We start from the raw sequence: 125642 nt of genomic DNA, 5'->3' as shown, positions 1-125642 counted from the left end.
TTATGGCATCTAGAATTTGTCTTCTTGCCATGTTGACCCTTGTAGTGTAATATTGTAATACTAATCTATCATTCTTTCTTATAGAGCACTGACAATATACTGCAGTAAGTAAATAAGGAAGCTCCTACCGCAAAAGAGCTTACAAAGTCATTCTGGTGCCTGAGGCTCATGGAGATAAAGTGACTTGCTCAAGGTAACAAGGAGCCAACATAGGAGCAAAATGATACCTCAAACAGGCCGACAAAGCTCCAATATGACTAAGGACAAGCTCACACTGCCTGCTACGGCCGTGCGTTTCCATGCGCGCCTCCGCCTGCGCGCTCCTGCAGCCCAGCGATCTGGACCGGGACCATGGGTGTGCGAAGCGGGGACCGGGGTGTGTGTCCGTGTCCCAGAAGCTAGTTTTATTTAATTTATTTAGTTTAGTTTACCGTCCCCCCGTCACTCGTGCCCCCCTGTCCCGTCTCCCGTCCCGTCCCCACTGCCCACTGCCGTCCCCACAATTTCAGCAGCCAATCAATGTAAACCAGTCTGTGCAAGTCACAGTTGCGAAGTCCTGGCAGCCGGAGATCCCCCTTACAGCACTTCCGCCCACAGCCCTGCGTCAACCGGATGTGACGTTGATGGGAGCAGAGAAGCAGAGGGAAGAAACACACCGGTGAATTGCTTTATCTATCAGGATTTCGTACAATGACTGTACCTCTTATTCCTTATGCGAGTGCATAGCCATATGTTTTATCTGTGATGATCTCCAATACATTTTAAGACGTTATTGCGCAATTTTGGTATTTCTTATTATTTCTGGGTATTCGTGCGGTGGTGGAGAAAAAGTGAAAGGGGTCTACACCTGTGGATATCCATGTTCATTGCTCTAAACAGAGAGAGGAGTGTCTCTGTAATGCCTGATTTTTGAAAGGAAAATTGTGAGTGGATTACCTTTTTCACTAGAAAGAAAGAATTGAGACTGTATCACACTATGTTGCCTTTATTTTTCTTTTTCATATAATCACGTGAACATTGGCGCTCCCCTGAATCTTTGAGGAATTCTGCAATCAATGTAAACGTCTGGACATTGATTGGCTGCTGAAATTGGCGTCACGCTGCTGCAGCCGGAGATCACAGATTAAAAAGACCCCCGCGACTGCAGCAGCGTCGATGCCGCACTTTGCAGCCAATGGTAGTTTCAATACTGAACACTACCATTGGCCACCAGGCCTCTGTGGCGAACGCGGGCGCGCACCTAAGCGCGCGCACATCATGTAGCGTGCTGTGTGAGCGGGGCCTAAGCTCAATAAGTGAGGAGCAGGTGATTTCAAATTCTTTAGACGCAAAGTTACACTGTTTCGTATGCAATTACAACCTGGTTTTATATTTTTTTGGAAATGGCAAAAGATGCAGAAGAGACTCAAAGAAGTACAGTGCTCAGTGTTCACACAAACACAAATTAAAACATGCCCCCCCCCCCAGTCTCGTCTTTGTAGATAACATGTCCAGGCAGAGAAGGGTGATCATGGTGTCACCCCACTAGGGCTTGCCTTCCTCCTAAATAAATATCCCTTCACCAGGACTGGACTTCTCTGCATGATGACTTGATTCTCTGCATGATGACTGGACTTCCCTTTGTCGTGACTGGTTTTGCCATTAGATTGTTGCAATTTCCATGCATTCACAAATGCCTTCCTTGTCCCTTGTCCCAATATCCCTGCAATATTTTTTTTATGCATGTGCACAGTACACCTGCTTACAGTACATACCCTTGAAAGTGCCAGGGTGCAGTGTAACTGGGTTCATGCAACATAACTTTAAAAATGTTGCAATTGGTATATAACTATATACGGGGATGTGGAGTAATACATGTGACAATCGGTTTTAACCCTATAATGTAGAAACATTTTTCCGTGCACAGGTACAGCTAAAAGATATTTCTCGTATAGTCAAAGTCATTGTACCATACTTTCTTATCTCAATTAATACAAATATTTTCTTATTCAACTGCTGTACCATTGTCTGAATTTTTGGGGTATTTGGAACAAAAAAGGGCATTGGGAAGTAAACAAACAGTATTAGACAGCACACAAACTATGTATAAAGTGAAATAATACTGTAGGTGCAAAGCGGGACCCTGTTTCCTCCCAAATAATCAATAAACCACAAATGTTCCCAGCACTCAAACGGAAAGAACAAAAGGTAAATGGATAAGCCAAAAAGGCATTTAATGGTACATGAATGATGCAATAAATGGTCACAGACCAAAAGAAAGCACTATGTGCTCGGGCGTGGACAAGGACAGGGAAGTGGAAAAGGGAGTGGGGAGGGGGGGAAAGGGAGTGGGGAGGGGGAAAAAAGGAAGACAGGGGGTAAAAGTCCAGGGCAAGGGGGGCAACGTCACGTTTCGGGGTATAGGAACCCTGTAACAGGGAAGTTATCCCTGTACAGGGAATGTGCCTCTAATCCAGCAGTGTGGTGGTTAACTGCTGGTAGTACATTAACAAACACCACCTGCCTGATTCGATTGCTTAGAAAAGCCTGTCTTTGGAGACAGGAAGAGAGACTCCTTAGCTCACACCTGAGCTGAACTTGGAGACAGAGCAGAGATTCCTTAGTCCACAACGGGGCTGAACCAAGGAAGGAAAGATGTCTTGAGCAACAAGCTGACCACAAGACAAAGGGGACACGATTCTAACCTGGAGCCTGACATTTCCTGTGCACACAAGGGTGCAGTTCCGAGAGAGCAGAGAAGCTTCCACTACAGCAGCCCAGCTAACAGATAAGACTTTCATTTATAAGACTTTTTATATCTGTTCATTTCATGCTATATGTTTGGGGCTGGGAGACATGCTTATCTAAAGGGAGTTGTGGAGTGCATAGTATTTCCCTAGAAATATTCCCAAGTGAATAGAAGCTTTGTTTACCCCTTGTTTGGATGGTTTCCTGGTGTTAAGGAAACAGGTGTAAAAGCCTTATTTAATTTCACCATAACCAGTCTCCCTTGCAAACCTCTTTGAGCGTCCGCCTACAAACCCCTTCTACAGGCCTGTTCCCAGGTAGATCGTAGTCACCTGGTACTTCCCTATACCCTGCAACAATGTCCTTGGGAGACACAGTGACAAACTATCACTGAATGTCCCAACAGAATGAAGATAGGCTGTGAGGCACAAGACTCAGACCAACTGACTCTAAGCAAGTTATGTGAATGACAGGGGAACTGGATGGTCAGGGTCTGAACCTAAAAGGAATATACCAACAATATAAGAGCTGTCTGTGTGGCAGGAGAGTTAGCTGGCAAACCAGGGTGCTAAAGGGTTAATGACCCACTCAAGTGCTGGCAAAGCAGGGTGCTAAAGGGTTAATGACCCACTCAAGTGAACTGTGTGTCCAGTTAAAAAAAGATGCACAAATGCGCACAAGGGAAAGAATTAGTAAACAAACACATAGACAGCTGAGAGGATCCAACCCCTCCTCAGCTCAATGGGTAAACTGCCCAGATACATAAACCATACATATGGTCTCTAAACATAGAATGTTTATGTATCTGGGCAGTTTACCCATTGAGCTGAGGAGGGGTTGGATCCTCTCAGCTGTCTATGTGTTTGTTTACTAATTATTTCCCTTGTGCGCATTTGTGCATCTTTTTTTCTCTGTTTCTCAGGGTGTCCTCCCCCCTTTTAGGGGGGATCACCTCTGAAGTGGGAGCTTCTGGGGAGACGCTCCATGCAAGTGCAGCACAGGGATCTTTCCAACCATTACATCTGCAGCACGAGCGCTGAATGTCCTTTTCTCTGCTGTGTGTCCAGTTAGTGCAGGAAATGTCCAAAAGCAAAACCGGGTAGTGGCAGCACACTCCTCCTAGTGCAAGTAGCCCAGCAATGTCATTAATGTTTCCAAGATATGTAACACGAGTGTTTTAATGTCAACCATGAACAAAAGCGGTTCATTTACTGTTATATAGAAAATGGATATGGGGGGGATTGGGTTGCAAGGTTAGTTTTCGATGTATACTGGTGATTAAGTAATTTTAAAAGGAAATCATTCAAATGTGTTCTGACATGCATGCGTAAATTACTGTGCAACGAGCAGTGACACGCATACATGCGCTCCATGGAGTAACACTTTCAGTACGTGCAGTAAATCAAGTCTTTCCACGGGTGGGATCACGGACCTTGCCCTGATACCGGGAACAGTAAGCCTTGCTATATCTGTGTGTGGGGGGGGGGGGGAGGGGGGGGGGTAAGGGGGCAGGGGCCTTCTTGGAGGACTACTAGTTTCTTTAAAGGGTTGTTTGCCTTAGGATTTATCTGTGTGGACTCACTCGGGTTATTCCCTCCCCACCATGTAATAGGATGATGAAATGATTGAATAATAGGTACTCAAATCGTCTTAAAAGTCCCACTTTATATAGATATACTGTACTGGTATTATCAAAATATATCCATTGGATTGAGTTGAGGACTGAACTAATAAAAGTAGGCTGTTAATGTAAGGGTAGCCACTCCTCGTGTTTTGGAAGCAGGTTCTTCAGAGGTATGACTGGGGTCTTCATTGTAAATCATGTAAATAGTGGTTAAGTGTTAGTGGTAGGAACTTATAAGTCATCAAACTGTTTGTTGTTTTAAAGTTAGCAACATGCCCCTTATCTCGAGAGTGCCTGTTAGATAATAGGGGAAACCTACGTTTGTGAGAGAAAGAGCAACACTGTCCTATTATCATAGGGTTGCCCCCACAAAAGCCTGAACTCATTGTCTTCTTTGGGTTGCCTATACTACAGCCTTTGCTCACTCTGAATCTGCCCGACCGGCAAGTTCCCAATACATTTGAGTCTCGAGGCAAACTATTTCCATTCCATCCTTTTTAATGGGTGACACAAGTCAAGTACTACCCCTGGCTAGGGTCTTACCTTACAAGAGGAATAATCCCCTGAAAGAATAATTTGCCACGATTTTTGTCAAGGTATCTCCAATGTCAATGTATGTGAACTGTACCTTTTTGCTATTATAAAAATTATACAGTAAACTTTGTTTGTGCTCATAGCAAAAATAGAGTTTTGTGGCAGCTGTAGTTCTCTGTAGTGATGATAGGTGGTACTAGTATGTGTCTAAATGTGATGTAACCCATCCCTTATTCCCATTTATTTCATATGATATGATATCACATTTATTTCAATGAAACTCACCACTTCTTCCCATAAAATCTTCAGATGACTAAAAATAATTTTTAAAGGATGACATTTTGTATTAGAGTACAGTGAAATACAGTTTTGAGATCAATAACAAAGACTTGATGAAATAATACAATCTTCAATCTTCTAACACAAATACAATCTTCTGCGAATAATACAATCTTATTCAATCGGCATCTTCTTCAGGGTGTCTCTTGTACAGTTTCACCTGTAAAATAATTGCGAGATTGTTATTTATTAATAATCGAGAAGAAATACAGTAGATGCATGAATTACGGTGTGGAACACGTACTAGCGATACACTGCTCGTGCTTGTACCTATATGGAATACGTATACCTTTCATTGAATTTCTGCGCATGCGTGGTCTATGGAACCTGTATGGAAAGCTTATGAGCGTCATTGAGTTTCTGCGCATACGTGGTCTATGGAACCTGTATGGAAAGCTTATGCGCATCATTAAGTTTCTGCGCATACGAACATTATGCAGTGCAGGTATTGCCAATTGAATGGAACACAGACATTACCTTCATTATCCATTATCGCTGAATGTGTTTCCTATACGAACATGGTGATGAAGTTGATCAGCCTACTATAGCTGCAAAAAAAGGATGAAAACCTTATAATAATACAATCTTCTTCAACCGACATCTTCTTCTTGCTGTCTCTCTTACAGGTTCAAATGTAAAATAATTCCTAGATTGTTATTTATTAATAATAGAGAAGAAATAGATGCATGAATTACACTACCTTACAGTATCGCTGATTGTGTTTGCTACAAAAACATGGTGTTGATGTTTATCAGCCTGTCAAATCTGCGAAAAAAGGAGGAAAACAAGGATTAAATAATGACAAAAATAAATTACTGTATTAAAAACTGATGACAGAGGGAAGAAGTGTCTCTCTCCACAGATAAAATACCCAATTGTAATGCACTCACAGTATTTGCGTAAGTAGTGAAGGACCAGTAGAACATGGATGTAAAGAGACTAGTTTATATGAAATATCACCACATACTAGAAATGTTTTGGTAATGTATGTATGTATGTATGTATGTATATCTTTATTTATATAGTGTCATTAATGTACATAGCGCTTCACAGCAGTAATACACGTGACATAATCATATAAATAACAAATACAAATAACACATAATGGGAAGAAGTGCTTCAGACATAAAAGTAACATTTAGGAAAAGGAGTTTCTGCCCAGAAGAGCTTACAATCTAATTGGTAAGTAGGAAGAACGTAAAGAAACAGTAGTTAGGTGTTCTGGTAAGTGCATCGCTAGGGGCCATGGTTTATGTATGAGGTGTATAGTATCAGCCAAGGAGCTACTCATATGCTTCATTATAGAGGATGGTTTTAAGATGGGTCTAAAAAGTGGATAGAGAGGGTGCTAGTTGGATATTGAAGGGAAGGGCAGTCAGTGAGAGGTTTAAGATGGGAGAGGGCTTTAGACACAAAGTGGTGGAGAAAATACATCCTTGAGCAGAACACAAGAGTCGGGATGGAAATTAGGACTGAGATATAAGGAGGGGGAGAGTAAATCCTTAAAAATGAGGAGGATAATTGAGTGTGTGATACAGAATTTGATAGGAAGCCAGGAGAGGGATTTCAGCAGGGGAGATGCCAAGATAGATGTAGGAAAGAGTAGAGTGATTCTGGCAGCAGCTTTTAGGATAGATTGTAGGGGAGACAGGTGAGAGGCAGGAAGGCCGGACAGCAGGAGGTTACAGTAGACAAGATGGTAGAGAATGAGGGTCTGTGTCAGAGTTTTAGCAGCAGAGCAACAGAGAAAGGGATGTATCTTTGTAATATTGGGGAGGAAAAAAATAGGTTTTAGCTACAGTTTGAATGTGCATGTGATAGTGCTTCCAACATTAATGTAGAAGGAGGTAGTAGGGCCAGGTTTGGGAGGAGATATGAGGAGTTCTTTTGCTCATGTTAAAGTTTGAGTCGGCGGAGGGCCATCCAGGATGATATAGCACAGAGATATTCAGAAACTTTGATCTGTACAGCTGGTGTGAGGTGAGGGGTTGAAAAGTAAATGTGTGTGGTGTCATCAGCATAGAGGAGAAATTTGAACCCAATAAATGTGATATGGTCACATAGAGAGTGTGTAAAGAAAAAAGAGAAGAGGTCCCAGGACAGTGCCCTTGAGTACCCTCAGGGGAATTCCAGAGAAATCACTGTCCAAAAAGCCCAAATAGGCTCAAAATAGTGAAAATCCTAAGAATGCAAAGTTGTTTGTCACCTAGGCCAGAAGGGCACTGTTTTTTCAGGTTAAAAGAGATTAAAATGTAGCCAAACCTTGGTATCAAACATTGCAGTATAGATGGGAGTCAGATCATCCACTGAAAACCTATATAAATTGCTGGGTGTGTAAAAAGAAACGTCTTACAAATCCTGCAGTAGGGTAGCGGCAAATGATTGGGTGTATAAAACGAAAGTCTTCCATATCCTACAGTAATCATATGTATTGAGACCTCTTTGATCTTGTATTTGAAGAGGTAGATCTATGTAATATGGAATTTTCAACTTTGATAACATCTCCTCCCAGTATTAAGTTATGATCAGTGGCTATTGGAGCCAGAAAGATTTTTTTGGTTCAAAATGATCTATGACTATTTGATGAACCTTCTCTCTGGATCCGTGATTTGTACAGAGAGCTCGAAAGCTACTCCTCTCTTTTTGCTTTTGAAGTGTGAGAAATAGCACAAGTGTATCCACCCTTGTCATAGTTTGCAATGTTCTGCCTGTGTTGTAAAAAGGCAATGTTAGTTCCCAACCTTTTCAGATGAGAGAGAATCCTATGTTGTTTTGTTGGAGAATGTATTCCTGCTACAGTCCATGAGTTGATCTTAATCATTTACCCTTTTTTTGCTATGAGTAAATTGGAGTGTAGAAGAAATTGGCCACACCTGCAAGAACCATATGGATTCTGCTGCCCACGGAATGGAGGAAGGGAGAGAAAAACTCACAGGAGGGCATTAATAACACCGTACAGCCAAATAACAAGTAACATCATGATAAACATCAATATTTCAAATGAAACGTGCAAGTTTCCTTGTATTCAGAAAAAGTTTCTAACCACATAGTGTTCTTCCGTAACTATTGCCGTATCTAGTGTTCCGACTAAGTTGAATTAATTCCTTTTGTTCAATATTTTCTTTCCCTCTCTTTTCCATCCCCCTGCCTTTTTTCTTTTCCTTCATTACCTCCTCCTGCCCCCCTCACTCACATCTTTCTACTTCTTCCTGCGCTTGCTTTTCCTTGCTCTGCTTTCAGCATGCCCTGTCCCATTATTTATTTTGCTATACCCTTTTCCTCTTTATTTGTTTTTTATTCCCCTCCTTTTCCTTCACTCATAATTAAAAGTTCAATTCTACTAGATTGTTCCTTGAGGGGTTGAATCACAGTTCAGGTGGACTCAAACAAATTCGGGAGAATTTAGGGGTTATGTCAGATTAATCTAAGGTCTGTATTATAGTAAGCCAGTGCACGCGTCAATGACAAATACCTGTCTCTCTATGACAGTCTATCTAGTGCAGGCGCGCACGCAGCTTTGTGGAAAGACAAAGAAATGTGTAACACCACCTGATGGGCAATTGTATTCCAATAATATCATAGAACCACTACATAGTGTACAATGCATTACTTATAGCAAGGGAAAAACAGAAATAAACTGTGCGCTACTATCTATCTCCTTATTATAATTGAATACAGTGCAGTGACTAAACCATATATAAATAAAGTAAACCACAATACCACAGTGAATAAGTGATTGGATAATTAAATTATAACATAACCGTGTGGTTGATATGGGCGTCTGCTGCTATAAACATTAGGGGTGGCTCAGCACCCCACACACTCTAAGAAATTGAAACAAAAAGAAAACAGCGCACAACGCCAAATAGTGAAGTAAGTAATAGAATGTATTACAATATTAAAGGGGTATTAAATCTGCGTACATCAGATAGAAATAACATGGGCATTTAGTGCATATCACACTGGTTACCACTCTGTAGCTGTAAAACAGGACGGTCTGGCACTCAGCTGTCTCTGCAGGAGCCTCTATGATGGTTCTGGGGCATGGGATCCTTCATGCACTCCTCACACAGCAGGACACTGCTCACAAGGGGATTCCTTTCAAGCAGCCTGGTAATACTGCAGATTCAGACACTTAGTGGGACCGCTCCTCAACCGGTGATATACTGCCTCCAGGGGAATTCCCCTACAGTCCCCCGTCTCTCCTGTGTAGATTCGCTGCTTTTCCCAGCTGCTATGATCTTAGGGCAGTCCAGAGCTGTTGGAATTGCTCTGCAAACACTTCCGCAACTGCAGGGGCTTGCACAGCGTGCCACGATGCCGCTCCGTCACGTGGTGTAGCGGAGTGACGTCACAGTTCTCGTGGCAATGGAGGAATCAATAGGGAGGAAGAAGGAGAGTCCCTTACAGTCTCTTACCGGCGCAGAAATCGCTCAGTTAGCACGGTGGCAGCCAATATAAGCTGATGGTAATACAGATCCAAAGGATGAATATAGGCAAAATTATGGCATGAATACATCCAACATGTTTCGTAGATCTAACTACTTCTTCAGGGAATAATTTGGCCATTACCCAGAGGTCTTAAATACCTCTCAGAGATGTCTCATTGGTCAAACAATTAGAGTTAGACCAATCATCTGAGCTATGGTCAAAGTATTAGGGAAGATTTATTTCTACTTTTAAAACAACAACTTTATTAACAAATAACAATCACATATATAAAAAAACACTAGCATATAATCTAAACCTAACATGAACATAAAACCATGCTGGAATAAAAAGAAACACATTATTAGTATATTAAAAGATTAAAATAGACATCATAAATTCCTTAAGCAATATAAAAAAAATATCTATATATCTAACTAGAAATAGCAGGTGAGCTACAGCAGGGAGAAGGAAACACTTAGCAGTGCCTTATCACTAAATCTAATGAGGACGTGGGCTGGAGGTTTTAATATAATGCCCAAATATCCACATTCTCATTGAGCCCCTTGGGGGACATGGTATCTAGCTTATGTATCCAATAAGTCTCCTTAGAGGATAATGTTTTGACTCTGTCTCCCCTCTTCTATTAACTGGAATAAACTGAATCCCCTTGAAAGTAAGACTAGAAGGGTCTTTACCATGATGTAATGAAAAGTGTCTTGACACACTATGTTTGTCAAACCCAATTTTAATGTTCGGACATGTTCCTGGATACGGATTTTGAGGCTTCGTTTGGTTCTGCCTACATATTGGTATCCGCATGCACACTCCAACAGATATACAATATGCGTCGATGTACATAAAATAAAGTCATCAATATTAAAAACCTCTAGTGTATTATTAGATTTAAACGTTTGTTTTACAGGGTGTTGATACTTGCAAATACTGCATTTGCCACAGGTATAGTTGCCTCTTGGTTTGGTTCCATCACTAGGTGCTAGTATGTTTTAATATTTTTGGCTCTCCTATATATAAACCGTGGTTTGGTGTCTAAATGAGATCCAATATGGGATCTTTACACAGTATACCCCAGTGTTTACTAAAAACCTTTTCAATGTCCCTATATACAGAGTTGTAATTGGTAATGAAGGCCACATCTACCAATCCGCCTTATTTTGTTGGCTCTCATTATTTCTATTTTTAGATCTATTTTGAATCAGCATCTCGTTGCAATCCAGATTACGTACTCTTTTTATCTCTCTATCTAAAAGCTCTTTAGGATATCCCCTCTCTCTAAATCGTAAAAATAATTTGTTAGCCTGTTTATTAAAAACCTCTACATTGCTGCAGTTGCGTCTGAGTCTGACAAATTGCCCTCCTGGTATGTTTTTGATCCATGTGCTCTTGAGACTGCTATTTGCCATCAGCAAATTGCTGGTATCCACCTCCTTAAAGAAGGTCTCGGTTTCCACAGTGCCATCCACTCGCGAAGTGAGTCTTAGATCTAAAAAATCTATCTGTGTGGCATCCAATTTATGTGTGAACTCGAGATTATAATCATTTTTATTCAAGTCAGCCACAAATGCACTGGCTGAAGCACAATCACCATCCCATACACACAGGATGTCGTCTATGTAGCGCCTCCACACAACGACATTCCTGTGGTGCGGGTTATCGGGCATGATAAACTGTGACTCCCACTTACCCACATACAGGTTTGCGAAACTGGGGGCAAATCTAGTGCCCATTGCAGTTCCGCAAACCTGCAGGTAGAAAGTGGAGAGGAACAGAAAATAATTATGTTTTAAAATAAAACTAATAGACTCAAGAATAAACTCCCTATTTAGTGGATGCAGTGTATGATCATCCTCCAAAAAGGAGTTCACTGCTTCTAGCCCTTTCTGATGAGGTATGTTGGTATATAGGGCTTTTATATCACACGTAATCCATACGTATGAATTCTTCATTGAAAGTCCTTAAATAAGTTTAAAACTGCAAGCAGATAAAGGTGGGGGCGTAGTAGTCCAGGATAGGTGCGACTATGAAAAAGAAGCCTCACGACTTCTTAACGATACATCATCATATGTGAAATTATCCAAAGACCCTACAGCTGAATTTTTAAAGGAATTGAGGGTTCTGTTAGACAGAGCACTCGCCCTCTCTGTTATCACTACAGTGGAATTTGCCTTTTTATTCTCTGAATTCCCAAGGATCCCCATATTTTATCATCTACCGAAAATACATAAGGCTCTGGCTGATCCCCCTGGACGTCCTATCGTGTCAGGTATACAATCAATGACAGCCAACCTTAGCCAATATGTGGATTTCTTTCTCCAACCTTATGTGGGAAAATTAACCTCCTATTTAACAGATTCTACTGCAGTTTTAAACTTATTTAAGGACTTTCAATGGAAGAATTCATATGTATGGATTACGTGTGATATAAAAGCCCTATATACCAACATACCTCATCAGAAAGGGCTAGAAGCAGTGAACTCCTTTTTGGAGGATGATCATACACTGCATCCACTAAATAGGGAGTTTATTCTTGAGTCTATTAGTTTTATTTTAAAACATAATTATTTTCTGTTCCTCTCCACTTTCTACCTGCAGGTTTGCGGAACTGCAATGGGCACTAGATTTGCCCCCAGTTCGCAAACCTGTATGTGGGTAAGTGGGAGTCACAGTTTATCATGCCCGATAACCCGCACCACAGGAATGTCGTTGTGTGGAGGCGCTACATAGACGACATCCTGTGTGTATGGGATGGTGATTGTGCTTCAGCCAGTGCATTTGTGGCTGACTTGAATAAAAATGATTATAATCTCGAGTTCACACATAAATTGGATGCCACACAGATAGATTTTTTAGATCTAAGACTCACTTCGCGAGTGGATGGCACTGTGGAAACCGAGACCTTCTTTAAGGAGGTGGATACCAGCAATTTGCTGATGGCAAATAGCAGTCACAAGAGCACATGGATCAAAAACATACCAGGAGGGCAATTTGTCAGACTCAGACACAACTGCAGCAATGTAGAGGTTTTTAATAAACAGGCTAACAAATTATTTTTACGATTTAGAGAGAGGGGATATCCTAAAGAGCTTTTAGATAGAGAGATAAAAGAGTACGTAATCTGGATCGCAACGAGATGCTGATTCAAAATAGATCTAAAAATAGAAATAATGAGAGCCAACAAAATAAGGGCGGATTGGTAGATGTGGCCTTCATTTACCAATTACAACTCTGTATATAGGGACATTGAAAAGGTTTTTAGTAAACACTGGGGTATACTGTGTAAAGATCCCATATTGGGATCTCATTTAGACACCAAACCACGGTTTTATATATAGGAGAGCCAAAAATATTAAAAACATACTAGCACCTAGTGATGGAACCCAAACCAAGAGGCAACTATACCTGTGGCAAATGCGGTATTTGCAAGTATCAACACCCTGTAAAACAAACGTTTAAATCTAATAATACACTAGAGGTTTTTAATATTGATGACTTTATTTTATGTACATCGACGCATATTGTATATCTGTTGGAGTGTGCATGCGGATACCAATATGTAGGCAGAACCAAACGAAGCCTCAAAATCCGTATCCAGGAAACATGTCCGAAACATTAAAATTGGGTTTGACAAACATAGTGTGTCAAGACACTTTTCATTACATCATGGTAAAGACCCTTCTAGTCTTACTTTCAAGGGGATTCAGTTTATTCCAGTTAATAGAAGAGGGGGAGACAGAGTCAAAACATTATCCTCTAAGGAGACTTATTGGATACATAAGCTAGATACCATGTCCCCCAAGGGGCTCAATGAGAATGTGGATATTTGGGCATTATATTAAAACCTCCAGCCCACGTCCTCATTAGATTTAGTGATAAGGCACTGCTAAGTGTTTCCTTCTCCCTGCTGTAGCTCACCTGCTATTTCTAGTTAGATATATAGATATTTTTTTTATATTGCTTAAGGAATTTATGATGTCTATTTTAATCTTTTAATATACTAATAATGTGTTTCTTTTTATTCCAGCATGGTTTTTATGTTCATGTTAGGTTTAGATTATATGCTAGTGTTTTTTTTATATATGTGATTGTTATTTGTTAATAAAGTTGTTGTTTTAAAAGTAGAAATAAATCTTCCCTTATTGACCATAGCTCAGATGATTGGTCTAACTCTAATTGTTTGACCAATGAGACATCTCTGAGAGGTATTTAAGACCTCTGGGTAATGGCCAAATTATTCCCTGAAGAAGTAGTTAGATCTACGAAACATGTTGGATGTATTCATGCCATAATTTTGCCTATATTCATCCTTTGGATCTGTATTACCATCAGCTTATATTGGCTGCCACCGTGCTAACTGAGCGATTTCTGCGCCGGTAAGAGACTGTAAGGGACTCTCCTTCTTCCTCCCTATTGATTCCTCCATTGCCACGAGAACTGTGACGTCACTCCGCTACACCACGTGACGGAGCGGCATCGTGGCACGCTGTGCAAGCCCCTGCAGTTGCGGAAGTGTTGCAGAGCAATTCCAACAGCTCTGGACTGCCCTAAGATCATAGCAGCTGGGAAAAGCAGCGAATCTACACAGGAGAGACGGGGGACTGTAGGGAATTCCCCTGGAGGCAGTATATCACCGGTTGAGGAGCGGTCCCACTAAGTGTCTGAATCTGCAGTATTACCAGGCTGCTTGAAAGGAATCCCCTTGTGAGCAGTGTCCTGCTGTGTGAGGAGTGCATGAAGGATCCCATGCCCCAGAACCATCATAGAGGCTCCTGCAGAGACAGCTGAGTGCCAGACCGTCCTGTTTTACAGCTACAGAGTGGTAACCAGTGTGATATGCACTAAATGCACATGTTATTTCTATCTGATGTACGCAGATTTAATACCCCCTTTAATATTGTAATACATTCTATTACTTACTTCACTTATAGCAAGGATAGTTAACAGCCGCTATTAACACATGGTAACCCTAAATGCACAACACTATGCTTTGAGATATTCATTACAGTATATATTCAATGGGCAATACACATCCACATCAATGGACATTTTTTTTTTTTAAATAAATCAGTTCTGTACTATGAGAAAATACTCTGAATAACAAAAAACCTCTGAATAACATTTTAATGTATTATACTGCAACAAGCATTTTTTGTTTCTATAGCAACCATTAACAAAAGTCACATACCCTTCCTTTTCTGAAACAGGCTCTGGCACACCCCATTTTGAGCCCTGCCCTCTCTCTAGCAGTGTATCTAATGACTGCCTGGTCACATGTTCTTCCCCACAGAACTTTGCATTTTTGGTTCTCTTCTGCTGCACGGAGAGCCATCGATCACCGGAGAACAGAATGATCGGCAACTTAGCTAATTACTTATCATTGTGTGGGTTGTATTGCTGCACATACTAAAGGGGGGGTTGGGGGGGAGAAACGGCAGCTTGAACTGCTGCTTTATGGGATTTAACTGAAAATGGTTTCATGTTATCTCGGCTGGGCGGCAGAGTTTGGATTTCCTAAGTACAGAATGTTATGTTCATGTATCCCTTATGGCTGCAAGACAAGGGATATTATTTTGATTAAATAAAATGTTTTTTTCTGATGAGTTAATACAGGGACGCGCAAACTTTTTTTGCGGCGCCCCCCTGCCTTACCTCCTCATTGGCGCCCTACCTCGCGGGGCTTCAAATGACACCGCGGGGTCTTGTGACGTCACGTGAGCCGCTGCGGCATTTGATGTCACGTTACCAGGGCAACCGTGACGTCACATGACCCCCGCGACGTCACATGACGCCGCGTTGCCATGGTCACGCGCCCTGAAGCCGGCTGAATCCCGGTAAGTAGATGTTGCAGAGGCCCCGCGCTGTACCCCGGCATTTAATTTAAATGCCTTGGGGAAGAGCGCGGGACCTCTGCAACCGCCAGCGCCCCCCCCCCCCCCCCAAAAAAAAATCTCGCGCCCCCCCAGATTGCGCACCGCTGTGTTAATAAAGTAATGCTGGGGCCTTTACTGCCCAAAAGTCAAACAAAGTGTGTTGTACCTTAATTGAAGTTATGGAATGGTAATAAAGGGAAGGTACGTTTTACCGTGGACCATAAGAAGGCTGTTTGACATTTAGCCAGAGGCCAGCATGTCCAGGCTGATGTTGCCTTCAGGCGAAAGGGGTACTGCTCTGTCAGCTGGTGATTGGCCGGCTGGGACAGGTGACAGAAAGGGATTGGTTGGGGGTATGTGTGCTGCCATTGGATGGCTAGTGGGAGCGAGAGTGTCAGCTGGCCGCACGAGGCAGTTTATTGAGTTATTTGGGTAGTTTATAAAAGGGGGTATGCTAGTTCTCATCATTCATTTTAGAAATCACGTGAGCTCCCTTCCCCCTCACAGCACACTCCCTCTCTTTTCTGTACAGGTTTGTTTATAGATAGATCATGCTAGCTGTATAGCAAGTACAGTGGAACATATACAAATTATTTAAAACATGTAAACGTTGCAGCGTGACCGTTCTAAGTGAGGGCGTTAATTCTGCTTAAGGGATTCATGTTAATGTAGCCATGCAGCCCCCTGGCTACTAATTTCTCTTCCTAACACGTAAGTCCTGGTACCAGCGCAGGCAGTGTTGGGCTGCGTCTACGCTAGCGCTGAGCGCCCTTGGCGCGCCGAGTTTACTTCTAGTAATCTTTGTTCACATCCCCGCTCACGCGGCGTGGGCACGTACGCTCTCCCAAGTTTGGTGCTTGGGGAGACAGTTCAAATTGACTTTTGAGCGCAGAGGTGGGAAGGGGGGTAGAGAGAGGAGGGAAGGGGGGGTAGAGAGAGGAGGGAAGGGGGGGGGAGAGAGGAGGGAAGGGGGGGGGAGAGAGGAGGAAGGGGGGGGAGAGAGAGGAGGGAAGGGGGGGGGGAGAGAGAGGAGGGAAGGGGGGGGGAGAGAGAGGAGGGAAGGGGGGGTGAGAGAGAGGAGGGAAGGGGGGGGTGAGAGAGAGGAGGAAGGGGGCGTGAGAGAGAGGAGGGAGGGGGGTGAGAGAGAGGAGGGAAGGGGAGGTAGAGAGAGGAGGGAAGGGGGGGAGAGAGGAGGGAAGGGGGGGGGAGAGAGGAGGGAAGGGGGGGGGAGAGAGAGGAGGGAAGGGGGGGAGAGAGAGGAGGGAAGGGGGGGTGAGAGAGAGGAGGGAAGGGGGGGGTGAGAGAGAGGAGGGAAGGGGGGGTGAGAGAGAGGAGGGAAGGGGGGAGAGAGAGAGGAGGGAAGGGGGGAGAGAGAAAGGAGGGAAGAGGGGGAGAGAGAGAGGAGGGAAGGGGGAGAGAGAGGAGGGAAGGGGGAGAGAGAGGAGGGAAGGGGGAGAGAGAGGAGGGAAGGGGGAGAGAGAGGAGGAAGGGGGAGGGAGAGGAGGGAAGGGGGGAGAGAGGAGGGAAGGGGGGGAGAGAGGAGGGAAGGGGGGAGAGAGAGAGGAGGGAAGGGGGGGAGAGAGGAGGGAAGGGGAGAGAGAGAGAGGAGGGGGCAGAGAGGAGGGAAGGGGGGAGAGAGAGATGGAAGGGGGGGAGAGAGAGGGGAGAGAGAGAGGAGGGAAGGGGGGGGGAGAGAGAGGAGGGAAGGGGGGGGGAAGAGAGGAGGGAAAGGGGTGGAGAAGTGGTAAGGGGGGAGAGAGAGGAGGGAAGGGGGGGAGAGAGAGGAGGGAAGGGGGGAGAGAGAGGAGGGAAGGGGGGAGAGAGAGGAGGAAGGGGGGGAGAGAGAGGAGGGAAGGGGGGGAGAGAGAAGGGAAAGGGGGTGGAGAGGTGGTAAGGGGGAGAGAGAGGAGGGAAGGGGTGGAGAGGTGGGGAAGGGGGGAAGGAGAGAGAGGAGGAAGGGGGAGAGAGAGAGAGGGAAGGGGTGGAGAGGTGGTATGGGGGGAGAGAGAGGAGGGAAGGGGGTGAGAGAGGAGAAGGGGGAGAGAGAGGATGGAAGGGGGAGAGGGAGGTGGGAAGGGGGAGAGGGAGGTGGGAAGGTGGGGAGAGAGGTGGGAAGGGGGAGAGAGAGAGAATGGGCGGAGGGGGAGAGAGGAGCAGGGGGAGGAGAGGGGTGCAGGGGGGTAGAGAATGGAGAGAAGGGGGAAAGGAGGAGTAGGGGGAGAGAGGGGAAGGGGGAGAGAGGGAAGGGGGAGAGAGAGGAGGGAAGGGGAGGAGCGAGAGAATGGTGGCAAGGGGGAGGGAGAGAATGGAAGGACAGAGGCGGACAGAGACACACACACAGCCTCGATCCAGCCAAGGACACGCCCCCCTCCCTTAGAAGCCACGCCCCCCGCTCCAGCTCTAAAATGATTGCAGGACAGCGATCGCTCATGCTTGGAGAGCTGGTGACGTCACCGCTCTCAAGCATGAGCGAGCTCAGCGGCAGCGTGGCCACAGAGGGGCAGACTGCGCGGACACGTCCGCACGCTGAGCGATCAGACTGCCTAAAGGCAGTGATCGCGTCTATACAGCGTGCGGAAGCGGAGGGGGCGCACGATGCGCGGGAAATCAGTCCAAACTGATTTCTCGCGCGATAGGGCGGTCACGTGAGCGGTTAGCCAAATGAGTGCGACCAAGCTTTGTGACGTCAGTGGCGCACCCATAGACACGCCCCCGGACGGCGTGCGTACTAAGACCAGGGAAAGCACCCGCTTTCCCTCAGCCTCCACACGCCTGCATTGTCTATGGACGCAGCCTAACGGTTAAAGCTGCCCTTGCTGTAGTAAGCAGCTCCCTTGAGTGACAGGGGGTGTGGCTTATAGCCTGGGTACTGCCCATACGGGCTGACCTGAAGCTCATCCCCTGGTAACAAAAAGGAGCTGCAGTTCCAAATTGAGTGTGAGTGTGCGTGTGGTACTGTAGTTCTTCAGGGAGAGGATGAGAGTTTTTTTTCCCACCGGGGGCTGCAACTATCTGCGATAGGCCTGTGGGAAGGGAAGTGCTGTAACACCGAGAGAAGCACCGAAAGGACCTGTCCTGTTTATCCCCACTACAACCGGTGGATACTCAGGGCTTTCTGTGAGCCTAACAGGTAGCACCAACCGCAGGTAACAGCAGTGGCTCTCCCTTAGGGTGGAGGAACATGTGTTGCATTAATATGGTTTATTGTTATGCTCTCGGCTGGGAGGCACCGTTTGGATTCTATAAGTAATGTACAGCGTGTAATGTCAATGTATCCCTTATGGTTGGGAGACGAGGGACGTTGTTTTGGTTTTAATTAATGTTATTTGTTCTGATGAGTTAATAAAATATCCCTGCGGCCTTCACTACCAAAAAGTCAGGCTAGTGTGTTGTACCTTTATTTAAGCCGTGGGTCTGGTAAGAAAGGGCAAATGCACCTGGACAAGCACATTTCAAAGTAGAATTGATCAGTACAAGAGAAGCATGTCCCAACCCGCAGATGTCACTCACGTAGCTACACTGGACTTACCGAACCTGTTTTATATTTTAAACAGTCAATAATAGCCCTTATTGTCCTTTCAAAAAAATGTCCCTGAACTTTTTGCATAATTGACCCCTATGGTGTACATACCCATATAGAATTTGAATGCCCCCACCGCACAGGTTAAGCCGTGCATGCTTCTGTTTACCAGTCACCCTGAATAAAGGGAACTTGTGTATCATTCTTTCGGTTCACTGCCTTTCCTGCCTCTGGATATTTCACATTCTTTAGGGGGCTGGACCTGTCTGAGTTTAGGTTTGATCTCGCCACAGCAGCTGCCCAGTTGCAAGAGCTCAGAGTGTTTATGTGTGGGGAGAGGGGGGTGGAAGTGGGTTTGCTTCTTCTGCCCTTTTTTTCCCTTCCTCTCCAGTTCTCCTCTTCACAAGCACCTACAGTAGTCACAGGCCTTCAGATCGGCTCTTGTGCCCCTAACTCCATGGACTTTACACATCTGCAAAGCTGCCGTGGGAGTGGGATACCTGCACCTCTCTGGTAAGGAGCAACGACCTCATGTGCATTAAAGGAATGTTATTCTATCTCCAGCATTGCATGCACACAGCCCTGTATAAAGAAGCCATAGAGCAGGGGTAACCAGCTCCAGTCCTCAAGGGTCACCCACAGGTCAGGTTTTAAGGATATCCCTGCTTCAGCACAGGTGGCTTAATCTTCGACTGAGCCACCGATTGAGCCAACTTAACTTTGCTGAAGCAGGGATATCCTGAGAACCTGACCTGTTAGTAGCTGGAGGACTATGCTTCTTTATACAGGGCTGTGTGCATGCCGTGTAGAGCGATGTGTGTGTTCAGATAAGTTAAATGTGTGTTTGTTGTTAGACCAGGTGTAACTAAATTGTTACACTTGTTACATTTGATGCAACTAATTAGATATTTTGCAGAGGTGTTTGATACTTAAGGGGCCGAGTATATGTATTAAAGTCTCCCGTCAACACAACTTTGCCAAAATCAACACCATTGGATTTATGAAAGAAGGAGAATCCCGTTGAAAGCAATTGGAGTTTTTCCTTCGATAAATAGCGTGCAAATCTTTTGCGCTGGTCTTTGCCGAGAGATGCGCAAACTTTTTTCTGTGCCGCGTTTGCGGACTTTTGCTCATTTCCCCCCCTTCTTTGGTTTGGTGAAAAAGTTTGCTTCTATTCAAAAGTTCGTAACAAGTTTGCTTAAAAGTAAAACAGTAAAACGGCTGCATGTTCGATTCATTTCCCCTGCTCTCTCTTTCAGGAGTTTGATCGAACGTAAACAAATATATACATTTTTAAGTACCAGGGCGGCTATTTCAACACAAATAAAATCAAACTAGTACAATTTGAACAATTTGGGCTGTTTCACTTGAACTTTGATGCTAAGTGTTTAACTGATATATATATATCTCTCTCAACCTTCAAGCACTCCTATCAGTAAGGTTTGGGTTCAGGGTAACAAATGGCATTTTCTGGAATAGTGCTACTATGTATCACAGTGATCAGCTAATATGTATGCTGATTATAAAAATCATAATTAAATGTGTCAAAACCAGAGGGGTTCCACGTGTGAAATAAGGACAGTGACATGCTTACATGTTCAAACAGGAATTTAGAAACAAAAAATGTTTCTAATGTTTAACATTTCCATGGTGAACAAATAATTTCAGGCATTTTGACAATCTTTACCCAATGTCTTTTGGTGACAAGACTGTTTCCTCTATCACAGGTAAAAATGTTAACTACGCTCTGTGCTTTGTTTGCAAATTAATCACAATGCTCTCATTAGTCAAACTGATAAACATAAGCTGATACACTAGAATCCCCTAAAAATTACATATTCATATTTCAGAAGATGTAAAAAAAAAAGTCAGTTACTTTTAAAGGGATTCAATCTTTCCAATGAGCTAATTACATGGGCAAGTTGACCCTCTATGTGGGAGTGTCCCTTTAAGAGCTGGGGGGATTAGTGCTTTGAAAGACATGTAAAAAATTCCTCTCTTATCATCACTATTAGACTCATTTGCATAGTTTCATCCACTCACACAAAGGTGAGGGGGGAGGAGGCTAGGGCCTTTATTACTGTCTCAGGGGTTTATCAAGTAAACCCACAAATCTTCCTCATTTGCTCACAGCCGGGCAAATTAGTTAAAACACAGAGCAAAATCTTTCCTCCCCATCCCCCTCTCTCCCCACCCCCCCCTCTCTCCCCACCCCCCCTCTCTCCCCAGCCCCCCTCTCTCCCCAGCCCCCCCTCTCTCCCCAGCCCCCCCCTCTCTCCCCAGCCCCCCCTCTCTCCCCATTCCCCCTCTCTCCCCATTCCCCCTCTCTCCCCATCCCGCCTCTCTCCCCACCCCCCCCTCTCTCCCCCACCCCCCCTCTCTCCCCACCCCCCTCTCTCCCCAGCCCCCCCTCTCTCCCCATCCCCCCTCTCTCCTGCGAATTCACACATAGCAAAGTTTAATAAACAGGTTAATTAATTTGTACGTTTAGGCCAACATTGACTAAGCAGTCTTATGCCATGAGGCATCTTCCGATGTTGAAACTCGCGTTACAGCCTGTTGAATATTGCTTAGTAAATATGGCCCTAAAAAGTCTCTGTTAGATCTTTCCACCAGAGCAGAACTCTGCCTCTTCCCCAGCAAGGAGAAGACAGCCTTCACAGCGTCCAATAAATGTATCATAACTGTGCATTACCCTGCTTCTCAGAATACTAAACAATAATAAAAATGAAAAAAAAACAATGATCTTGATAATTAGTTCACACAATGGGGGCTATTAATTAAACTGCATTAGCGCCCGATCGGCACTATCGCAGCTTAATGAATAACCCCCAATCTGTAAACCAATGTCAAAAAGGAGGAGCTGGGAAAGAGACAGAACAAGCTGAAGGAATAAAGAATGGTGTTTATCTAACAGACAAAGTCAAAGCACATGCAAATATGGTATATTATAACATATATATTTATACATATTAAATGCAGGATTTTTTTTTTACATTTGACAGGCTCATTATACTTTACAGCTGAAAAATTCTGTTTTGCATGCAAAAGGTTGAATTAAAAAAAGAGAAACTGTCCCACATACAGAATCTCACTACATATGTTAACTCTGCACTGCTTTTAAACTACTCGAGCGTTTTAATCCATTTACTTTGTTTGCACCATGGTAACATTATGAAAATGTACATTTCATAGTACTAACCGATAGGGCTAATACTGTGTAACATGTAAGTGCGTGTACCTGCCTCAAAATACAGCCCACAACCTAAATGAATATGGCTAACTTTATTTAATAGTGCACAAAGTTCCAGCACCCATCCAGGGCATAAATAGCGCAGAAATGTCTTCTTTAAACTGCTTGACTATACAAACTCAGCCCCCCCTTATCCTTGCAAACAAGCTGTTTAATACACAATGGAACTCGCATGTTGCTCAACCATCCACCTAAGGGGGGAGAGAGGGTGACTTCAATATCAAACATTGAATTTATTAGGTCATGTAAACGGATTTGTGCGTCACATCTTTTTTCTATTTTGTTAATGAATTTTGTTCTATTTTGTTAACTGCCACTAATGTTTTTGTTTGTTTTTTAATCAAAATTTTTTTTTTTAAATGAGAGAATATTCCAAAATTTAGGGGGGGAAAAGAATAAAAAAAAAAAAGAGAAAGTTATAAGTGACTAAAATTGGACAGTATTGCTCAAAAGTAATCCTTAAAGTTCCTTTGAAATATTAAATATTTTTCAAGAATTATAAAAAAAATTGAACCCAGTTAATACAAATTTTTATAAATATTTGCCCGTTTCAAGAGCACCACTTTCAAAATAAGTCACATAGTGGGAACTGCACCTTTTTAATGTTGATTTAGTTTTTTTTTTTTATTGTCATTGTCAACTTTATTGTAATTTTGAAGCACCAGATTAGCCAATGTAACTTTGTACAGGTCAAATGTAACACAAATAGTTATTCACTGAAAGGGCAGTACACACAAGGACACGCCTCCCAGCCGAGGTAGATGAAGGTGACCCAGTAAATGAATTCACAGATGATTGGAACAGCCGCAAGTCCACAAGTGTATCTAAAAAAAATAAAATGAATACAAAGATAGGAATCGCACGGGGGTCTCTGCCGCGACCTGAACAAGTGGGCAGACTTGGTGGGCTGTGAGGCTTATTATTTTATCATCGTCCATAATTCCATTTTAGAACCACAGGATTATTACCCAAATAATTCATTCTCTTGACCAGCCTCTTGCAGGCGACTCCGCACAGAGGGGGCAGTAAGTGCCAGTGCGGGATCTCACACATGTTCCAGGGCTAACTTTCGTTGACTTGAATGGGAGTTAACGGCGCGATATCCCACAGCGATGAATGGGCCCAATAGTTCTATTCCAGGAGTGGCCAACTCCAGTCCTCAAGGGCCACCAACAGGTCAGGTTTTAAGGATATCCCTGCTTCAGCACATGTGGCTGAATTAGTGGAGGGGTCAATGACCAAGCCACTGATTGAGCCACCTGTGCTGAAGCAGGAATATCCTTAAAACTTGACCTGTTTGTTGGCCACCCCTGTTTTTTTCAAACAGCTCTGTATAAAGCAGTGTGTTGTATGATATGGAGTAAACTTGATATACTGCACTACATTGAAAACCTACAAGGAGCATCCAACATTTGCTTGATCACATCATAAACTTGCACTATTTATGACATCACGGAGCTGGTTCACCCTCATTGGACGAACCGCTCACGTGACTCGCCAGCGAGTGGCAAATTCAAATTTGCTTGCTTCGGCAAGCAGCTAAGCGCCGTGCATGCGCAGGCGCTCGCTCACGCTGGCCGCACACATTGTAGCAATGTGTTTCATCGCGCCCAGTGCGAGCATGAGCGCCCACTCAGCGGCACCCTGGTGCTACACAAGCATCCTATGGATGTCAGGAAGCATCTGGCGATAAACCTTAGGCTACGCTTATAGTGCCGGCGATGCGACGGAAAATCAGAGAGATGACTTCCAGCGATCGCGACCAATCTGTCGCGTCGTGCTTACTATAAGCGCACGCGACGGCAGCAATGCATTTGTTTTGCCACTATGTCGCGTCGCTGTCGTCGGCACTATAAGCGCAGCCTTAGTATACTGTATGCACATTCTCACTCCCCCAATGCTCAATAGCAGTGGCTATTCTATTTATAGCCATGGGGAACTAACAAAGCTCCCGAAGTATTATACAAGCACCCTCGAGTGTTGAGAAGTCGCTGGTGTTAAACCTTCATCTACTACGTACACATCAGCTACTTCCTCCTAGTTCTACTCCAATATCTATGAAACAGCACTGACTGCAAGCTGAGTAGCATTCCTACCACGATCATTCTTGGGCACGGTTGGAGGTTAAGACAACCTACTATACCAGCAAACTACCACTGCCCTATATATCTTACAAATTATGCTTATGAGCCTGCTATATGACATTTGGGTCACATTAATCAATGGACTCTACAAATGATCTAGCGCATTTCTAAGGACTGCAACTCCTGTACCCTAACCACCAATAGGTTTAATAAAACTTGGCTAAGTCTTAAACCTACATTGTCCCAATACTGGGCGGTTTTCAGCGATATTGGACTACATCTAAAACGCATTATGCAACGTCAATAATAGCCTTGTATTGTTGGTGGCTTTTTAATTACCGGTTTGTCCATTCACCCCCATTATTTTATATATTTTTTAGTAATAAAGAATTTTTAACTCGCTCATTTACTCTACTCTGCTTACACAGGGGGGATACAATACATTCATATTCAGCATTTAATGGTGTACATCCAACGCTAGCATTACAATCATTACATTCCTTTGACGATCCAGCCATCCGGAGAGTGCACACATTTGGGTGCTTTAGTTTAATTCCATCTTTGTAGTGAAAACCAATATTCTCTTCTATAATTAACTGTCTGTTACCCTAGTGCATCCCAGATACCGCCATGGCAGAGCGGGTGGAGCTCTCTCTTTGTATACTTAATATGTACGCCTGAATATGAAATTTGACAACCTAATTATATCTATTGCATGAGAAACAGATGTCTGTCCTTTGCACCACCTCCTAAGCATGAAGTGTTTGGCATCATTTGATTTGTCTCATTGCAACTGCTACAAATATCTATTTGTTATTCTTGCAAATTGCTGTCAGGCCCAGGATGGTCATATCTACAGTAGTAACTTTACCCAAAGTTGTCTTCTTGGCCACACCCCCTGGTATTCCACAGATCACATATGTATCCCTATCAAGTTACATTTAAAAGGTTTTCATTTATTCTAGTTTCAGGACAGCCATATTTCAATCCCTCCACTTACAAAACCAGATATCCTTTTCCCTAGATCAGCACATAAAAATTGGCATGGACAGTGGTTAGTCGTCACCTAAAATAATTCATTTAGGTTTAAGACAATTTGTAACCAACATTAACCTCTGAAGTGCACACAACTCATACTCCTTTTGTTAAGCGTCAGTTACATATTTAGCTCAGAATGTATAGAGAGAATGTATTAGGGAGGAGTGGCTCAGTGAGTAAAGACACACTGTCTGACACAGAGTATGAGTATGTCAGCTCCTTGTGACCTTAGGCAAGTCTCTTTATCTCCCTGTGCCTCAGACACCAAACACATAGATTGTAAGCTCCACGGGGCAGTGACCTGTGCCTGCAGCGCTATACACGAACATGCTATTATTATTATTATTATTAATCCCCAAAGATGCATGACTGTGTCATTAAACAATGAACAGGATCTCACAGCGGTGCCCATCTTTAATAATGATTAAACTAAAACAAAAAGGATTTTATTTTGCTCAAGACTTTAAACTTCCCAAGTGCAAGATTTCAACTAATGTATATGCTAATTACCTACTTAAACCCCCTAAATAGGGGAGGTGCAGATCAATAGGTAGGAAATACATATGGATATCAAAAAAGAAGAAAGACGAAAACCTATTCTGTGAAGTGCACTCAAGAAGGATCGTGGCTGGTTGAGAGAGTAAGTTAATAAAATATGAATTCATAAATTAATAAATAGAGTCCTAAAACTTCATTTCTAATACATTACTTTAAAAACTATAGGATACCAAAACACAATAAAAACCAATAATTACAATTGCCTGTCATTGATCCCCATGAGCCCCTACCCGGAATCAGTGACAGGCAATTGTGATGTCCAGCGCCTTACCACTTTGATATTTAGGTTTAAAGTTACTCAGTATATTTTCATTGACTAGTACCATCAGCACATCTGCGTGAGTTGCAGGCAGAAGTCCCAAGAGTTCACCAACCCACAGTTATATGCTGTATACAGTATGCATGAATCATCCACTTACAGTACCATAGCTTACCAACTGTGCCAAAACCATATGTTATTCACTGGGCCACAGCATTTGCTACTGGAGCTCAGGTCAAAAAGGTTAGGGATCCTGTTTGCATTGAGTAAAACAAACACAGCTTTTACAAATACAGTTTGTTGTTTTGAAAGCAAATGAACCCCTTTGTTGCTTTTCCGTCAGTGAAGGTATTAACAGCAGGCCTTGGGTAGGAATGGACGGAACTTTCATGCAAGTTCACAAAACTGGCAAAAGTTATTAACATTTGCAAATAACTCATAGGACATTAAAAATCTTCCAGAAAACCTGCTGCCCTTTTAACATTTGCTTTTTTCTTTTATTTTACTAAGGGTTGCCAGGTGTCCAGTATTGAACTGGACTGTCCTGTATTTGGGCACTCTGTCCAGTAAAAAATTACAGGTAATAATGGACATGTATGTGTATACTGGTATTACCTCTCTGGACATAGTGACCTGACTGGCTTGGGGGGCCACAGGATTTCCACAAGCAGGGCTATTGCTAGGGGGCTAAGAAGCTTCCTCCATCCTGGTTGGCTGCTGCTGGGTAATGCAGCCAATCAGGAGGAGGGCTCAGGAGCCTGGGGGTTGGTTCCAAAGAGAGGAGGAAACCACATGGAGCGGAGAGAGGTGAGCACGTTGCACCTTTCACCGTTATGTCCAGTATTTGTGGAGAAGTCACCTGGCAACTCTATTGGCAATAAGGGCTTACCACTCGAATTTCGCTGAATCTGCAAACATTTTGTGTTTCTGGTGACTTTAAGTACACAATTGACAAAGAATCGCAAAAACGTTTGCTAATCAAACAGCGAGAGATTTGCAGATCTCTAGTTATGGGAATAAATAAGGCAAGGGGATAAAATATGGCAAAAGCAGCATATATTGTGATCAAAACAAAAACCTGCTGTTCCACCTGGATATGGCACCGCATTCTCTTGCCATAATGCCATTATTTTCTATATTAAAACATTTGAATATGTGAATGTATAAATATACTCTAAAAGTGTCATACTTGCCCCTAAGCAATGACACTACAGGGGGTTAGCAAAAGGCAGACCACAGATGCCCCAGGAAGCTTGGGTCAACGGGAAACCGACTTGTGAAAAAGACTCTGCCAGCAGTGGTAACACTGTGGTCCTATGTAGAGATGTGTGAAACATTTGCATAAGATCATAAACCATGCAAAATGTACCCTATCTTAGTTTATATTAGAATGAATGAAATGAGCATGGTTCTGCAGTATTTCAGGTGTTTTCAAAGGTATCGCTCAACGTGTTGTATAGAGTGTTTGAGAGGTTTTAAGTCAGTGGGTACTCTCCTAAATCTCCTTCTCTCCTGCTCCCCCTCCTTCACAAGCCCTCTATCAGGGTCTGTGTTGGCGTTCGCACTTGAAATGAATAGCAATGAACATAGACTTCATGACTTGCAAATCGCTTGGGAACTCTGACTCGGCTTCGATTCTTTGGCAACACTGCAAATACATAAATGGTGAAAATGTGCAATTTCTGCATAATGCCGATTGTGTATAGTTTTGCAAATATCTGGTTCTTTGACCGAAAGGAAAACCCGCTCTAGCTGCGACAAAAAATTAACCCAATAAACCCCAACATAAACAGTAGTGTTCCACCACCCAGGACTGCCAATAGGGTCACCCAAGCGCACCTCTGCCACCTGCAATAGCCCCTGCTCTTCTACACTGGGTAGTCCGCTTGTTACCAGTAACCACACACTCTGGATTACTTAAATAATCCCTGGTGTTTTCTGGAGGCGATGCGGCCTATACCAACTCGTCTAGATTTAGCACAGGTTTAACTTGATGGACCCATGTCTTTTTTTTCAACCTCCTCTACTATGTAACTCAGAGGCGCAGGACTCCCAGAAAACACTCTAAAAGCAAAATCTGGGGTGAGCACGGTTGCCACTGACACAACGGTGCCAGCACCAGACAAAAAAGAAGCGGAGACCACCAGAAACCCATACAGCGAGGGCCCGGGTCAGTGTTTTTCCTTCTACACCCCACCATCTGTGTGCAGTGGGAGTGGGTAAAATGGTAGCTTGGAAACAGCCGGCAAAGGAGTGGCGGCGCCCCACTCCAGTTAGGGGAACAGACTTCGGGGTGCTGGCGCACCCCCCACCGCCTTAGGGGGATATGTATAAACATGGTCGTGTGGAGCAATTTGCTCAATCTTGACAGAGCAAACAAGTTTCCATTTGCATCAATTTGCTCCTGTTCCATGAGCTCTATGTATCAAACGGCGAATGCCAGCGCAAAGTCATTATTTTGTCACAACCAGCGCTAAATTATACCTGCGTCAGACAGCATGTATGTATTAATCAGTCTTGAGCTATTTTCAGCGACATCTGTGTCTGCCTGCGACGAGATGAGGGATTGGTGGGAAGGAGTTAGGGGCGGAGTCACATTTGCATATTGGCGCCGGGCTATATATTAAGGGATGTGCGGCTTGCATCACTTTTCTTGATATTTTTCTGCGTTGCTTTTCTCTGTCACCTTGAAAGTGGCGCAAGTCTTTTTTAGTTCAAAATACCAGCGCAGCCGACGGCAAATTCTAAAAAAGTAGAAATACACTACATAAATGTCAAGTTTCAGACAGAAACACAACTGTGTCAGTGCACACGTACCTCTTGATACATAGAGCCCCATGTGTATGAAGCTGTTCTTTGAACTTCTTGCCTCTGGCGCTGAGCAATAGAGGTTAATGCCACCTCCGACCTGACAGATTCAATTGACACAACCCTGCTCCATTATATTGAAGCATAGTTTAATACATCTCATTTTAATATTGACCTGGAACCTCTCTGTTTTTCCCTGTTCTGAGGCTGCTATCACTCCTCAGTGTAATGTTGCAACTTTGTAACTCTCTTGTTGGCTTCTCAGCCTGTTGCCTAGCAACTATTCCACTGGCTGAGTGGTATGGTCTATCTAGGACCCCTGGCTGTTGGTCTCTCCCTGCCCATTTTCCTACATGTTGGGTCATATCCTCTTCCTCTTTTGGAACCAGCAGCCTTCAGGAGCAGTCAGCTGTCCCATTCCTGATAAAGCTATCATAATTTACCTCTCCTTCTATTCTGGATCCAGGGTCATGTCTGGAGGTATGAATGAACCCAGCTAGCTTCAACTCAGCCCTCTTTCCAAAACACAACAAGTCCTGTATATTTTCTTCACTTTATTTAGGGAAAGGACAGGCACTTGTGGAGGAGATGTCTGTGTTGGAATAATGTCTCTCTCTTTGTGCTTTGTAGTTAAGGGCAGGTGAAAAGGGATAAGTCCTTGCCAGTAGAGAAAATTACAAGAGGGGTATTCACTCAGCCAGTGTAGAAGTGGAAAAGTAAGTGCCAGTGTATGCTGGGTAGCAAGATAGCCTGGGGACAGACCATCTGTAAGCAAGGCAGAGGGGGAGAAGGCAGACTAACTCATTCTGACAGGCTGAGGTTGCTGTAGCAACTCACTGGCATAATGCAGAGACAGGGATCGCAACACTGTGTCTAACACACCAGCACTGTGAGTGCACAGAGCAAAATACATGCAGCTGGGATGATAATGTGACAAGCAGAAACTGCAAAGGAAAGGGGGGGGGGGGTGAAACAGAAATGTGGTTCTTGTTCCATGACACTCCCCGTCTGGTATCTGGAGATACCACTATATAACTTGAAAGTGTGGAACATATGTGCAATGCAAACAAACATAACATAACAATGCAAAGTCCATGTCCACATAACGAGGCGATACCGGCCGGTACCACTGGCGTTGAAATCCCTTGGCAAAGTCTTTTAGCAAAGGATGTTGGGTGGATGCAGCGGTCCAAGTTAGCTGGGTTCACCACAATGTCTCTCTGTGAAAGTCTCTGGCACTGTTCCTTTTTAAACTTATGGAAGAACAGTCCTTTTGTCTCTGTGGGTTTACCTACAGAGTGCATCCCCTTGTAGGTATGCCAGCTGTGGCAGCCTGTCACTCAACACCTGGCGTTTGGCAGAAGGAGATGGGTTTTGGCTCCTTGCGGAAGTGGAGCGACACTCCTGGAAGATCAGTTGTCGAATCTAGTCCAGTAAAGAGGGCGTCGTTCGGAGAGACTCCCTGGAGCTGAGCACTGGGGCTGAACACTACACGGATTTGATCGGATTCCTGAGGGTGGTAGACCCGAGATGATTGGAGGTACCAGCATTCTTCACCTTTCTTTATTAGAGGTGCTGGCTTCGCGTGGCCGGTAAGGAATATCTTCTGGATGAAGGCCACAAAGTTGTTTTTGGTCTCCGGTTCCCTTTGTAGGTCGCAGAGGTGCGAAGTGAACCTAGAGATGGCATGTTCTCCATTGTTTGGGAGGCTCCTTCTTGGTGAACAGAATGGTAGCGGGTTCACCCAACTGCCAGATCTGTTTTTGACGAGCTCCTTGACCGTTAACATCAGGAATTCTCTATCTCCCATCAATAGTGTTTGCTTGTCGTCCTTTGTGGTCTGGAACACTGTGCACCCTAAGTCATTGGTGCATTCCTCTTGCAAGAGAACGTCTCCACATATTTTGGTGATACGCCTTTGTGTCTCATTGTTGACTGCCCTTGACTGACATTGTTGTTCTCTCCCTGGACATGACGAAAAACAGTCTCTTTTGTCCTTGTAAATCCTTTTGGGAAATGTCTCTGCAACTGTCTCCTCTTACGTGTGTGACATAACAGTCTTTTTATCCCTGTGGTTTCACCTGCAGGGTACAATCCTTTGCGGCTATTCCAGCCATGGCAGCTGGCTGCTTTGTCGCTTGACATTCTATGGAGAGGAACAACTGTACGTCTTAGCCGTGCCATTGCTCGCGGGAGGATCGTCCGATTTGTTTATTGTCTTTTGGACGATCCCTTTGTCGGTCACCTTTTGGGAGGTTACTTTCTTCTTTCAGTGGAGTCGACTCATCATCCTTGGTTGTCTGAGACACTAAGCATCCTAGGCCATGGTCACATCCCCCTGATGTGAGGATGTTCTTGTCGATCTCAGGGGTATGACCTTGTCTCTTCTCTTCACTCGGCCCTCCTGTTACTTGGAGATGGCCAAGACATGGTTCAGAGAGGGATCTGTGTCCACATTCTGTTATCACCATTCTGCGGGCGTCAACATAGTCTTGTCCGTGCTCTTTGTCAGTGCACGCGTTGCCCACTATCACCCATCGTAGGTCAAGTCTTTGGGCGTATGGTGCGTTGTGGGGTCCGTTATGCTGTTTACGGACTTTATGTACCCTCAAGATGTCCCTACCGAGCAGCAGCAAGATCTTGGCGCCTTGTTCTACCGGTGGGATGTAGTTGGCTATTCCTCTGAGGTGCGTGTGATGGCGTGCCACGTCTGGTGTGGGAATCTCGTCCCTGTTTTTGGCCATTTGATTGCACTCGACGAGTGAGGGGAGAGCTATCTTCACTCTTTTATCCACTGAACGTATGATGTAACCGCTTGCTCTTCTCCCTGTTGTCTCAGTTGACCCTGCACAGGTTCTGAGGGTGTAGGGTGAGGCATTGTCTTGTAAGTTGAATAAGTTGAAGAACTCTGTCTTCGCCAAAGATCTGTTGCTTTGGTCATCGAGGATTGCATACATCCGAATAGCCTTCTCAGGTTGTCCCTGGGGGTGCACTGCGACAAGGCATATTTTGGAGCAGGACATTTTGTCACTTCCTTTTCCGCAAACCTCGGTGCGCTGGGACGTGACGGATGTTGGCTCTCCTTCTTCCTCCCCGCCATGCTCCGCTACGGAGGATGGGTTGTTGAGTTGGTGGAGTGTCAGCGCCTCTGGATGTAAAGATGTTATGTGCTTGTCACTTTTGCACACTGTACATTTGATTTCTTCTTTACAGTCTCTGGCTAGGTGAGTCATGGAACCGCAGCACCTGAAGCAAAAACTGAATTCTCCAAGTAACCTCTTGCGTTCCTCTAGGGACTTCATCCTGAACCTAAAGCACTTGTTAAGTGGGTGTGGCTTCTTGTGTATGGGACATTCCCTGTTAGGATCCCTTGGTTCCTCATCTCCGGCGACCGACTGATCGGGAGTAGTTTGGGTCGTGAGAGGCATGTCCGTCCTGTGGACCGAGATGGGTGTTTGAGTGTTACCGTATCTCGCCACTGGTCTCTCATTCCTCAGGCTGCTTGCACTGTGTATGGTTTGCGCACCCAAGATGAAACTGAGAGCGTTCCTTGTCCTTGCCGCTTCGCGGATGAAGCTCAAGAAGAATGAGAATGGGGGGAAGGTGACTTGCTTCTCCCTTTTGTATTTGGAGCTTTTTGAAATCCACCTTTCTTGGAGGTTGTAGGGTAGCTTTTCCAAGATGGGTCTCACTCCACGAGCTGAGTCCAAGACGTTGAGACCTGTTAAGGAATGGTCTTTCCTTGCAAACTCCAGCTCTTGCAGCAGGTCCCCGAGCTCTCGTAACTTCGAGTAGTCTTTAGCTGTGATCTTGGGAAAGCTGTCGACTCTTTTGAAGAGTGAGTCCTCGACTGCTTCGGGGCTACCGTAGCACTCTTCTAGCCTTTCCCACACTAGGTCAAGACCTACTTGGGGGTGGTTCGCGTTTGCCGTCCGAAGTCTCTTCGCGTGCTCCCTGGAATCATTTCCCAGGCATTTGAATAGCAGGTTGAGCTCTTCCCTTGCTGAGAAGCCCAGGCTGTTGATTGCGTCCTTGAACGTGACCTTCCATGTCCGGAAGTTCTCAGGACGGTCATCAAAGTTGATGAGTCCTGTTTGCACCAGGTCACGCCGGATCATGAACTTGGCTATGTCTGTCAGGCCTGAGGCATCGGCGTGTTGGTCCCGTTCTGAGGTAGTTGCTGGGAGGGTCCGTACGGTCGCCTCTTCCTTGGCATGGACGCGTGATGACTGCTGGTCAGTGTGAGGGGCTGTGTTCTCCCGTGTGGGTGTACCTGGATTGCGAGCCTGTTGTAGTGCATCCGTGTGCGCGCTGGCGTGTGAATCACTGTTGCGGCTGTGGCTATCCCAGGCAGCATGTACCATTGAAGGAACAGCGTCTTCTCCTCGTGGACCTAGCAAGTCTTCGGTGTCTGTGGAGTCACTCCCTCCGTGTTGAGATGGCGCGCTGGTGTTTACACTGAAGAGGCTCCTTATGTAGTCTTCAGTGCGTTGGATTGGATCCTCTGAGGCTATCCGTCTGTACGGTTGCTCCCCGCCGTCCTGTCGCGTGGCTGCTTCTAGGACTTCAGCTTGGGCTATGGCGGCGGCTTCCTTCTCTTGATTAAGTGCCTCTAGTTCCGCATCAAATTCGGCTTTCCTCTGTACGGCGGCAGCGTTGGCATCATTGGCGGCGGCAGTAGCGGCGGTGGCAGCGACAGCATTAGCGGCGGCTGTCTGATCCTCTTCTATGCGCGCTCTTTCTGCTCTTACGGCTGCCTCTCTCCGACTATATTCGACCCTGGCACGTGCGGCCTCTGCGGCGGCTCGTGACTTGGTAGCGTTTGTGCTTGCACTGGACGCGTTAGATTGCGCTGACCTTGACGAGTGCCTGGATGCGCTGGAGCGCTGTGATGCTGTTTCCAGCTGTCACGCGTTAAGTCAATGTTACTCTGTAGGTCTCGTTCTTGCAGGCTTTCGCTGGTGTTAGCCCTGGTCAGGTAAGTAATGTATGTCTCTGACAGCTCTTGGTAACACAAGTGATCAGTCCTTAATTGCATTATTGTCTGCTCGAGCTGTTGCGCATAGTTGCCAGCGCTTGTAGCATTGCTTATTCCCAGTATTGTTATTTCCCAGGCCTTCTCTAATTTAGCGCGGTGCGCTTCAACGTCAGTTTTGTATTTTTTGCGGGTCTTTTGTGTCAGTGTGACTGTCCGTTTAGGCCTTGCGTCTGCCTGTGCCTTTTGCAGTTGCGCAGCGGTCTCTGTGTCTGAGTGGTCGCTCTCCTGCGTGATGTCTGGTGAGGATCTGAGTTCTGCCATGCTGTACGTGTGTGTAGGCCTTTAGCCAGTGCGTGTGGCGTGCGGTCTGTTACCTGTGTCAGCGATGGGCGACTGTTTCAGATGATGCCGAGCGGTGTCCTGCAGCGTTCAGCATGGGGGTAGCTGTACTCACAGGTGTCCGGTGGCTCTGACCCGTGTCCTGGCGGGTGTCCGGTGGGTGGCCCTTGGTGGCGCTGGCCGTGGGGACGTGCGCAGGGTAAGGCGAGATGGTAATCCCTCACTATGGAGCTGTGCAGAGGGTGAACTCAGACAGAGAAAGGCAATCAAGTTTTGTGTAAGCTGCACTGTCTGTCTGCAAAGCTGCTGCCTTGTGTGCAAGGTTGTTTGCTGCTTGTCAGTCTGCAGAGACTGCTCTGTGTTAGCATAAAGTCTTAGAGTAGCAGCTCCTGTAAGTTTCTGTAAGGCACACTGTCCTCCCTTTTCACTATTCTGGATCCAGGGTCATGTCTGGAGGTATGAATGAACCCAGCTAGCTTCAACTCAGCCCTCTTTCCAAAACGCAACAAGTCCTGTATATTTTCTTCACTTTATTTAGGGAAAGCAGCAATAAAGACAGGCACTTGTGGAGGAGATGTCTGTGTTGGAATATTGTCTCTCTGTGGGTGCTTTGTAGTTAAGGGCAGGTGAAAAGAGATAAGTCCTTGCCAGTAGAGCAAATTACAGGAGGGTACTCACTCAGCCAATGTAGAAGTGGAAAAGGAAGTGCCAGTGTATGCTGGGTAGCAAGATAGCCTGGGGACAGACCATCTGTAAGCAAGGCAGAGGGGGAGAAGGCAGACTAACTCATTCTGACAGAAAGGATGAGGTTGCTGTAGCAACTCACTGGCATAATGCAGAGACAGGGATCGCAACACTGTGTCTAACACACCAGCACTGTGAGTGCACAGAGCAAAATACATGCAGCTGGGATGAGAACGTGACAAGCAGAAGCTGCAAAGGAAAGGGGGGGGGAACAGAAATGTGGTTCTTGTTCCATGACACCTTCACTCTTGCCAGGTACCCAGTTCCCCTCCTTTTTTGTTATTGTTCCTTTTTACAATAAAAGCACAAAAGAAAGAAGGACTCTACGGGGAGTGAGTTACCTGCCTGCCTCTATCACTTGCCACAGTGTGCTTGAGTCAGAACAAATATTATTTCTAGCAGTTCCTATCCTAACTACTCCAAAACCACTTCCTACAGCGCCAGTGTTTCACATGTGTTAGTTCTTCACTAGGTAGTCACTCAATGGTGCACTTTCCCTCATACTTCATACTTTCTCAGTGTGGTTACTTTATACCAGGGGGGTCTAAACTTAATCCTTAAAACAGCAAAACATGTGAAATGTTTTTTTTTTTTTTTTTTTTAAATAAATCAGTTCTGTAGTATTTAGATCATAGTAACTGTTTTTTTCAGGGTTTTTTTTTTATTTCAACGGGGGGGGGGTGGGGGGTGGGGGAGGGGAGGAGAAAGGAGGTATGAGAAAGAGGGGGATAAAAATACAGGTGTGAAAGGGGAGGGATCGCAAGGCTGCTGACCCCAGGAGGGGCAGGAGGGGGGTGACATACTGTACAGTAGGGAAGGGGGCACTGGGGAAAGCTTTAGTCATGGGCATCAGGAAATCTGTCCCGGCGCCCTGGCTGTACGGGGGTCAAAGTGCGTTTGTAAAATGTGAAGCATTCTCCCACCCCCCCCCCCCTAAATTCTATTCGCTAAGAAACATTTTGCAAATCCTCAAAGGGCTAATTATGTAGCCAAATGAGTAAACTCTCAGAAACATATTGCCAGACAGTGGCTTTATTCTGTAATCTCCCATAGTGCCGATCAAGCAGTTTTGCAAGTCTCATTGTCATCAGTGGTATTGGAACTTACACAATAAGGCCAGTGATGGAAACATGCTGTGTACAGTATATGCCCTATAATTAGTCAGCATTAAGCAAATCAGAATTGAGCAAATTAGCATATTGAACTTAATTTGACGAATCTTTAGACCGCTTTTTGTGGGGCAAAGGCCCATTTTATTTAATGCCAATCAGCTCCATTAAACTTATTAAATATGCCCATATCCTTAGTTCACATTCATCCCAAGCGCCCTTTATGGAACATTGACGTGAATGGGCTGAAAGGTGTATTATGAAGTAACGCCTGCTAGTAAATATGGCTCATAATGTCATGATATCTTGTACTTAAAGCTGCAGTTCAAGCTGCCATTTAAAAAAAAAATGTTTGATTTATTTATTTTCCATTTTATGTGCATAAATACAATCTGCACACTGACAAGTGATTAGCTAAATTGCAGATCGATCCGTTCTCCTGTAATCGATCGCTTTGCTCAGGTTTATTTAATTCAGTTATTGCTGCAAAACAGTACCCGCGATGCAAAGTTCTGTGGGGAAGATCATGTGACTAGGCAGTTACTAGATACAATTGGTGCACTGCTAGATGGAGGCCAGGACTCAAGAGCCAGAGCATGTCTCAGAAGGGGAAGAGGGTGTGACTTTGTAAATGGTTTCTATAGAAACCAAAATGCTTGCTACATTAGAATACATTAAAAATGTCTTTAAAAATTGTTTTAATTTTTTTTTTTAAATGCTACAAGTATTTTCTCATAGTACAGAAATGATTTATTAAAAAAAAAACGTATTGTAGGATATTGCTTGAACTGCAGCTTTGATGTTTTTGCTCTTTGGTGATTAAATACATGTTTGTCTATATGTGCTTGTACCTTGTGATGTGTTCCACTCATTTTTATCCTGAGGGAGTAAATGCTTTATTAAGATGACCTGTTCTATTTACCAAATATTGTTTCATAACGTTGTACGTTTTGGGAACTATACAAGTATAGACATTTTGCAAAATTAAGTAATACTGTTAACATCACGGTTACCCAGTACAGTACATTCATGTTAATTACAGTGCCAATATATTGCACAGTATACGGGAGGTAACATACATATATACAGTAGAAATAAATATAAAGGCACATGCAAGTGGAGGCAGTTTGGACAAATTGTATTGAAGCAGACAGGGATAAGGAGAGATCTGTGGAGAGTTATTAAGGACCGTTTTCTGCTACAAGGTACCTTTTTGATGTTTGTAGCCCATTCAAGACTCCTGGCTACGGCGACGCGACCGCGTGACATCATACGTCGCCGTTGTAATAGCGATTTCAGCTTATAGTGTAGGAGACAAGAGACGGTGAGCAGGGGGCATGGCTGAGAGTGGTTCGCCTTCATTGGCTGAACTGCTGACGTCACACGGCGGTCGCTAAAAAAATCAGTTTCCATTGACTTCAGTGATTTTTGGTTGCTGTGTTGCGGTTGCGCCCGCTATAGGCGCGCGCAACAGATTAAATCAACTTGTTTTTACGCTCCATCGCCGGGTCTATAAGCGCGGCGGCCTAAGGTGTCTTCCAGCACTGAAAGATGTCCTATGAATCTTCGCATGACCACTGGTGCCAACATACTGTCGTTATGGAGTACACTGGTGGAGTAGTGACAGCCGGAGACAGCCAAGCATATGAGAGACAAAACGTATGTATAATAATTACCACAATACCGCATAGCTAAGGCAATTTGGAGAAGTTGTGCAGACTGCAGAAACAGCCGTACAGATGGAAAGACGTATTTATGGCTGCTTCTGCAGTCAGCACAACTTATCCAAATTGCCTTAGCTATGCGGTATTGTGGGAGAGTAGAATAAAGCAGAGTGTTGTATTAGTATCATTGACCCATGAAATAGATGATGTACCGATTATGATAAGAGTAATACATACTGTAGCTGATATATATATACATACTCAATAGATGTAACAACACCAGGAGATTTTTTTTTAGTCTTGGGAATGTATGCATAAATAAACCAATGTATTTTTCATCATATTAGATCTACATATCAGACCTATATAACATACAAAAATAAGATAATTGGTTGGCTGCAAGCTGTCTTATAATAACCCCTTTGAGGTACTGGAGGTGGCAAGGTAGTTTTGATATAAGATTTGATAATATGCACGTCTAAAGGTTTAAAACCAGTATTATTTTTTTTGATTTATCACAATGTTAGTTTTATATTGGATGGGGTAATTTTTCAAAATAATGTTTTCCACTTAAAGAGAAGGATCCCTACTTGCTATCGCTCATTACAGATGTGAATAGAATAAATTAATAGAATATAAAACGTAACATTTACTTCTGTAGTAGAAAAATAAGGTTTGGATTGGTAAATCAAAAAAGATATAGACATGAACAAAAACATACATAATTAAGAGACTCAGGAGGCCACTACACCTGTGTAACTGTATGTCCATAAATGGCAGACAGGTCTATGTCTGTCACAGGATAACCCAGCACTTGGTATAACAGGTCAGAGTATGCTCAAAAGATAGTAGTCATGAAGCCCCCATACTGTAGGTCAGGGGCGCGCATACTTTCCCCCCTGCCCGCTCTCCTCCCCTGCTTGCGCCCACTTCCTTACATTGTCTTTGACGTCAAATGACGCCGCGTTGACGAATACATGGTAAGGGAAGGTAATCTTCGTGACTCATGTCTGCTATCACATTGATGGTGTACATAAGAAGATTATTTTAGTGATGATCAGTAATGTAGAGGGGAGATTGTATTGCAGAAAATGTGTGGTGCTTTTTGTACCTGACAGTCATAGGAACAAACAAAATCCAGTATCCACACAGTGCAGTTATTTAATCATTCATCGAATGTCAAAAAAAATGACTTTGCTCTGACACACCCAAGGGCGGATTGCAGTTACTTACAGGGCAAGGTAATTCTTTCAATAGCGGCTTTCCTCCTGCAGTGTCGCAGCATCATGACGTTATGTGACATTGTGTTGTCATGGCAACTCATCGCCATATGACATCAAGTTGTCACGGCAATGTGATGTCATGTGACGATGCAGCGTTATTAAACGTTGGGTCGCCAGGAAACCGCGACGCTGCAGGACGAGTTACCGCTCTGCGTAAGGTAAGAAGTTAAGCGACATCCCCTCTCTCTCTTCCCCCTTCTCACTCCAACACTCAATCCAGCACACATCCAAACCCCACCCACCCACTAGGCTCCTGAGGTAAGTCCATCCCCTGTGACAGGCACATCCTCTGAGCAGCTTGACTTCCTCCTGGCTCACCTCGTTTGCAGCTCCCAAGTACAACCTTCTGGGCAGACCCCACAGCCTCTTGACCTGTCTCTGGAGGTTTTAGAACAAATAGCAGTGACAGGGAGTTATTTCCTGCCTTTTAAAGCCCTGCTATGGAGTTAATTGTCCACATCCTAGCATAGCATACCTCTATGGTGTGGTTTCCCCGCCTACAGAGTGAGGGAGTTTACACTTCACTCCCTCGCATATCCTCCCCCTAGCTCAGACCTCCTGAGGTGAGCTACCATGTACACCCATCAGTGTACCCCACCTTCAGGCGGCGTCCTCATTATGAGCTCCTTAAGGCAATCCTTTTCAGGAGATTCAGTCCTATCGTCGGCATTAGATATTGACATGTGTGCTGTTTTGGGGGCGGCCGCTCTCCAAACACATCAATGTCCTCGTCATTGGCAGAGACTGACTTCAATGAAGTAAGTCCTGGAACTCTGGTTTGATTCTTTCTGTGTCTTTCACACTGCCGGAATGTTTCCTCGGCTTCCGACGAAACCCGTAGATATGGTTCTATTTGCTTTTATGTTTCGGCAAAGAGCAATGAGAATTATAACTGTTCAAGGCCCACTGAACTTCGTTGCTTATCCTTTCCCGTCCTTGAACATTCCAACTCTGTACCTTCATGGTTCTTCTTAATGCAATGTCTTTTCTCAAGACCATTTTCACTCTTACCAGTAATTTTTTATTCCCCTTTGGGGCAATTATCTGGTACTCAGGAGATGAAGTACAGAGGCTTGATACCTCATTATCAGTTCGGGACCGCAACGAGTAGTCATGGTTGCAGAGGACACTTGGTGACAAAGTCCTTGCCGCCTGTGCACTCAAGCTTAGCTTCCTCAACCCTGTGGAGGACTTCTCGCTCAAGCTCATCTTTCCATTTCACCAACTACGTTTGGCTCAGCACCATTAATCTCCAGCACACCAACTATGGTTCTCATCAACTCTGACTGTACCCTGTACCATCTCTCCTTTGCAGTCTGTAGACTTGTAGTCTTGGGCCTCTCTTTCTCAATGCATACATTTATTAAGACGGAAGCACCGATGGATAACCAGTGATGCATTTCTCAGTGTGAGATAGCGGATATGCTTCTGTCTCACTCTAGTCACAGACTGAATCTTTATAGCGGCTCCTTTCATAGTAAGGAATCTGTTTCGGACAGGAATCTGTTTCGGACCACGTGGGCACAGTAACATAACTGGAGTGCAATCACACATTGCCTAACATGTCCATACTTCTTTCTTTATCAGTGCATCCTCCAAACTAAGGAACACAGGCTGCTTTATTCTGGTGATAAAGCTGACAAGCTTTCATCCCCCTGTAGGCAGCCTGTAGGACCACAGTTTTAGATTGTTTGCGCAGATAACTGTCTCTCTCCATCCTTCCATGGATAAGAGCTCTGTGGTATTTCTGAATTGTTAGAATACTTCTCTTCTTTCGTTCAGAGTCTGCTCTGATCTGAGAGTTATAAATGGAACTATAGAGGGATTGGCCCCTTTCCTGCTCCAAGGCACCCTCTGCTTCTTCCAGTGCAAATTGCATCTCTAACTTTTCTTATTCAAATAGTTTCTACACTTTTTTTTTTTTTTTTTTTAACCTTATGAAGCTTCTCATTTATTTCACTGTCCTGGTCAGTCAAATCTGAAACTTCCTCTTTCAGACTTCTATTCCCTATTTGTACAGTCTCTAATCAGGATATTTTTATCAGCAGTCCTGAAAAAATGTGTGGGGCTCAGAACCAGGGACAGACATACTGTAGATATAAAATATAGATATTCCAGCGGAAAAGTACCCTTGAGGTATAATACAATAGATATATGAGGTGTGAGTAGGCAAGCTTGCCTGCGAAACCTCACAAATCACAGTAGTTAAAGTTTAACACATCCAGTGTCCAGAAATAAGAGTGTAAATAAATTGACCACACCTTCCTTCAGCCATCTAGGGAGATGAGTTGTGCTGTGTAATCACAGAAGGACTCACTTCATTATTGCAGCATTCAAACTTCAACTCCATATGTCCTAGGGTACTCCATGTGCAATCCATTTGTGTTGGTTGCAGAAAAACGAAAGAGGAAAAAACGGAGCACTACCAACAGAAAAAATTGAAAAAATACAGAGAAGTGCGTTTCCATAAAAAAATCAATACATTTATTGGGTCATGTAAAAAATGAAGGCATAATCCCACCTATGTGTTTCACGCCATGGCGCTTTATAAAGGTATACATTCAGATTTACAAGATTCTATTTGAGGTCTCAAGGTGCACCAATCACCAACAAGGGGGATCCTCCCGATGACGCACAACGTGTGACGTCAGCACGCTCAGCGAGTGATGTCAACACGCCCGGCGTGTGACATCAACGCACTTAAGCTCACCAATTGAATGTCAAAGCTTTATAGTACTATAACAAACTCGCTGGAACAGACAAGAAAAAACTCTTGAAACAAAAGGAAACCCTGGACACTTTATAATTATATAAAAATCTGTATGTATAACATATACCTCCAATAGCTAATATGAGGAATAATCCCCATATTATATCATTAAAAAACACTGCAAAGAGAGAATTAAAACAAATATGAATAATTAATTGAATACAAATCATTCAAAATATGAACAGAATAAGTAGCATAAATTAAATATATATGCTACAGAAAATTAGTATATTTGAACATATTTTCTGTAGGTTCTAAATGTAAAAATGTCACTGGTATATTGTAGCCTTTTCTGTAGGAGCGCAGGAGCTGTTCTTTCTTTTCCATAAATCTAAGGCCAATCTTTTCACGCAGCAATTGGCTCCATACAGATCATCCACCGGTTTTGGGCTTTTTCTATTCATCACCTCACTTTCACCCAAGAACTGGTTTGAATCGTTGACTGTTTCATAGCCTAATGTTGTAGTTTATAAATTGGTTTTGATAGATAACAAAGAAAATTACCAAAGAAAGATGGAAGGATTAAATCAGAGGTCTTCATCCAGCAGTTGACCATCAAAAGCTGAATGTTGATTATATATTTATATTTAAAAACATTAAGCCTTAATTTCTTGTAAACTACAATGCTATGTCTGAGAAAACAGTACGGTAATTGTCTTTTATGTAGAAGTCTCTAGTACAGTATGTGGAAGTAAAAAGAGGAATTATGATGACATTTGTTTGTATAGTAATTCAACACCAGTATGGCATAGTGTCAACTTTCTTCCCCATTCAGTGACTAGCAGGTCCAGGAAAATATCCACAAATTAGCATTCTTTATGGTAGTTGCAGGTTGTTCTGGGGTAGTTGCAGGTTGTGCTGGGGTAGTTGCAGGTTGTGCTGGGGTAGTTGCAGGTTGTTCTGGGGTAGTTGCAGGTTGTGCTGGGGTAGTTGCAGGTTGTGCTGGGGTAGTTGCAGGTTGTGCTGGGGTAGTTGCAGGTTGTGCTGGGGTAGTTGCAGGTTGTGCTGGGGTAGTTGCATGTTGTGCTGGGGTAGTTGCAGGTTGTACTGGGGTAGTTGCCGGTTGTGCTGGGGTAGTTGCAGATTTTGATTAGAGATGGGCGATTTTGTTTTTTTGCGAATTCTCATCTGCTGGTTTCTTCTGGCCGCAAATCACTGAGAGCGAGACCTTTCAAATTTAATAAGTGTCGCCAGTTGAGTATATACAGTACCCCCTCAGACGTCCCTCCAAATAGATTAGGGAGACTAGCTGGTGGCTAGCAGCACACACTGTCTACTACTAGCATACCTCCAAAGGATATCTGTTTAGTTGATTGTACCTTGTAAGCACTTGAAGCACAAAGTAATATAGCTCAACCCCGTTATAGCGCGATCCGCTACAACGCGGTCTGAGCGTGGCTCAGGAACATCTCCTACCTTTCTTTCCCCCGGCTGGCACCATCACGCGAGCGTTTTTTTTTTTTTTTTTCAATGCAATGCTTTTTTGCTAACGGACACACACACAAACACACACATCAGTAAAGATGAACTCTCCCTGCATTCCCTTGCTGACTCCAACACAAACCCCACTTTCACGTCTGACACCAATGAAATAAGGTGAACAAAAAATAACTTGAGCCTCTTTGTATATCTCTGCTGCTTGCATTTCATACGATCAGTCCTCCAGAGCCCGTTCCCATCTTGTTTGCTGATCTGTTGTGTACCCTGCCCTCACTTTCACTTGCACCCTGTCCCTCCCCCACTACACCCTGCAGGAATCCAGGAGACATTTTAGGAAACCCCCCTCCCAGTATAAAATAAATTCTCCTAATAGCCCCCAAATCATTGCATACCATTACCATAGAAGCATCAATATAAACATTTCAACGAGTGTAAAAACTAAGAGAAGCACTTTAGAAGTTGCTATTTTTTTCTATTTACACAATAATATACTAGGAGAACAAAAAATACTTGGTGTGATCCTGTCCTAAGCAGATGTCATTGGATTTACAAGACTCACGCCAATTTCATTCACTGGAGGTTTCTTATTTACAAGTAGTTTGTCTTTCGCTGAGAGTTGGGGAGGGGAGAGGACACACACACACACACCTCTTACCTTTCTTGATTCTGGGATCGTCTGTGCTGGTGCCTCCTCCCTCACCCGACACCACTTGAGGAGGGGGGGGGGGAAGTCCTGCATGGGGTGGGGGTGCTTCAGGGTTCAGGGACAGCTGAGAGAGTTATCCCAGCTCTCCCCCTCCAGCGGACGCGGAACCCCTGGTTGCAGCAGCCATTTTTTCCGCGATCCCCATTGTAACGCGGTCGCATTATGTGGACCACAAGCACCGCATTATAACGAGGTTCAGCTGTACTATGTACTGTGCGCTATGAGTTACTGAGGCCAGGTGAGATTCAATAAAAGATGAACAGAACAATGGCAACCTCGCTGTACTGGGTTAGAAGAAAATGGGTGGCACCTCCACTGCTCTAGGGATTACACAGTTATAACAGCGGTTTGACAAGCAAGCACTGTTATTTTTTGTAGACCAGATCTGTGAAATCACTTTTATATAGATTGTACAGGAGGCATTTAATTCCTTCTATGTACCTATCTATTTAAGCAGATGGGGTTTCTTTCAGGGTGAAGAAGCCAACGTGTGATTGAATGCATTTAGAGTATTTAATCTGCATTATAAAACAAGCTCTAAATCAGGAGTTTTTTGTTCTGCAAATATAAATATACAGGCTTCGTTCATTGCTTATTTATCTCTTTGCTTAAATTAACACGAAGTACTAGGCCTCACTATTTGGACCAGTGCACATTGTGGTTTGATCAACCCCTGATCTTGTACTTTTTATAATTATATTCTTTTATTATCCCCTTCATTAAACTTTATACAGTGTTTCTGGCCTTAAATTGGGACAAAAGAGATTGCAACGTGGTGTGGGCATCATACACACACACATTTCAAATGGAAATATTACTGTATGCTCATTTGCATGTCTTAGACAGGTCTGCAGCCCTGCTTTTCACCATTATCACCCAGCACACAGTGCTTCCACTGCAGCAAGGGATTCTGGGAAATGACATGCAAATGAGCGCACAGTGCCACCTTTTGCTTCAAAACCATATAACATGGTCCCCTATTCACACACACACACACACACACACACGCACACACACACACACACACACACACACACACACACACACACATACACACACACACACACACACACTCTGATGCCTGGTTGACTCCAAAACCAGAAAATGGTATATAAGGGCTATATGTGGTGCCAGCAGAAAGACTGGGATCCCAAATCAGTCGTGCGTGCAGCAGCCAACACCGGGGACTTCGCCTTACTCTGATAACGACACACAGTTGGAAGCAGGGGAACCTGGTTCAAACCCCGGTGATAATCACCTTATCTCCCTGTGCCTCAGGCACCAAAAAAACATTTTCTGGTAATATATCAGGGTAAACTTACCGCAAGTATAGTTTTATTTTGGTGATGTGAGATTGCACTCAGTATTTGATCAACATTAAATCTGTCACGTGGAACCTTATCTTCTCGTCAATCTTGTGATATGTTCTACATCAGCTGGGGAAACATTGGTCTAACACAGGAAGGGTTTGGTACACTGTAATATCGCCTTATAAATATCTATTTGTAACTCTTCTTAAAAGAAACGTGAGACAATTAGAAGTTATTTGTAATTTTTTATTTAATAAGTCTAAAGCAAGAAAACACTGCTCATATGCGATACAGTATATTGTGAGTTATTCTGTAAAAAGAAAACTGATTACACATGTTGGGGATATTTATCAAAGTGTGCCGGTGGCAAAACGGGTGTATTACTGAACCAGGTCTACTCAAGTAAAGGAATTCCATTAAAACCACTAGGACATTTTTCCTATAAACCTTTAATTAAACACCGCCTCTCACGACTCTTTGTACGCTGAAATGCTCTGGTAGGAGCACGCTGACAGCACCCTGATCGCCACATGGTCATCAGTGAGTAACCATATCATTATATGTTGCTTAGTCAAGGTGACTTTTACTACAATCAAGGTCCAACATAGCCATTGACACCCATACAAGATATACCGGCCACGGCGACGGTAGAACTCGGCGCTCATTTTCTTGGGGGATTTGTGGTCAGCCAGTTGCGTGCTCGGGGTGGGGGGCGTGTTGGGGGGGCACGGCCATGACATCATGAAGCTGGTTCGCCCTCATTGGGCGAAACCGCTCGTGACGCGCCAGCGAGTGGCAAAAACAAATTTGCTTGTCTCTGCAAGCAGCTGAGTGCCGTGCGCTCATGGGAACGCGCATGCTCAGCATCACTATGGCCGCAGCCTTGGAGCCCCAATCTTTACTTACTGCAGTTACATTGTATTGTATTGTATTGTATGTCTTTATTTATATAGCGCCATTAATGTACATAGCGCTTCACAGTAGTAATACATGTGGTAATCAAATAAATAACAGATAATATAAATAACAGATCATGGGAATAAGTGCTTTAGACATAAAAGTAACATTAAGGAAGAGGAGTCCCTGCCCCGAGGAGCTTACAGTCTAATTGGTAGGTAGGGAGAAAGTACAGAGACAGTAGGAGGGAGTTCTGGTAAGTGCGTCTGCAGGGGGCCAAGCTTTGTGTATCATGTGTTCAGAATATCTACAGTGCTATTCATATGCTTCTTTAAGCAAGTGGGTCTTAAGGTGGGTCTTAAAGGTGGATAGAGAGGGTACTAGTCGGGTACTGAGGGGAAGGGCATTCCAGAGGTGTGGGGCAGTCAGTGAAAAAGGTTTAAGGTGGGAGAGGGCTTTAGATACAAAGAAGACATCCTTGAGCAGAACGCAAGAGTCGGGATGGTGCATAGTGAGAAATTAGGGCTGAGATGTAAGGAGGGGCAGAAGAGTGTAAAGCTTTAAAAGTGAGGAGAAGAATGGAATGTGAGATGCGGGATTTGATCGGAAGCCAGGAGAGGGATTTCTGAGGGGAGATGCTGAGACAGATCTAGGAAAGAGTAGAGTGATTCTGGCAGCAGCATTTAGGATAGATTGTAGGGGGGACAGGTGAGAGGCAGGAATGTCGGACAGCAGGAGGTTACAGTAATCAAGACGGGAGAGAATGAGGGCCTGAGTCAGAGTTTTAGCAGTCGAGCAACAAAGGAAAGGGCGTATCTTAGTTATATTGCGGAGGAAAAAGCGACAGGTTTTAGAAATGTTTTGAATGTGAGGGGCGAATGTGAGAGAGGAGTCGAGTGTGACCCCTAGGCAGCGTGCTTGGGCTACTGGGTAAATGATTGTAGTTCCAACAGTAATGTGGAAGGAGGTAGTAGGGCCAGGTTTGGGAGGAAGTATGAGGAGCTCTGTTTTAGCCATGTTGAGTTTAAGGCGACGGAGGGCCATCCAGGATGATATAGCAGAGAGACATTCAGAAACTTTGGTTTGTACAGCAGGTGTAAGGTCGGGTGTTAAAGTATATTTATGTGTCGTCAGCATAGAGGTGATATTTAAACCCAAAAGATGTTATTAGGTCACCTAGAGAGAGTGTGTACAGAGAAAAGAGAAGAGGTCCTAGGACGGAGCCCTGGGGTACCCCCACAGAGAGATCAATAGAGGAGGAGGAGGTGCTAGCAGAAGAGACACTGAAAGTACGATGGGAGAGGTAGGATGAGATCCAGGATAGAGCTTTATTCCGAATACCAATAGTATGTAGAATATGAAGGAGAAGAGGGTGGTCTATGGTATCAAATGCTGCAGAAAGGTCGAGTAATATGAGCAGAGTGTAATGACCTCTGTCTTTGGCAGCATGGAGGTCGTCAGTTATTTTAGTGAGGGCTGTTTGCATGGAGTGAGCAGTGCGGAAGCCAGATTGTAGAGGGTCTAGGTGTTGAAAAAATGGAGCAAGCGAGAGAATACAAGACGTTCAAGGAATTTAGAGGCAAAAGGCAGGAGGGAAACAGGTCGATAGTTAGAAAGACAGGTAGGGTCAAGCTTGCTGTTTTTGAGTAATGGTATGACTGTTGCATGTTTGAAGGAGGATGGAAAGGTTCCAGAGCAGAGGGAGGAGTTAAAAATGTGTGTGAGCGTAGGGATTATAGTAGGAGCAAGAGGTTTTAGGAGATGGGTGGGAATGGAGTCGAGAGGGCAAGTGGTAGAGGGAGAAGAGGCGATCAACAGCGACACATCCTCCTCTGAGACAGTGGAAAAAGAGTCAAAGAAGGCAGGAGGAGAGTTAAGAAGAGGTGTAGGATGGGAGGAAGGAACAGAGGGGATGTTCTGACGTATGGATTCCACCTTTTCCTTAAAATAGTCAGCAAAGTCCTGAGCGGAGATGGAGGAAGGCGATGCAGCTTACCGTGGTTTGAGTAGAGTATCAAAGACAGAGAACAGTCGGCGTGGGTTAGACTTGTGCATGTTGATTAGTGCAGAAAAGTAGGCTTGTTTAGCTTGCGAGAGGGCAGAGTTGAAACAGGATAGCATAAATTTGTAGTGAAGGAAGTCTGCGAGAGTGTGAGACTTCCTCCAAAGGCGTTCAGAGGAACGAGTGGAGGAACGCAGCATGCGCGTGTGGGAATTTAGCCAGGGTCTAGGGTTAGAAGGGTGAGGGTGGCAGAGAGAAAGTGGGGCATGTAGATCAAGAGAGGAGGACAAGGCAGAGTTGTAGTTCCTGACCAGTTTGTCAGGGTCTGTAGCAGAGCTGAGAGAGGAGAGGGAGGAGCGTAAAGTGGACTCAAAGTCAGGCAAGTGAATAGAGCGCAGGTTTACATTAGTTTAAAGCAGGCCTGCACAACTCCAGGCCTCGAGGGCCGCAAACAGGTCTGGTTTTCAGGATATCCCTACTTTAGCACAGCTGGCTCAATAAGTGGTTCAGCATGACTGAGCCACTAATTGAGCCAGCTGTGCTGAATTAGGGATATCCTGAAAACCTGGCCTGTTTGCAGCCCTCGAGGACTGGAGTTGTGCAGGCCTGGTTTAAAGGAATAATCCAAGCAATATCATACATGTATTTTTTTTTAAAATAAATCACTTCTGTAGTATACGATAATACTGTACTTTCTATATTTTAATTTTAAAATTAAAGTCTTTATACCATTTTAAATGAGTTTTCATGTACTGAGCATCCTTTTATTTCTATAACCGGTTTTATCACATCTCCGCAGCAGTGCAAGATATTTGTAACACTTTCCTGTTTGTGATAATTTGTTGCCAATATTCCCGACAGTTTGAGTTGCAAACTGTAACAATAGATACTGTTGCCATAGTAATAGAAGAATACATTGTAGCTGCTAAGTTACACTGACTGGAGGATTGATTTGAAACTGAAAAGGCCGCCATTTAATGAATCCTGGGAAGCAGGGTCTTTGCTGCGATCTCGGGAGAACGAATCGATTGGCAGCTTAGGTCATTAGTTTTCAAATTAATATATAAGCATCATTTGATTACCTTTATTGAAAACTAATGACCTAAGCTGCCAATCAAATGATGCTTATATATTAAAAAAAAAATATATTTTTTTTTTTGAATTTTTTTTTTAAGCTGTTTGGACTGCCTCTTTAAGGCAGATCATTTTTATTGTTAAATTGTTTAAAGGTTGTTTTTTTTTGGCGCGTTCAGGGCTGTGGTTACAAACGTCACCAGACTCATTTAATGAGATTTTGCTTCTGGTTGGACCACTCTTTTCCTTTCTATCTGGGTCAAAGTTCTCAGCCAAGTCTGACGACACAAATTCATCTGACTAAAGTATGATTCACATGTAATGCAAGCAATTGTAATGCAAGTTGCTCTATACCTGATTACACTTTGATTTTGGACTCCGGGTACATCCCCATTTTCCGTGAATCAAACCAACCTCATAGCCCACATCACCACCCAAAATGAGACAAAACTAGAATTGGAAGGAAATGACACAGTATTTAATGATTTAAAAATTTGGAATAACTATAACAAGACACAATATGGGGGATTGCCAGGCAAACTCTACCCACAACGCAAGGGCTATGGATACTGTGCCCGAACACCAGCTATTGCTTGCTGACACAGCCTGACCGTTTCCAAAAAGGTCTCCAGGAGACCCCAAAAGAAGAAGATGTCCTTTAAAGCTGCAGTTCAGTCAATATCCTGCATGTGTGGGTTTTTTTAATAAATCAGTTCTGTAGTAAGAAAAAATACTTTTAGCATTTTCTGTTTTAAAAACAACAACTTTGAAAGACCAATTTTTTTGTATTCTATTTTAACAACCATTTGCTAAGGCACTGCCCCTTCATGTCCTGTCACAAGACCTGGCACACCCCTTTGTCAGCCCTGCCCTCCCTCTAGCACATGTCGGTGCAGGAGTGCTCATGAATATTCATAAGCTTCCACTGAGAGACAGAAGCAGAAGAAAAACAGATCCCTTCACTAATTATGTCACCAAATTTCACCTATCAATACATGGAGAACGAATTGACCTGCAGCTATACAGTTCTTTAGGTAATTAGAGATTGCACACATGAAACTATTGAAGTAAAAAAATAAATTAAAAAAAAAAAAGACTGAACTGCAGCTTTAAACCCACCAACCCCGGCCAATAGTGGAGAGCCTTCTCATCCAGCCATACAAAAGGCTGCATTGTTAATCGGCCAGAGCCATCTTCAGAAGGAACAGCATGCCTGCAGCACCCAGCCCCATTCAAACCCCATAAAAGCCCCCATTGTGACAAGTTAACAGTCAACTTCCCCTGATGCTGCTTTAAAAAAAAAAAAAAATTATATATATAAATAATATATATAAAATTATATATATAGATAAATAAATAAATGTGTATATATATATATATATATATATATCTATATCAGCCGGCACGCCACTAGCAAAAAACGTATAAGCAAGTGCATGTTCCATAAACAATAGTATAGAATAAAGATACCGTGTGAACCTGAGGAAGGTCCTGTTTAGGGACCAAAACATTGTTATTTTGTGCTTTGTTACGAATACAGGTCTTTCATCTGCTCATGTCTGAGTGCTATCTCCTGATTTCGTGTCCCACGGTACTGTTAATATATATATATATATATATATATATATATATATATATATATAAAAAGAAAAGAGGCGCATGCCACATAGCGTAAATCTGTGTTGATCTTTTATTATCAAAAATAGAAGTACAAATAGCACACTCACGAGTGTAGCTAGAACATGCGCATTGAGAGATACATTATCTCAAAAAGATGGTACTCATCTGGGCCTTCTAATGTTCCAAAGCAAAGGACAATCACTCCGAATGCAGGCTCCATGATGAAATATACAAGTCCATGCCTTTGAAACATCCAGGAAACGAACAGCAACAAAGCTAACCAATTGTATCAACTTAACCACTGTAAGTATGCGCAAGTGTCTCAATACACTAGCCGCTTGTGGACGTGATGACATCATACGTCTAAACATCCGGGTCCCAAATAGTTCCGCCAGCACGTGACTTCAGCAGGGGTATGAGGTGTCTGTTGCCTATTTTTAATCCAAAGACCAGCTTGACATTGAGATCATTACGGGCATCAAGTGAAAACCTTAACAAGGATGTAACGTGATGGAATACATGGAGAGGGTGTATAGAAAGACATGAAAAACCATTTATATTAAGCACACTATTGTAGAATAAAAACCATGAATGCAACAATAGACAATTTATAAAATGGAACAGCGCATTTGAAAAACACTAATAGAACAGAGACCACTTATGCAAATGGGTAAAAGAAAAATTAAGTAAAAAATCATATGTTCTTGCATATGATAAATGTTATAAAATGTATAAAAATACTACATGAAAACATTCCCCCAATTAGGCTGCGGCCACGGTGACGCTAGAACTCGGCGCTCATTTTCTTGGGGGATTTGTGGTCAGCCAGTTGCGTGCTCGGGGGTGGGGGCGTGTTGGGGGGCACGGCCATGACATCATGGAGCTGGTTCGCCCTCATTGTTTAATAAATGCAATAATATTCCATTTTAATAACAAATGATAGCTATATATATTTATAGATTTATTGTGTGTGTGTGTGTGTGTGTGTGTGTGTGTGTGTATGTATATATATGTGTGTGTGTGTGTGTGTGTGTGTGTGTGTGTGTGTGTGTATGTCTCTATCTATCTATCTATCTATCTATCTATCTATCTATCTATATATATATATATATTGTGCGTGTGCTAAGAGTCTTTGTTCCTGGAATGAGCGCAGTGTTGTACAGATTCCTGTACTGGTCTTTTGCTGAGTTCTATATGAGACGGGTAATAGCAGAACTTACAGTGCAACCTAGAAGCCAGGAAGCACTGACTGGGACCTCCCACTGTCCATTCCCCTTTCAGCTCCGAAGTGTACAGTAGACCTTAGGCTGCGCCTTACTCTGGCTTTGGATAGTCGTCTCATATATGCCTGAACACCGTGTGGGTGATGAACCAGACCTTCAGCATGAGAACTCAAGGTACACCATCATATCGCGTCGTTATGGAGCCTGCTTTGTTCTGTAGCTCACTCTTTCATTTCCGTGATCCTTTCTCTGTATATTTCTCAATAGCTCGTCTTACTTATTATATTTTCCTAATCTGTAATTACCCTTACATTTCTCTCACTTTCTCTGCTCCCGAGTCCCAGCCCCTTCCCTGGCAGAGAGGTGCAGTGCAGTGCATTGCAGGCACGCCTGCTTGCAAAGTGGTTAACCCCTCATGTGCAATATTTCCAATAAGGCCACATGTCTTAAGAGCTGCTAGGAGTCTTACAATTCAATTAAATAGAGCTCAATTAAAATGAATTTTTGGGTTCAGAGGGTTTGCAGCATATTTAAAGGTGCAATCCAATGTAGCAGGTTAAAAATTATGTTTTTTAAGAAACTGATCAGTGTTATTGGCTTCCTTAGAAAGATCCAATCCCCCTCGAAATAACAGTTAAAACTGTAATCCCCTTAGAAGATATCATTAGATGATATGTCACTGGGGTGTTTTGTTTGTTTTCCTCTGGATCAATATACTGTAAGTACAAATATAGGATAAAGTATCTGTCGTCTAAATTTAACATAGGTTGAACTTGGTGGATGTGTGTGTTTTTTCAACCTCGTCTACTATGTAATTGTGTAACTATGTCACTATGTAACTTATTTGTAACGTGTGAAAAATAAATGTGTTGCTGGTCTCCGTGAGCCCCGGATTTAAGTACATCTAGTTATGCTTCTCAGTTTGCAAACTAACTATGAATCCATCATTAGTCAAACAAGTAACAGAGCAAAAAGAACAATTTAGCCATGGCTTTGGGTACTGACAAACAGTCTCATCACCCAAAACATTAAATATATTTGTACAAACGCTCCAAAGCTCTGACTTTAAAATACTTATACAGTACATGTTAATCCGTTCCATTGCACCTATTAAACATGTCACTGTCATTAGGTCACTTTCGTCCTCCGAGGGACAGCCCCTGGAATTGGAGGGACGTTGGCCAAGGCTTCCAATGTCTCTCTGTTTTTATTGTAACCCAGTGTTCGTCACCATGTTTGACAACACTTCATTAAGTGTTTGCAACTGCAGAAGGTGCTGGCCCTGCTACTGTGTATGCTTAGAAAGGGACAATCCCTTCTAGGAAAATATAATGGGATCAGTTATTAGTTTTTGAAAGCTCTTTGTGGAGCAAAAATGTGGGTTTGTTTGACAGGTTGTTATTATTGCACTTCCCCTTCACAAGCCTGTCAGCTGCCACTGGAAGCTTATCGTACTGCTGCAGCTTTCCACAAACTGCCCAATCTTTACTGGTCATGAACGGGAACCTTTGATTAGCCAATGCTTATCAATCACTCCTTCCTGACTGTACAGCAGTGATGTTCAGTGGTAAAACTCCCGTCACACTTAGTTCAGAATTGTAAATCTAATGAGATAATTAGCTGCACAACTTTCTCAGTGGTTGGGCTCTCGTCTAAGCCAGTTGAACACCATTTTCTGCCTTTGAATAATAGCCAAATATAAAACCGCAATGTCATTAAGAGTTGCACTGTCGCAGTTTATTCTGGGGGTCACTTTCCTGGGCTGGTCGGTGAATAATTCATGCCAATCACTAACGAGTTTGTGAATGATCCTCATTTATCGGCGTCATGGCCCCCAGATACGGCCCCTCCTTTTGCGCCAGGCAGCGGTGAATACAACGGCGGTAGCAGGGTGGGCTTGATTTTCATTTATCAGGTGTTACCTAACCTGCTTTTGTGCAAGTACCTGTTCTCTGCAAAACTGTTACAATCTTATTGATCCATTTTTCGTTTAAAAAGTAGTATAATTGGAAGCTTATTAAAGCAATAATCCTACTTTTCAAATTTTTTTTTTTACAGTTATAGGTTTTAAGCAGGGTGTTTCCGGAGCTGAACCACGTTAATTTCAGCGCCGGATATCTCCTGCTTCTAGAGATAGTTACCTCCTGCAGGGTGTGCCAGTAGCAGCTATCGAAATGGTGGATTTAAAGCTCCTGCATCACGGGATGCCATGACATCATCCCTTGGGGCTTCCCATTGGCTCGCTTGACCAGAACAATTAAAGCTGTAGAGCTACTACCGGTATCACCTACGGAAGTAAGTATCCCTTGAAGTAGGGGGTCCCCGGAGCTGAAATGAATGGTGTTCAGCCCCAGAGACCCCCTTCTCACTTAAGGGAAAAGGTTTTTAGGAAGGGAGCATCTTCTTCTTTAACTTAGCATAATGGCAGAGAGAAAACTCCATGTGGATCTACCCATGATGAGTATCCTGATTCAATCACTTTGTTATAGGTTCCACAAGATTATTGCACTTACAGATATAGGGGGTTATTCATTAAATTGTCATAGTCTCTCTCTCTGACATGCTGCCTGTGCCAGACTCCCAAGTACACAACATTGTCTTTCAAACATAAAACCTTTACTTTACAATTAAATGTAGCCATCTTACCCCCACCCTAAGTGAGGTTGGGGGGGGGGAGGGGTAGGTGTATCTGACTACTTATCAGTGTGGTGCTGTACCTGTTTGGCAACCAGGAGGGCTGAGCTTCCGCCACGGGGAACCTGGGGTATATACTTATCTTCACGGTGCAGCGCCTCCACTGATGAGGGATCCCAACGTGGTGGGAGTGTGCCCTCACCAGAACAACCATACAGTAAATACACACACTGGGAATAAACAGTATTTACTGAGCATCATCGTGATAACCTTCGCATAACTCTGATTGCATAACATCAAGACATCAACATGTCATATATGAATAACATTACAACCCAGATGTGCATACCATCCCATCACCCACATAGCCATCTGTGTACCAAGGTGCCAGGGCACTTAACCTCTGAGTGTCCACGAGCTGTAAAGTTAGTATGAGTGTGAGGGACAGCGCTTCCCTGTGTTGGGGCCCGTTGGTGCACTTAATGTATACTACCTTCCTTGTTATTGTCCTAACCAGGAGATCAGGAGATAACCTTGAGTGATCAGCAGCTCCGCAACGTGATCCCACGATGCACAGCGCCGCTCTCTGCAGGAATGGGTACACACGCTGACTTCACAGGGGAGGGGTCCCCAGCCGGATGATCCTTTGCGAACTGTGTCTCTTATGGAGTCAGATACTCTTTCAGCACAGGCTGCACTGGCATTCAGGCAATGTCCTGCAGCATATCTCTCTCTAATGCTATATAAAAGGGTTCCTGCATTAAGGCCTTCCCTATAGCAAGCACTCAGAACACATCTGCAGTGGCTCATGGGACTAACTGGGCCCTGGGGGATTAACCTCTGCCTAGTCCCTGGAGCACTGCCCCGTGGACCAACCTGCAGCTTCAGGCTCCTGGTCTTCACTGGCTGCTTCCTGTTCCAGCATGCAATAGTCTTTCCTGCTCCTCCAGCAGAATCCTGCAGCCTTACTGGCTCCCTGGTGTCAGGTGGTGTCACTGCCCCTGAGCATCATGGAGCTTGTAGTCCTGTCTGCAGCCTTTAACATAGGGAGCCTCGTGTTCTCCCTCTAATGGCCGCCGCTCTGCACCTCGCACTCGTGTGCCCCTGAAATGGCCGCCGCGGAGTTGCCCTGCTCATGCGCAACCTCCCAGGCACTCTGGTAGCTTCTCGCCACTTCCGCGCATGCGCGCGCATGCACCAAACATGGCGGCGCCCTGCGGAGGGAACCACCAGCGACTCCATCGCTCTGCCGCACATTTCCCAGATATCCGAGGGTAAGGAGGGGGGGGGATGGGGGAAACGGGAGCGCGGGGAGACCGGAAGGTACCTGGCTACATAAATAAAAGGTAAATCTTCAAAAATAAAAAGGTTAATTTTCAACAATAAGGTAAATTGAGTGTCTCTCTCTTTTCTCTCTCTGCCCCCTGTCCTGCTCTGAGTCTCCCTCTCATACCCTCATGCCACCCTGCCTTCTCCTGCCAATACAAAATGGCAGCAGGGAACAGTAGGCTAGGTTGCTTGTAAGTCATAGGTCCTTATTTAATATGTTGTGAAGCCACTTCCCAATGCTAGAGAAGAGATTAGCTACATTCAAATCAACCGGGCAACAATATTTGCAAGAGCAGGGAAGCAGATTCCAAGCATCTGGAATAATGCCCTTAGACTCAACAGATATATCAATTCTCCCTTGTTTTCAATGTTCTTTGTAGTGAGTTTGAGGTCTTCATTGCCAGATAAGAGGAGAACTACATGGGACCCAGTAAAAATAATAACAACTGCAGTTTTCATATATATACTGTATATAGTGCAAGTAAAACTTTTCTTTAAGGGAGATTTCATTTCTATAAGGAAGCCGATTGGTGTCCATTACATTTATAATCTATTTCCTCAGGCAAAATATAGATATAAAATTGCATTTTTAATTATATTAGTCGCATGAAGCTGAAACGAAGGTTGGTGCAGTTAATAGGAGCTACAAATAGTTGCTTTGACACAAATTTTTTTTATCCCAATGATGGTAATTGTAAGACAGTTGTTAAAGCAGGAATATGGATTAACTTTAAAAAAATATATATATGTATTATTTGTTTATTAAAGGTTTGAAGCTGGAGGTCTCTGAAGCTGAACCCCATTAATGTCAGCTCTGTGGACCCCTTGCTTCCAGAGATACTCATCTCTGTAGTGGTGCGGTTATCCCTGCAAGCAGAGAAACTGTGATCCTTAATCTAATGGTGGTGTTTAAATGTCCCGCATCACATGGGCCAATAGGAAGCCTTGACGTCATCCGGTGAGACTTCCTGTTGGCCCGCGTGACCTGGACCTTTAAACTCTGCAGAGATACCAGCACCCCCTATGGATGTAAGTATCTCTGGAAGCAGGGGGTCCCGGGAGCTGAAATTAACAGGGTTTAACTCCGGAGACCCCCTACTTCAAACGTATCACAAAAAAAAAAATTGTGTGTGTATATATGTATGTATATATATATATATATATATATATATATATATATATATATATATATGTATATGTATGTGTTTTTTTGTTTTTTTAAAGTTAACCCGTATTGCTTCTTTAATCAAGTCACGGAGGTACAGACTGTTTGCTAAAGAAGTGTATAAAACCTCAGACCTGGTATGAGTAAAAATGGTGCACAAATACTGTGATCACGGTCGTGATTGGAGCCGTGGTATGATAAGAGTTGCTGCTGATCGCTGTGAAGACCCGCGCTGCGGCTGCTCCAGCAGCGCCCCCTTGCAGACTTCTCTCTCTCTCTTTTTTTTTTTTAAACATCGATTTTACGACGCATCCCAATTTCAGACATGTTAAAATGGGGGAAAAGGTGCGTCTTAGAATCGAGGAAATACGGTAATTCATCCTTAAATAGGAGACGGTGGTAGAAGGGTCATATTTTTCCCTTTCAGTTAGTGTTCAAACCTCATTCCTTCTAATTTGATAATTATTTTATGACGTTTCTTGTGCATCCATTACAAAAAGGTACCGGAGCTCGGTTCCTCACAATAATTTCCCTAATTTACTTTTGTTACTTGTCACGGTAGCTTGTGACAGGCTGTAATTTACACCAAAAATATATATAAAAATATATACACCTGGGTTTGAACTGGGACGAGACTTAGATATGATAAAATATAATTTATTCCTTGATAAAGGTGAACACAACAGATTATACAAATAACAGCAAAATATAGACACTTACTTAAAGATTATGACAAGAAAGCCATCAGGATTACAGGCTGGGCCATTTCTTCCATAGTTCAGCTGACATCACAGCAAGACAGGCAAAGTTATGAAGCACATGCAGGACATGGAAACATGAAGCCTTGCATGCAGGCATCAAGACATTACATGAAGACTAACAACGGATATATGGGGAACAGCCGGTTATGAACCTTTTGTCCCTCTATCTGTAACATTAAGTACCTGTGATTGGTTTCCCATTATCTCCAGCCAATCTTTGATGGGGGAACACATTTTGGGACAGGCCCCCCTGCTAGCTGGCCCATGCGCAGTAGAACTCTGGGGTCTCCTTTCTGAGGCCCCACATAGGCAAATGGAATGCCAGCCAGTTTACTCATCTGGCTCTCTAGCAAGATAACCTTTGTTGGACAGTGATAAGTGGGACACTTGGAGACTGCTCTGGTTTGAGCCTCCTCCGTCCTTAAATCATAAGGGAGGGTGACAAGACCCTTTGAACAATACTTAAATACTAGACATTGGGGCGCCTCTGGGGACCATCTGCTATCCTGGTATGCAAAGGAATTTCTCTTTGTCCATACCTTGGGACACAGTATTAAAGGACTATTAACCCTTGTACTTCCGGATGGATTCTAGTGTGTGTATGATGCAGACACTGAGTTTACAATGACACAGGGGAAACAGGGAAATACACCTTTACAGGTTATAACAGGGTTAAATCACATTTCTGGACCTCAGTCCAGTTAACCCCTTGTCTCCCTGGTGAGGTTAAAAGGTGGCCAATTGGGAATTGGGGTTTAACCCCTTTAATCCCGGGCCAAATCCTCTCCATCGTCACATTACTTTCATTCTACTTTCTATTAATCCCCTGTTCATGTTTATTTAATGTTTGTAAGATGCTACTGTTTGAAGAAGCACTAGTCGGTATGGCCATCCTGTGTCTAACACCATGGTGTTCAACCTTTTTTGTTGATTAAGGAACAAAATAATTGTGACATTCTACAGAACCCCAACCCTCTCTAATAGCGCATCTGAGATGAGATGCATTGTAAATTCTTCTGTATTTGGTCCAAATTTGCAATTACCTGAAAATTACACAGAACCCTTTAAGGATGCCTGTGGAACCCAAGGATTTCCATCAACCACCAGTTGAAAAACACTGGTCTAACCAATCGGTAACCACAGCATAGGCACTAGAAGCAGATGGTTTGAAGAAGGATGCAAGTGTTAAAAAAGGACATTTGTTGACATATTAGGCTGAAAAGACATGCACTTTATCATGTAGTAGTAAAGATAAGAACAGAAAATATTCTATAAAATGCTCTATTTATTTTCTGACCATAAAAAAAAATGAATGACTGTCTTTGTTTTTATTTTCTAGAGAAATCTTCTTTTTTGTCTCTGAAAAAATCCTGAATGGTTTCGGAAACATTTAAAACATGGATGAGACTAATTCTTGCTATGAGGCCCCTATTCCAGAACATAGGATCTCATTTGTCTCCTCGCCACTACGTGCGGTCATCCGAATGCGCCGAAAGATGCGCACATTGAAGAAAAGTCGTCTTCAGCTGGGATTGACTGGTGAAAATTCCTTGGAAAGTGGACAACTCGGTCTTCCCCATCGGCAGCTCTCCAACGACAAATCATCACTATTTAACTCCACAAGTTGTAAGAAGCCTCCTTTTTTTACTTTTGACTCTCCCACCTTGGAACAAGTTGAGTTACGTAATCAGAGACGCAAGAAGAAACGCAGGTCGTCCAGGCCTGTGCTATATCCAGGGAATGGAAAAAAATACCTTCCAATTGAGCACAAGAGTAAAGCCAAACGTTGCCTTTTATTGCTTATAGGAATAATTTGCTTTCAAATCCTAAACGCTATTGAGAATTTGGATGATAACCTCCAAAAATATGACTTGGAAGGGCTTGAGAAAACCATGCAGCGTGAAGTATTTGGGCAGAAACTGGCCATTGAAAGAATAATTAACCTTTTCAAGGACTATCTGGCCACTCATTACCATAACAAGCCCCTGGTCATCTCCTTAAATGGTCCTAGTGGAGTTGGGAAGAGCCACATGGGTCGGCTATTGGCCAAGCACTTCCGTTCAGTCATGGACAATGATTTTGTGCTTCAATATTACGTGATGCATAACTGCCCAGAAGACAGCAAAATTGAAACTTGCCAGAATGAACTATCTGGTCTGATATCTGATACAGTAACGAGAGCAGAAACAGAAGAGAAGATTCCAGTGTTTGTATTGGATGAGATGGAGCTCATGTCTCCAGTTCTTTTGGATGTGTTAAAAGGGTACTTTGAAATGAACCAAAGCAATGAGTATCTCAATGCTGTTTATATCCTGATCAGCAATTTGGGAGGCAACGAGATTACAAAATTCGTTCTGCAGAATGCTTCCAGTGATGTCTTAAATGTGCAGCAGGAGCTTCACAACATAGTACTCTCTTCCCTGAGGCAGCATCATTCAATTTGGGATGTTGCTGAAATTGTCCCTTTTACCCTGTTGGAAAAGAGCCATATTGTAAACTGTTTCTTAGATGAGCTACTTAGGGAAGGCTTTTATCCAGACAATAGCAACATAGAAAACCTAGCGGGCCAGCTAAACTATTACATTAAGGAGGACAAACAGTACTCCATAACAGGCTGCAAACAGGTTGTAGCCAAAGTCAACCTTCTACATACATACATGTGAACTCTGATTTAAGTGCTTTGTGACTTAAACCCTTTGATGCTAGAGTGGCCAGCAGCACACTGTTGCCCCCGCTGGTAGGGAGTGGTTGAATACAGCAAAGCACTTAAGTCTTACGAAATAGCTCCAAAGAATTTGTCGTGTATTAAAATGTGTGTTGATGTTAAATATTCCAGCTTATCAAACTAAATCAGTGATAACCCTGTGGCTGTCCTGCAGATTCTGCTCACTGTCCTTCTTATTCAGACAGAGAGAGAGAGGTTAAGTAAAGGGAGCTGAGTACTGTTGGTAACGGTGAGAGAGGAGGGTGTAAAACCACATCAGTGAAAAAATTTGGTTTGCATTGTACTTCATCATGTCACATCACTAACCAGAAAAAATGCAGAAGTATTTATCCCACTAGAATACAAGACTAATAAAACCCTCCGGCACTCCAACTCAATGCAAGCTTAACTTCCACCACACATCATTCAACAGGTTCGCGATCACTAGACCAGGAACCAGGAGTAGACATTAATTGTATGACCAGAGATGTTGTAGGCAAAGCCCAGTGTCAATGCTCATTTTCCACATGGTTCGGAAAATAAAATATCCCTGAGAGATGTTAATTTAAATTAAATGAATAAAGATCAGATGACTTATCAAGTTGTTCTGTGTATTTTATTTTTCATGCTGTCACGTTGACGGTTCGCTGGGAACACGTAGCAGGGTTAAAACCTGATAACATCTCCAATCTCCTTTTTGTTAAATCATTAACACTAAATAGCAACAGAATCGTCTCCAGTTTGGCTGTATTCATCTTTCACCAATTTATTGATGAAAAGTGAAGGCAGTGTTACCAGTAAAAATATATATGTAAAATAGTGCTAACTCTGAACGATCTGATCATAATGATGAGAAATCTAAACTATATACATTGATTAAATGTGCATACAAAACAAGGGATGAGATTAAAAAAAAATAATCAGTAGATATACATTTTACAAAATCCCATACAAAAAAAAAATCTTCAAAATTAAACATTTATAGTAGAGGCGGGGTGGGTGGGGGGAGGGGGGTTCCTTCGAGGGAAAGAGGTAAAATACAAATTGTGAGAGCATTCTCAGATGTTTTGTACAGTTCCAAACAGCTTTTGAATTACAATTAAACTACAAGTCCACATTAGAAGCAGGGGTTTCACAGAGCACGACCCCATTCATTTCAGCTGTGGGGACTCCCCGAGATACATACTGGGAAAGGTTCCGCCGGTACTTCCTGGTTATTTAAATCCCCTGCATCACGCTGGCCAATAGGCCTATCCTATTGGCCCGCATCACGCGGGAGAATTAATCGTCCATTTTGTTTCCCCTGCAGATGATGTACCGGCGCTAACTTAGCCGTAAGTATCTCGGGAACCAGGAGGTTCCTCGAGCTAAAAGTGTTTCAGCTCTGGGGGTTCCCCTGCTCCCCCTCAAAAATGGGACAGAAAAAACACCCGCAGGGGGAACTGCACCATTAACTGGTTCGCTAATGGATGCACTTTTTACCTTTTAGTCTAAAAATGATTTTTACAGCCAGTTTGTAGAGCTGCGACCTGGGAAGGGTTTCATTTCCTCGGGCTTCTCCCTTTTGTCTGAAGTCACTGTGTATTCAACAAGAGTTTACAAAGCAAAGCCCCCAATTTTCCCATCATCTTTACCGGCTCTGATAAGGGCCGGGTGGGTTATCGGTAAAGACATTGATTGTCTTGATTGACAAGAACCTCCCCATTCAGATATCCCCTGAAGGAAAGGAATTTGTATTTAATTTCCAAATAAACAAATGCAGCAAAATATTTGCATTAAGCATGGTTACACATGTTTAAGGAAGCCAGTTACTACGGGGATTGCATCTTTATACCACTTTTTTTTTATTTTTAAATATTATACAGTATATAGCTATCATCCTAGCAAAAACTTTAGAACAAATGAAACATTTTCCAGCTTTTTGGAATAATATAGAGTCCGATGCTTTGAGATGGAGGCGTTAAATGCCAGAAAGTCAGACTAAATAAATGAACTATTAACACATTGCTAAACGTACCTACTAACATTTCCATTCAATCAGAATCGTATGCTGTTCTACTTGTGTGTTAGAGAAAGGGACTCATTAGTTTACATGTTGGTGCATATTTCTTCTTTGGCGGCATATCAGCTGTCTCTTTCCCAAATTCCCTGCTTAAGTTATGCTGACGGCTGCTACGCCTTCTTGTTTTACCACTGCTTTGTGTTAACTTTCAGATTTCATGCGCAGACAACCCCATTGACTAGAAGAAACTCCTGCAAAGCCGGGTCACTGCTGTCCGGTAGGGATTTTAGAAAAACCAAGCGCAATCAATAATAGATTTGAAAATGTAATGTGCAAAAACGGTCATACACATGGCAGATAACTGACGCGTTTCGTCCCAGGTATGGGACTTTGCCAAGGTTTCGTATCTATTATTGATTGTGCTTTGTTTTTCTAAAATCCCTACCGGACAGCAGTGGAGCTGAAGCTCGCGGAGTCTGCGGACTGACCCAGGCTATACTTCCACGGTGTTATGTCTGCATTAAGATCGTGATCTAAAGCGTGAGTACAAATGCAGCGGCCATTATTTTAACGAATCACGCGGTGTATACCTCGGAATACCCATGTCATGGCGTGGGATTTCATCCAACCGTACCGCCTTAAAACGCGAGTGCAGAAAATGGCATTTTAGCGTTCTGGTTTTTAAACACCTGAAATTGACACAGTAGCACAGTACTGTACACATTCCAATTCATTTCATTGCATTTAATTGCACACAATCCATGAAATTGAAACAAAGTAACCACGGTAAACACGTGTGCCTAGGGCGATTGGCCACGTTAATGCCGCGTGGAGTACAGCAGCGCACACGAAAACGGCGCCGTGATTTGTTTCAATAACGGCTGCTGCATCTCCCCCCCCCCCCCCCCCCCCCCACACACACTCAATCCAATTTATTGTGTGGAACACCAGGGTTAGTGAGGGTTGCGGTGGAGAGGTTTTGAGGTATGCCGTGAGACACACTTTACGGTGTGCATGACGTCCCGGTCCCGAAGAGCTTATACTGTACAGAAGTATAATTTGCGGGCAGAGACTCTGGGAAATAAAGTGACTTGCCAAGGGCACAAGTAGCTGACACTGGGTTTCAAAACAGGTTTGCCCACTTCAAAAGCAGCGATATCACCACTAAGCTTGGCCTCCTTCCCCCTAATTGCTGCGTGATTTCACCAACTCCTCCAACAGGAAGCCAAGGGAATAAAGATGGTGTCTGGCACGTTATCAATCCGACAATCATCCATGCGGGAAACCAAAAATAAACTGTATCTGAGGCGAGGGGAGACGATAACGAGGGCGCAGGTAGACATGAACGCTGCTTTCTTTCCACATCATTCATCTTTAAAAAAAATAAAAAAAATCTTTTAATAACACATGGGCCAGTGCGTTGGTATTTCTTTCGTTATTAAACCTGTGCTTCTTTTTAAATATACTTCTTTTCCCGAGTAAAACTTACCAGCAGTCCAGGTTTGAACACTTCTTCTGCTTGAAGGACGATCAATACAAATAGAGCAAGCTGTGTTTTACAGCAAACTCTACATGTTAATGGTGAGTAAAAAAGTGACGAAAACCCTCCACCCCCGCACAGCAAATATATATATATATATACACCATTCCCGTTTCGGACATGGTCTTCAACCCTGCTATTCCCCATTCTCTTTTGGCGTATAGTGCTCCCACTGCAGCGAGGGATCCGTGGCTGCAGTGGGAGCATTAAGAGATGATGGGGAGAGGCAGGTTTGCAGACCTATCTGAGACGGGAGTGTGCTCACGAGGGGTATTTTTTTTTTAATGAAGCATAAAGCGTTTCTATAAGATTAAATGGCAGTGATAAAGCCAACATGTAACAGAATATACCCTAATAACATGCCAGGGGCAGCAATAACGTGGGCTTCATCTGTCCATCAATAAACATCTGAGTGATCAGCATGGCAGTGGAAATATCTGCATGGAATGACCGGCTGCGGAACCAAAGACACCACTAGAATACACAACATCTGTAGAATATATGATCCCCTGCTGAAGCCTTTGTCACTATACAGACCTCTAGTGCACCCAATAACGTACCCTAAATGGGCTGCCTGTGCTTATCCTTCCCCAGTTTTACAGATGGCGAGGCAACGCTGCCGATAGAGTGAGAGGGACCCCGGCCGACTGCAACCAATCGTGTTCAACGGTTGTAATAGTTTATATTTTGTCAACACATTTCTAGTTACTTTATTTTTTTAGTTTTCCTTATTCTAATATTTTGGATATTCTTCACCTAATACTATTTTTAGTTTGTTTGATGCAATATCCAAACATGATGCTACTTAACTGTGCATTTATAATAGTATACATGTATTCATAGCATATTTAAGCACTCCTTTTCTCATACATACATGCTGATAAGGAGATTTCAACATAGGTGTATTTTTATTCAGAGCAGAAGGGGTTAATAATCGAATATAACTACTAATTGGAGGAGTCTTTTTGTATGCGTTTATGATGACCCCCGAGGAAGTGGGGACAGCCCTCACAAAATGTTAGCTGGTTACGTCATACAAAGACGACTCGGGTGCGCAAACACTTGGGGAGCGGTTCCTACTCTCGGAAGTCATGTGGGACGGCTCAGAGAATGGAGGCCCCAATCGAGAACCAGGCCCGCACATTGCTCCAAGCTGGATTTCACGCTTACGATGAGCACAGCTTTAATGCCCCATTTGTGCATTTCATTTTGTCTTCTATCCCTTTTTTTTTCTAGCTTTTGAATTTTTAGTGCGGCAAGAAGTCGGGAAGAAGTTCCTAAGCACCACCCACCCGCCACTGAACTCTTTGAGGGCCACGACCCTGTGGCCCTCACGGTCACATTACAGCTCCATCACTAATCATGAAAGGGGAGGATTCGTGCTCCTCCTGTTCCACTAAGTGTCAGATCGGCTTCGAAGTTCAGAATGTGAACTCCCCTAGAAAGACTAGCAGGGTTATTATGACGTAGCTGTTACACCATGGGACCGTGGAGTGCCATACCCATGACGTAGTAACTACAACCAAAGGGCACCCATGGGGTTAATAAACGTTTATGTATTTATTTATGTAGCCATGCCATCTGTGGCTACTAGTCTGCTTCTTACCTCCTGGCAGTAAGCCCTGGTACAATCAGGCTGCCAGTAGTTGATATGGGTCTTCCCCCTCTGTGGAGCTGCACTTGAGTGAAAGCAGGAGCCAGTGACATCAGGCCTGGGCATGACCAATCAGGAGACAGACCTGGTGATCTCCTCCTAGCTGTACTTGAGAAGGGCAGGTCACACAACCAAGAGCCACATATTGGGGGAGAGTGAGTGTGTACCATACCTCTGCCTCTGCTATAGGGGCAGGAAACAACTGGGACTGCTGCGGGTGCTCTTGGCCTGTAGTAAAGGTCCAAGGACCATCCTTCAGTCGTAGCTGAAAGACTGCATCGGGCAGAACTCTGCCTTGTTACTGTGTTACACAAAGAGGAAGACAATAAACCATTCCTGTTATTATACCTCAGGCCTGGTGTGTGATCTTACTGGGGGGGAAAGGTAATTGGTTCTACCGTGGGAGATCATCTTCAGTTCCCTGGAGCCTACGGCAGATGGTGGCTCTGCACTGCAAATGAATACGTAGGGTATGAACCCCAGAAGCCTAGTCCTGTGTCCCCACTACCACCGGCGGACGACTCGGCCCTCCTGTTACCAGCAGGTATCATGCACCACACGTACAGTAATGGCAGAATCTCCCAGACAGTGGGGGAAACACTGTTACATTTATACCATTAGTCATTTTTAACTGGTATTTGCACCAAAACCTTTTTTATTTTGTCTGCTTTGATTCCTTAACCCTGTAAATCCTGATGGTTGGGCCATAAGTCATCTGAGTGACAAGTATATATTTTATACATATAATTAAAATATTTTTTGAGTAGATAAATAATCTACTAAAACTCTGTGCCATCTTAAAAAAAAAAAATAATTGATGTTAACACCTGTGTAACTGTAGATCACTACTGTGCTATATCCCATTTAGTTTAATCTTTTGACCAAAACATGTTAGGCCATCACATGCTCAGCGGCGGATTTCCAAATCTGGCGCACCTAGGCACTTGCCTGTGTCCACTGCCTCCTTGGTGCAGCCCTCTTGCTCCTTTGGAATCCCGGCGTCAAATGACGCCACCGACGTCGAATGGCAGCACGTTGCCAATGAAACGTGACGTCATGACATAATTTAATATTGCCATGGCAACTAGATGCCGAGGGATGTTTCGGTGGGGTCATCCGCAGTGTCATTTGATGCCGGGATTCCAAAGGAGCAGGAGGGCGGCAGAAAGGAGGCGGCAGACACAGGCAAGTACCTTCCCGTTAGGTCCGAGAGGCCCGACAGTGCGGCAAAATTTTAGGGGGGCGGAAATTTTTGCTGCCCCCTAATTTTACTGCCTTAGGCTCGGGCCTCACGGAAAATCTGACACTGCACGTGCTAAAAGGGTCTAACCTGGACTTGGTTGCAGTTTAGCATTTTTTGGCCAAAAGATTGAACTCAATCTATATATATATATTTGAAACCATTGTATGTACCTGTGTCTAGGGGCAATCACATTGGACCTTTGGCCTGTCACTCCGCCTCAGGCCAATGAGATGGCTCCCTTGGCCCGCCCGCCTGCCCCCGCACACCTCTCATTGGCCTACGGCCAACACACCTACACCACTGCCACACTCTCCAGGCCCTCACTGCTCTGGGACGACGCTTCACAGCACCTAACCCTCACTGCTCTCACCTCTCAACCCACAAAACCCTCACCGCCTGCTACCACCAAAAGAACTGCGGAATACAGGTACAGACTCTTCTTATATGCCATTTCACCACTTGACACACACAACACCATGCCCGCAACACTCCCCACCCTCACCCAACAGCGCACGCTCACCTCTCGCCATCAGGAGCGCACGCCCTCCCGGGAGCGCAGCCCCTCTCCGTCCCGCACACACTCATGACTGCCAACACCCCTCCCCTTCAACCCGCGCGGCCTCACTTCAAACCTTCATGAGGCGCATGATCACCTCTCACCCACAAACACCGGCCTGGATACCACCTCACACCGACGGCCACCGCGTCTTACCACCCCCCCCCCCTTACCCACCAATGCAGACCACGACCGCACGCCAGACCTCTCCCGGTACCGCAGCCCCTCTACGACCCACACACACTCCTGCCTACCCTGCCACCACCCCTCCCCTTCACCTCAACACAACCACGCCAGACCGCACGTTCACCGCCAAAACACGACACACCCCCACCACATACACACCCTCTGCTACTCACTTCCACAGCCTGCAGTGTATATAGAGGTGCTTTAATGTATTTACCATTTTATTTTAATAAAAAAAATATAACTGCACAAAAGGGTCTATTATTTATAAAAAAAAACTACATTTAGCCTACAATAGTAATAATCCCCTCAGAACAGGGCATTACTGGCCAATGATGCCCTGGCTGGGTTAAAGTCCCTCGGCTTCACCTCTGGCCTTCAACTCTTCCAGCCAGGGCATTATTGGCCAGTAATGCCCTGTTCTGAGGGGATTATAACTTAATTTTAAACTGTTGGGAGGTATGTGGCCCTTCCTCCTAGCTTTAGCTCACCTGTCCCCCTCCTATTTAATGAACAGGTGCAGGTACACATCTGCTGTAAAAGCAGTAGGCAGTGAGATATTTCTTTCCCCCGGAGAAAGGTGGAGATAACCTTTGCTACAGCAATAAGCTTGGAAACGATACATATTTTTTGTTCTATTTTTTTTTTTCCATTTATTAGGGCACTTATGTTTTTTTTTTAACCAGTTTTAACTGCGCCGGTGATCACACATCAGTGTTTGGTTTCCCCATTTCCTCATTGTTTCCCATCATTGTTTTATTTCCGCTTTTCTCTATGCACTGGAGGAAATACACAGTAGAGAATTGGCGGTGTGGGTACCTGCGGAAAAGCTTTACCTTGACTTGGATGCAGCTTAACATGTTTGACTAAAATATTGAACTTAATGACCCGTATTTATGAGAAGAAAAACGTGTGGAAATGAACTAAATAATTTGTCATATTGGATGTGCCTTGAGGTTTATTTTACTGGGGAAAAAAAATATATATATGTAAGGATGTGCATATATATTGAAGGTTCCGCGCTGTCAGTTACATAGGCAGCGCCATGTTGTTCCTGTTTGCCAGCGAAGTTGCTGCGTAGCAGTTGGGCTGCGCATGCGCGAGGGAAGCGCGCGAAGGGTAATCATAAGTAGAGACTTGGAGGGGGTTTGAACTATGAACTCTGACTGTGAGAAGGTCAGCTGAGGCTGAGGACCAATGGGATGCGAGACTGTGTATGCAGGAACCGGATGCGTGTGGGCGGTGGGGCAGAGCAGCGAGGGAGGTGAAGGAGGAGGTTGGCGGAACCTCGTGTGCGAGAGCAGAGGGTCAGTGACCCGTCTGTTTAGGTAGGGTATGCCCACAGCCCCAGGAGTCTTTTCCCTGCCATCGTAGGGTGCTGTATTTGTAAGGACGCCCATAGTCGTCAGGGACGTTCCCCTTTAGTGAGGGTTATCTGCGGAGCTGCGGAGCTGCGGCCGCCATCTTGGATTTCCCATCTGACGGTGCTGCAGAAGGGAGAGACGGCGCAAGGCTGGATTAACGCCAGGACCCCTGTGGAGTGTCAAGGTCATCGTAGTGACCGGAAGGTATCCTTATCTACAAGTGCACCTACACCGGTCACCAGGCGCTGATCCCGCCTCCCACTAACTAATTGGGTTTCCTGAGAGAATGCATATGGTACCATACTTTACTGGTTATGAGACATACTCCTAAGGAGAGTGGCAGAGCCACCTATGTACAGGACATTATCCCCAATAAGGTGTGGCCGAGCCACGTTGTGTGTGTATGTAAATGTTATATGATAAGTTTGCATATCATTGGTTATTCATGTGTGATATAAAAAGGTTGCTGTTGCATACTGCTGTTGTTAGGTTCTTGCTCAGGGTATAATCTCTATAATGGGGATCCTGGGTAAGTGGAGGCGCTGCACCACAAGTGATAAAGGTATACCCCCAGGCTCCCAATATGCGGAGGCTCAGAGCTCCTGAAGCCACAGGTTTATGCACCGTAGTCCCTTAGTTCAGACGTTCACAAAAAGGGCTACATTTGGAGGCGCTGCTGAGATTCCTTAGACCTGGGGTGCCCCCACATTTTTTTTTGTTGTCTCTATTGTGCAACCAACCCACATCATGTCGGTGCCCTCGGCGCTCGAGGTGCGCAAGTGGGCCCAACGGCACGGGATTCCCTTGAACCGTGTCTTCGCGCTGGGCCATGTCCCCGCCACGATCTCGCTAGGCACAGTGACCGAGCAGGTCCGCAAGCTTCCACTCCTGGACAATGCCCAAGTACAAGACCACTTCTATGACCGCGACCAGACCTGGCGCCGGGTCTTGTACGCCACTGAACAGGACATATGCCCCGAGGCCTTGCCCCGTGTACTGTTGCTGGCTGAGGCCCCGGGGGTGCGCTGTCCCCTAGTCCAGGCGGACACCCCTGAGCCCCTGGCCACCTCTACCCCTAGGAGAGAGTATGCTCCCACCGCAGGTGCCGCGACGGGAGGCCCCGACCACTCCCCTGACCGTGGCCTACACCCTCGTTGGCCAGCCACCCTGAGCCTAGGCTCCTCGTCCACCCCGTCCGGCCTGCGGGCTGGCCTCAACCGCCTTAGCGTATCAAGATTGGACGCTTACCCTGCAGGCGGGGACAGCTTACCAGGAGACACCTCTATTCCCGCCATAGCCGCCGCTATCCACAACACCACCCAGTCGCTCCAGTACAGGAAGTTAAAAGCCTTCTCCGGCGAGAAACCCACGCCTCAAGGGGAAGTAGGGATAGAGGACTGGTTGGATCATACCGAACAGGTACTGCCTGAATGGACCTGCACGGACGCGGTCCGCAGACAACGCATAGTTGAGTGCTTACGCCCCCCCGCGTCCCACATGGTGCACTACTACCGAGATGACAATCCGGAAGCTGACGCGGCCGATCTTATCTACTGCCTGACCAAGGCCTATGGAGCCCCGGTGGACACGTACACGTTGATGTCCAAATTTCATGCGTTAACCCAGAAAGAAGGAGAAATGGTGTCCGATTTTCTCAGACGATTACACCTGGACCTCTGGAATCTGGTGAGGAAAGGCGTATTACCAAGGATAGAAGCTAACGGACTACGCACCACTCAGCTGTTGCAGGGCCTCTTACCCCTACACCCCGTGTCGGTGCGGGTCAGTAGCTGCCTAACGCCCGGACAAGCGTTGTCGTTTCACGACTTAATGGACCGGGTTCAAGCGCACGAGACGGTGCTGCTGGGGCGTGACCTAGCCACCGGGAAGAAGCCCCAGCTCGGAGGTAAGGAGGCCAAGAAAGTGGAACCCAAAACCGATGCGCCCGAATCTGGGGACCCTGACCCCGAGGATGCCCCCACCCCCGTGACACCTAGACCTCGTCCCCCGACCGGGCAGAGCCCCCCCACCAGGAGAGACGAGGCTTACCTCAGCCAAATACAGTGTTATGCATGTGGAAAGATGGGACACTTGCGGGCCCACTGCCCCACCTCACGGAGAACGTCGTCCCGACCGGCGCATTCAATGCCATGCCAACCCCTGAAGGATGACCAGGCATTACCGCCTCCTCAGGGCTCCCGAATCGGCCCCGCCTCCATTATTCGCGTAGTTATCGAAGGCATCTACGCCGCCGCATTGTTGGACACGGGATCCCAAGTAACGATTGTATACCGGCCCTTCTACGACCAACACCTACATCAACTACCGTTGCTATCGGCGGATGCCCTGCGGCTACGGGGATTGAGTCATGAAGATTACCCCATAGACGGGGTAATAAAGGTGCAGCTAGATATTCTCCAGCTGAATACGGGTAAACATCACCCCATGGAAGTGGAGGCCTTAGTGTGCCCCGAACCTCAGGACCGCCCCAGCGCCCCAATCATCTTGGGGACCAACGCTGACATAGTACGCACGGTGTTTCGCCAGTTCTTGCAAGAAGCGGGAGAAGCCCCACTGCTGGCCTTAGCGGCCTGCCCCGCCCTCCAAGAGGTCTGCGGTAAAATTGCGACTGAGGAAGAGCATGGCGTCCTCTACAGCCAAGAATGGGGACTGACCCAGATTCCCCCGGGGGAAGGACGAATGATGGTCGCCGCTTGCCATTACCCCCGTCGACGGTCGGAGGATCAGCTCTTCACCTTGGAGAGTGTGGCCCAGGACGAACAACGTTTGGGCTACAAAGTACTAACCTCGGTCAAGGAATGGCCCGGGAAGATCCCGAAGCGCACCTGGGTGTATGTGCAGAATATATCCCCGTACCCGATGACTATTGACCGGCGGCAGACGTTAGGAAGGATATACCCGGTAACTTCCGAGGAGAAGGCCTCGACGGGACTAGCTAGGAGCTCGCCTACTACCATAGCGCCGGCATTGGAATTTGACTTTGGCGACTCGCCCCTCCCGGATGAGTGGAGGAAGAGGCTGCAGGATGAGCTACACGACCGAAGGGGTGTGTTCTCCACTGGTGATATGGATGTGGGGTGCAGTCGCAGTGCCCACCATACCATCCGAATGAGCGACGCCACCCCCTTTCGGGAGCGCTCCCGCCGGCTTGCCCCCAGGGATGTTGACGAAGTGAGGGGATTAATCGACGAGATGGAAACGGCTGGCATCGTGCAGGAATCTCGGAGCCCTTACGCCTCACCCATTGTGGTAGTCCGCAAGAAGAACGGGACGGTCCGTCTATGTGTGGATTACAGAACGCTGAATAACCGTACTATCCCCGACCAGTATACACTGCCCCGAATCGAGGACCTCCTGAATGCGTTGACCGGGAGTAAATGGTTCAGTGTGCTCGACCTCAGGTCCGGGTATTATCAAGTGCCCATGGGCCAGGAAGACCAAGAAAAAACGGCCTTCATCTGTCCATTAGGGTTTTACCAGTTTACCCGCATGCCTCAAGGGATCTGCGGTGCCCCGGCCACGTTCCAGAGACTAATGGAAAAAACCCTTGGAGACCTTAACCCGCGAGAGTGCTTAGTGTACCTGGACGATATTATCGTGTTCGGGCGGACCCTAGAGGAGCATTCCGAGAGACTGATGAAGGTGCTGGATAGGCTTGAGGGGGAGGGCCTAAAACTGTCGCTAGACAAGTGCAAATTCTGTCGGGCCTCTGTAACGTATGTGGGCCACATTGTGTCAGCTGATGGGGTGTCCACCGACCCAGGGAAGATCGAGGCGGTGGTGAACTGGCCCAGACCTCAAAATGTTCAAGAGCTGCGGTCTTTCTTGGGGTTTTGTGGCTATTATCGGCGGTTCGTGGAGGGGTATTCCAGCAAGGCCAAGAGACTGAATGACCTTCTCAAGGTGTATCCGGGAGAGACCGGGAGAAAGGGGAGCTCGGCGCAGACACCCTTTGGGAAGACGTGGACTCCAGAATGTGAACAGGCCTTCAAACACTTAAAGACCAGCCTCACTCAGGCCCCCGTCTTGGCCTACGCGGATCCTGAGCGAGACTATGTCCTACATGTCGATGCTAGCCTCAGCGGGCTAGGAGCGGTTTTGCATCAGAAGTATGAGACCGGGCTACGTCCAGTGGCCTACGCGAGCCGAAGTTTAACCCCTAGCGAGCAGAATTACCCGGTCCATAAGTTGGAATTTTTGGCGCTAAAATGGGCGGTGGTGGACAAGCTGCACGATTATCTATATGGAGTACCGTTCGAAGTACGCACGGACAACAATCCCATGACCTATATCAATACGTCTGCCAAATTGGACGCCACCGGACATCGTTGGTTAGCTGCTCTAGCCAATTACCGGTTCAACCTTAAATACAAACCCGGACCCACCAACATAGGTGCCGACGCTCTGTCTCGTCGACCTGGCCTGCAATCCACCCCTGATGAGGAAGTCTGGGAGGAGATACCGGGCCCTGGGATTCGTGCTCTCTGTTCAGTAGCGGCGATAGTCGATGACAATGTAGCGTTCTCGGAATTACGGGTGGTTGACTCGTTGGGATGTCATTCGCAGGCTGTTCCTCGGGCCTATCAAGGTCGAGACGGGATGAATATCAATGAAGATAATATCATAGCGTGGAAGGATCTAGTGCATTATCAGACACAAGACCCCATAGTGGAGCTAGCCCGTCAAGCTGTACAGCAAGATAATCCGTCTATACTGAAGCGGGCCCCCAAAGACTTGGTGAAGCTCCTGTTAAATGAGTTTGGGAAGTTTGAAATGGACAATTGTTTGTTATATCGGGTGATCTCCTATCATAACCATCCCGATCGACGTCAGTTGTTTTTACCGGAACGTTTGAGAACACTAGTCCTCCGGGCCCTTCACGATGACCATGGTCACCTGGGCATTTACAAGACCTTTGGACTACTGCAGGATAGGTTCTATTGGCCGAGAATGAGGGAGTCAGTGGAGCAACATTGTAGGAAGTGTAATCGTTGTTTACAAAGGAAGACACTGCCTACCAGGGCGGCTCCTATGGCACACTTGAAAAGTTCGGGTCCCATGGATTTGGTGTGTATGGATTTTCTCTGTATCGAACCCGACAGTCGGGGAGTTAGTAATGTTCTTGTGATCACTGACCACTACACTAGGTACGCCCAAGCGTTCCCTACGAAAGACCAGAAGGCCGTAACGGTAGCCCGAGTACTATGGGAAAAATATTTCATTCACTATGGGTTACCAAATCGTCTTCACTCCGATCAGGGCCGGGATTTTGAAAGTACACTGATACGGGAGTTGCTCACTCTACTGAACATTGCCAAGTCGCGTACTACCCCGTACCACCCCGAAGGGGATGCCTTGCCCGAACGGTTCAATCGCACCTTGTTGGATATGTTGGGTACATTGACGAGCCCGCAAAAGACGGAGTGGAGTAAACACGTCGAAGCATTGGTACATGCGTATAATTGTACCCGACATGAGTCCACTGGGTATACCCCGTATTTCTTGATGTTCGGAAGAGAAGCCCGGTTACCGGTGGATGTGCGCCTACGGATATCTACCGATGGGGTATCCAATAGGACGCATTTCCGATACGTTCAGCGACTAAAGGACAGTTTACAGTTGGCCTACAAATTGGCTGTGCGGACGACCGCACAATTGAATGCGGGGAATAAAAGGCGTTATGACCACAAAGTACGTTACAAGGAAATTCACCCCGGAGATGCGGTCCTTTTACGCAACTTAGGTGTTCCTGGGAAGCATAAATTGGCAGACCGGTGGCGGGAGGGTGTGTATGAGGTGGAGTCACAGATGCCGGGTCTTCCTGTGTACCGGATCAAGGATTCTGAAGGCCGCGTAAAAGTGTGGCATAGGAATCATCTGCTTCTCATACCTCAAGTAGGGACGGATGAATTGGAAGCCCCAGCCACTGCTCTAGATGGAGCAGTTGAATACACAGAGGGTGGCTCAGAGACTGTAAAAATTGCCACCTCTGAGGATACAATGGAGGGAACCTCTCAAAGGGGCCTTCCGGCCGTGGAGGCATCTCCCGAAGGAGCCACGGGTAAAGAGCCTTTTGGCCCGAACATTGATCATTTGACTCCAGCGAGTCAGCCTCTAGACCCACAAAGTCCATGTTTTACACCCCAAAGAGACTGTGCTAATGCTGAACACCCCTCAAGGGTAGAGATGGAAATATCAGTTGAGACTGAGCGCTCTGCAGAGGAAGCAGAGGAGGATCAACCCCGCCGAAGTCAAAGAAACAGTCAACCTCCCATGCGAATGGCATATGATCAGTTTGGGGCACCCCATTATGAGGCTCAGCAGTGGGCTCGGCATAGGATGCAAGCTATGATGGTACTGTTTAATGAGATGTGTAACCTAATCTAGGAAGAGAGGGTTGTGTACATAGTTATATATATATGTGGTCAGGTAGTCCAGCGGGGACGCTGGATTCTGGAGGGGGGGAGAATGTAAGGATGTGCATATATATTGAAGGTTCCGCGCTGTCAGTTACATAGGCAGCGCCATGTTGTTCCTGTTTGCCAGCGAAGTTGCTGCGTAGCAGTTGGGCTGCGCATGCGCGAGGGAAGCGCGCGAAGGGTAATCATAAGTAGAGACTTGGAGGGGGTTTGAACTATGAACTCTGACTGTGAGAAGGTCAGCTGAGGCTGAGGACCAATGGGATGCGAGACTGTGTATGCAGGAACCGGATGCGTGTGGGCGGTGGGGCAGAGCAGCGAGGGAGGTGAAGGAGGAGGTTGGCGGAACCTCGTGTGCGAGAGCAGAGGGTCAGTGACCCGTCTGTTTAGGTAGGGTATGCCCACAGCCCCAGGAGTCTTTTCCCTGCCATCGTAGGGTGCTGTATTTGTAAGGACGCCCATAGTCGTCAGGGACGTTCCCCTTTAGTGAGGGTTATCTGCGGAGCTGCGGAGCTGCGGCCGCCATCTTGGATTTCCCATCTGACGGTGCTGCAGAAGGGAGAGACGGCGCAAGGCTGGATTAACGCCAGGACCCATGTGGAGTGTCAAGGTCATCGTAGTGACCGGAAGGTATCCTTATCTACAAGTGCACCTACACCGGTCACCAGGCGCTGATCCCGCCTCCCACTAACTAATTGGGTTTCCTGAGAGAATGCATATGGTACCATACTTTACTGGTTATGAGACATACTCCTAAGGAGAGTGGCAGAGCCACCTATGTACAGGACATTATCCCCAATAAGGTGTGGCCGAGCCACGTTGTGTGTGTATGTAAATGTTATATGATAAGTTTGCATATCATTGGTTATTCATGTGTGATATAAAAAGGTTGCTGTTGCATACTGCTGTTGTTAGGTTCTTGCTCAGGGTATAATCTCTATAATGGGGATCCTGGGTAAGTGGAGGCGCTGCACCACAAGTGATAAAGGTATACCCCAAGGCTCCCAATATGCGGAGGCTCAGAGCTCCTGAAGCCACAAGTTTATGCACCGTAGTCCCTTAGTTCAGGCGTTCACAAAAAGGGCTACATATATATATATATACTTACTGAAAGAGTGGCTCAGTGAGTAAAGGCACTGAGTCTGAAACCAATGACATTGCCCTTGAAGCAGGGGGGACTCGTTCAATTTCTCCATGTCCCCCTTTCCTCTCTCCCTCCACCTCTTCCCCCCCCCCCCCCCCCCCCACACACACTCAATCCAATTATTTTATCTTGGGGCACGGTGAGAGGTCTGCTCTGGTCCCATGCTGCAGCAGTGGCCACGCCGGCCGATGCGGAAGTGGGTCCCGACTTCCGGGTGAGCCTAACTTCAAGTCCCCCACATCAACAAGGTAAACAGGTATGGGAGGCAGTGATTGGCTGCTGCGTGAGGGCCCTGCCCTGGCAACCAGAACGTGGAAAGTGTGGCCCGACCTCATGCCGGGTCCAGCACCGTCCAGGCGGGCCCCCTGATCGAGCCACATGTATTTACTGAAAGAGCTGCAGAATTTCATACAGTATGAGAGGGACAAGAGATGCATACATTTCACAAATATGTTCACAGTTTCCTATTACGAATGTTTGCCTTGCTCAGGAATGGCTAGCAGCCATGCTTTTAAGCAGATATGCTTTTAAGTATATATGTTTCAAGTATTTATGAAGTTTAAAAAGGAAGGAAGACTATTGAATCACTCACTCATCTCTTCTCTCTCCTCAGGTAAAAACATATTCCAATTGTCTGTCTATCCTGATATCCTCCCATGCTGTGTATTTAGTTCTATTTAGGTAAAAACATATTCCAATTGTCTGTCTGTAAATCATCCCCCTACTGTCTTAATTTAATTCAGCTTTCACACTTGTGCAAGGCAAGGCAACACCCACCTTAGAAAAACCATTTGCTTTAACTACCCTCACATGTGCTAATTAAGTTTGTTGTGCCAACCAGGTGACTTTCTAAAAGTATATAAGTAAACTCCTAACAGCCATTGCTGCTAGCAGCCATGCTTTTAAGTATATATGTTTCAAGTAGAATATGAAGTTTAAAAAGGAAGTTCAAAAAGAAGTGGAAAAGTGGACATCACCTACTGCTTCTGATTCCTGCTTTTGATCTACGTTGGAAAAGAGGATATCATCTATCTAAGACTGCACATCTCAACACTTAACTATTGCTGTGATGCCGCCTTTATTTTTTATATTTGCTGCAACCGCACTTATTTACAAATTATGCACTTCCTTCCACCAGTCTCCTTATGTCTCTAACTCTATTCATATATCTCCATCTCTCCTTTCTTCCCCACTTCTCAGTTCACATGAACTCCTTTCTTACCTGCGTCCTCTGTCACCACACAGCTATACCTCCTGCACTAAAACACACCCCTACAAATCATCCTCACACATCCTCTTTCTATCCATGCTTCTCCTCCTTGCTTCTGGGGATATCTCTCCCAATCCTGGTCCCTGCCTTATTTCTACTTGCTCTCGTCCTCGCCTGCCAATTGCAACCTCTACTTCTCCTGGTGTTAACCCCTCCAACCTCATACCCATCCCCTGCCACCCTCCCTCCTCTCTCCCTTTCTCCTGTGCCCTTTGGAATGCTCGCTCCCTCTCTAACAAGTTTCTCTCTGTGCATGACTTCTTTCTCTCTCACTCCCTGCTTCTCTTTGCTATAACTGAGACCTGGCTCACTCAGTCTGACTCTGCTCTGGAAGCTGCCCTCTCTTATGGTGGCCTTTCCTTCTCCCACACTCCGCGCCTTGATGGCAGGGGTGGAGGTGTGGGGCTCCTGCTCTCCTCTCTCTGCCGTTACCGAACTATTCCTATTCCCCCCTCTCTTGCCTTTCCCTCCTTTGAGGTTCACACTGTCCAGATCTTCTCTCCTCTCCCTGTTCATGTGGCGGTCATGTATCGCCCACCTACCTCTACTCGTCCCCCTTCTGCCTTTCTCTCTCACTTTGAATCCTGGCTCTCTTTCTTCCTCTCCTCAGACTCCCCTGTTCTTCTCCTTGGGGACTTCAATTGCCACATTGATGACCCCTCTCTCCCTTGGGCTTCCCGCTTTCTTTCTCTAACCTCTTCTTTTGGCCTTCAACAGTGGACTGCAGCCAGCACCCACAAGGATGGCCACTACTTAGACCTGGTTTTCACTAAAAACTTCTCTCTCTCTGATTTCTCCATTTCCCCTTTTCCTCTCTCTGACCATCACCTCATCTCATTCTCTCTATCTCGCTTCTCAACTTCTCCACCTCCATCTACACCCCGGTTCTGCAGAAACCTGCGCTCTATTCACTTACCTGACTTTGAGTCCACGTTACACTCCTCCCTCTCCTCTCTCAGATCTGCTACAGACCCTGACAAACTGGTCAGGAACTACAACTCTGCCTTGTCCTCCTCTCTTGATCTACATGCCCCGCTTTCTCTCTGCCGCACTCGCCCTTTTAACCCTAGACCCTGGTTAAATTCCCACACGCGCATGCTGCGTTCCTCCACTCGTTCCTCTGAACGCCTCTGGAGGAAATCTCATACTCTCGCAGACTTCCTTCACTACAAATTTATGCTATCCTGTTTCAACTCTGCCCTCTCGCAAGCTAAACAAGCCTACTTTTCTTCACTAATCAACATGCACAAGTCTAACCCACGCCGACTGTTCTCTGTCTTTGATACTCTACTCAAACCACCCTCCGCTGCCTCTCCTTCCTCCATCTCCGCTCAGGACTTTGCTGACTATTTTAAGGAAAAGGTGGAATCCATACGTTAGAACATCCCCTCTGTTTCTTCCTCCCATCCTACACCTCTTCCTAACTCTCCTCCTGCCTTCCTTGACTCTTTTCCCACTGTCTCAGAGGAGGATGTGTCGCTGTTGATCGCCTCTTCTCCCTCTACCACTTGCCCTCTTGACCCCATTCCCTCCCATCTCCTAAAACCTCTTGCTCCTACTATAATCCCTACGCTCACGCACATTTTTAACTCCTCCCTCTGCTCTGGAACCTTTCCATCCTCCTTCAAACATGCAACAGTCATACCATTACTCAAAAACAGCAAGCTTGACCCTACCTGTCCTTCTAACTATCGGCCTGTCTCCCTCCTGCCTTTTGCCTCTAAACTCCTTGAACGTCTTGTATTCGCTCGCTTGCTCCATTTTCTCAACACCTATTCTCTCCTAGACCCTCTACAATCTGGCTTCCGTACTGCTCACTCCACGGAAACAGCCCTCACTAAAATAACTGACGACCTCCATGCTGCCAAAGACAGAGGTCATTACACTCTGCTCATATTACTCGACCTCTCTGCAGCATTTGACACCGTGGACCACCCTCTTCTCCTTCACATTCTCCATACTCTTGGCATTCGGAACAAAGCTCTATCCTGGATCTCATCCTACCTCTCCCATCGTACTTTCAGTGTCTCTTCTGCTAATACCTCCTCCTCCTCTATTGATCTCTCTGTGGGGGTACCCCAGGGCTCTGTCCTGGGACCTCTTCTCTTTTCTCTGTATACACTCTCTCTAGGTGACCTAATAACATCTTTTGGGTTTAATTATCACCTCTATGCTGACGACACACAAATATATTTCTCAACACCCGACCTTACACCTACTGTACAAACCAAAGTTTCTGAATGTCTCTCTGCTATATCATCCTGGATGGCCCTCCGCCGCCTTAAACTCAACATGGCTAAAACAGAGCTCCTCATACTTCCTCCCAAACCTGGCCCTACTACCTCCTTCCACATTACTGTTGGAACTACGATCATTCACCCAGTAGCCCAAGCACGCTGCCTTGGGGTCACACTCGACTCCTCTCTCACATTTGCCCCTCACATTCAAAACATTTCTAAAACCTGTCGCTTTTTCCTCCGCAATATAACAAAGATACGCCCTTTCCTCTGTTGCTCGACTGCTAAAACTCTGACTCAGGCCCTCATTCTCTCCCGTCTTGATTACTGTAACCTCCTGCTGTCCGGCCTTCCTGCCTCTCACCTGTCTCCCCTACAATCTATCCTTAACGCTGCTGCCAGAATCACTCTACTCTTTCCTAGATCTGTCTCAGCATCTCCCCTCATGAAATCCCTCTCCTGGCTTCCGATCAAATCCCGCATCTCACACTCCATTCTTCTCCTCACTTTTAAAGCTTTACACTCTTCTGCCCCTCCTTACATCTCAGCCCTAATTTCTCGTTATGCACCATCCAGACTCTTGTGTTCTTCTCAAGGATGTCTTCTTTCTACCCCCTTTGTATCTAAAGCCCTCTCCCGCCTTAAACCTTTTTCATTGACTGCCCCTCACCTCTGGAATGCCCTTCCCCTCAGTACCCGACTAGCACCCTCTCTATCCACCTTTAAGACCCACCTTAAGACACACTTGCTTAAAGAAGCATATGAATAGGACTGTGGCTATTCTGAACACATGGCACATAAAGCTTGGCCCCCTGCAGATGCACTTACCAGAACTCCCTCCTACTGTCTCTGTACGTTCTCCCTACCTACCAATTAGACTGTAAGCTCCTCGGAGCAGGGACTCCTCTTCCTTAATGTCTAAAGCACTTATTCCCATGATCTGTTATTTATATTATCTGTTATTTATTGGATTACCACATGTATTACTACTGTGAAGCGCTATGTACATTAATGGCGCTATATAAATAAAGACATACAATACATACAATACAATACACGAATAAACCGTTCATTTTGCCAATTTTTCTAGAATTTTATGAAAATTGCCATCTATATAGGGTCATCTGACCTGCACCTTCCCCTTTTATACTTGTTTCCGGTAGTTTGGTGTTTTTGCCAATTTCTTTTAGAAAAAAAACCCACACATAAAATGTTGCCTGATTGAACTGCAGTGAAAATGTGACACATGAGGCAGTCTACAGCTATTACTGTTGTGTCAGTACGTTAAAGCTTTATGAAGATCCTTGAGCAGTGATAGAAATGTCAGGATCTCACTGTATTACTGTTATGTAAATAAATCCTCCTGCCATATGACAGAGCCAAAACTAGAATGAGCCTTGGGCATTATTCTCAGCCCAGCTTCATGCTATCGTTAGAAGAGTGGAGGTGAATAATACAGTACCTAACCACACATGAGCTCGGAATTTGGATAGATATGCCAAAAGTAAGCATGTACATGTGACAATGCTCATCTCTAACCAGGAGGCCAACCCACAGGGCTGAGGCAGTCCTGATAGAAGAGAATAACTGGGTCACAAGCCAGGGTTAGGGCCGGGTACTGCAGCATAGTTGGGGTGACGGTGCCAAGATCAGGGCAGGAGAGAGGCAAATGGAGTCCAAATACAGGCAGAGGGTCGGCAAATGTTCAGGACAGGCAAAGCACAAGCAGGATACCAGATGGGGTCCAAAAGCAAGGACACTTTGCTTGGGCACTGGCTGCATGGAAATTGCTTCTTTATAAAGGCCAGGAACGGGTGCAGCCAATTACAACCTCTATCCAGGTTGAGGGTGGGAGCAGGGTGAAGTGTGGCCACTTCCTGGTTTCCTCCATCTTAGATGAGGAAAAGCAACCACAGATTTCAGCCATGCTGGTAGAGACAAGGAGTTCAGGAGTGGGTAGGGTGACCAGATTTTGAAAATGAAAAACCGGGACACATTTTTTTATCTTATACTATATTAGTGAAAGCACTGTATGTTTGCCTGCCTTGATGTCCGGTGTCCCTAGGGGAAATCTCATTGGTCCCTTGGGTCGCCCGCCCCCGCACACCTCTCATTGGCCTGAGGCGGAGTGACGGCCCACACACACACACACACACACACACACACACACACACACACACACACACACACACACACACACACACACAACACAGCAGCTCTATACACACACACACACACAACACAGCAGCTCTACACACACACACACACAACACAGCAGCTCTATACACACACACACACACAACACAGCAGCTCTATACACACACACACAACACAGCAGTTCTATACACACACACACACACCCTCTGTCCGCCCCCCCCCCCTCACGTGCGCCGTCCTGCACTGGCTCCGGACGGGAAGCGCGGCCCTCCTACTTCAGCCGCTCCCTTACCTCCCCGGCGCTACCACCCGCTCAGGTAAGTCACTGTGCGTCCCGCCTCAGCCTCAGGCCCACTGCGCGTCCCGCATCAGCCTCAGGCCCACTGCGCATGCCGCCTCAGCCTCAGGCCCACTGCGCGTCCCGCCTCAGCCTCAGGCCCACACACACAGGGCGCTTCCTACCGCCGCTCAGCCAGACGCCACATCGAGCGGGCGCCGGGGGGGGGGGGAGCGCGAGTCTTAGGCCCACACAGGGCGCTTCCTGCAGCCGCCTGCACGCCTCACTCAGCAGGACGGCACATCGGGGGACCAAGCGGGCGCCGGGGGGGGGGGGAGCGCGAGTCACAGGGAACGGGGGGGGGAGTCACGGGGAATGGGGGGGGCCACCAGCCGAACGGACGCACGGAGGAGGGGGGGAAATGCCCATACATAAATTATGACAACACATATGCCCACTGCTCTCCACCCCCCCCCCCCCTCCCCTTTCCCCCCCCACTCCCCTTTCCCCCCCTCACTCCCCTTTCTCCCCCCCCCCGCTCCCCTTTCTCCCCCCCGCTCCCCTTTCTCCCCCCCCCCCGCTCCCCTTTCTCCCCCCCCCCGCTCCCCTTTCTCCCCCCCGCTCCCCTTTCTCCCCCCCCCCCCGCTCCCCTTTCTCCCCCCCGCTCCCCTTTCTCCCCCCCTTTCCCCCCCCGCTCCCCTTTCTCCCCCCCCCCCCGCTCCCCTTTCTCCCCCCCCCCCGCTCCCCTTTCTCCCCCCCCCGCTCCCCTTTCTCCCCCCCCGCTCCCCTTTCTCCCCCCCCGCTCCCCTTTCTCCCCCCCCGCTCCCCTTTCTCCCCCCCCCCGCTCCCCTTTCTCCCCCCGCTCCCCTTTCTCCCCCCCCGCTCCCCTTTCTCCCCCCCCTGCTCCCCTTTCTCCCCCCCCGCTCCCCTTTCTCCCCCCCCCGCTCCCCTTTCTCCCCCCCCCGCTCCCCTTTCTCCCCCCCCCCGCTCCCCTTTCTCCCCCCCCGCTCCCCTTTCTCCCCCCCCGCTCCCCTTTCTCCCCCCCCCGCTCCCCTTTCTCCCCCCCCGCTCCCCTTTCTCTGTGTGTGTGTGTGTATAGAGCTGCTGTGTTGTGTGTGTGTGTGTGTGTGTGTGTGTATAGAGCTGCTGTGTTGTGTGTGTGTGTAGAGCTGCTGTGTTGTGTGTGTGTGTGTGTGTGTGTGTGTGTATAGAGCTGCTGTGTTGTGTGTGTGTGTGTGTGTGTGTGTGTGTGTGTGTGTGTGTGTGTGTGTGTGGGCCGTCACTCCGCCTCAGGCCAATGAGAGGTGTGCGGGGGCGGGCGACCCAAGGGACCAATGAGATTTCCCCTAGGGACACCGGACATCCAGGCAGGCAAACATACAGTGCTTTCACTAATATAGTATAAGATGCGAGTGTAGATTTTTTATGTTACTGACAGTCCTCGTTTTACAACGAATGGCTTATCCAACGCTATGCAACGCATACCTATATTCATTTTTACAACGCCAAAACGGCTTATCCAACGCTTTTACAACGCTTTGCAAAGTTGTTTATGTGTATATAATATATATATTATACTGTATAATATATTATATTTTTATATTATATATTATGTTATATTATATATATAATTCAGTATATACACTATATAAATGTATGCTGCATATCTTATTGTCTGCTTAAATATTTTGTGTATTTTAGCATTAAAAATGCCTTCAGGAACGGAACCTTTCATTTAAACAGTGTTCCTATGGGAAAACGTGTTTCGCTTTACAACGTTTTGCTATCCAACGCCATTTTGAGTAACGCATTGTGTCGGATAACCGAGGACTGCCTGTATATTAAAAGTTTATACTGTGATCTAACACTCATCTCTGGCCTCGATACTGGTTGTGGGGGCGCACCCCAAGACAAGGGGTCCAAGTATTTGCCCCTATTAGTATTCAAAGAAAAAGCACTCCGATGACCTGGATCGGACGAGGGGAGGAGAAAGATAGAAACCATTGATGTGTGTCACTTACACACGGCCGTGTAAGTGTATATTAATACTTCTGATACCGATTCTTCTGCCATTGGAACATATAGTAAGTGCATTGACTGTGGTTAATGAACCCTTGTGCGCTGCTCTGTGACATAAGTGGGCCGGCTACAATTTAGCAGCCTGCCCTTGGTTGTATATTTGTATTGAATATATTGATTTGAACCACTTTCTAATCCTGTGCTCCCCTAATTTTCTTTGTTCCCTATGTAGTGTGAAAGGCAATAAACTACAACACCCTCTGCCAGGACGAGCAATAGTATCTGGAAATGGCTCACATTTTTAAATGTTTATTGTTAAACTGGGTTATGGCTTTAACCTCCTGCATAAAGATTCACAGGATACTGTTGGTAAGGTTAGGAAGATCACAATTGGTTCAGGGACGATTATTTGCACCTCTGACATTTAAGCTTTCTATACTAATATATCCTATAATCAAGCAATTGACCTTAGGAGAAAAGATATGGAGAGAGCGTGCAGCTTTACCTCTGAGTGAGGTTCTCATTTAGATGATGAAAATTGATTTTACATAATAATAATTTTTTGTTTAACAATGTTTTTTTTTCCTACAAATGGGATCACGATGGGATTCTCCTTTGCACCAAATTTGGCAAACGGATATGTGGGATTCTTTGAATAACAATAGATCTTGAATGACAATAACCCTATTTGGGAGTATACAGTATTTTGTGGTATCATCGCTGCGTAGAGGATATTGGGGCTTATGCAGAGAGGATAGAGAAGGGAAATAGCACCATATTTTGGAGAAAATACTTCCCAGAGAAGCTTCTCCTGCAGAGAACATGGAGAGATTCATAAAATTCTCCACAGCAGGTTTCTTTACTTTAAAAATTGCCAAACACGTGGAGAGATTGGTAAATTCGCCATGTTAAAATAGGGTGGTATGCAGGTAGCATAGATGCACTGCAACTCGCCATTCTGCCCTATATTATAGTGAGTTCAATCTAGCCAGAAAAACTTGGCAATTTTGAATCTCATCAGAAAAATTAGGTAACGCAGCTTTCTGCATACGACCATAACTTGCTCCAATTCTGTGGCTATTTTCTTGCCGTTTTCACATTAAATAACGTTCCTCTCTGCATAAGGCCCATTGTGTTTTTATTTTTTTAATGGAAGTGTACAAGAATTAAAATAATTCCATGTATATCTCAATGAGCGCTTTGTTGAGTCAACTTTCACTCTGAACGTTGGTTTGCGTTCCATTGCATTCTTGGTTCTGTTGATACCGTATATAAGGTTGAGAAATAATTACATATTACTCTGTATAGAAAGCTTACTACAACAAATGCACTTCTGCATTTTGATACTTTTTATCCACGCCAACTTATATATAAAACATACTTTAAGGCCAACTTTTCAGATGACATAGAATTTGTTATAATACTAATTGCAGGAATGAATATATCAGATGAGCCAAAGGTTTTTTAATAGAGGTCATCCAAGAAAGGCTATTAAATCTGTAGTTCAAAAAGGTTTTTGCCAAAGAAACCAAAGCTAGGCCATAAAGATTTTACAGTTGCATTTTATTACCACATTTTCCAGTTACAGGGGTTTTATAAATAAGTCAATTCAAAAACATTGATATTTGGTACAAGGACAAAAAAAATAAAAAGATGGACACACCAAAATCTACCCCCTGCACTTGACTTTAATTGGCCCATACATGGGCCACGTTTCCCCCGCAGCAAGTGAAGGGCAGAGTGGGGATTAATCTGGCTGCGTGCATCTGTTTGTGTGGTAGATGCATACAACGTTAGTACAGTATATGTCCAAAACACTCATTCTTTTAAACATCCATACACAGGAATGGAGATTAAAATTGCGATAGTTTATTAATAAAAAAGGTTTATTTTATATGCTTCAGCGTCCATGTTCTAAACTCTATGTGGAGTGCACTATTAAGGTACTCTGCAATAAAATGACTCAATACAAAACTGTAATTAAGGGCCTCATGCAGAGAGCAGCGAATTTTAGAATTGGAGAGGGGGAAAAATTTTAGCTTTTTTGGAGAGTTTTTTTCTCCATATGCAGAAAGGGCAGAAAACTGCCTTTCTGCATATGGAGAGTTTCAACCAGCGCTATTAGCGCTGTTGAAACTGTTGGGAAAAAAATCGCGTTTTTTTTTTTCTTCTCCCTCTGGCCAGCCTCCTGCCAACTTTTTTTGGCGGAGGTAAATTGAGAATTTCTCTCCATGTTATTGGCGCGATCAGCCACTAGATGGCGATCGCGCCTTTCTGAATAGGGAAATTTTTTCAACTGGAGAAATTTACCTTCTCGCCGGTCGTGCAGCGAGTTTGAAAGGAAAAAAAAAAAAATGGCGCTTTTTTTAAAACTCGCCAGTACCTGCCTTTCTAAAGGCAGATTTTGCCAAAAAATGGCGCTTTCCACGATAACGCTGCTCTCTGCATGAGGCCCCAAATATGGAGATTTAAAGAATGCAAAGAGGCTGGTAATTATTCAATATCTGTACTTGGTTTCATTGGGATTGAGCAAGTATAAAAACTCATTATGGGGGGAGATTGGCAAACGTTGGTGTTACGTAGATGATTATATTGAATTTGAATAGCAAGCAAGGAATGCCAGCAATTTAGAGACAAGCTGGGGTTGTTGTTTTAGATTAAGGAATGTTAATTGATGTAATTGATAGATCTATTTAAGGAGGTAACAGGTGAGTTAGGGTTTCCCCAGATGAAGACACAATGGTGATGAAACTGGTTGGGATAGGGAAGTTTGCCTTCCACCGGTATGCTGTTATTACTATGATGAATAAAGGATTCCTTTTTTAATCAACTCTTGCTTCATCTGGGAATTGTACTTCTTCATGTGGGTAAGTTACCCTGTTCGACATATATTGAAGATTGCTGATAGTAACACCCTATGTTGAATCTGGAATTATTTAGGATCTGTTCATTTGTTTATATTTTGTACAGTAAGGAAGAGGGAAGCCAGACCCAAATAACAATCAATTTTTACTAATCAAGAAATCAGACGTATCAAAAGGTGATGGTATAATAGATTGTTGAGTTCAAATAGGATAGATTACAATTAGTAAAAACAATTACAGATGAAACGGGCTTCATTTTTCCCTCCATTGTAATATGTTGGGATAGATTGATTAACATATTGGGACTCAGCGATATGCCCAGTCAGATATGTATGTATGTATGTATGCCTTTATTTATATAGCGGAATTAATGTACATATAGAAGCGCTTCACAGCAGTAATACACGTGACATAATCATATATACTGTATAACAAATAATACAAATAACACATAATGGGAAAAAGCGCTTCAGACATAAAAGTAACATTTAGGAAAAGGAGTCCCTGCTCCGCTGAGCTTACAATCTAATTGGTAAGTAGGAAGAACATACAGAGACAGTAGGAGGGTGTTCTGGTAAGTGCGTCTGTAAGGGGCCAAGGTCGATGTATGAGGTGATTAGTATCAGCCATGGAGCTACTCATATGCTTCGTTAAGGAGGTGGGTTTTAAGATGGGTCATAAAGGTGGATAGAAAGGTTGCAAGTCAGATATTGAGGGGAAGGGTATTCCAGAGGTGTGGGGCAGTCAGTGAGAAAGGTTTAAGATGGGAGAGGGCTTTATACACAACAGGGCAGAGAGGACATCCTTGAGCAGAACGCAAGAGTCGGGATGCTGTATAGCGAGAAATTAGGGCTGAGATGTAAGAAGGGGCAGAGGAGGTTTTAAAAGTGAGGAGGAGAATTGAGTGTGTGATACAGGATTCGATAGGAATCCAGGAGACGGATTTCAGCAGGGGATATGTTGTTATCCAAGGGGAAAATGTTACACATCTGTATGTAAATTATCTACATGCAAAATCAGCTGTCATTATTTAGTACAAAATACAAAGTGAAACATTGTAATAACATAACTATGAGCCATGCAGGCTTGTTATCCCTCTCTAACCTTGTGCTTCTCACTGATTTGGGTCAGTCTCGCTCATTTTTAGCATCAGCACCTCGTAGATTTCAATGGAGTCTCACCGATAAAAATCAGACATTTTTCATTTAAAATGACATTTTTGGCCCCAGATGTTATTGATTCTTTTTTGAAAAGGGTTAGATTTCTAGTGGAAATAGTTTACCTTTGTGCTCCTGGGTCTGGCTTCCATATTTGCTAAACATTGAAGCTAAGCTCTTTCTAACATACTTTTAGAAAGGTTTATCAATATTTATGCCATGAAACAGGAAGGGACTCTTTGTAAAATCCTTTTCTATTTTGTTCCCTTAAAAGGAACTGTAAGTGGGCATGTAAAGGGAACTGTGAGTGTGCATGTAAGAGGAACTGTAAGTGTGCATGTAAAGGGAACTGTGAGTGTGCATGTAAGAGGAACTGTATGTGTGCATGTAAGAGGAACTGTAAGTGGGCATGTAAGAGGAACTTTAAGTGTGCATGTAAGAGGAACTGTAAGTGGGCATGTAAGAGGAACTGTAAGTGTGCATGTAAGAGGAACTGTAAGTGGGCATGTAAGAGGAACTGTAAGTGGGCATGTAAGAGGAACTGTAAGTGGGCATGTAAGAGGAACTGTAAGTGGGCATGTAAGAGGAACTGTAAGTGGGCATGTAAGAGGAACTGTAAGTGGGCATGTAAGAGGAACTGTAAGTGTGCATGTAAGAGGAACTGTGAGTGGGCATGTAAGAGGAACTGTGAGTGGGCATGTAAGAGGAACTGTAAGTGGGCATGTAAGAGGAACTGTAAGTGGGCATGTAAGAGGAACTGTAAGTGGTCATGTAAGAGGAAATGTAAGTGGGCATGTAAGAGGAAATGTAAGTAGGCATGTAAGAGGAACTGTAAGTGGGCATGTAAGAGGAAATGTAAGTGGGCATGTAAGAGGAACTGTAAGTGTGCATGTAAGAGGAACTGTAAGTGTGCATGTAAGAGGAACTGTAAGTGGGTATATAAGAGGAACTGTAAGTGGGCATGTAAGAGGAAATGTAAGTGGGCATGTAAGAGGAACTGTAAGTGGGCATGTAAGAGGAACTGTAAGTGGGCATGTAAGAGGAAATGTAAGTGGGTATGTAAGAGGAACTGTAAGTGGGCATGTAAGAGGAACTGTGAGTGGGCATGTAAGAGGAAACGTAAGTGGGCATGTAAGAGGAACTGTGAGTGGGCATGTAAGAGGAACTGTATGTGGGCATGTAAGAGGAACTGTAATTGTGCATGTAAGAGGAAGTGTGAGTGGGCATGTAAGAGGAACTGTAAGTGGGCATGTAAGAGGAACTGTAAGTGGGCATGTAAGAGGAACTGTAAGTGGGCATGTAAGAGGAACTGTAAGTGGGCATGTAAGAGGAACTGTAAGTGGGCATGTAAGAGGAACTGTAAGTGGGCATGTAAGAGGAACTGTAAGTGGGCATGTAAGAGGAACTGTAAGTGGGCATGTAAGAGGAACTGTAAGTGTGCATGTAAGAGGAACTGTGAGTGGGCATGTAAGAGGAACTGTAAGTGGGCATGTAACAGGAACTGTAAGTGTGCATGTAACAGGAACTGTAAGTGTGCATGTAACAGGAACTGTAAGTGGGCATGTAAAAGGAACTGTAAGTGGGCATGTAAAAGGAACTGTAAGTGGGCATGTAACAGGAACTGTAAGTGGGCATGTAAGAGGAACTGTGAGTGGGCATGTAAGAGGTAGTGGCAGCTGGATCTTAAAATGAAAGAGAACTGGTATCTGTACTTCCTAGTACCATCCCACTTCAACCATCAGTTTTAGGATTCTGTATGAGGATTGGGGAATGTTTGGCTGCCAAAGGGCCTGTGCTACAGTATGCTGATGTGACAACCAAGTGTGCTGAAGGAGCGGCGCAGTGAGTAAAGGTGCTGACTCCGAAACCAATGACAATGGCTTTGTAAAGAAGCCTGGTTTAAATCCAGCTCCTTGTGACCTTAGGCAAGTCACGTTATATTCCTGTGACTCAGTCACCGAAATGTAGATTGTAAACTCGTCAGAGAAGGGATTGATCCTATTAAGGCCCAGATCCACAGTGCTAGTAATGGCACGTCATCAAAATCATTAATGGATGTGTTTTTCCCCGAGGTTAACACACATCCACCAAACTAATTATATGCAAAACCAACGGCTGTTGAGAGACTGAGGATTTTCTTTGCCAGAGTCCCAATTGGCCTATGTACCTCGTCAAACACATCTTTATACAACACATGGTGAGACACGTGCACAAAAAGGTACACACCGGGGATGTATGCTAATATGGATATGCAAAGTATATTTAAATTACTTAAATTTGCATATATCCCAGATGTACTCTCTCTTCTCCAGCAAAACATGTATTTCAGGGTCTGGATGGGAGTAACGCCACCTCTAGGTATGACCTAAATAAAGTCTCGGGAGATCCCTGCGTTAACTATAACTAGGCTCTGCTGATATGCAATGTTAGAGAAAACCCTTCTCCTGCATATATTATCATTAACGACCATTATAATTAACGCAATGCCCTTTGCGGCCAAAACTAGCGCTTAACGCTGTTACTGAGCTTTGAAGATACATGTTGGCACCTGGTAAGTCAGTAACGGACCTTCATGAATCTGGGATCGATCTACACCGCAGCATACTGCATGCTATATTGTGAAGCGCTTTGTGTCCCATTAGAAGAAATGCTATGTAAGGATGTGCATATATATATCTAAAGGTTCCGCGCTGTCAATCACAAAGGCAGCGCCATATTATTCCTTCTGTCAGCAAGGTCACTGTGTACAAGTTGGGCTGCGCATGCGCGAGAGAAGCGCGCGAAGGGCAACCAATCTGTGGAGACTTTGGGGGTTTGAACTCTGAACTCCGAACTGCGAGAGAGTCAGCTGAGGCTGAGGACCAATCGGGTGCGAGACTCTAGATAGAGGAACCGGATGCGTGTGGGCGGTGGGGCAGAGCAGAGAGGGAGGTGAAGGAGGAGGTTGGCAGAACCTCGTGTGCGCGAGCAGAGGGTCAGTGACCCGTCCGCTTAGGTGAAGGGTATTCCCCCGGCCCGAGGAGTATTCCCCTGTCATCGTAGGGTGCTGTTTTGTAAGGACGGCCCTAGATGGTAGGGACATTTCCCATTAGTGTGGTTTGACTGCGGAGCTGCGGCCGCCATATTGGATTGGGTGCAGACGGCGCTGCAGCAAGGAGTGACGGCGAAAGGCTGGAGCAACGCTAGGACCCTGCGTGGAGTGTGACGGTCATCGCAGTGACCGGAAGGTATCATTATCTACAAGTGCACCTACACCGGTCACCAGGCGCTGATCCCGCCTCCCACTAACTAATTGGGCCCACCGTGCAAAATCCTACGGTATCATACAATTTCTGGTTATAAGACATACTCCTAGGGAGAGTGGCAGAGCCACCTATGTACAGGACATTATCCCCAATAAGGTGTGGCCGAGCCACGGTGTGTGTGTGATGTTATATGTTAATGCTGCCGATCATTTGAGCTTTATGCATTCTATATAAAAGGTTGCTGTTGCATAATACTGTTGTTATGTTCTTATTCAGGGTATAATCTCTAACATGGGGATCCTGGGTAAGTGGAGGCGCTGCACCAAGATAAATAACGGTATGACCCCAGGCTCCCATATAGCGGAGGCTCAGAGCTCCTGAAGTCACAGGTACATGCACCACAGTAGTTCCTTAGTGTAGGTGTCACAAAAAGGGCTACATTTGGAGGCGCTGCTGAGATCTTAGACCTGGGGTGCCCCCACATTTTTTTTTTGTCTTTTTTGTGCAACCAACCCACATCATGTCGGTGCCCTCGGCGCTCGAGGTGCGCAAGTGGGCCCAACGGCGCGGGATTCCCTTGAACCGTGTTTTCGCGCTGGGCCATGTCCCCGCCATGAACTCGTTAGGCACAGTGACCGAGCAGGTCCGAAAGCTTCCACTCCTGGACAATGCCCAAGTACAAGACCATTTTTATGACCGCGACCAGACCTGGCGCCGGATCTTGTATGCCACTGAACAAGATATATGCCCCGAGGCTTTGCCCCGTATACTGCTGCTGCCCGAGGCCCCGAGGGTGCGCTGTCCCATAGTCCAGGCGGACACCCCTGCGCCCCTGGCCACTTCCACACCCCGGAGAGAGTATACCCCCATCGTTGGCGCCGCGACGGGAGGCCCCGACCACTCCCCTGACCGTGGCCTGCACCCTCACTGGCCCGCAGCCCTGAGCCTAGGCTCCTCCTCTACCCCGTCCAGCCTGCGGGCTAGCCTCAACCGACTTAGCCTATCAAGATTGGACGCTTACCCCGCTGTCGGGGATAGCTTACCGGGAGACACCTCTTTGCCCGCCTTAGCTGCCGCTATCCACACTACCACCCAGTCGCTCCAGTACAGGAAGTTAAAGGCCTTCTCCGGGGAGAAACCCACGCCCCAAGGGGAAGTAGGGATAGAGGACTGGCTGGATCATACCGAACAGGTACTACCTGAATGGACCTGCACGGACGCGGTCCGCAGACAGCGCATCGTCGAGTGCTTACGGCCCCCTGCGTCCCACATGGTGCACTACTACCGAGACGACAACCCGGAAGCTGATGCGGCAGATCTCATCTACTGCCTAACCAAGGCGTATGGAGCTCCGGTGGACATGTACACTTTGATGTCGAAATTTCATGCGTTAGCCCAGAAGGAAGGGGAGATGGTATCCGATTTTCTCAGGCGACTACACCTGGATCTCTGGAATATGGTCAGGAAAGGCGTGTTGCCACGGAAAGAAGCCAACGGAATACGTACCACTCAGTTGCTGAGGGGCCTCCTACCCCTACACCCCGTGTCGGTGCGGGTCAGTAGCTGCATAACGCCCGGACAAGCCCTATCGTTTCACGACTTAATGGATCGGGTCCAAGCGCACGAGATGGTGTTGTTAGGGCGTGACTTAGCCACCGGGAAGAAGCCACCGCCCGGGGGTAAAGAAGCCAAGAAAGTGGACCCAAAGCCCGACGTGCCCGAACCTGGGGATCCCGATCCCGAGGATGTCCCTACCCCAGTGGCACCCAGACCTCGTCCCCCGACTGGGCGGAGTCCCCCAACCAGGAGAGACGAGGCTTACCTTAGCCAAATGCAGTGTTACGCATGTGGAAAGATGGGGCATTTGCGGGCCCACTGCCCCACCTCGCGTAGGACGTCGTCCCGACCGGCGCAATCGATGCCGTGCCAACCCCTGGAGGATAAAAAGGCGTTACTGCCCTCTCAGAACCCCCGAATTGGTCCCGCCTCCATTATTCGCGTCGTCATCGAGGGCATCTATGCCGCCGCATTGTTGGATACGGGATCCCAAGTGACCATCGTATACCGGCCCTTCTACGACCAACACCTGCACCAACTACCGTTGTTATCTGCGGACGCCTTACGACTACGGGGATTGAGTCATGAAGATTACCCCATAGACGGCGTAGTGAAGGTGCAGTTAGATATTCTTCAGCTGAATACTGGTAAAAATCATCCCATGGAAGTAGAGGCCTTAGTGTGCCCCGAACCTCAGGACCACCCCAGCGCCCCAATCATCTTGGGGACCAACACTGACATTGTACGTGCAGTATTCCGCCAGTTTTTGCAAGAAGCGGGGGAAGCCCCACTGCTGGCCTTAGTGGCCTGTCCCGCCCTCCAAGAGGTCTGCGGTAGAATTGCAACTGAGGAAGAGTATGGCGTCCTTTACAGCCAAGAACGGGGACCGACTCAAATTCCCCCGGGGGAAGGACGAATGATGGTCGCCGCTTGCCGTTACCCCCGACGACGGTGGGGGGATCAACTCTTCACCGTGGAAAGTGTGGCCCAGGACGAACAACGTTGGGGCTACAAAGTATTGGCCTCTATCAAGGAATGGCCCGGGAAGATTCCGAGGCGCACTGGGGTGTACGTGCAGAATATATCCCCGTACCCACTGACTATTGACCGGCGGCAGACGCTGGGAAGGATATACCCAGTAACTCCCGAAGAGGAGGTTTCGACGGGACCATCTAGGTGCTCATCTACTACCGTCGAGTCAGTGTTAGAGTTTGACTTCGGTGACTCGGCACTTCCGGATGAATGGAGGGAGATTCTGCAGAACGAGCTACACGACCGAAGGGGTGTGTTCTCCACTGGTGATATGGACGTGGGTTGCAGTCGCAGCGCCCACCATACCATCCGAATGAGCGACGCTACCCCCTTCCGGGAGCGCTCCCGCCGGCTTGCCCTCAGGGATATGGACGAAGTGAGGGGGTTAATAGACGAGATGAAAACGGCTGGCATCGTGCAGGAATCTCGGAGCCCTTACGCCTCACCCATTGTGGTAGTCCGCAAGAAGAACGGGACGGTCCGTCTATGTGTGGATTACAGGACTCTGAATACCCGTACTATTCCCGATCAGTACACACTGCCCCGAATCGAGGATCTCCTGAATGCTCTGACGGGGAGCAAATGGTTCAGTGTGCTCGACCTCAGGTCCGGATATTATCAAGTGCCCATGGGCCAGGAAGACCAAGAAAAAACGGCCTTCATCTGTCCATTAGGGTTTTACCAATTTACCCGCATGCCGCAAGGGATCTGCGGTGCCCCGGCCACGTTCCAGAGACTAATGGAAAAAACCCTCGGGGACCTTAACCCGCGAGAGTGCTTAGTGTACTTGGACGACATTATCGTGTTCGGGCGGACTCTAGAGGAGCACTCCGAGAGGCTGATGAAGGTGCTGGATAGACTTCAGGGGGAGGGTCTAAAACTGTCGCTGGACAAATGCAAATTCTGTCGGTCCTCTGTGACGTATGTGGGTCATATTGTATCGGCTAATGGGGTATCCACCGACCCAGGGAAGATAGAGGCGGTGGTGAATTGGCCCAGACCTCAAAATGTTCAAGAGTTGCGGTCCTTCTTGGGGTTTTGTGGTTATTATCGGCGGTTCGTTGAGAGCTATTCCAGCAAGGCCAAGCGACTGAATGATCTTCTAAAAGGATATCCGGGAGAAACCGGAAAGAAAGGAATCTCGTCGCAGACACCCTTTGGGAAGACATGGACTCCAGAATGTGAACAGGCATTCAAGAACTTAAAGGCCAGCCTCACCCAGGCCCCCGTCTTGGCCTACGCGGACCCCGAAAGAGACTATGTTCTACATGTTGATGCTAGCCTTAGCGGATTAGGGGCGGTTTTGCATCAGAAGTATGAGACCGGGCTACGTCCGGTGGCCTATGCGAGCCGAAGCTTGACCCCTAGCGAACAGAACTATCCGGTCCATAAACTGGAATTCTTGGCTCTAAAATGGGCTGTGGTGGACAAGCTGCACGACTATCTGTATGGGGTACAGTTCGAAGTACGCACGGACAATAACCCCATGACCTATATAAATACATCCGCCAAATTGGATGCCAAGGGACACCGTTGGTTGGCCGCCCTGGCCAACTATAGTTTCAGTCTCAAATACAAACCAGGACCCACCAACATAGGGGCCGACGCCCTGTCTCGTCGACCTGGCCTTCAGTCCACCCCGGATGAGGAAGTCTGGGAAGAGATACCGGGTCCCGGGATCCGCGCCCTCTGCTCCGTGGCTGCGGTAGTCGACAACCAAGTAGCCTTCTCGGAATTACGGGTTGCTGATTCGTTGGGATGTCATTCACGGGCCATTCCTCGGGCATATCAAGGTCAAGAAGGGATGAATATCACTGAAGATAATATCATCTCGTGGAGGGATCTAGTGCATTATCAAACTCAAGACCCCATAGTGGAGCTAGCCCGTCAGGCGGTACAACAAGATAACCCTTCTATACTGAAGCGCGCCCCCAAAGACTTGGTGAAACTCCTGTCAAATGAGTTTGGGAAGTTCGAAATGGACAATTGTTTGTTATATCGGGTGATCCCCTATCATAACCATCCCGATCGGCGTCAGCTGTTTTTGCCGGAACGCTTGAGAACCCTAGTCCTCCGGGCCCTTCACGACGACCATGGACACCTGGGCATTGACAAGACATTTGGGCTACTACAGGATAGGTTCTATTGGCCTAGAATGAGGGAGTCTGTGGAGCAGCATTGTCAGAGGTGTAATCGCTGTTTACAGAGGAAGACACTGCCCACCAGGGCGGCCCCCATGGCCCACCTGAAAAGCTTGGGCCCCATGGATTTGGTGTGTATGGATTTTCTCTGTATCGAGCCCGACAGTCGGGGCGTTAGTAATGTTCTCGTGATCACTGACCACTACACTAGGTACGCCCAAGCGTTCCCTACGAAAGACCAGAAGGCCGTAACGGTGGCCCGAGTACTGTGGGAGAAATATTTCATTCACTATGGGTTACCCAATCGTCTTCACTCTGATCAGGGCAGAGATTTTGAGAGTACACTGATACGGGAGTTGCTCACACTACTGAACATTGCCAAGTCGCGTACTACCCCGTACCACCCCGAAGGGGATGCTTTGCCCGAGCGGTTCAATCGCACTTTGTTAGATATGTTAGGAACTTTGACGAGCCCGCAAAAGACGGAGTGGAGTAAACACGTCGAGGCATTGGTACATGCGTATAATTGTACCCGACATGAGTCTACAGGGTACACTCCGTATTTTTTAATGTTCGGAAGAGAAGCCGGTTACCGGTGGACGTACGCTTGCGGATATCTACCGATGGGGTATCCAACCGAACGCATTTTCGATATGTGCAGCGGCTAAGGGACAGCTTACAGCTGGCTTATAAGTTGGCTGAACGAACGACAGCGCAATTGAATGCGGGAAATAAAAGGCGCTATGATCACAAAGTACGTCACAAGGAAATTCACCCCGGAGATGCGGTCCTCTTGCGCAACTTAGGTGTTCCTGGGAAACATAAATTGGCGGACCGGTGGCGGGAAGGTGTGTACGAAGTGGAGTCACAAATGCCTGGCCTTCCCGTGTATCGGATAAAGGACTCTGAAGGCCGCGTAAAAGTGTGGCATAGGAATCATCTACTTCCCATACCTCAAGTAGGGAACGATGAGTTGGAACTACCTGCTACACCAATTGATGGAGAAGTTGGGATCCTAGAGGATGGCCCAGAGACTGTAAAAATTGCCACCTCTGAGGATCCAATGGAAGGAACCTCTCAAAGGGGCCTTCCGGCCGCGGAGGCATCTCCCGAAGGAGCTACGGGTAAAGAGCCTCTTGGCCTGAACATTGACCATTTGACTACAGTGAGTCAGTCCCTAGATCCACAAAGTCCATGTTTCACACCCCAGAGAGACTGTACTGAGGCTGATAACCCCTCCAGGGTAGAGATGGAAATACCAGTTGAGACTGGACACTCTGCAGAGGAAGCAGAGGAGAATCAACCTCGGCAAAGTCAAAGAACCAGTCGGCCCCCCATGCGAATGGTATATGACCAATTTGGGGCACCCCATTATGAGGCTCAGCAGTGGGCTCGGCATAGAATGCAATCTATGGTAGTGCTGCTCAATGATATGTGTAACCTAATTTAAGGGAGAAGTGTTGTGTAAATAGATATATATATATGTGGTTTAGGTAGTCCAGCGGGGACGTTGGATTCTGGAGAGGGGAGAATGTAAGGATGTGCATATATATATCTAAAGGTTCCGCGCTGTCAATCACAAAGGCAGCGCCATATTATTCCTTCTGTCAGCAAGGTCACTGTGTACAAGTTGGGCTGCGCATGCGCGAGAGAAGCGCGCGAAGGGCAACCAATCTGTGGAGACTTTGGGGGTTTGAACTCTGAACTCCGAACTGCGAGAGAGTCAGCTGAGGCTGAGGACCAATCGGGTGCGAGACTCTAGATAGAGGAACCGGATGCGTGTGGGCGGTGGGGCAGAGCAGAGAGGGAGGTGAAGGAGGAGGTTGGCAGAACCTCGTGTGCGCGAGCGGAGGGTCAGTGACCCGTCCGCTTAGGTGAAGGGTATTCCCCCGGCCCGAGGAGTATTCCCCTGTCATCGTAGGGTGCTGTTTTGTAAGGACGGCCCTAGATGGTAGGGACATTTCCCATTAGTGTGGTTTGACTGCGGAGCTGCGGCCGCCATATTGGATTGGGTGCAGACGGCGCTGCAGCAAGTAGTGACGGCGAAAGGCTGGAGCAACGCTAGGACCCTGCGTGGAGTGTGACGGTCATCGCAGTGACCGGAAGGTATCATTATCTACAAGTGCACCTACACCGGTCACCAGGCGCTGATCCCGCCTCCCACTAACTAATTGGGCCCACCGTGCAAAATCCTACGGTATCATACAATTTCTGGTTATAAGACATACTCCTAGGGAGAGTGGCAGAGCCACCTATGTACAGGACATTATCCCCAATAAGGTGTGGCCGAGCCACGGTGTGTGTGTGATGTTATATGTTAATGCTGCCGATCATTTGAGCTTTATGCATTCTATATAAAAGGTTGCTGTTGCATAATACTGTTGTTATGTTCTTATTCAGGGTATAATCTCTAACATGGGGATCCTGGGTAAGTGGAGGCGCTGCACCAAGATAAATAACGGTATGACCCCAGGCTCCCATATAGCGGAGGCTCAGAGCTCCTGAAGTCACAGGTACATGCACCACAGTAGTTCCTTAGTGTAGGTGTCACAAAAAGGGCTACATACAGTATATATACAGTATATTTTTACAAATAATGACCTTGTGACTGTCAGGGTTCTGCTCGCCACAAACCAGGGTCGGACCGCGAGGCTGAGGTGGGGTTGTAAAAGCACCGACCTGAGACCGCGCAGGCTGATCCGGATTGCGCAGTTCGTAGTCATATGTCGCAGGATCAGGATTGGAGAAGACAGCGTCGTCGTTGTACAAGCCAGGGTCAGAACAGGAGACGTCAGGATAAACATTGTCCATGCAGGAGTTCGGCAATAAGGAGATAGGAGAGACCCGCTTCAGCTTAGGAGCGCGGGGTTGGCCTTTGCGCGAGCGACGACCATGGCCCATGGTGCTGGTCACAGGAGATGGTAGGCAGACCAGAATAGCACACCGTCTTGCTGCACGGGTGCACCAGTGCTACAGCGCAAAAGTCCTGAGCGGGCAAGGGAATCCACTGTTTCAGCGCAGGAACCAGGACACGGCCTCTCTATATTAGGGAAAGAGTAGGCCCCAGGAACCAGGAAGCTGTAGATACAGGGAAACCTCCGCTTCAGTGCAGGAATCCAGGAGACTGCAGAACGCAGGGACGAACCTCTACTTTAGTGCAGGAATCCAGGAGGCTGAAGGACGCAGGGACGAAACCTCCGTATCAGCATAAGGGAACAAGCGGTTTGAAGGGAGCTGAAGGATGCAGGACGTAACCTGAAATCAGCATTGGAGAACAAACGGCTTGATGGAAGCTGAAGGACGCAGGGCGTGACCTGGTATCAGCAAAGGGGAACAAGCGAGAGCTTGTGGCAAAACAGTTGACATCCAGTTAGGACTATGCTCGGCAAGGAGCATTATGGGCAAGCAATACTTAAAGGCCAGCGGGCCAATCCCCGGCGGGGGTGTGAAGGTACTGCCCCTAATGAGTGAATGCAAGTATAGTTTGCAATGAAAGGCTGCACAGCTGCAGTAGATACCAGAGAGAGTGTGTATTGCTTTGAGTGAATCCAGGCTGCAGCAAACCTCAGGAAAGCTGTTCCAGAACTGCACCGGTCTGCAAGGTAAGGTAACCAGTAAACCATGGAGCGGATTCCTTACAGTGACAACACAAATGACGCAAATGGAAGAGGATGTCCTTCTCTTCCATTTAAATCCAGGAGCAGTGAACACCATCTTCCCTAGAGACAAGAAAAACAGTGATAATGTTCATTTAACTTCATAGTTCCACCAGTGTAACGGCCCCTTATGACGTTCAGTGCATGGTAAGAGGGCACACTAAAAGGCGCCAGAGTGTCACTCCAGAGCCATGTGATAACTATCACAATACCATGAATCTCACACCCTCCTACATGTATTGTATGTCTGTCCCAAAAAAATAAACATTACCATTCCAAGTTCTGTCAGAGCCGGTTGGTAATCTCCTGATGTTTTGTGGGGTACAGCAGTGTATCATCTTTTTTTAACTTACTAAAAGGAATCCCTTTGATCTCTCCCTTACTATCAATCTCATGTAAATATTTAGAGTTATTTTCCTTGTTGACATGACTACGGCTTCCCAATGGTTGCTCTCTGGCAATATGTTGTGTGTTTAAGGTGTGAAGCGGCTTGAGGCTTGTTTGAGTAGGAAGCTTTCTCCTCCAAAGAGCTATTCTTAGCTATATACATACTGTATGTCCAGTGACTCCCTTCTTGTTAGTATACCATTCATCATGTGGCTTAATATAGGATCAGATGTTTACTTCTTTGTTGTTTAAAAGCCCATCTGAGTTGTGTGGTAATGGAATTGACCTAAGGTTACCTTAAGGTATTGTACACTTTACTAATCTAAAGTTATTCTAGAACAAAAATAGAAGTTAGGGGCTGTCTGACATAGCAGGCAAAATTATATATATATATATATATATATATATATATATATATATATATATATATATATATATATATATATATATATATATATATATACACCACACAGTGGTATATATATATAATTTTTTTTTTTTTTAAATAATCTTCCAAAGAATTGTACTTGGTAATGTCCTATGAAAAATAAATGTTTCTATTCTAGTAAGTCTTGTAAAATTCATCATATCATCAAATACGAATTGCCCTCCACTTTTAGCTGTCTGGTTATTGATATCTCCTTTGTTCTAAGTGTGGATTGACAATTTTTGCCTTTAGTAGTTACAAGGGACCGGATTTAATTTTGAGACACAGTGGCTAAGCTTCAGTTGTTCTGAAGAACCGCTGCGTCATCGATGCTTCAGATAGTAGGTTTTGATTTAGAGATCATCCAGGGGTACAGGAAATATTTTTGGGTGGAGGTGCTGAACATACGAAACCAGTAACATACATACATTTCCATAATGTAAAAATGTTTAAATCATGGGGGGTGGCAGAGGAACCACCTCCACCCTTAGTTCCAAGCCCCCATGAGTTCAGAACAAGTCTCAAAAACCGGTTCACAGAATATTATGATGAGGTCTAAAATGAGCATCATAAGCTATGCGTATGCGTTATCATACGTCTGTGTGAACATCGCATTTGTATGTAATTACATCTGCGTAATTTAAGCGCTTCAGAAAATTAGTACACAACCTATAAAAAATGTTACTTCTGGGTGTCTTTTTAAAAGCAGAAGCGAGCTCTGCAACATCACGACAGATGATTCAAGCAGCCAGCACGTGGAGAGGAAAATAAAGCATACATTTCACAGAAGAACTCAGTGCTTCTTGACTACATCAGGCATGCCAAATACATGAACTCTACCTCTATAAATCGTTTCTCTCCTTCTGTGCGGTCTTGGTCAATTTTCCTGAAGATCAATAATTTTCAGTAGCACCTGCGTTTTGTAAAATTAATAAGTGTGTTTAAGTTAGGAGCATCTATTCATTTACCTCTAGATTGGCGGCTAAACATTTTACTTTAAGGTGATTGAATCTTCCCAAAGATTACACTGATCATTTTGTTATTTATTAAAAAAAATTGTCTGACTGGAATTGCCCCTTTAACTCCTTTGGTGCCGGAAGGGCTTGCAACTCACTGCATTGAAGTTTCATTCATAAAGTTATTGTGATCTCTCAGAAGCGTGAGCCTGTTAGATATTTCAAACATTCCAAATGGTCCCTGCCAATGTCCCAGTGAAATACAATTGAAATAAAGAATGATCAATTACTTGAGCTACAACCAACTTTGGTCAGCAGGCCATAGCTTGATACTATCAAAAAATGTATTTATTTAAGTCATTAGATTTGGGCAGGGCATGTTCAGGGTTATTTGTTTCTCTCCGTCATACACAACAATGCCATTATATCAAGTCAGAACTCAAATATTTGGAATACCTGTGGAGTGATTTGATCGTGAGAAGGAAACTGAATACTTTCTCATTGCAATTATATGACATTATACAGTTCAAACACCCTTTAATTCAAAAGGTCCTCTATTTTTAGGCCAATGTAATGATTTCTTCACATGGGTTGTATCAAATGACCGAATGTCTGCTTACACACCTTTGAGCAATTAAAAACCTTGCTGCTACAGTAAGGTATTCCTAGGCATTACCAGAAACCTGCACAGAATCATGTGGTTCAATGTACTGTACACAGTATTTTTAAGAACTTGCACACATTTCCAGACTCAGAATGGTCATTTGGCTAATGGAACCCCGCCTCTCCCCCCCCCCCCCTGTATACCATGAGTTCAGGTGGGCTCCTAAGGTCCATATTGGCTAGGTGGCCTGGAAGGACCAGCAGACTCCTGAAACCTTGGGTGAACTTGGGAGACTGGCTATCTGTCTGAGAACGAGGTTGCCGGGAGAATTAGTCTGCTTTGTGTCTATATGTATGTATATTTTTGTAGAGCCAACGAGGTACGTACACAGAGCTTTACAATTTGTACAAATATCACAATACTGTCATAATACAGGGATGGGATAAGTAATAAGACAGGGATGGGATAATTAATAATACAGATGGGATACGTAATAATACAGATGGGATAAGTAATAATACAGGGATGGAATAAGTAATAATACAGATGGGATAAGTAATAATACAGATGGGATAAGTAATAATACAGATGGGATAAGTAATAATACAGATGGAATAAGTGCACCAATGTAATATTGAGAATAAAATTTTTTTTTAATCATGATGTAGAGACACACTAAGGTACAGTAGCAGTACATTTGGTTATACTGTTTATAACAGAATATAACAGAAAGCTGCAAAGGCAAACAAGATCTTATCTTGCATTAATGGATAATTATGCCCCTTTATAAAGTGTTAGTAAGACCACAGCTTGAATATAAAGTACAATTTTGGGCACCACTCCTTAGAAAAGACATTATGGAACTAGAGAGAGTGCAGAGAAGAGCCACCAAATTAATAAAGGCGATGGATAATCTGATTTATGAGAAGAGGCTTGCTAAATTAGATTTGTTTACTTTCGAAAAGAGACGTCTAAGAGGGGATATGATAACTATATACAAATATATTCGGGGACAATACAAGGATCTTTCAAAAGAACTATTCATCCCAAGGGCAGTACAAAGGACTCGGGGCCATCCCTTTAGGTTGGAGGAAAGGAGATTTCACCAGCAACAAAGGAAAGGGTTCTTTACAGTAAGGGCAGTTACACTGTGGGATTCATTACCCATGGAGACTGTGATGTCAAATATAGTAGATTTGTTCAAAAAAAGGTTGGACATCTTTTTAGAAAAGAAAGGTATACAGGGATATACCAAATAAGTATACATGGAAAGGCTGTATGATCTCCCAGCAAGGTCAGGAAAGATGTATCTCAACAGTAAGAGACAAATAGCTCCATAGCACAGATCAATGAGTATAAAAATGTTTATATGAAAAAGTATAAAAATGCACTTACAAAAATGCAATGATAAAAGGGCCCATAACACTAACGAGTGTAGTGGAGAGACAATATATCACGACTGCTCACCACCCCTCCTCTCTCAGATGTCCGTTCATTCACAGACTCCCTGGGGTCAGTCCTCAGCCAGCTGTCTCCTGTATGCTGAGTTCCTCCGGTGAGACGCAACCCGGAAGTGCAGGATCGCCGGCGCCATCAAGTTAGCCCCAGCACTCGGGACTTGAAGCCGGCTCAACACCACACTTCCCTGGCCTCTCGTACGGCAGAAGGCGCTGTGCATTGGGATTCACCCACTACATATTACTTAAAGTAAGTGAGTAGCAACTTACAATTATCTACATAAATATACCAATGACTTACCTCTGGTGCGCTCTGCGTGCTTCTCTTTTTCCTTTTTTGATTCTCTTCGGTGGAACTTCGTGGAGCTGGGAAGGCTCCCCCACACAACAGCTGCAAGCAGTGCAAGTTACCTATCTCATCTATCAACATCCCTGAAAGCACGAGCGCGGATTCACCTTTTCACTATATATACTATACAGTATAAGGATTGTATGCTAAGAGATAATGGGGAGAGTAGTGTTGCAGACCTGTCTGTGACATATTAATGTGCTAAGAAGTGACATGTATTTGCTGTACACAATTATATCATGTATCCTGTTTGATTTGTGGGCTCCTAAATTTTGACAGCAAAGACTTAGGCCGTGCCAATGGTTATCGCGACCGCGAGTCGGAGCACGCGGCGCGATCAAATTGACGTGCCCCTATGAGGCTGTCTTTAGAGTGCGTGACCAGAGGCGCCAGTGCTCTCAATGCACGAGGAAACAAATTCATTTGTCATTCATTCATTCGCGGGTCACGCGAATGGTTCACCTAATGAGGGCATAACCAGCTCCGTGATGTCACAGCCACGCCCATGACATGCTCCCCTCATCGCGTCCAACCACAGGGCACACATTGCTCCAGCTAGAGCCAAGCGTGAAGCCCCTCGCATGGTCGCACGTGTGCTCGGACCCACCATGGACCCAGCCTTAAAGATTCTTGGGAACAGCAAGTTAAATTCAAGGCATGGCAATTTAGATTAGCATTATTGTTTGACTCCTCCCTTGTGTTTGCGATGACATTTCGGCTGATTGTTATGAATGCAACTTGACACCAAAGGGAATTTTCCGGTCCATTTTGCCCTGCAGTTACATAAGCCTTTAAGTAACCTAACAATAGCAGAAAGTACACAACTAGAGCATGTTCCTATCCAGAGGTACTTATCTGGGACTATGATTGACTAATAGGAACATGTTACCATGCCAGAACATAACAAGAGGATTTAAACATTGGCAAACAAATGTATTTGGTGGCCAAGTGAATATTATATATTTATATGGATAGATTACCGAGTTCAAGTATATTGGAGAAGTTTCAAGTAGTTATTTATAAATGTATATCTGAAGATTATTTTGTAACTATCTCTAAAAAGTATTGGTGCATTAAAATGTATTACATTCTACAACTCCTCTGTCTGTTTGTCTCTATCTAGACACCCCCCCACCCCAACCCCCATAGGAATTAGTTAAGAAAATGTTATGGGCCTTCGTTAAATGTGAGAAATGTTTAGGAGTGCAAACCCTAAATGTTTTATGGTCCGAATCATAGTCCTACTGCTTAATCCCTCTATGACATGTGTCAACAGAAGGAATGAAGCGTGCTTGGAGACCTTTGGAGCTTTGTCTGTTTAATCCTCAGTGGAAAATGACTAAACAATGTAGAGGTATAAGGGTTCCAGTCCAGGGTTTTGCTGGAACTTGCCCTTACGTGGCTATGGTGGCCATCTTGGTTCATGGCAAGCCTCTTCCTGAACTTGGTTATTGGCTGCACCTGTTCCAGGGCTTAAATAGCAGTCAGTGACTCCCAGCCCCTGCCTGAGCGTAGTATGTTTCCTATGTGTTCCTGGTCCTCTTGAATTCGTGTTCCTGAGCTTGCCCTGTTCCCGAGCCCTTTTTGTTCTTTTTATTCCCTGTTGCCGATCACAGCCTGTGACCCCGACAACTGCTCCTGTGCCGCCTGCCTTGACCCCAGCCTGTATACGGACTTGTACCTTTGTCGCCTACCTTGAACTTTGCCTGGATCACGACTACTCTAACAGAACTCTGCCCCCTGGCTCTGGTCGGTGATCTTATACCCCTACCTCAACTCTGGGGGTCCGCTTCCTACCTGAGAAAAGCACTGTTATAAGAGGAGCTTATGGTTGAGGATGGACATGTTTACAGGTCTAAAAAGTGACACTTGCGAAAATTTTAATCGACCGTAGTTCCCGAATCCGGGTTCCGTGACGTGACCACTTTCATTCTAGGATTAGATTCAGACAGATTTGCCCACCTCTAGTTACGGGCCAAGTGACCAAAAGTACGTATCCCAGTGTTTTTCAACCTTTTTTCGTTTAGGGAACCCCAGAATTCAATTGTGAAATTCTGGGGAACCCCATCCTTGACTGCTCCACCATTGATGGCATTGCCCCACCCCTGTTGCCCCCATCTCTTTCCCCTATCCCTGTTGCCCCTGTCTCTCTCACCCCATATCTCCCACCCCACCATTACCCCGTCTCTCTCCCCCCCGCCCCTGTCTCTCTCCATCCCCCCAGTCACCCCATTCCTCTCCCTTCCCCCATTGCCCCCATCTATCCCGCTCTGTCCCCCTCACACTCTCCGCCTTAAGCTCCCTCTCCCACTCTCCCCCACGTGTGCACACACACACAGCCTTCCCCTCTCACTTACACATACACATCCTCCCTCCCACTTACACACACACACTCTCCCACTTATACACACACACACACACACACATTCTCCCACATACACACACCCGCCTGATACTCTCCCTCCTGTCAGCAGGTAGGGAGAGGAAGTATAGCAGTGACTGGGCGGCTGCTGCCGAGCTCAGGAGCTGCCAGTTCACTGCTATATATAATTGTCCCAGCTCTCCCCCACTGGCGGTCTCGGTACCCCTGAGCGAAGCTCATGGAACACCGGTTGAATATCACTGACTTAGGCCATCCAAGGGAAAGTAAAACCACAATGTAATTTCCTGGTTAATCTTGCATTTAATCTCTTCTCATTTCCCCTCTTCAATAAGTACAGCTCAACCCCCTTTATAACGCTGAGCTTGGGGTTCAAAGAATCACATCGCGCTATAAGCGGATCGCGTTAGAAATAATGTAGAACTGTATGCGTTGTACAATAAAGTATTTAAGATACCAATAATCGTGTTGTAAAGTATTCATAAATACGAAAATTGGAAGCCACGCTTGCATCACATTATAAGCGGATTCGTGTTGTAACGGATCGCGTTATAACGGGGTTGAGCTGTACAACCTTTCCTCCACTTGCTGCCCTTTGCTTCTGCCGGGTAAGGAGTTGGATGGGTAGGAATAGGTTTAGGCGCTGCGCTTACTACAAAAATAAAAAAATCAATCACTAAATGAAAGGGGGGAAACAGCAAGAAGAGAGACAAAGGAAGCAAAGGGTAGGGGAAGCAAGAATTAGGGATTGAGACAGACAGAAAGCTTAAGCAAAGAAAAGAGTCGTCAATAAAACAAGGAGAAAATGCAAAATAAAATTTAAAAAAATCAATGTCAACCACAGTGAATGTATTATCCACTGTTTTCTATTTTCCGTAATTAAAAATGATTACACCAGTATTGGGTATAGTCAAGTTTGGCAATGGACATAAAGATAGTTTACTAAGTTGATAGCACAACATTTTCTCTGCTTTGACTAGCCAACACTGTCGTATTAAACAGTTTTGGTCAAAATCAAGTTTGGCAATTGAACACACGGATATTAGCACCGCCAAGCTGTCTTAGTACAACTTTGCAAAAAAAAAACCCACAAAACAATTTCCTGTTGATTTAACTTAAGCCAGAGTAACATTACGTTTACCTTCTTGGCATTAGAGCTACACTTCATGTAGATTTTTTGTTTTACTGATTTCTTAAATGTAACATTTAAAATTCTACAATAAAAGTTGTAACTATTGTAATTGCATTAAATGAACAGGGTTATACATTATTTTATTTTTTTAATTTATATTTTTATTAAGATTTTCAAACATAAATGGGAAGGGGTACAGAAAAAAAGGGGGGAGGGGAACAATCATCTTGTGACTCTAAGATAGGTCTGAATCTGGATCAGGTCTGGGACTTTAGCATTCGGAGTTGAATTGTCGAGATCGTAGAGATGCATATAAATATAGCGAATTCCTCTGCTATCTTTGAGGTGTCACTTCTCCAATTTAACCTAATAGCAGGGACCAATGCCCTCGAACTGATCCCTCTAAGTTTATTTGCCAATAAACATTCCACCTTATCTCACTTATCATAATACGTTTGCATGGTCCACTTAAGAGCTTTCTCTACATCCTCTAATTGCACCCTATTAAGTTCCCCCCTTGTCTGGGTCAGGATTTTATATCTTTTTATGTTATTGTTCTAATTTTACAATTTTTTTTGTTTTTCTATTTTTATTGCTATTGAGATGCGCTGTCCTCTGATCAGGGCCTTCTGTGCCTCCCATAGTATTGATGTTGATTCTACTGAGCCATTGTTGATATGAAAATAATTTTTGGGAGTGAGTCTCCAATTTGGAAGCTAATCTCTGGGTAATTCAGTAATGAGTCGTTTATCCTCCAATGAAATGATTTAGTCCTAGCAAATGGAGGATCGAACAGAATCGTCACGGGGCGTGGTCTGACCACGTGATAGGCCCTATATCTGAGTGGATCAATACCTCCAAAATACCCAAATATATTATCAATTCTGGAGTACGAATAGTGTGGGGGAGAATAAAAGAGTAATCCCTTTGTCCTTTATGTGAGCTACGTCAAGCATCCCACAAACCATATTCTTTAAGTAGCAGTTCTTAGCTACACTATATACCATAGCAGAGTGTGATTGTTCTGGGTAGGTGGATTTATCCACATCCGGATCTGGTACCATATTAAAATCACCTCCCAATATCAGCAGTTGCTCTCGGCTATCTGCCATGGATTCCAGTGTTTCCCTTAAAAAAATCAATTTGTCCCACGTTGGGTCACAGATATTTACTAACATGATATGTTGGCCTGAAAGAAGCCTGTGAACCACTGGGGACCTCCTACCTTGATCTCTCTTAACCTAGGATGCCTGGAACAGGATGTCGCGTTTAATCAGTATCGCAACCCCTCTTTTTTTGCTAGTGAAATAAGAGTAAAATGTTTGTGTTTGGGGGCTCCTGAGTATCAAAATGCGTCTCTTGAAAAAAGACAATATCTGCTTTCAAGTTCCTAAATTCTTTTAGGGCCAGTCTACATTTACCATTACTGTAAAGACCTTTAACATTCCGGGATACTAACTTCAATGGGGCTTGACTAGTCATTTCCAATGTCGTGTCTCCCTCATGTGAAAGTTGTGAACGAAGAACTTTAATGGTTGTAGGGAACAGAAGGGGATTAAAAATTGAAGGGAAGGGACTTCCCCCCTCCGGGAACCTCGGGAAAACCAAAAACAGCAAAAATTAAACTATAAGATGAGTGTAACCAGCCAGTCATCCCAAATTTGCAGCCAGACCCTACGTGGCCTGGCGGGCATATGGCCCTACTGGGGGCGACCTGACGTCAGGCATGCAGAGCTCCCACTGATCCTGCACACCCCGCCTCTATCTGCTCTACTTCCCCTGATCGCGCTCTCACCACAGCTTGATTAGAATATAAAAGAGCCTGAGAGACAGACCAATTCCTAACAACCGTGGAACAAATAAATGTATAAAACTTTTCGTTTTAACATGCACTTATAGGTATAGGCTTCCCGGCTAGAAATATAAAAACCTGGTTTCACTTTTTATCTTTAAGTGTTCAGTGTCTTTTAACATTAGAATTTTTGAAGCAGTAATTTGCTCTCAGTTTCTCGGTGGGGCTTAGTGTCCTATGTATCTATAAACAAGAAAAAAACAGCCCTTCTAAGTCTTTGGGCCGAGGCCTCCTCACACATCGCCGGGGCACTCAATCCGTGTGTACACCCGTTTCATCCAGATGCCACAGTTGGTTAACCAAAGAACTAAACAAAAGCTAACAATTTATAGACTTATCACCAAAAGATATTAGATAATGTAGTTATTTACTAAAGTCTGTGGACTGCAAAACCGGGGCTTTAATAAATATTGTGTTTTGCCCGTTTTGCATTCAAGAGACTTTAGTAAATTAGATTGTAAAAACTATCCAAAGCTTGAAAATGGTAAAAGTTTCATACGTTGTTCAAAAATATGTATACAGTACTTGTCTAATTCTTAACAATGTGTAAATTGGCAGCATTTAACCTAATAAACATGCCACTTAATCCCCCCATTAACTTTCCCTTTTCATAGGATACAGATGTAGCAACGCTTACTGTTCCCAGACCTCCAGCAAAGCGAATGGGAACCTTTGCTTCATCTGTGTGTACTAGAATAAATGCACATCACACACGCTTCCCCCTCTCTCCCCTCCATTATCTCTCCTCATCCCTCCCTCCATTCTCTCTCCTTGCACCTTCCCCCATTTTCTCTCCTTCCTCCATTCTTTCTCTCTCTTTTCTTCCTTCCATTCACTCATTCTCTATTCGTCCCTCATCTCTCTCTCCTCCCATTCTTTCTTCCCCTATCCTCCTCCCTCCGCTCTCCCTCCTCCCATTTTCTCTCCCCCTCTCTCCACATTTCCTTCCATTCTCTCTCTCCCTCCTCCCATTCTCTCTCCCCCTCTCTCCCTTATCTATCCCCCTCCTTCCATTCTCTCCTCCCTCCATTATTTCTCTCTCTCTTCCTCCTTTCATTCACTCATTCTCTATTCCTCCCTCATCTCTCACCTCCCATTCTTTCTCTCCCTATCTTCCTCGTTCCGCTCTCCCTCCTCTCATTCTCTCTCCTCCTCTCTCCACCTTTCCTCCTATTCTTTCTCTCCATCCTCCCATTCTCTCTCCCTCCCTCCTCCCATTCTCTCAGCCCCATATTCTCTTTCCCCCTCCTTCTAGTCTCTCTCTCCCCGTACCCTTTCCCATTCTCTTTCCCCCTCCCCTTTTCTCTCTTCCCCTCCCTCCTCCCCTTCTCTCCCCTCCTTTTCTCTCTCCCCTCCTCCAATTCTCTCTCTCTCCCCCTTACATTCTCTCCCTCCCATTCTCTCTTTCTTTCTCTCTCCCTCCCAATTATTTCTCTCTCCCTCCATCCTCCCATTATCTCTCTCTCTCCCCCACCGCTTCTCCATTAGAAGTTCCTACCTGTGGTCTGGAGGGGAGCAGGGAAAGGTCCTTTCCGGTGTTTGCCACCATGAGGAAGTTCTGGGTCTGACTGCTGGGGCCAGCTCAGCCTCCGCCATCCTCTGCTACTGCCCTCCTCCTCTGTTTCCAGCACCGCCACCCTCCTCGTTCACTGTTTTTGGCCACTAGTCAAACTAAGTGGTACAATTTGATGCCCCCCAAATGTTGCCACTGTGGGCAGCCATCTAGTTTGCCTAATGGTTACACCAGCCCTGTGTCATAAGGGATGTCACAAACCCAAGATGGTTCCATATGGCAAAGGTTTATTCTGTTTATTAAGGTCAATAAGAATGTCAATATTTGCTATTTGCAATCATTATATTTAACTATGATTGAATAAATAATATAATAATAACTTTATTTATATAGCAAAACAAAAAAGAAAGCGATACCGGCGCCTAATATGTCCAATTAGGTATTAGACCTGGAAAAAGTTCAAGTCCCAATTATGCAATCTTATAATCAAGGGATGACCAGATGTGATGTCCTCCGTTTGATATGGAACATGGAATGAAAAAAGCAGAATTTAGTGCAACACAGTTAACAAAAAATCACAGACAAGACTCACAAACGCAAAGCTGAAAATAAAAATTGTTTAATACAACTATAAAATAATAAAATGTGGGACGATGCAGCACTGATCGAGCCAATCTGGTAGAGTAAAACTGAACAGCTACTCACAGGACGGCTCTAGAACATAAGCAATGAGTGCCGAATAGGCGAATGTAATCTGTCCTTCCTGGGCTGAGAAGTTGAATTAACCGCAACGTTCCTCCAAACACTGTGCTCCTCGAAACCGGAAGTGACGTCACCGGATGCTGGATACTCCGTCACAGGTAGGCGGGACTCTCGGTGGGATTTTCGAGCGGAAGTTCTTCTTAATTCTGCCCCAGGGAATCAGCACTCAGCTCTCTTCACGTACAAACGTCCAACAGTAATGAAAAAACCCTACACGTTTCGTGCGCTTGCACATATCCCCTGATCCCGCCGAGAGTCCCGCCTACCTGTGACGGAGTATCCGGCATCCGGTGACGTCACTTCCGGTTTTGAGGAGCACGGTGTTTGGAGGAACGTTGCGGTTAATTCAACTTCTCAGCCCAGGAAGGACAGATTACATTCGCCTATTCGGCACTCATTGCCTGTGTTCTAGAGCCGTCCTGTGAGTAGCTGTTCAGTTTTACTCTACCGGATTGGCTCGATCAGTGTTGCATCGTCCCACATTTTATTATTTTATAGTTGTATTAAACAATTTTTATTTTCAGCTTTGCGTTTGTGAGTCTTGTCTGTGCTGGTTTGTGAGTCTATGTCTGTGATTTTCTGTTAGCTGTGTTGCACTAAATTCTGCTTTTTTCATTCCATGTTCCATACTGTATCTAACGGAGGACATCACATCCGGTCATCCCTTGATTATAAGATTGCCTCATTGGGACTTGAACTTTTTCATCTGGATATCCAGGAGTAATACCTAATTGGACATATTAGGCGCCGGTATCGCTTTCTTTTTTGTCTTCTTATCTCTGATTGTACTATCAGTGTTCTACCAGGCTGCCTCTGACCCCATAGGGGTTGCTTTTATTTAGAGTTTATTTATCATCAATACCTCATTAGCGCTATTCTACATCACCCCTTTTTTTTCTTTTATTTATATAGCGCTTTTCTCCCAGTGGGATTCAAAGCGCTTCACAGTTACAAAAGGAACAAAGAAGAAAACATTTAAGATTATAAAAGAGGCCAAACACAAGGAAAGATACATTACAGGATTATTGTAGCTATTAAATGTCACACAGGTTGCGGTTTATTAATTAAATGCCTGGGTGAACAGGTCGGTCTTTAGTCTATTTATATAGATTTCCAAACAGGGAGCCTCTCTAACTGCACCAGGCAGACTGTTCCAGAGAGTGGGAGCAGCGCGGCTGAAAGCTCGGGCCCTCCAAAAAGTCGAGGAGATTCTGGGAACTGTTAGGAGTCCTTCATCTGCAGATCGAATGAGCGAATGGGAGTGTAGGGAACAAGAAGCTCTTTCAGATAGGTGGGACCCTGGTCATGTAGGGCTTTGAATTTGAACAAGCCAATCTTGAAATAAATTCACCATTTTACGGGCAGCCAGTGCAAAACATGAAGAACAAGTGCCATGTGGCAAGAACCGGTCTGGTTAGTTCACAAACTAGCTGCAGCAGTCTTCACTCTCTGCAGGCAGTGCAGCTCTTTTTCCAGAAGACCCAGGTAGAGGGCATTGCAGTAGTCCAGGCGCGAGGACACAAAGGCATTGACAAGCATAGTAAGATCCTCTGAGGTGGACCAAATGCTTAATTCTGGCTGTTAGTTAGGTGGAAGAATGAAGATTTGATCTATGTTGACCACCTGATTTTTACGGGTCAAGTCACAGTCAAGGAGAACACCAAGATTCTGCACATGAATAGAGTATACCAACTAGGAACCCCCAAGCTTAAGGTCACTTGGTTGCCCTACCTTCAGACTTGTTGTCTTCCGATGGTGAGCATCCACCATGAGCACTTCTGCCTTATCAGGATTCAACCTCAACCAACTGGGACTCGTCCAATCTAGGAGCTCAGATAAGCGAGGGAGAGCTTAAAGGGGGGAAGAGGGAGGATGGAGAGTGAGCGGGGGAGAGTGTAAGGGAAGAAGAGTGAGGGGAGAAGTGTGAGGGAGTGTAAGGGGTAGAGTGAAGGAGAGAGTAAGAGGGACAGAGTATTACGGGTCGAGGGAGAGAGCGTAAGGGAGTGAAGGGAGATAACATGGGGAGAGGAAAAGAATATAAGGGGTGAAAAGAGGGGGAAGAGAGAGACGGGTAGGGGGAGGGAAAGTTAAGGTTCCCCAGAATTTCACAATCAAATTCTAGGGTTCCTTGCAGCGCCTGCCAGCCGGGCCCCCCGCATCTACCGGATCTGGCCTAAGACCATCCCCAAGGTAAGTTTAATTTTGTATATGTATGGGGGGGGGGGAGTAGAGTATTTTTATATGTATTGGGGGGGGGAGTGGGGGTATTTTTACATGTATTGGGGGGTCGGGGTATTTTATATGTATTGGGTGGAGCGGGGTATTTTATATGTATTGGGTGGAGTGGGGTATTTTTATATGTATTGGGGGGAGTAGAGGTATTTTTATATATATTAGAGGAGAGTGGAGGTATTTTTGTATATGTATTGGGAGAGAGGGGGTATTTTTATATGTATTGGGGGGTATTTATATATGTATTGGGGGTGGGGGTATTTTTATATGTATTGGGGGTGTCTTTTTATTATGTATTGGGGGTGGGGGGTTTTGGTATATATTTTGTGGGGTGGATTGAGTAAGAGTGGGGTAATTGACGGAAGGTGGGGGCGAGCGGGAGGAGAGAGGGGGTAAGGAAAGGAGTGAGTGAGGAAAAGATGGAGGAAGAGTGAGACGCAGGGGAGAGAAATACATGCGAGGTGTGAGGGGGGAGAGTGAAGGTGGGTGAGTGAGACGGAGGGTAGAGAAATACATGGGAAGAGGGGGGGGGCTCACAATACCGCTGATACGGGGGGGAGGAGGCGCGGACGTAACTATACTCCTGGGCCCCAGGAAATCTGTCTGCAGCCCTGGCAACGTGATGACACGTGACCCTGCGGCGTCATATGACATCGGAGACAAGGTAAGGAGGGGGCACAAACAGGGGAGCGAGCAGGCAGGGGGGGGCAGAGAGAAAAGTTTGGTCACTAAATGGTCACGGACAGGGTGACAGGGAAATTACATCACAGGAGGTGACAGTTGGACAGCAGAGAATACAGAACATTGAACATAGCATTACATAGAGGGAAGCCCTGAAATCCATTACTTTGGATGATTTTACTTGATTATTTTATTGACATTTTGTCCTTTCTTGATATATTAAACCAACCTTTCATGAAAAACATTCAGCATTCAGTTTTTCTTAATTTGGGTGTTGTCTATCTCAAGAAGTCGGCACAAGTGGATGAGACAGCGTCCTAATGATTTCATTTAAAACTAAAACAACATTATTATCATCATCATTTATTTGGAAAACGCCAACATGTGCCGCAGCGCGGTACACTGGGAGTACAGAGTGACATTGTTGCTTAAACAGAATGACATACAAGTGAGGACAAACAAGCGCAAACAGATACAAAAGGTAATTAGGGCCTTGCTCATGGGAGCTAACAACCTAGAGCAAGGGTGTGCAAACTTTTTAGTCTGCGCCCCCTGCCTGCCCCCCCCCCCTCACCTTGTCACCTGCGTTTCTGATGTCACTACGTCCGTTGATGCCGCGTTGCCATGGTGACACGATGCCAAAAGCTGCTACAGATCAGGTAAGGGAGTTACAGAGGCCTTGCACCATCCCCCAGCATTTCATTTAAATGCTTTGGGGGACGAGTGCGGGGCCTCTGCAACCGCGCTGTGCCCCCCCAGTTTGCGCACCACTGATCTAGAGTTTCCATTGCACCAGTACCAGTACTTTTAATATGTTATAAATAAAAACACTCCCTTTGGAGGGACAGTCCTTTCAACTTACAGTACCTATCTAACAGTAACCAGTGGCATGTACATGTACATTAATTGCTTTTTGATATTTAAAATGAATAACTAACCACCTCAGTATAGGAGCTCAGTCTGAGAAGTTAGTCAATACATAACTGATTAAAATGATATACAGTGGCGACACGTTTAATTCTTAGTGGGCTAGTTCCGCAAGCCGGGAGATTTCCCGGCTTGCTAGCCAAATCCCCTCGGTGTGCCGCGCGTCACCGTTGCGCGGTCACACTTCATCGGGTGCCTGCGCCCCATGCGCGCATGCCCAGGGCTCCCCGAGGGAGCCCTGGTGTCCCGCGATGTGGGGGACGGCGGTGGGGGCTTCCGGGGGACCCGGCGGACCCGGAGAGGGGAGGGGGAAGCCCCGATCGGAGGACCGCTCCTCCGAGGCTTCGGCGCGCGCACGGGACACCCCGGCGCGCGCCCGGTTACTGTCGCGGCCGAGACCGGGCAAATGTAAGAATAAACTCGGCCGCGACAGTAACGTCTTTTTCTAGAACAATTGCAAATACAAATATTACGTGTGAGCACAATACACACGTCAGACAAGTCTGCAACCCTGCCCGTCCCTTTTATCTCCTAGCATACAACGCTTCCACTGCAGCCAGGGATTCTGGGAAATAACATGCAAATGAATACACAGTGTCACCTTTTGCATTTGGCACATACGGCACACCTGTGAACTTGTGACAAGAGTTAATAAACAGATATCTAGCCATTCCAATCTTCGCCTAGCAAGGTACCTCGAATTAATAATATCTCCCCCTTCAATCTATCACATTTGTCATGAACGTCACACCTGTGAGCATGTGACTTATATACAGTGTGTGACCATGGTTAATACACACAGCTAACTGGCTGACTCACCTTTCAGAATAATTAAAAGCCATTCTATATCTGTGTGAAGAATGCACGGTGACCTTTACGTGCTCCCTCTGGGAACATGACATTTAAAGGCTTTGCATATTTACTTGAAACGTCTCAGCCACAATCCCCATTTTTAAGCTGTCCACCTTTCTCTGGTTCACGCGACAGAAAATAATTGGGTTTATAATTAGGTGCATACATGTGTATATGGAAATTAGCCTGAGTTGGGCAAAAAGTAGATCATTGGATCTGACGATATTAGTCATTGAACAATACAGCAAATAACTTATTAAAATCAGATCTGATATAGTGATAATAGGCGCTAATTAGAAACACATTGATTTCTGATACAGATACAAATTGAATACACAAATGACAAACATCCTGATGGGAAATTTCCCCCTGCGCTGCACTTGGCTGTGATCAGGCCAGACTCGGGCCGCGGGTCATCCGCATTAAGTGCCGGCGGGCAGGGCAGAGATGAATCTGGCTGCATCCGTATTTCACATATTTCGATCCTAAGATGTTATTAGATCTTAATTTAACTCCTAATAATAGATAACGATAACCTGATCAAGCAAATGACAAACATGATACTTTTTAAGCATTTATTTATCTGCAAATGATTCACCATTCAATAGCCAGGTGTGGAAAAGTTTGTAAACCTGTAGATTCGTGACCTGGTGGCGCCCCCTTGAGCAGGCAGCTTCCCATATTTTAGCACACGTTTGCTGATAAGATGGCGGAGTGGCTTGTTTTCCTGTTTTTGCTGTAACACAGTGTGCGGCATTTAAAATGTGTGAAATCATTTCAGTTCTCATCTACTGATTTTTTTTAAATTTATTTACTGAATGTTTTACCAGGAATTATAGGCTAAAGCTGGTAAATTCCGGGCATTGTTGAATTCCCTGCTCTCTGATTGGTTAAAATTCCGGGCATTATCTAATCAGTAATGGCCTGAAATTTTTGGCAGCTTGCCAAGTTTTTCAGCCAATTAGCTTTCAGTTCTCATTCACAAAGAGTGAAATTTGCTCTTAGACAGGGGAGGTGATTGGACAGAAGGCACCAGCAAGGCACTGACCCCCCCCCCCCCTCCCTGCCTGCAGAGAGCTCCACACAGGAGAGTGATGGGGAATGGTTTGTGTGTTTTGTGGGTGTAAAGGGGGTCAGCAGAGTATTTTATTAGTGTGTGTCTTCTGTTGGTGTGTGTTTTGTGGGCGTAGAGGGGGCAGCAGAGTCTTATTGGTGTGTGTCTGCTGTGTGTGTTTTGTTGGTGTAGAGGGGAAGCTGCAGTATGTGTGTCTTTAGTGTGTGTTTTGTGGATGTAGGAGGGGTGCAGAGTGTTTTGTGTGTGTGTGTGTGTCTGCAGTGTGTGGGTTTACAGGGGGCTGCAGTGGGTGTAGAGGGGGGCTGCTGGTGTGTGTTTTGTGGATGTAGAGGTGACAGAGTCTGTTTTTGTTGATTTGTGTGTCTGCAGTGTGTGTTTTGTAGGTGCAGAGGGGGGCTGCAGTGTGTGTTTTATGGGTGGAGGAGGGGTGCAGAGTGTTGTGTGTGTGTGTATGTGTTTCTGCAGTGTGTGGTTTGTGGATGTAGAGCTGTCAGTCTGTTGGTTTAAGCTTTAACTGGTTTAAAATCTTGAGCCATAGAGGCTTTATTATGGGGCATTACCAGAATATGTGTATTATGGAGCCTCAATTTCAACATCCCAGCCAACAAGGGGTGGAAAATGAGCCTGGAAGGTGTCCAGTACCATCTGTATATAATCTTGTATATATTTTCTTTAATAGTGACACCGATGGAGTTCTTGCAGGCTGATTCTCAGATCTCCTGCCATTCCTTTAGATGAGGGGTCCCCGACCTTTTTGTACCCAAGAGCACATTTGAGCATTCAGGAGAGAGTGGCGGGCACAAACAAATACGCACACACACGCATGCACAATACACGTACAATAAACTTGGAAGTTGGGCCCGACTTCCGGAATGTAGCGGTTGTTAGCGGCACTGCGTTTGTGGCACCCACAAGAGGCTTGGCGAGCGCCATTGTGAACTCTAAATCTAGGATTTAATTGAGATCTTTTTCCCAAGCTAGCATGTGATTATCTTTTTATCTACATCAAGCAAAGGATTCAATATTTGGTATAATGAGGATATTACACCTTTTGGTAGAAACCATGAATTGAATATGGTAATTTGACATTAAGAGTAAGATTTGTAGGAGTTTTTTTATGAATTGTTGAATTTATTGATATCTAAAAATTGGGTATATCATGATGGGAGTGTAGGTCTTCAAAAGATTTAATAGAATTAGCCTCCAAGAAGACTCCCACCATTGTGATCCTTTTTTGAGCACCCTTAAAGACATTTCAAATAGTCATACATACATACATACATACATACATACATACTGTGATACAATCACTGTTTCTGGGGGCTGGAACAGTGCAGTAAGTGTGCTTTCCAGACTACAGAGCGTTAATCTCCCCTAGAGAAGATAGCAGCAGCTGCAAACTAATTGAGCAGACTGGACTCCTGATTGCACATGGAGTTTTAAAAGGAAGTGACTACACATAGAGAGAGACTGTTTTTTCTTCAGAGCAGGGGGGGAGGTAGAGGTCTCCACAGCAAGGTGAAGCTGGATGACACAGTCCCCTAGGCTCGCTGGACGTGGTCGCGGAACCTGCTGGGACTGCCTGGGTTTGATTCCAGAAGGAAGAATAAAGGACGCGAGACCGCGCTGAAGTAGAGATGTCATATCCCTAAAGTTGTAACTACAGAGGGGAGTAGGTGTTGTGTTTATGATTTGTTTTGACTTAAAGGGATGGTGGGCCTGTTAGTGTATAATTTAACCCAGTAAATAAAACCCGTTTAGAGAAATACAATGTTTCCGACCATAATCTGGGATTAAAAGATCCTGCGACATGATGTGGGCATCACAATACATACATACATACATACATACATACATACATACATACATACATACATACATACATACATACTAAAGGTACTGGCCCGCGGCAGGCTTCAAACACCGACCCCACACTCCACAAAATAATGATGGGTTTTACTTTTGTCTTCCCACCCCCCCTCTTCTCTCACCCACTTTCTCTCTGTGTTGTCTACCCACTCCTCTCTCCTTCTCTTTCCCCATCGCACCTCTTTCATTTAATATCTTACTGACATGCTCTTTCTTAGTCTGGTTGCTGTCTAAACTTTATCGTACCCTGTTACATGTGTATGCTTGTGTGCTGATACAGTATAGTGTGTAGAATGTGACATTTCACATATACATCAGAATATGTCCCCTCTTGGACTGGTTTTCTACTTTCACTGCTGGCTTATTTCAATCTTTTATCTGGGACTTGCCTTCTACTAATCGAAACAATGTGCGGTTTAGTGTAAATCTCTTGCTTGCTGTGTCAGTTTTTAACATCTATAGGCTAGACCTGTTCTCAGAACCAAAGACCTAACGAATGCTATAGGTCGCAAAGTACTATCTAACTTATTAAAGGTGCCATATACAATAATTATCCCTATTTTGTGAAATCCCTTCACATTCACTGGGCCTCTCCTACACTTCTGTGTACTGTTCCTTTCCAAGTGGGACAAAGGGAAGTCCAGGAAATACCTACTACCGGGGATAGAACAATATGGCAGACTCAGATGAGGTTTGCCTCCTAATGTCTCTGCAAAAGCCAATTACAAGTCAGGAGGAGACATGCAGAAAGTTTTGAGGGAATAGCAATTAGAGCATCCCTCAAAATGGCAGTTCTTAAAACTTAAATATGAAAACAATTTGGAACAAATTATTTAATCCGATTAATGCAAAGTTGTTTTTGGGCGTTCCTGCATTTTTAAAGCAGACCAACCTATACGAACAAGTCACCACAACAATTCCACATGACTAAGAAGGGGGAATCCTGCCATTCTGTAAACCAAACTACACTCCTTAAGCAGCCAAATCTACCTCCCACGCTGCGAGTTTTCTGCAACTCAAAGCTCTTAGCATGGGGCCAATAACTCTCATACCTTTTACATGCTACAAATTCAGTATTGATACTTTCTTGCCTAAAATAATCAGCCAGAGAATTCATACCTCTAACGTCAGAAAAATCAGTAGAGTGAGCACGGTGTGATGTGCTGAGGGGAAGTGTACTGTATTTGTAATGGGGTAGCGGAGTATAAAGAGATGGTAAGTAAAGAACCAGAGCAAGAAGAACATAAGAGTCCATACTAGGCATGATCTATGAATCATAATATCCTGCATTATTTATTTATACAATGTTAAAAAGTGACCTCTCATTTTCAAGTATGTCCTGGGCACAGAGATATAACAATATATGGTTGCATTAAATGAACAATGGTAATACATTAGATTTACAGACATTTCATAGACAGTTAAAGATAAAATATGATTATAAGTGTATGTAACAGTTACATATCAAGTTAAAATTGTGTTAGAAGAGGTAGGAAAGGCCTGTGATGTGTTGTGTTAGAAGAATTTACCCAACCCAGTAACCGAGCAGCTGTAAGAGCAGCAAATGGCAGCAAACGGCAGACACCCTTTGGCTACTCCTCTGCTGTCCACCTTTGGGGCAATGCAGATGTTGGCTGAAGGGGCTCTGATTAAATTCAGCTGGGCTTTGGAATTCCTTTGTCCAGATTCATAAACACTTCAGGGGTAGGGCTGACGAAACACAAAGCAGGCAATCCTAGATGTTAACCCTTAGCATGCTGGTTCTGTCCAGAGTGGAGCAGCTCTTGGGGAACCCTTTCAGACGTCATTGGGGTCATACTCAGTTCATGATCATTGCCCTATTGTTTGCTAGATCCCATTGGTCTTTATTTGACTATTCACTCCTTACATGCTATATACAGCTCAACCCCGTTATAACACGATCCGTTACAACGCGAATCCACTTACAACGCGATGAAAGCGTGGGTCCCAATTTTCGTATCTATTTATAATTTACAACACGATTATTGGTACCTTAATTACTTTATTGTACAATGCATACAATTGTACATTATTTCTAACGCGATCCACTTATAACGCGATGTGATCCTTTGGACCCCAAGTACAGCGTTATAAGGGGGTTAAGCTGTATATATGTATTTATTTAAATCCTTTATTTTTGCTACACATTTGTTCTCATTTCCCTTGTTGGGTTTCAGTTAAACGTTTATTACTCTTTTCATGTGTTTAAGACCCCTCTCCTGTTTAATGCCTCAATATTCATTTCAAACAAAAACTATGCATCGCATGTATAAAACCTTCATATGCACAGCACACATTTTATGATGGTTTGTACTACTTTTTAGCGCTAAAATTGATGGACAATTTTCGGGGGAATATGGTTTTAGTACACAGACCCCTTTATGGGGCTACTTTTTCTGACTGTATGACTATATCTGTAGGAAATGTGTGCAGAGGTTTTAAAAACAGGCTTTTATTAGCCGGACCCTTCAAAACATAAATAGCTCAGGATAAGCAAAACAGGGATAAAAGAAAACAAACAGACCTAACTCTATACGGAGCACAATCTAAACAACTGCATGCCCCCTGTCTGGGGGTTGGGGGGCAAAGCCTCTTACCAACAACAAATGACAAACCAGGGTGGAGGTCATTCACATTTGGCCGGAGTAAGGGTCTGAACGTCCTTGTGCAGGGATTCTCCCCTCAGAAGTCCAGGGTCCAATAGCACTTTATGGGGATACATTTCCTCTGTTATGTCCATTTCTTACGTCCGACGCTGACCTTTTGGGCACGGAGGTTAATACAACGCAGACCTGGTTGATTTATTTGACACCGAGACAGGTTTTGGATGATGTGAAGTTGATAATCTTATATATTTATGAAATCAAGTAAAATAATATGATATTAGTGAGAAGCAGCTGCATGGAGTGCACCAGTATTAGGACTTTCTGTTCTTTTACAAACACTCTGTTCTACGTTTTTTTGATTTAAATGTATAATAACTCCCGTACACCATTGAACATTTAACTTAACAGAAAACAAAGGGCAGAGCGAAGTATTTGCCATTTATACAACTTTAAGGCACAGACTGGCTTAAGTGGATCAGGCTGGATTTACTAGCTTTCAATGTCCATGCCCAGTGGAGGAGGAAACTCAGTGGATTATAGAACGGACCATGGATGAAAGGGAGAGGCTACAAACTTAAGTCAGTGACATTCAGCTTTTGTTTTGCTGGGAGACACATAAGCATCTGAGTCTCAAAAAAGCATGAGCAAATGTTACTTTCTTTAAACCAAAACGACTCCACTTATGGTGCAATGTGGCCAAGTGAAACATGTATAAGTATTTACAGAAAGTATGGTGTATAGGCCGCACTACCTAATGTAATAAATATATTAGGGATAGAAGTACGTGGTGCGTGCTGGGGAACAATGAAGAGACCCCTAATCTCTCCTAAGGACATATAGAACACAGTGACATCACTAAAAAGTGAGGGATATGATAAAGAAATCCGTAACAGGGAAGGAAGTGGGTGCGGTGAGATGCAGGGGGCCCCACCCACTTCCTTCCCTGTTAGGGATTTCTTTATCATGCCCCTCACTTTTTAGGGATGTCACATTTCCCCCTTCCCTCACCATCCCTGTTCATTTTATGTGATTTGTGATTTTTTGCGCATTGTCAATTCATGTTCTTCACTTTTGCTCATTAATACACATCAGCATTTCAAGTATCACTGATTATTTTGTATTCGTTCGGAGTGCGGGGAACACTTTCTGTGTTCTATGTGTAAGTATGAGGTGCTTCCTTCGTGCACCTTGCGTGTGCTTTTTCTCCCTCTGCGCTGCACTTTCCTTACCTCTCCTTTATCATCGTTCTCTTTAATACACATCATTCCCACTGATTTATTCTGCCTTCTTTGGCCCTGAAATGCTGGGGTCGGATTAAAGGCCTCCTGGCAAAAAGTTGGACAGTTCAGCTTTCAACTTAGCTCAGAGCACTAGCGCCATCCACTTCTTAGCTTCGCCATCCACTTCTTAGCTTGTAAGCTTCGCCATCCACTTCTTAGCTTGTTTGCAGATTAAGTGTAGATGAGTTACAATGCATACATACAGTAAGGTGTGTGTGTGTCTCCTGAACCTTATGTTAAGAAACAATACGGTAAGTACAATGTACCTTCCGTAATTATAGAAAACATAACTGATCTGTGTATTCTTGACCTATATTGCATACATGTCAAGATAGAACACGGTAAGTACAATGTACCTTCCGTAATTATAGAAAACATAACTGATCTGTGTATTCTTTACCTATATTGCATAAATGTCAAGATAGAACACTGCCATTTGTGGTTTAACTTGGCTAGAGTGCCATCTGATGGATTGGGAAACAGTCACACAGTAACACTTTCTAATTACAAGAAAACAGTTGTACAGATGCTAAGTCATAGTTACGTTTAAATTGTAGATGAGGCCCCTCAAGATCAACCTATGCTAAATTTAGATAACAGATACTTATCCTGTATTTGTATTTACCGCATATTGATCCAGAGGATGGCAAACAAAAAAAAGCAGTTCATCCAATGATATATCATAAGGAAAAAAATTAATGAATTCCTGACTCCAAATATTGGCAATCAGATTTCTCCCTGGATCAACATCCTTCCCATGTTTACTTATTTGGTATAACTCTGTATAACTTTCCTTTCTAAAAAAATATATCCAATATTTTCATGGGTAATGAATCCCACACTGTAACTGTCCTTACTGTAAAGAACCCTTTCCTTTATGGCTGGTAAAATCTCCTTTCCTCCAACCTTAAGGGATGGCCCCGAGTCCTTTGTACTGCCCGTGGGATGAATAGTTCTTTTGAAAGCTCCTTGTACTGTCCCCTAATATATTTGGATATAGTTGTCAGATCCCCTCTTAGACGCCTCTTTTTTAATGTAAATACATTTAATTTAGCTAGCCTCTCATAAGTCAGATTGTCCATCCCCTTTATTAATTTCGTGGCTCTTCGCTGCACTCTCTACTTACATAATATATTTTTTATGGAGCGATGCCCAAAACAGTACTCAATATTCAAGGTGTGGCCTGCTTTATAAAGGGGCATAATTATGCTTACTTCCTTTCTATCCATTCCCCATATAATGCAAGATAAGATCTTATTTGCTTTTGCTGCAACACATAACCAAATAGGTGTTTGATAAAGAATTAAGGAAATAAAATGTTCTACTCACAACGCTGAGCTCGCTGAGCGGGCGGTGCTTGGAGCGGTTACATGTATATATATAAATATATATATATATATGTATATATATAAATATATATATATATATATATATATATATATATATATTCCCGCTCACGCGATGTGCGCGCGCAAATGCGCGGGCACACACTCGGCGCTTTTGTAAACAAATTTTTTATACTTTCCCGCTTGCTCCGATAGCCGCAATTGCGCCCCCCCCCCTCCTCCCCTCCCGCTCGCGCTTCCGCAAGTTGCAGGACACCCGGCGCTCATGCTCTAAGCATGAGCGCGCTCAGTGCCAGCGGGGACTCTGCCTAAGAGAGGTACAGGTGTGTGTTTACATACTGAAATGTTGGTATGTGTGGTAAAGCAGGAGAATAAAAAGAT

At 45.1% G+C, this 125642-nt stretch overlaps 1 protein-coding gene across 4 annotated transcripts; it reads left to right on the top strand.

Annotated features, from left to right (window-relative positions):
• Positions 1-4073: 4073 nt before the first annotated feature.
• TOR4A (torsin family 4 member A) lies at positions 4074-61409 on the top strand. Of its 4 annotated transcripts, none has more exons than XM_075579264.1 (3): positions 4074-4180; positions 52278-52393; positions 59448-61409. In XM_075579264.1, exon 3 carries the CDS (start codon positions 59506-59508, stop codon positions 60769-60771), a length of 1266 nt encoding a protein of 421 aa, XP_075435379.1. In that variant the 5' UTR covers positions 4074-4180; positions 52278-52393; positions 59448-59505; the 3' UTR covers positions 60772-61409. The 4 variants fall into 4 exon arrangements, with proteins under 4 accessions (XP_075435379.1, XP_075435381.1, XP_075435380.1 ...); XM_075579263.1 differs by lacking the exon at positions 4074-4180 and adding an exon at positions 19340-19573; XM_075579266.1 differs by lacking the exon at positions 52278-52393 and having other exon boundaries at positions 4081-4180.
• Positions 61410-125642: the final 64233 nt, after the last annotated feature.

This window comes from Ascaphus truei, chromosome 21 (assembly GCF_040206685.1).
Source record: "Ascaphus truei isolate aAscTru1 chromosome 21, aAscTru1.hap1, whole genome shotgun sequence".
Classification (NCBI taxonomy): Eukaryota; Metazoa; Chordata; class Amphibia; order Anura; family Ascaphidae; genus Ascaphus; species Ascaphus truei.
This window is presented reverse-complemented; position numbering and strand designations above follow the sequence as displayed.

Coding starts and splice junctions, on each gene's coding strand:
- TOR4A (XM_075579264.1), top strand. CDS start 59,506: ATGGATGAGACTAATTCTTGCTATGAGGCCCCTATTCCAGAACATAGG.